Source organism: Chionomys nivalis, chromosome 9 (assembly GCF_950005125.1).
Source record: "Chionomys nivalis chromosome 9, mChiNiv1.1, whole genome shotgun sequence".
In the NCBI taxonomy this organism is placed as follows: Eukaryota; Metazoa; Chordata; class Mammalia; order Rodentia; family Cricetidae; genus Chionomys; species Chionomys nivalis.
Window position 1 is genome coordinate 4,429,951 of NC_080094.1, and position 143,276 is coordinate 4,573,226.

The 143,276-nt window shown below is 47.1% G+C and overlaps 2 protein-coding genes across 9 annotated transcripts; both read right to left on the reverse strand.

Annotated features, from left to right (window-relative positions):
- Positions 1 to 17,981: 17,981 nt before the first annotated feature.
- On the reverse strand, positions 17,982 to 79,366 carry Gnas (GNAS complex locus). Of its 8 annotated transcripts, none has more exons than XM_057781262.1 (12): positions 79,345 to 79,366; positions 30,257 to 30,329; positions 27,649 to 27,693; positions 22,017 to 22,071; positions 21,811 to 21,930; positions 21,298 to 21,395; positions 19,562 to 19,616; positions 19,390 to 19,463; positions 19,130 to 19,309; positions 18,921 to 19,051; positions 18,654 to 18,721; positions 17,982 to 18,486 (listed from the first exon to the last, which is right to left on the reverse strand). In XM_057781262.1, the coding sequence occupies exons 1-12, from the start codon at positions 79,352 to 79,354 to the stop codon at positions 18,340 to 18,342; spliced, it is 1,056 nt and encodes a 351-aa protein (XP_057637245.1). In that variant the 5' UTR covers positions 79,355 to 79,366; the 3' UTR covers positions 17,982 to 18,339. The 8 variants fall into 8 exon arrangements, with proteins under 8 accessions (XP_057637245.1, XP_057637244.1, XP_057637238.1 ...); XM_057781261.1 differs by having other exon boundaries at positions 22,017 to 22,074; positions 79,345 to 79,364; XM_057781255.1 differs by lacking the exons at positions 27,649 to 27,693; positions 79,345 to 79,366 and adding exons at positions 22,330 to 22,332; positions 65,459 to 67,829.
- Positions 79,367 to 79,386: 20 nt separating this feature from the next.
- On the reverse strand, positions 79,387 to 80,558 carry LOC130881613 (neuroendocrine secretory protein 55-like). Its single transcript, XM_057781263.1, has 2 exons — positions 80,388 to 80,558; positions 79,387 to 80,296 (listed from the first exon to the last, which is right to left on the reverse strand). The coding sequence occupies exon 2, from the start codon at positions 80,221 to 80,223 to the stop codon at positions 79,387 to 79,389; it is 837 nt and encodes a 278-aa protein (XP_057637246.1). The 5' UTR covers positions 80,224 to 80,296; positions 80,388 to 80,558.
- Positions 80,559 to 143,276: the final 62,718 nt, after the last annotated feature.

Genomic DNA, 143,276 nt, shown 5'->3' on the forward strand with positions numbered 1-143,276 from the left:
AGGTTTTATGAAGTCACAGTACAAACAGCCATGTTGTATCCACAATGCAAACAGACATATTCTATGAGACCCCCCAATACACACAGACATTTTGTATGTATAATCAAGACTAACAGTGAGTAGGAAACTGCAGTACCAGCAGATATGTGGCATGTGTCTGAAACATAGGAAAATTATACGTGCCCACAATGAAAACTACATACACATCTGGATCTGTACATACACATCTGGAAAGAGACAGTGTGTGAGAGAGCACAGTGATGTTGTATTGCTCCATAATACATAGAGATATGTTTTATAATTCAACAACACAACCAGACCTGTTAGAGGAGTTCATGAAACACACAGAAAAGCTGTATGACTCTGAATTACCAGCAGATACTCAGCATGAGAACGCAATACAAAGAGGTATGTTATATGACTCTATAATACTGATGCATATGTAATATGAGTTCCTAACAATCACAGACATGTAGCACTGTCACACAGAGGTGCATGACCCTGCAATGCAAACAGATATGTTATATGAGTCTATTATACAACAAACCATAACATTACATCAGACCGTAATACAAACACACATCAAGTTAACTAGAACATCTATTATCTCATCTTTCTTCCCCTGTGGTGAGTGTGTGTGCGCATGTATGAATACATGCATGCATGCATACATGTGTCTGTCTGCGTGCCTGCCAACACGTCTGCCTGCGTATTCCAGAAGTCGACATCAGGTGTCTTTCTCAGGCACTCTCCATCTTATTGTTTGGGACAGGGTCTCTCACTGCACCCAGAACTGGCAGATTCACAAGGCAAGCAGGTCAGTGAGCTCCAGGGATCCTCCTGTCTCTGTTTCTTTTGGGCTGGGATTATAGGCACACTGTGTGCAGCTTTTTATGTGAGTGATGGGGAGCTAAATCAAGGTCCTTGGCTAGCTTGCCAAGCCCTCCAAGTAAGCCATCCACCCAGCCTCACCTCACATCTTTTTCAGCCGTGTGCGCTCTCAAGGGTCCTCTTAGCAACACTCAGGTATGCAGGTTATTGTAACTAACCACAGTCCAGCATTGCAAAAGAAGGCTCCAGAACCTGTTCCTCTCGTCAAACTGAAGATTTGTTCCTCTAGCCCCCTACTCTCAATCCCTGGAAACCACCACTCTACCCTCACTTTTTGTGAGCTCAGCTTTAAATTCCACACATGAATGAGGTCATGTGGCTGCTTGCCACCCCCCCACCCCGCACTCCGTGTATTTTGCAAGAGATACTGTTCCTGCATTCACCCAGGTTGTTGTGCGTGACATGAAACCACCCTTCAAGGGTGAATAGTACTCCCTCCTGTCTTTGTAAGTCAGCAGCTGAGGGACACTTAGGTGTGACCCTCGTGCTTGGGTTTTATAAGCATGCTGAAACACAAACGACCGTGTAGACACACCATGTTTTTGTTTCCTTTGGCAGTTGGGTTGTACCCTTGGTCTGTTTTCATTTTTTTTTAATATTTTAAGTGAGATAGATAGATAGATAGATAGATAGATAGATGATAGATAGATAGATAGATAGATAGATAGATAGATAGATAGATAGATAGATGTTTTACCTGCATGTGTGTCTGCACACAACGTGTGTGCCTGGTGCCCATGAAGGCCAGAGAGGGCAACGGTTCCCCTGAGATCAGCTGTGAATTGCAAGGCAGATGCTGGAAACCAAACTCAACTTCCTTGGAGCAGCAGCCATTGCTCCTAACTGCTGAACCATCTCTCCATCCTCCTGTCTCTTGATTTTTTTTTTTTTTAAGACAGAATTTCTCTGTGTAACAGCCCTGGTTTTCCTGGAACTGACTCTATAGACCAGGCTGGCCTCGAACTCACAGAGATCCTCCTGCCTTTGCCTCCTGAGTGCTGGGATTAAAGGCGTGCATGGACACGGCCAGGCCTCTTTTCCTTTTTTGAAAGGAGCTCCATGCTGTTTGGCAGAGTGGCACCAGTGCCAAACGCACAGCAAGGTTTCCCTTCCTTCGCGCGCCCTCCCATCCCTGCCACCCTTCATCTTTCCCGTGACAAACATCCAACAGAAAGTTCGATTCCCTGAGTTTTGATTGATATTTGGTGACTAGTGACACTGAGCATTTTTTGTGTGTCTTCTTACCACTCACTCAGGTCCATCTGGGAGCTGTCTATGGAGAGCTGTTGCCCATTTTTAAACTGGGTTATTTCTGGGTTGGGCTGAGTTATGGGTGTTTCATCAGCTGAGAGCTGGGCATGCTCTCTCACCCCTACGCTATGCAGAGGCTCTAGTTTGATGGACCCCAGGGTCATTTTGTTTGTTTGGCTTGTGGGTTTTAGGTAAACATGCCGAACTTCATTCTTCAGGCTGAGGTCATGGCGTGGCTGCCTTTTCATCTATGGGTTCTGCAGTTTCTGTCCTTTTATCTGCATAGTGCTGATCTTTGGTATGATCTGAAGTGAGGGTTGTTTTTACTTTTCATGGTGGAATCTGTTCTCCATGTCTCACTTATTGAGGATGAAGATCTCACTATATTGTATGTGTAGAAAGCACTATTCAGTGAGCAGACAAGCTATGCTCTCAACACCTTTCCATTCAGGGTCACTTTCTCATCCTCATTCAGAATCTACTAATCGCTGAGAAGGGCTTCCTTTCTGGACTCCGTGTGATTCCACTGGCCCACGCGCCCGCTCTTCCAGTGGTACTCTGCTCTTTCTGTTCCTGGAACTTTATCACGGATTCTTGAGTCAGCTCAGGGTGCCGTTGGCTTTGTTCATTCTGTTCTTTCGCTCTGGAAATGTTCTGTGGTGCTGCATGAATTTTAGCATTGTTTTCTATTTCTCAAGGGTCATGGAATTTGGATAGGCTCACATTGGATCTCTGCATCTGATGTAACTGAAAAATTCTCTTACATTTATTTGTTTATTTGTGCCCTGGGTCAGAGGACATGAGGAAGCTATGGCCCATGTACAGACGTCAGAGGACAACTTGAAGATTCACGCATTCCGGGCCTTTTTCTTTCCTACCAGAGCCATCTACCCCTGCAAGCTCTGTAAGCACAGAGTGGCTGTGCACACCTGTGTAAGCACAGAGTGGCTGTGCACATCTGTGCATCTAGGTGCCACCCGTGCCTCCACTCCTGTCTGTCTCCAGATAGTAATTTATTTCTTGTCTATCGATCGTCCAGGAACAGCTGTCTGAATCCCACATTTGTGATCTTTCTCAAATGCCTTTTTTATTGACTTCGGCTTTCATATCATTACAGTTGGAAAACATCTTTGATATGATTTCCAATCTTCCCAAATTTCAGACTGTTTTGTGGCCTAATGTGATCTATCTGGAGAAGGTTCTGGGTAGTGGAAAGTGAGCTTGCAATGGATCAAGACTAATATTTGTGTGATGCTAAATGGGATAGAACTAACAATGGTAATTAGAATTATAATGGAAACCAATAGTTCACAGTTGAAGGATGAAAGATGATTGATATGTTGTGATTACTCTAATTTTCAAAGTATATTCTCTCTCTCTCTCTCTCTCTCTCTCTCTCTCTCTCTCTCTCTGTGTGTGTGTGTGTGTGTGTGTGTATAAGCACATAAGTCCTGGGGTCTGAACTCAGCTCATCAGACTTGGTGGCAAGCATCTTTGCCATCCAAAACACATTGTTTTGAAAAGGAGCAGATGTGTGAAGGGTCACGTGCAGGGAGAATCCCGCATTACCAGTGCCTCCCCTGCTTCACTTAATAAGAAGAGAGCAGATGCCAGGGGCTTCTTACAGAAGCAGCCAGCAGCTGATATCAAAGGAATGAGACAATGTTCCTCCCCGAGACTCACAAACTTACGAAAACTCCAGCACCCAGCATGAGAAACACCCTTTTGAGTTATTTGTTGTTCAGGGTGGTCTAACAGACTACCAAACAATTCAGGCTACTGTTGTTTGCTGCCTTTGGTTACCTTTCAGAGGCTGAAGGTAAGACTCTATTGCTGAAGACACTATGTACTTCAGACATAGCACTCAGAAGATCCAAGCTAAATCTTGACTTCAGAGACTCCGCCCTGAATTACAGCTCTCATGGTACCAGTAGATGCTATGCAAGCTTCTGGGGGGGGGGGGAGAGGCAGCTAATAACCCTACCCAGTTATCTTGCCTATGAACCAAAGCAATGTACCTAAGACAAGATGTACCTAAGAGCGCAATAGTGGCCCTCATACCACAGCAGTAACCAACAGCTGGCCAAGTGAACTGAAGACCAAGTCCACAAGAAGATGATCATGCCTGGTGCTAGGAATATAGTCAGTTTCCCAGGGCTAGTGAAGTCCTGATCTTTGCGGGGAACCTGCTACCACCACCTTATTAAACCAACATTTTAGCCTTAATACTCACAGGTAATTGAAGCCCTCACCCTCACCCAGGAAACTTCCCTTTGCAACAGATGGAGACCATTACAGAAAACCACAACTGGTAAAAATGCAGAGAACGCCTGACTATCAAGTGCCCAGCTCCTGTTGCTATATTTACAACTCCTTCACTTAAGGTTCAGGGAGTATTCTGAGAGCCAGAGGACCGGGAAACCTACTGTGAAATTGTGTCTCCTAGAATGGTGGGGAAGTTTCACCCATGATACCTCAACAGCATGGCTGCCTATGCAAGACTTAAACACCACCAATAGACACGCTAACGTGGAGGGGGAATCTCAAGGTACCACAACTCCAGACAAAGATCTGTAGGCCAATTAGGAATGGTAAGACAGAGAGAAATAGTCTTCAGCAGGGATGAGGCACCTAAGTTATCCAATACCAAGTAGTAGGCCCTGAAATCATATCCACCCACACAACACTAAATGGACCTAGCAGGCCGTTACTTATATATTTATGCACATATATATGCCACAATAACAAAGAAAAAAAGACTATGAATCCAAGAGGGAGTAAGGAGGGATATAAGAGGGATTAGAGGGAGAAAGAGAAGGGAGGAAATCATGTGATTGTATTTTAATTTTAAAATATTAAAAGTAAACAAAAAGAAAGAGAAAAGTGGATGAGACACTTTCCCACATTTGACGAATCAATGGACGTTTCCCTGACCTTTGACCGTCGCCTTCCAACGTGGACGCAACTGGACTCATCTTTCTGGAGGCCACACACAGTTCCCTGGACACAGTTATCTACTCCTTTTTCATGAAGTCTCTAGGTCCAACTCTGAACTCCCAAGACATATAGAAGATAGAAAAATAAGTTAAAGCTACATGGAAGCAATTGAGTCAGAAAAATTCACACAGATAGCAATGAAGAGGAAGGAAGGAAGGTGTTTGCAGACTCAGAGACTTGGAAGTCATTTTAGAAATGTGACTTTTGAATTTTATTATGAAGGCCCTGAAACCACTGGTTTCACCACTGTTCTATTGCTGTGAAGAGACACCATGCACGGCAACCTTCATGAAGGAAAGTGTAGGATTGGGGCTGGCTTAGAGGTCAGAGTTTTAGTCCTTTGTCATCATGGCGGGGGCATGGCAGAGTGCAGGCAGACATGGTGCTGGAGAAGGAGCTGAGAGTTCTATATCTGGATCCACAAGCAGCAGGAAGAGACGGGAGCCACTGGGCCTGGTGTGGACTTTTAAACCTCAAAGGCTGTCCCAGTGACACACTTCCCCTAAGGCCACACCTCCTAATAGTGTCAGTCCTTATGGACCTGGGGGGAGGGTGGATACACACATTTTCATTCACGCCACCACAATGCTAGTGAAATAATTCAGAGTTGAAGAATTGACCCATGACTGGTCGCTGCCTTGTAAAAGGAATCTGTTTTATAAAACAATCCACATTTTATTTTTTTAACTTTCATTAGGTGGTTTGTCTGCATGTGTGTCTATGAACCATGTGTTTTCAGGACCTGCAGGGGTCCAAAGAGGATGTGAACCCCCTGATAGCAGAGTTCCAAATGGTTGTGAGCCACCATGTGGGTATAGAAAGTGGAACTCAGGTTCTCTGGAAAAGTAGTTCTCTTAAGCGCTGAGCCATTTCTCCAGCACTAATAAAGGATTTTACCCATACCCACAGGTGTGGTCAGGGGACAGTGACAACCAGAAAGGTATATGCTTCTATTATAGAGATAAAACCTCCAGGAGACAGTCTAGTGTCCACTGTCTGGGTCCTCAGCTCCCATTGGGACTGTCACAGGAGGTGAAATTCCTCAGAGGACCAGCGAGTCATTATGTGTGTGTTTGTGTGTGCACACACACATGCTCACCTGATGGGGAACACACCCCTGTATTAATGGGGACATAGAGGCCAGAGGGGGACATCAAGTGTTCTGTTCTATCACTCCACCGTATTCCCTTGAGACAGGGTATCTCACAGAACCTGGAACTCAGCTGACTCCCTACAAGCCCCACGGTCCTCCTGTTTCTGCCTCCCACAGCAGCGAGGTTACAGGCTCATGCAGTCGTGTGCGGCATTTTGCGCAGGTGTGGACATCCGAACCAGGTCTTCACCTGAACTCTTACTCACGCAACCCTCTCCCCTGCCTGTCTAATACGTCTTAAGGTACTACTTATGTGATAAATGAGCAAATTCTCAGAGTACCAATTGTCACACTTTAACATCATCTCTGTGATGCTACCTGGCCACCTCTGCACCATGCCTGGGACCACACCTTATGGGTCTTCTACATCAACATCTTATGGTTGTTTCCAAATTCTTCTTGTTTTTGGTTTGTTTTGTTTTTAGAAACAGGGTTTCTCTGTGTATCCTTGGCTGTCCAGGAACTCGCTCTGTAGACCAGGCTGGCCTTGAACTCAGAGATCCACCTGCCTCTGCCTCCCAAGTGCCCACTTCACCCCACCCCTGCTTTTTTTCCAACTTCTACTGGAGTCAAAAGTTGTCTCAGTTTGGTTCAGCCACTTTAGTGGTAGGTCTCAGGATGGGTGGGTGATGAGCAAAAGAAACTAGTCCTTCACAGTTCCACAGGCTGGAAGACCGTGGCCCAGGTGCTGGCGTCTGGTCAGGACAACATGTCAGTCACATAACCTGTCACAAACAGGGCTTTTCTCGTGTGTCCTCACATGAAGGGATGGGAGGCGGCTCTCTAGGACCACGTCACTAAGGACATGAATGCCCTTGATGAAGACCCTGCCCTCGTGACCATAACCTTGGGGATGAGGGTGCGGAAGGGGTGTAAATGTTAAAACCTTGGCAGGGTTTGCTCTCTTGAAATCTCAGGAACACATTCAAAGTTCATTAGTCACACAGTCACACGTAACCGGGGGTCCAGGAGCCCATTGTATGCATGCCTGGAGCTGGCCGCCAATGTCCTCAAACTTCTACCAAAGCAGCCAGTCTCCCTTGCTCTGGCCTCCCTCCCTCTGAGACCTACCTCATGCCAGAGAAGACGGTGCCAGAACCTCACCGTGTCTGTTTAATCACGCCTGCATCCCAGCACGGAGACCACTAGTGAGTGTTTTGTTATATTAAGAATTATCATACTCTGTTTAACCAACACACTATTAATGAATATTTTTACACATTCAGATATTTGAATACTTTCTGTAATTATATGATGAAAATCCTTCTGAATTCGCCTGACAGCCCGGCTCATTATTACCATTGTTGGTCTTATCCCATTTAGCATCACACGAATATTAGTCTTGATCCATTGCAAGCTCACTTTCCACAATATTGAAAGACTGTAACCTTCCAGACATGCACTGAAGCTTCCTCCCCACAGCATCAGGAAACCTTGGGGTCAAATACACCCAAACCTTTCTCCAGATAGATCACATTAGGCCACAAAACAATCTGAAGTTTGGGAAGATTGGAAATCATATCAAAGATGTTTTCCAACTATAATGATATGAAAGCCGAAGTCAATAAAGAAGGCATTTGAGAAAGATCACAAATGTGGGATTCAGACAGCTGTTCCTGGATGATCAATAGACAAGAAATAAATTACTATCTGGAGACGGACAGGAGTGGAGGTGCAGGTGGCACCTAGATGCACAGGTGTGCACAGCCGCTGTGTGCTTACACAGGTGTGCACAACTGCTGTGTGCTTACACAGGTGTGCACAGCCACTCTGTGCTTACAGAGCTTGCAGGGGTAGATGGCTCTGGTAGGAAAGAAGAGAGGCCTGGGGTCCGTGAGCCACTGCGGCACCTGGAAGGAAACCTAAAGTGAGCAGGAGGAAGAAGAAACGATCAGGGCAGAAAGAAACGAAACAGAGGCTTCAAAATGTTATAAATCTATAACTCCAATGGGTGTGGTGGAACACACCTATAACCAGGGAAGTAGAGACAAGAGTCATGGGTAGTGAGTTCAAGACTAGCCTGAGCTCCGTGAGACCTGTCTTTAAAAGGCAATCAACCAACGGACCAAACAAATGCACTAGAAAAAGTAAGAGTTGGACTTTTGTAAAGACAAGTAATGAAAAGCACAAAACAAAACAACAGAATTGTGGGGCATGAAGATGAAGGCAACACCCTACATATAAAAACACAAGGCATTCTGGTTCCTTGGCACCCTCGAGCATGGCTGCAGGGCTGGCTGTGACTTCCTCTGGGAACAGGCATGAACTTCTCTTCCATTGCCCCAGGTCAAACATGCTGCTGTCCCTGGAACACACTAGATGAAGAATGCAGACCATGCATAGCTTAGTGAGTCACAAGAGGCCAAGCCAACAAGCCCACATCCACACCACCCGATATCCATCAGTTCTGCGTTTCTTCTCACGTCCCAATAGATCTGAAGTCAGTTCTTCAGTCACGTAGGGTCAGGAGTTCAGGCTGCTGCTTCCATTTTTCTTTCTTTTCTTTTAAACTGAAGTTATGTCTTGATTTATTGCGTGGGTTTGTTCATGAAGGAGGGGCCACATGCTATGTGTAGAGGTCCAAGGAGAACTTGGAGAAGTCCACTCTCCTGTTCTGCTGCGTGGGTTCCAGGGATTGAACTCGCATTGTTAGGCTTGGGAACAAGCACCCTTTACCCACTGAGGCGCCGGGCTCTCCCACAGGGCTCACCCACCGGGCTCTTCCTCATCATTGCACACTCCTCAGTGTCACGAGAGTCCCCCCTCTGCTCCCCCAGCCTCCTCCACTCCATCTGGCCCCAGAGCCACTGACGTCATCGTCTAACAGCTCGGTATTTCTTTTATTATATCAATTTTAATTCTAATTAATTATAGTGAAGCATAACATAATACATACTTTTGGTGTCGATGATTATTCCAAACTCGGCTTCCTTCCCTCGGTGTTTAAATTAGGCTATTTGTCTCTGTCCTCAAACATTGATCGTGCCTGCCTGATGAGAACCTTTGAGATCTTCTCTTGAATCGCTCTTGTGACAACGCCCTTCTTGCTGTCAACTGTGAGGAGGCACCAGTGGCCACTCTCTCCCCAGCCCTCCCTCCTTTTTACCTCAGCTCTCAGAAGACTCAGGCCCTGCTTTCTCGTGGCCCAGAGACTGGGGAAGTGAGGTCGTAAAGGACCCTTGGGCCCAAAGGGGCCCAGATATTTGCAGAGTCCGATGGTTGACTTTAGTGGCAAGTACCCAGGCTCTCGAGTGGCCAAGGAGACAAGCCTGCAGGCGCCCCTCCGAGGGACTTCTGGCTAGCCCTTGGTGTGTATGTAGGAAGAATCTGGATTGCTAGGTTAAACAGGGTGAGAAGACCTGCTCTAATGGGGGTTACAGCATCTGGAGCCCAGGCCTCAGACTGCAGAAGAGAAGAAAGCATAGGCTCTCTCGGCTTGACTGGCTGCCATGGGCCAGCGGCCTCAGGCTCTTTCTGCCATGCCCTCCCTGCCACGATGGACTGGACTCTGTGAGCTGAAGTAGAGCCTTCCCCTTGAGTTACTTCTGTCAAACTAATTTTCCCACCACCAGGAAAAGTGACAAGTACATAGAACCAAGTGCCCCTTCAGCATTCTACTGCTTGCGTACATCAGTGTGTGTGTGCGCATGTGTGTGCGCGCGTGTGTGCATGTGTGTACATGTGTGTACATGTGTGTGATATAAGTGTGGGCTGTATGTGGTGTGTGCATGTATGTGCAAGTGTGTGGTCTCTGTGTGTGTGGTATTAGCAGGTATGTGTACATGGTATAAGCATTCTGTGTGTGTGTGTATGTGTGTGTGCATGTAGTGTTAGCGTGCATGTATATGTGGTGTAACTGGGTGTGCATGTAGAGACCAGAGGTTGACTTCAAGTGTCATCTTCTATTACTATCTACTATATTTTTGAGACAGACTCTTTCTGAATTGGGGGCTTGGCCAGATCAGGGGTTCAGAGGGCTCTGGAGATCCTTGTGCTTCCACCCCCTCCCCAATAGTAGGGGTTGCATGTGGCCTGAACCTTTTTTTTTTTTTTTTTACTCTGGGCTTCTGAACTCATGCCCTCGTGCCTAGAGTATCGCCCTTTACCCGTAGAGCCACCATCCTGGCTCCTTATCATGTTCTTCAATCACTGTTTTTGTCTGGTAACCAGTAACTTTGGAACAAAACAGCAGGGCAAACAGTTGCTGGCATTTTTCATCTCTGGCTTGAAGAACAGTGAGAATGTTGGAAAAGGAAGGGTGAAGTGTGTGTTTGTGTGTGGTGTGTGTGTGTGTGTCTGTGGTGTAAATGCTTACATACTACATCATGTATGCGGAGGTCACCTGACAACCTTGGTTGCCTGGCTTTTTCCACATTTTGTGATCTGGGGTCCCCTGTTTTTACCTGTGTACCCAGGCCACTTGGCCCATGACCTTCCAGCGACTCTCCTGCCTCCACCACCTGTCTCACCTTAGACACACTGGAGAGACAGGTGTGAAGCACTGTATATAGAGGATCCCAACCTCTAACCACGCATTTGCCCAAGTGTTTTATTTAGAGTCCTCTCCCCAGTCTCTGACCCAAGATCTTATCAAGCGGCCAACCCCAAATCCATCCTCTCTATCGATTGCTACCCCTGACAGCCATGTTGGCAGGTTTAATTCTCTCCCTGTGAGTCTGCAGTGACCCTTTCTGCAGCAGTCAAGACCAGGTCACCAGCGTTGCATGTCTTCCTCTCTAAAGTGAGGGCACAGTGACAGAATGAAGCCTTCCTTTCCACATACAGAGACATGAGGCTATTAAACCTGAATCCTTTCATATAGACTGTCTCTGTGCAGACTGGTTCTGCTGAGATTTAAATGTTGTCCCAGGCACACCATGGGAGCTTTCTCAGACAGCTTCTCTTCTGTGATACCTATTTAATAAAAACACAAGTCTTCTAGCAACCATTGACTACCATTACAACTTCAATTTACTGCTGAAAGCATTATAAGAATATTTGACCTTCCGTAGGAGGATAATGGCGGTGTTTACGGTCATGGCTGGAAGCGATTACAGACTCCCATATGGGGTAACATCTCAGTGGGTTCTTCAATAAGATACACTTTTATGGATGAAGGCTTTGTGCTTTGTTGTCCCCTTGAATTTAGCCTGCATTGCCCACTGGATTTTAGATTTATGGAGACTGATGGAGGGAGGCCTCTTTGGGGGGGATTCCAGCCATCTCTGCTTTTGTTCTCGTCCTTAGAGACAGGGCCATCCTGACTACGCTCTTGGAGATGACAAAGACCCTGCAGTCTTTTCTTACAGCAGCACACCGCCCCCCAGGTCTGCCCTGCAGACATTTGTCCTTGGAAGTCTCTATTCTTTCCTGAATTTCTGGCTTTGGTATTAGCATGTGAGTGCCTGGAATTCACAATGCTCCTGCCTCAGTTTCCTGAGTGTGTAGTGCCAAGTCCCGCTTGAATAACTAAAAAAAACTTTGAAACATAATACACATAAGTGCATAGCTCGGTAAGTTTTCTCAGTGGAATATCTTTGCTATTAGCATATATAAGAGTAAACCGAGGCTGTGCACCCGGAACACCCTTTGAGTTCCACCCCAGCACTCACCAGGAGCCTGTCTGTCATAGAGCGCTCTAGTCATGACTTTTCCACCACTGAGCAAACTTCCTTGAGTCTGCTTAGAGTTTTATCTCTGTGGAGGTCAGTTTGGGAGACCAAATTGGGTAGTCAATTCCCTTTTTTTTCTTTATAATTATTTCTTCTTAGCTTTTAAGTTATTTGTATTAAATTATGCAAATTAGCCTCTGAGGACAGAAAAGCCTTGGGGCTTCTCTCTCACCTGCAGGCACTAGGCTCCACCAAGGGCCTGCTGCAGGATTGTGGTACCCAGCCAGCCATCTCTGTCCACATGCTCCACGTGGAAGGGGATAACCGGAATCAAAGGAAGACAGAAAGAGCCTTAACTGGCCTGCCGGCTCCTGCTCTCGGCTACGAGATACAAGCACGAGAGAACACCTAGCAGTGCCTCTCCGGCACTGGCCTCAAGAAAAGTATTATTCATGTATATTATTCACAGTAGATACGATTTAGCTCTTGAGTTTTAAGCTCATATTTGTATAATGCAGTGGGGCCTGCCGTCAGTCACAGTTTCACATCTTCCCAGGTATTGGAAAGATAAGATGAGATGCCCTTCCAAGACCACAGGCCATGCCTGGTCCATGGCAAGCACTTGAAGAATATCGGCTGCATTCATTAATAGTTAATTACAGCAATAGTATTAGTGACGACCCAGAACCAGGGCTAGGGTGGCTAGCTCCTTCTTGTCCTTCACACTCCTGCTTTAAAAAAAACCTCCTCTGTGGGGCAGCATGATACTCAGGGGTTTGAGACATTGGCTGCTCTTGCAAAGGACCCAGGTTCAGTTCCCAGCATCCATAAGGTGGTTCTGCAACCATTTCTAGAGGTTGCAGTGTACATACACACATGCAATTGCATACTCTTACATATAAAATAAATAGTAAAAACTAATTGGCCTCATTCAGAGGCCCTCCTCCACCTTTCCTTCTGATGGAGAAGACTTCCAACTTTCTCCCATTGTCCATCATCCCTATTGTCTATCACCTCAGGGGCTTTGTCTCAAACTGTGAACATTTTGATTGTTTATTTGGCAAACAAGAGCCTCTCTCTCTCTCTCCCCTGCCTGAACAGAGACCCCACAAAAGCAAAGCGGCTTGCTTGCACAGATCCTATGCTTTGTGCATAAACTGAATGAAAAATGGCGAAACCATCCCGCTGACCTTCTAAGAGACTGCCTGATGTTGGAACGGCTCTATGAGTGTGGTCCTTTCTTTGTGGGTCATTCTGACCAAATTTAAACAAGAATGGAACAGGAGAACTTTCTGGGTTCTAGGTCCTCCATCAAAGCAAGGGGCCTCTCCATCTGCCTTTACATTTCGGTCTCCACAAGGTCATCGAAAGATCACATGGAATTCATGGCCTAGACACCTGAATAAAGTGTGGCACAGTTTGTCACTTTCAGGAATATGTTGTTTTACAGTCAAATAAAGGCTTAAAATTGAGTCTAAACACTTGAAGAAAATGGAGTCCAAGTTGTATCTAGGTAAAAGACACAAAAATACATGTGTGATGCAGTCACTGTACGTCAGACTATTAACTTCATATTAGACTGCTAAAATACAAATTAGTCAATCTAGAACCAGGGCAAAGGGGGAAATGGAATTTAAAATGTCTTGAGTGGATTCCTGAGGTAGGGGAATGAAGGCTTGAACACAACTGAGTGAGATGAGGGGCCCCTGAGTGCAGGGCCTGCAGAGAGGAAGGAGCTTCCCCAGGCCAGTGAGACTCCAAGGGAAGAGGGTCCACCCCCCCACCAGACCCTGGAATCCATGGCACCTACAGGATTTCCCCTTGGAGTCACATGCTCTGGATGCCTGACAATTGGCACTGTGGAAGAACACTAGGAGACCTTTTCCTGTCTTTCAGAATCTTTTCAGACAGCAGTGTAGGGCACTGGTCAAGCAACAGGGCTTTTCTCCCTCAGTAGAAGCCTATTTTCCCTGGGCCCTCTTTAGGCCTCCATTACTCTCTGATAAAATGGTAGCCATAGCCAAATAATCACTGACTGAACAGTGCCAACACATAGGAGGCGCCATTGGGCTGATGACTTTCTAGAAAATACTATGATATCTCTGCCAGGTTTGGCCAACAAGGTGGGATTCTGGGGAATCATTTGACACAACGGCGCCGTGGCCTGGGAATGTGCCTTTTCATTTTGAAGCTGGTTCATGCTAAGCCGTCTTATGTGTATTATCGGGGGAAGGCTCTAGAATTTCTGTGGAGGAGGGGTCTGTGGGAAGTCACCTTGAGACAAAGTCTGAGTGTTCAGCCTTAACTCTCACAAGAGGTGACTCTATGGTCTCAGATTTTCAAGTGGATACAAGATAATGAATTTTGTTTGTGAACTTGTTTGAGGGCTGGGAGGGATTGTGGGAATTTGTGGACTGCTCTGGCTGTATGCATGGCAAACCTCTGCACTGAAGGTTTATTATGTTAGCTGAGAGTCTTTGGAGAATTATGGGAATTTGGGGGTACTTCTGGCAATTATTTGCACAATAAGCCTCCATCTTAGATTGTATATTTATTGGATAGTTTTGAGGGATTGTGGGAATTTGAGGCCTGTATTCTGTCTATTTGCATGGCAAATCATTGAATTGAATATTTATTATGTTAATAGACCGTGTTAGTAGAGGTTCATGAGAATTTATGGGTATATCCGGCAATCTACATAGCAAGCCATTGGGTTGAATATTATGTTGATTAAGGGGGTCTGTGGAAAGTGTTAGGGATTTGAGAGGTCTTCTGGGTACTTGTATAAGAAACATCCATCTTTGATTATATATTTATTGTCTAGCTTTGTAGGATTATGGAAATCTGTAGACTGATGTGGCTCCATCTTGGAGTGTATGTTTATTGTATAGTTTTGAGGAATTGTGGGACTTAGTGGGTGTGTCTTCAAGCTATTTGCATATGGAGCCTCCATCTCAGCTTGTACATTTATTGGATAATTTTGAGTGATTGTGGTAATTTGAGGAAGTTATCTTTTGGCTATTTGCATATCAAACAGCCATCTTGGGTTATATGTTTATCGGGGAATCTTGAGAAATGTGGGAATTTGTTGGTCTATCATCCAGCTGTTAGCATAGAAAGTCACTGGATTGAATATTATGCTAACAGAAGGTGTCAATGGAAAATCTTGAGAATTTATGGGGCTGTATTCCGGCTATTCGCATAGCAAGCCCCCATTTTGGATTATGCATTTATTGGAGAGGATTATTGGAAGGATTATGGGAAATTATAGGTGTGTGTTCTATTTTTTTTTTTTTTTTTTTTTTTTTTTTTTGGTTTTTCAAGACAGGGTTTCTCTGTAGCTTTGGTGCCTGTCCTGGAACTAGCTCTTGTAGACCAGGCTGGCCTTGAACTCCCAGAGATTGTGTCTTCTATTTTCATTCCAAGACTCATCTTGGAATGTGTGTTTGTTGGAAAGTTTTGAGAGGTTGTGGGATTTTGTGGGTGTGTCTTTAAGCTATTTGCATATTACCTCCATCTTACATTGTACATTAATTGGGTCTGTGGGATTGTGGGTCAGTCTTTTGGTTAATTGCATAGAAAACGCACATCTATATTTCTATTGTATATTTATTTGGGGGATCAATCAAAGATAATGGAAATGTGTGGGAGTGTCTTCTCCCTATTTGCCTAGGAAGCTTCCAAATTGGATTGTACATTTATTGATGAGTTTTGAGGGATTGCGGAGATTGGTGGGTGGGTGTGTCTTCTAGCTATATGCATATTAATTAGCTTAAATTGTGTATTTAATGGGTAGATTTGAGGGACAGTGGGAATTTTTGGGCCTGTCTTTTGGCTATTTGTATAGCAAACCCCATATTTATTTCTATTGTATGTGTATTGGAAGTGGGTTAATGGAAGATTATGGGATTTATAAGAGTATCTTCTGACTGTTTGCTTAATGGGCCTCCAATTGGGACTGTACTTCTGGGTTTATTGGATAATTTTAAAGAACTATACAAAATTATGGGTACATCTTCTGGCTATTTGATATGAGCCACCATCTTGTAATATATAAAAATATTTTGATGGATTGTAGAAATATGTGGACCTGCCTTATTGACTTTTAGATAGCAAGTAATTGAAATTGTGTTTATTTTTGGAAGATTATGGGAATTTGAAGGGGTCTTGTGTTTTCACATGAAGCCTATATGTTAGAACACATATTTATTACCTAGTTGGGAAGGATTGTGGAAAATTGTAACTGTTTTTTGACTCTATTTACACCAAAAGCAAAACCCTAAATATAAGCCAACCCTAAAACTAACCCTAACCTAAACATAATCCTAACCCAAAAATAATTCTAACACAATCAAAATATAACCCTAACCCAAACAAAATTCTAACTATAACCCTAAACATAATCCAACCAGAAACCTAAAGCTAAACCAACCCTAACCATACCCCAACCCTAGCCCTAACACTAACCCTAAAACAAACAACCCTAATTCTAAGCCTAACCCAACCCCTAATTTTAACTCTAACTCAACCCACATCCTAACCTTAACCCAAAACCAACACAAACCCTAACCCTAACTCTAATCCAACCCTAACCCTAACCCTAATCCAACCCTAACCCTAACCCAGCCCTAACCCTAACCCTAGCTCTAATCCAACCCTAACTCTAAATCTAATCCAACCCTAACCCTAGCCCAACCCTAACCCTAACCCTAACCCTAATCCAACCCTAACCCGAATCCTGATGTGTATTGGAAAGCTTTGAGGGATTGTGGCATTTGTAGGTATTTTCTAGCTATTCGCATATTAAGTATCTTAAATTGTACATTTATTGGGTAGCTTTGAGGGATTGTGGGAGTTTGTGGGCCTGTCTTTTGGCTATTTGTATAGCAAACCCCATCTTCATTTCTATTGTACATTTATTGGGATTATGTACATTTTGGGGGATTATATACATTTATTGGGATTATGAGAATCCCAATATGAGAATATGGATTTGCCTGGATATTTGCATAGCAAGCCTCTATCTTTACTTGGGTTAAAGGACTATTTGGACAGTTCTGGGTTTATTTTGTACCCAAATCTGCAAAATCTAATTACCAGGTCACTACAATGCAAACTGGCTATGGGAAGACTACAGAGATAGGAATGGTAAGAGCTGCTTCTGTGGCCCTCCTTAGAACTCTCACACTTGAGGTAAACTAGGCTAAAACTTAATCTGGCTGGCCTTAATTACTTGGGGGTCTTGGTTACAAAATTAACTTGACCCTTGTCTCATATGGTTCATTTTGGAAGTACAATGTGTTAATACTGGGGTCAACACTGGGCTCTTCCCTGTATGGAAAGCACAAACTTGGGGAATGAGCCCGAAAGGCAAAGATGAAGGGGGTACAGTGGATCTCAGTCCTAAATCATAGTCCAATTAAGCTTAATATTGCCCCCCCCCCAAGTCTCCCCATCTCACCCCCAATCATAATGAAAGCTTTTTTGAGTGATGACACTTCATGCTGTATTTGTAATTATATCTTCTTTAGCAATTAATTGTACTTTTCCCATAGTTTTGCTTATTGACTCTTCAGAACTCTTTATTAGTCAATCCAGTTCATTTCACCCAATTCGACATCCAGGATATTTTTATGTGATTTCTCATTTTCTTATAGTCATCCCCTCCAACCTCCTTTATGGCAAGAACTAAATTTTTAATTTAGATGTGTAATTAATCTGCACCCAGTTCATCTTGGTGTGAGATGAATGCTTTCAACTGTTACTCAACTCCCATCTCACCCTGCCCACAGACCCGCCCCTTCCACTCCCCTATTCCCGAGAGTAGGCTGTTAGCCTTAGCGGGGGAAGCAATGGTAGCTAGCAATCTGTTTGGGGGAAAGATGAGGGATGGAAGCATTGGTGCTCCAAAGATTAGGTCCCCCCTGTCCACCCTCCAATATACAGTGGCCACCTGTCACTCCACTTAGAGCCCTGGGAACCATCTCTCACTATGGAGGCCCAGCTGGTGCATAGACCAAGCCCTACCCGTGGACATTGGGACCCACTCGGCGCAAATCAGTCAAATGACATCATGCTTTATTTTATTTTTAATTTTTATTTTGATTTTTTAATGCTGCACAACACAATGTTTCATTTTGTATTTCATTTATTTCTTTATTTCTGTTTGTTGCTGCTTTTATTTTACTTACTGAAAGTGAGAGGGAACTTTTGTGGCCTATTTTTCTTTTTCTTCTGTAGGCCGCCTTAAGCTTACTAAATTTGGAACATCTAAGCAAGCTGAAGGGAAAGAGGGGTTTTCAGAATCACTGGGGAGAAAAAGGAAAGGTTGCATTGTTAATCATGCCCTATGGTGGGTGATCAACTGCTTTTCAATTACGTTTCACTCTTAATTAATTGGTGCTTAAGGCTGAATTAAATTTGGGTGTTCCCTTCTTAGAGCAGCTCGTATTGGCGGAGATGCATGCGCTGGATGATGTCACGGCAGTCGTTGAAGACACGGCGGATGTTCTCAGTGTCCACGGCGCAGGTAAAGTGGGGGTAGCAATAGTGGCGCCCATCTCCACTAGCAGTGCTGATTCTCTGTGGGCGGAAGACAGACTCGGTCAGCCACCCTCTCTAGGAAGCCCTCACACCCCACCACCAAGGATCAGTCACTGCTGCTAAAATACAATGGAAATCTGGGATGGTTCGACCGCCAACCCAGCACTGACTGGAAAAGTGAGGGACTACAGGCAAGCCCTGCTTACCAGAAACTCATCGCGAATGAAGTACTTGGCCCGGGTCACGCGTGGGTCCTCTCCGGGTTCGGGAGTCGCTGCAAACACACAACAAAAGCAAATATTATTAATTATTCTAATCAGTTTAGAAGAATTAGCCTGACACCATTGTAGCCTGTTTCCTACACTCTTGATCTTGGCATAAGAAAATGAAATAAATGTCCTCGTCGCCACCCGCTCCCCAGCTCCCCACCTTCGCCCAAGAACCACCTGACCATACCAGTAGGGAGCACATACCATCCTCAGGAGTGGTGTAGCGAGCAAACTCTGGAAAGTAGTCCTCAATCTTCGATTTTCCAGCGAGGACTTTCTCAGCAAGCAGGTCTTGCTTGTTGAGGAAAAGAATCACAGAGATGGTGCGCAGCCATCTGAGGAGAGAAGGCTGGAGTCAGCGCTGGGGCCTGGGCGCAGGAGCCCTGCAGGGCGGGCTGGGAGACCCCACACACCTGTTGTTCCAGATGCTCTTGAAGAGGTTCAGAGCCTCCTGCAGGCGGTTGGTCTGGTTGTCCTCCCGAATGACCATGTTGTAGCTGCTGCTGGCCACCACGAAGATGATGGCAGTCACGTCATTGAAGCACTGGATCCACTTGCGGCGTTCATCGCGCTGGCCACCCACGTCGAACATGCTGGAAGAGGAAGGACGCTGGGTTATCCTGGGCCCACCACTCTACAGGACAGAGTTAGGACTCAACAACCATCCACTTACTGGAAGTTGACTTTGTCCACCTGGAACTTGGTCTCAAAGATTCCAGAGGTCAGGACGCGGCAGCGAAGCAGGTCCTAAAACAAAGAGCGGGGTCAGTGATCCTCACCCTAATGGCCCAAGATGGGGAATCAGGAACATGGAGCCATAGCCTTGAGGCCAGAGACACACATACCTGGTCGCTTGGCACGTAGTCGGCCTGCTTGATCACATCAATCTTGTCCAGGAAGCTTGGAAGAAAGGGAGGCACCGTGGTCAGCACGCGTGTGCAAATGGCGGGCACAGAAACAACAGACAGGTTTCCAAGGGGGTGGCGGCCTGGCCCTTCGCTTTCAACCTGCCTGACCTCACCTACTGTGGATTAATCTCATCGGTTAAAAGCTGGGCCACGAGGGGTCCATCTTGCCCTCACCAACTCGAAAAGAAAACAAAACTCCTTCCTATCTATTGGGCCTGCGAAATAGAACATTTTAGATGGCAAACTTTTAGTTTAAATAAAACAAATAAAAATCCCAATATTGTGGGGGAAGCTCAACTCTAAACACAATTAGGGAAATTAACTTTTGCCTTGTACAAGACTGGGGTGATGTAGTGTGCAAAAGCAATGTGAATGTTGGCTTGAGGGGTTCTGGGGCGGGCAGGGGGAGTCATCAGAAGAGAGAAATCTCAAAGGAGCAGGTCTACTATTTAAAGAACTCCCCTAAGTTTTTTGTTGTTGTTGTTGTTTTGGGGTGGTTTTTCTTTTTGTTTTTTTCCTCCTTCTTCCCCTTCCTTTTTACCAATTCTGAGTTAGTCTGGCTTAGAGGATACACTAACTGGCCCAATCAATCTTACATTACAGCACAGGCCCAGAAATAGCTCCCCAGCCACCCTGGCCTCCAGCATGTTGCCATGGCAACAGAACCACAATTCTATAAATAGATCCTTAGCACCAAATCTTGTGAGAAGACATCTGGAGTGGGGCCAGCCAAACTGCAGCTCAACAAACACAAACCTGGCAGCTTAAGAAACGGGCCCAGGCCCAGAGCCTGCCCCCTCCAACAGAAAGGTAGTTAAACAAGACATGGGCGGGCCACTGTGTGCTGTGTGCCTGGGAGGCAGCTTACACAACTTTTTCTTGAAGTTTCCTTAAAACTTTTCAGTTGGTGCACGAGGCAGTTTTCAGGAGTGTACTGTAGTGCTTCAACAACAACAACAACAAAGTGGTGTGGCCCCAAAGAAGCTGGCCCCCACAATTCGCCATGGGGTGGCTGAGACTCCTCATCTTGTATCTGTACTTAACTCCTGAATTGGATCCAGAATACAAATCACAAACAATTCCAGGATTTCCATTTGTTTTGTGTTTCTATAATTAGTGCTTCCAGCTTTTAGTACAAACTTTTGAGAAAAATCAGGAACTTTGTTGAAGGAGGGGGGCTGGGGCCCGTGGGGATTGCTTTTCAGTTCCTTGAAAGAACATGTAACTGTGTCTTAAACCATGACTGCCTATATATGTAGCAACACTGAAAGTAACAAAGGAAGTCCCTGTGGAAGAGCTGGCCTAGGAAAGGGTCACTGTATTCCCCCTCACGAGCCCCAAGTAGGGGTGCTTTGTGCCTTATAAGGCATGGGCAAATAAAAATATCTTATGTGTTTTTATGATGGGACCACTATGTGCTTGCTGTATTGTGTATGCCCCTAAATGCTTAGGTCATTTCCATGAGTTCCCACTTTACTACAGTAATTACTGCCTTGCTCTAGCAGGTACTAATGTTTATGTAAAACAATATCAGTGTGCTATAAAGCGCAATTAAGAGCTTTATAAAACAAATGAATCTGACTAGAACTTTCTGAGTGCCTGTGGGTTAGCAGCTTCTACGCGTGTTTCTGTCTGTCCTGTGTGTGCACACGCATGTGCCACTGGCTACTTACTACTGGGCACAGTCAATCAGCTGGTACTCGTTGGAGCGTTCGTAGCAGGCACGCACTCCCTCGTCCTCCCACAGAGCCTTGGCATGCTCATAGAATTCCTGAAAGAGAACCCAGGAAAGAATGTTGGTTAAAAGATGTGCACACACCCTGCCCCTGAGGCCACAGTTCACTACGTGAGTTCAAGTGTGAGCCCCGCATGAAGCAATGTGTGGAAAGGGCCTGCAGTCCTGTTAAACACTAGAAATCAGTGTGATTAGCATGATTTCATCTTTGGGGAGCACCCAGAGTCGTGGGTAGATGCTTCTGTCACTTATGTTGGGGCGGGAACAAACAAACATCTTTATTTTGGTATTAAGCATAGGCTTTGAATGAACGTATGCATTCATGTGGCAAGTATGTGTCTGGTCAGTCTTGCCTACATGCAAGCTTGTCCCTTGTGTTCCCACTGGGCCTTGCTCCTGCTCAGGTGAGCGGGGGAAGGGAAGCCAGGGCCAGGGTTGAGGTGGAGCTTACAGGTGGGAAGTCAAAGTTGGGCACGTTCATCACGCTCAGAATGTAGTCGACGCGGAACTGATTCTCAGGGTTGGCCAGCTCCACAGGGGGTACCAGGTTGCTCATGGCAGCCACAATGGTCTGAAAATGATTCAGCAAAAATGGTCAGGGGCAGCAGTATGGGAAGAGGGGGTGCTAAAAGGTATGAGCAAAGGGGGTGCACATACTTCAATGGCCTCCTTCAGGTTGTTTTTGATGTCCTGCACTTTGGTGGCCTTCTCACTACAGTGGAATTGAAAAGAAAAAAGAAAATCATATTGCATCCTGACCATCAGGATGTCACCTTCATCGAGACATGTCAACTAAAAAGCATAGTATTCTGTTCTCCAAGGAGTTGTGGGTTCAGATCTGTAGAGATTAGAGGCACCCAAATAAAAATAAATTCCCCAAATATGTCCTGAGGACACACTCAATAGGGCCAGATTAGTGATGTGGCATCGAGATCTCGATCAACTGTACCAGAAATTGCACCTGCTCCACCTGCTATTCTAACCACACCTAAAAGCTTCCTGGGCGGCTCCTTCTTGACTTGTACATATTGGGGGTGGTGTGGAGGTAGGGTTAGGGCATGTTGAACTCGGGATTCAGAATGTTGTGAAACCCAGGGGTGACAAGTGTTTATTATAGATGTTAGGGCTGCCCATTCCCATATATTTACTTGTAGATTTATTATTTATCTAAAAGGCTGTGAACTTGTCAGAGGGAGACGGTGTTCTATAGGGAGATGATACTTGGGGCACCGTGCCTCAGGGCATTTTTCTTTAATGGTGTTAATATACACTAGCCCCCAGTTGTGATTAGGAGACTTTTCTGGTTCCCACATTATTGGTAGGTATGGAGTTCATGTATACTGAGGGAGGAGCTGGCCAAATGGTCCGTGGCTTCTTATTTTAACCAGTCCACAGGATAGCCAATGTGGTCTTTCTGGGGTGATCTGTATGCAGTCAGAGTCACTGACTCCACAGGTAAAGGTCACAACCTCTAGCTATGGGGGTGGATGCTGTCCTCCAGATGGAATGTTAATTTCCAGAGGTTACAGAATGCCATGTGTCTCTTAGGAGACAGCCTTTATGCCAGGCACAGACAGAGGGAATCGTGAGCTTGTCTTTAGGGGACCAGCAAAGACCCCCTTGGTTGGAGCAGATCTCATCTTGTCTTCTGCATGTGTAGTGGGGGATTAGAAGATCAGCATGACTTGTAGAGTGTGAGGCCTGATGGCACAGAACAGGACATGGAGAGGAACAAGCTCTATCTTTCTGATGGGGAAACTGAGTCAGGGCTGAGGTTGGTTGTGACAAAGTTAAGACACAGCTGCTTTTGCTGACCTCTGTGATAAAAGGCACAAGATGGATATAGTTAAACCATCTCCCCTTCCCATGAAATAGGGTAGAAGATTAATTCACAGGGATACAAGATGGGGGACCAGCAGCAACTATAGCCGGGGGGGGGGGAGAGGTGGTGGCAGGTGGGCCTCAGGTGGAGATCTGGGGTTCATGTATATGCCTGCCAGGAGGGCAGGGCTATGGGAGTCATGTGCATGCCCACCAATGGGGTGGGGGATCTGGGGGTCTCATATATGCCCACCAACAGGGTGAGGATCTTGGGGTCTCGTATATGCCATGTCCACCAACAGGGCAAGGATATAGGGGTCTTATATATGCCCACCAATGGGGTGGGGATCTGGGGGTTATATGCATGCCTGCCAATGGGGTGGAGTTCTAGGGGTCTCGTATATGTTATGCCCACCAACAGGTGGGGATCTAGGGGTCTTGTATATGCCTACTAATGGGGTGGGGTTCTGGGGGTCTCGTATATATTATGCCCACCAACAGGGCAGGGATCTAGGGGTCTCATATATGTCCACCAACGGGGCGGGGCTATGGGGGTCTCATATATGCCCATCAACAGGGCAAGAGTCTAGGGGTCTTGTGCATGCCTGCCAATGGGCTGGGGATATAGAGGTCTTGTACATGCCCACCAATAGGTGGGAAACCTGGGGGTCTTGTATATGCCTACTAACAGGGCAGGGATCTAAGCGGTCATGTGCCCGCCTGCCATCTAGTTGGGGATCTGGGGGTCTTGTATATGTTATGTCTACTAACAGGGCAGGGATCTAGGGGTCATGTGCACACCCACCAGTGGGGTGGGGAACAGGGGATCTTGTACATGCCTGCCAACAGGTGGGAAATCTGGGGTCATGTGCATCCCCTGCCAATGGGGGGGGGGAACCTAGGGATCTTGTACATGTCTGCCAACAGGTGGGAAATCTGGGGTCATGTGCATCCCTGCCAATGGGGGGAGGGGATCTGGGGGTCTTATACATGCCTGCCAATGGGGCAGCGATCTGGGGGTCTTGCACATGCCTGCCAACGGGGTAGGGATTTGGGGGGTTTTGTACATGTCAACCAACAGGGCGGGGATCTGGGGTCATGTATATATCTACCAACAGGGTGGGGACCTGGGGGTCTTGTACATGCCACTAAAGGGGTGGGGATCTAGGGTTGTGTGCACATCCGCCATCTGGGTGGGAATCTGGGGGTCTTATATATGCCTACCAACAAAGCGGGGATCTAGGGGGTCTTGTACATGCCTGCCAATGGGGTGGGAATCTGGGGGTCTTATGCCTACCAACAAGGCAGGGATCTAGGGGTCTTGTACATGCCTACCAACGGGGTGGGGATTTGGGGGTTTTGTACATACCAGCCAACAGGGCGGGGATCTGGGGTCGTGTGCACACCCGCCATCTGAATGGGAATCTGGGGGTCTTGTGTATGTCTACCAACAGGGCAAGGATCTAGGGGTCTTGGGGTTTTGTACATGCCTGCCAACAGGGTGGGGATTTGGGGGTTTTGTACATGCCAGCCAACAGGGCGGGGATCTGAGGTTGTGTGCACACCCACCATCTGAGTGGTTATCTGGGTCTTGTATATGTCCACCAACAGGGCGAGGATCTAGGGGTCTTGCACATGCCTGCCAACGGGGTGGGGACCTGGGGGTCATGTGCAGACCCACCAATAGGCCCACACCCAAAGAACCCATTCTTTCACGAAGAGTTGTAACAGCTGATATTTAAATAGAGCTCTTCTTCCACCCAGGTTTGTGTATTTGGGGAGTGGGCTCTGTGCTCTGAATGATCTCACCACATACTTTTATTGGGGTCCATCTTTTAGGTGGCTCCTAGACACTAATCTTCCCTGGTAGGTAAGGGTTTGCAAGGTTTAGGGCTTGGGGATACTCATCAGCAGGAGGGAGGGGCTGAGTGCTAAGGTCCCATGTCATGACAGGGGAGAATCAGACCACCCCTCTCCCCCAGGAGGAAGGCAAGATGCCTCTCTCTTTACATCAGTAATAAAGCGAACCCACCACTTGGGGGAACAGGAAAAGGAGGCAAGAGGAAAGGCCCTTTGGCTCCTGCAGACTAGAGGGGCTGTCCTAGGGCTGGGGGGTGGGTGGCATGTAGGCTTGGGGGGAGGGGTCGAGATGCGGGAGTTAGACACACCCTGAAAGCTGCCTGGGGGCCCTCAGACTCTTTAAAGGCATGGGGTCCCCACCCCTCAGAGGGACTGGTTCTCTTAGGGAGGCGACGCAGTTCCCGCCCTAGTGTTAGACTTGGAGACTGGCTATGTGGGCATCTAAAAGCATGTGTCTGATGGCCCCAGTACTCTCCTTTAGAGTTCACAGTGAGCCTCCCCTATCCTGCCTTGGGACAAATCTACTCCAAGATTTTTTTTTTAAAGGGTTCCCAGCCATTGGTACTGAGAGCCCCAATTTTTGGGTTTTAAGGCTCCACAACAGAAAAATGAGGTTATCTGAGTATTAACTACTCCAATCAACCTACAGGTAGAAGGAAGCATTTCCCCAGGGAAGATTCCTCATTCAGTTTGATATTTTGTTCTAAGTAGTAGTATGATAATTGGAAAGCTTCCAGTCTTAAAATACAGATATTCTGAGAACGTGTTCAGTATTCATCTACGTATGTGAATAGGTGTGGGAGTGTACCCAGTATAAAACAGCTAAAATAGAAAATCTACAATCTAATTCGGGCGTGTAGTACTAAAACAAAGCCTCTCCATTGAAGAGATTACTATGTAGATGGAGCCGTCATATCAGGGGCTGGCAGGTTTGCCCTCCTTTGTAAAGCCGCCTAATGAACTTAACGCTGATTGTGAAATTTAGAGAAAACCCCTTAGATGTCTCTAAACTACGTGTGCCAGTTCCAGGGTTCTATCTGAGTAGAAAGTTGGGGCTGGAGGTCTCTATAGGATGCTGCTCCCGCACCCACCCCCTTGTTCCACCCCCTAGGATGCTGTCCCCCTCATCCCACCCCCCAGGAAAGTGTAAGGCAGATTAGTGGGGTTAGCATTTTTAGTAGGTCCTGCCCCCTCTCCCTTCTGTTAAGTGGTAGGGAAAGCTATGTGGAACCCATCCTCCATTTCTCTACCCTATCTTTATGCTTGTGGGGAAAGACAGACAAGAGAGTAGACAGAAGACAGACGCAAGATACAGGGATTGCTGAGACATGCAGAGAATTTTATTTATCAGGATTGTTAATACTGATTTTTACTTGTAGAGTAGAGAGTCATAGGAGGAAAAACGTGCAGGTAAGTATTAGTAAGGTTGAGAGGTTTAGCACAACACGATACGTAGTAGGCTCTCTCAGTAGGGGCTTGCCACATTTCTCAGATGCCAACTTTTGGTACAGCCGATAATCAATCTATCGATGCCTTTTCTGATCGCTCTTCTACTATACTGTAGCCAATCAAGGATGTCATTTCCTCTTTCCTTTGTCACTTATGTCTAAAGGTTAGGAAATAGGTAGGGACCCCTCCCCCTCCCCCAGACAACAGAATAGTATTCTTATTAGTTTCCTAAGACCGGGCAATTGAAGCATGCAAGTTGGGATAGTTGGGAGAGGACATAGCGAAGAAGATGGAGGACTGTAGCCATCATCTAGTAGGGGTAATACATTCTAAAAGAAACAGATGAACAAACATGTGTCAGTCACTTTGTCCCCGACCCCCATATCCTTTGACCCTCCCGTGCCCGGTCTCAGAAGCCATTTCTTTTCGATGTCCTAGACTAGAAGCTTCTCTATGAACTGATATGAGAAACAGCTGCTTCGTCCTGCATGCTGAGTGAGCGAATGGAGCTGGATGGATGCCTGGCATGCGTGTGCGTGTGTCTGCAGGCATGAGATGCTTGTGGGGAGGAGAAAGCAAAATAATAAACAATGGGAATGAGTGGGGTGCCGTCACAAATGCTCTTGTTCACTGATTGATGTAAAGTGCCTTGCGTTAAAATTTAAATTTTTTTTTAAAATAAATTTTGAGGCCAGGTGTCAAGGTCAATGGCCTGCCACAAAGCGCCATGACATTAGGCATATATTTTCCCCAAGATAAAATACTAGGAGGCAACGAATAGTTTTAATTGAGGAAATATTAATTTTTTTCCCCAAAGAGTACTGAAATTTTAAGGTTAGACTGACCACTATGTGGACAGAATTTAATGATTTAAGTGGAGGGGAAATAAAGACCATAAGGAAAATATCTATTCTCAAAATCTTAAATTTTCCTCAGAGGCTGAGATGGCCAACTTTCTCCCAGCTGTATCCTTTGGGCCAAAACATTTTCTGTTGAGCACTTTACTGGATTACACGACATTTGCAAATGCACACCAAAATGGCTGATGGCCCTGAGATGATCTCTATTCTGCTCCCGAGTCTGGTCCTCAGTTTCCCCACTATGATCTTCATGTTTGTTTTGTCTGTTAGAAGAGTTTTCTGTTTTTGAATGTGCCTACCCATCGCTGTTGCTCCTTGCAGCCTGCGGGTCCTCTTCGCCGCCCCTTTCAAAGAGAGATCGAAAGCTCACCTATCTGCAAGGCACTGCAATCGCACACAAACCCCACAAAGCCTCTTGCATCCCTAAATAACCAGGTGAGAGCAACCTGACAGTCCTGGGCACTCCTCCCGGTGAAGCCTTAGGTGGCTTGCCTGACTAACTGGGCATGTCCACTGAGACTGTAGGCCGCAGGGGGAAGTTTTCCACACTTTCCTGGCTGAATTAGTGGGGCCCTCAGGAGACTCAGGCTGGAGACAGGAGGGACAGGTAATTATTTTCTTCTGCTTTCACTAAATGCACAGGCACCAAGGAGCCGTGGCAGTGACTTGGCATAGACCGCTTGAGACTATGGGATTTCAGAAGGCTCCTGGCCCTTACCGTCAGATCTTCTCGTGTCCTGTCCTTCCTGGCCCACCACAGCACAAATGGGACATTCCTCATTTCCTAGTTGAACTGAATCACCTTTCTTTCATGGTGGAGGCTACGTGTGAGGCATAAACACTCAGCTTTGTAATCGATTGGCTCAACCAGGGTTCATCTTTCCTGGCATTAAAACTTCAGGAAGTTAGCTCTGAGTTAGGAAAGTCTATATTCGAGCTCTGTATTTCTGAAGGTCAAATTAATATTATGTTATACTCTTTAAAAACGTAATGGCGGCTAGGCCAAGAACAGGGTATAGAGACTTCTGGTCAATACCATAGTGAGAGAACCTTTGAGGCGTAGCTGGACCAGGTCAAAATAGAGAATCCAGCCCCCCATGGAAGCTCCGAATATCACTTTCATGGGCTAAATTTATCATCTTGGAGATCCACAAAGAAGGCAAACTGGGAATGTCTCTTCCTCTTTTCAGAGAGAAAATAGAAAGGAGAAGTTCTGGTTTAGAACTCTCAGCTGCAGCAATATTTAGGGAGAATTGGCTTTTAAAAAAATAAGACTTTAGGGAAATTTGTAAACTAATAAAACTTTAAGGATGCCATCGTTTCCATCTGTCTCAAGCTAACAGTGGCTGCTGTTTCTTTAAAATGCTAGCCACATCCAGCTTTTACAAGATATTTGTGAATATTTTGAGGTGCATGGCCAGATTATTTTTCCTTAACTAGCCTCATAATAAAGAATCCCTCACATCTGGGGTGGGCTGTTTTCGTATTCTGCTTGTTAACTGACAGGTGCCAATCTCCTTGGTTAGGCTTTGAGAAGGGAGTATTAGGAATTAAGAATCCTAGAATCGATTTCTCGTAGGTGACAATGATTTACTTAATAGGTTAGATTATGGGTGCACAGTAGTAGTAACTGAGTCAATTCTTGGAATTAGTGAGCGAGGCCCCTCCCCTCTGCCTATTAACTAATCTTTGAATTTGGGGTTATAATTTAAAGAGCATCTGAATCCAAACCCTTCACATGGGTGATGTCATCTTTTTCTAACAAATTCTAGAAGCTTCCATAAAGAGCAGCCTGTGGCATCCTGAATCCCCGGCGCTTAAGGCTTGGTAGGGGGCAGAAGTAGGTGCCCCTCCCCAGGTGGTTAAGTTAAAATACAACCAAAGGCCAGATTTTCAACTAAATAAGGGTGAAGAAAGGGGGTGGGAGTGTTAACTAACTAGGTTAACTAACCAGTAATTACAAACTAGTGCTTCTCACCTAGAGATTAACCAGTGAAAACAGCCCAAGGGAGCAAGTTTATCCTGTCTCATCACTGAGAACAATGGGGGCTAAACAGAAAAGGCAAATTCCCTACTACATTGAGTGTTTCCTCAGTTTGCATTCTTCATGGGAGGCAGGACCCCATATTTGCCTCCTCTCTCTCTCTCTCTCTCTAAGAAAAACCTCCATTCTCACGGCAGTACTGTATCGCCATATTGTCTTAAACCAGGAAGGTCATTTCAAAGGCAAAACACCCCCTGGACTAGCCAGAAGTAGCTAGTTTCCTGTCTTTTCATCATTTGTACTCTTTTTTTCCCCCCATGTTTAGGTAAGAGTATTACTTTTGTTAATTAGAGAAACATTAATTCTGCAGGGGCTAAAGATGCACAAGCTTGAAGCTTGCCAGCCTCGTGGCTGTGGATTCTAACTTTTAAGTGAACACGTAGCTGAAACGAGGTTTTCCTGATGGTACAAAAGCCCACACCAGTTTACTCCAGTAAAACCCTCAGGGTGGTGGGTGGGGACCTCCTGTGCTGGCCAGCTCTGGCTGGACAAGGGGTGGCCAAGGCCCCGTCGGCCATGTTGGAGCCGCACTGCAGCAGACCGAGGCTGCAGCAGAGGACCTGGCCTCAGAGACGCTGTCACCCGGCCAAGTGCTGTTCACTGTCCTCTGCAACCAGGCACCATTTTCCAGCGCGAGGGGCCGCTTGGGGTGGACACGGGTGCTTTTACTGTTATTCCTATTGTTGCACCAAAGGTTGAGATGGGAGTGCACCCATCAGCTCTGTCCTGGGCTGTCTACTATGCAAATTAGAAAAAAATAATTAGTGGCAATTAGCAGCTGTGCTTTCTGGACGTGAGTACACACTCTCCTGCAGGCCAGGCACGGGCCACTCCTGCGCACCCTGCTTGGATTTGACACTTACTCTCCATTAAAACCATTGACATGCAGGATTCTCATCTGCTTCACAATCGTGCTCTTGCCAGACTCTCCAGCACCTGAGAAGGAAAGTGAGGGGTTAAGACAGAGGCTTGCCACACTTCGCGTGGATGATGGCCTTGAGAAGCAGCGAAGCGGCACACAACAGACACACAGTGACACAATTGCAAATTTCCTGGACGTGACGACGCCGTGAAAAACAAAGACATGTCCAACTTAGGGTCTACCTGAAGTATCTCACCATAGAGTAACAAGCAAGAATTAAGGGCTCTGCTGTTTTTAAGATAGATTTTTTTTTAATTTTAATTATTTTGTGAATTTTACTGTTGGTTTGTTTTCTCTTTGGGTTTTTAAAAATCATGAAGTTATGAGGGGATGACGTAATTGTTATTGGAGGGGTGAAAAATTTAAGTCAAAAATGTGAACTTAATATTGAAATGTGGTCAAAGGTACACAGAAATGCAGCAGCCACCTAATTTCCTGTTTGTTAGATGTGTTATGGCTAAAATACCCAGGACTGGCAGGCAATGCCTAGACACTGCAGACCCCCAACGTCACATCACGTCCCGCTGCAGCACCTCCTCCCAACACCAAAGCAACTGCTCTCTAGCATGCTTGCAGTCCGCCCTAACACCAATGCTACATTGTATTCACTTATCCACTCCCTTTCCCTGCAAAAGGAATCTTTCTAAAGATACTTTTCTTCTGGATACAACTACCATGTTGCAGAGGGAAATGGAAGGCCATCAATTATCTGTCAGCAGCAGGGGGTAAAAAGCAAAAACAAACAAACAAACAAAAAAGGAGCAAAAAAACAAAGAAAAAACCCAACACAGTTTAATATCAAACATGGTACTTGAGACCTTCTTAGCATCAGGCAACATGCAACATTAACAGTAAAGAATTAAAGAAAAATGACTTTCATTGTATGCACAAATATTCCTGGAAACTCCTAAACTGGAAGATTCTAGGCTTTTCCCAACTAAAGAAGCACAAGTCTCTATTTTAAATCACCTTTCGTTTCTTTCTAAAAAGTAACATTTTATAGACCTCCTGCCACCCTACCCCACCCCACCCCATCAAGTCAGAGAATAACTTAGTGAATGGTTCCCCCTCCTCCCACAAAAAAATCTGAAGGCTTTAAAAAATCTTTCTAAGTATATTGTTTTTGTCTTGGTACCCAGATAGTGAAGTATTCCTCCCCCCTTTACCTTTCAAACCCAAGGCTGTAATCAATATCTGTAAAAGTTAAAATTGGTTTCCACAAAAGCATTGATTTCAAAGCAAACACCATCCTAAATGTGCAAAAGTCTCATAAATTAAATATAAAAGGCACTATTGTGAGGGTCCCATGAAGGGAACACAGAGTACTAATCAGGATCCTCAGATTCTCATTTTAGAAATGTTAAAAATTGTGACACCTGTTTTTTCTTTTGTAATAGAACTAGATCTGTGCCTCAGTTTCCACATGTGTTGAGAATAGAAAACTGGGCTGGAAATAACCGTCAGGGGGTTTTGTAGTTCTGTAATTGACTTAATTTACATCGCAAAAGTTAAAATGGGCTAATGAAAAGGGGGTTGGGAGATTAGGTTTCCTTTGTGGGAAATTATTTCATTTTAAGAAATGCAAAAACATTGCCAATGGCCAGGGCAACCAATTTCTATGGCAAAGGTCATTAATTAATTGTGGTCTAATGCAGCCATGTAGACTAGGAGACCTGAGAAGCAGCAGGGTGGGCTCAGAACAATGGTCTCAAATAAGTGGGGTCACTTGAAATCACTGTGAAGACAGAAAAACAAAGGGGTTAGAAATTTAATGTGTCATTAACATCATCCTGGAGTTAAATCAACATTCACATAAGCAAGAATGCACCATACAGAAGATTCTAGACTTTTTCAGGTGTGTACTTTAAAATCAAAGTGTGGCATATTAATATTTATGGCATAATTATGCCTTTAGAAGTTTTAGATCCCACCTTTACCTCCTCTAATTACTAAAATTGCAAATACATCAACACCAAAGACACTGGTTTTCACTTTACTAATAATTTTCTGCTTTCCTGAATCTGCCCCAGAGAGAACAAAGACGTGACCCCATCCAAAAAGATCAAACCGAACGCCAGCACAAAGAAAAACAGCCTCCTATCATTTTATTTTCGATAATTAAACTACTTTGTTGAAATGTGACCGTGCTCCCAGCAAATTCACAAATTTATTCAGATAGCCAAAATACCAAGAAGTGGAAAGTTTCCATTCTAATCAATGTTGTGTAATGTTTTCGTGGCCGTTTCAACAACTTTGCCTGTGTGCCTTTGTAGCCCCCCAGCACCTTAAAAGGGAGAGACAATCTTCTTAGTTTGGGGACCCCCCCCCCTTTTTCTTTGCCAAGGAGAAAAAGCCGCAGTGAAAAAAAGAGAAGAAAACCAAACAACCAAATGTCACTTGACAAACAACTGATTAATGGCTTTTCATCAGCTTCCACCCAGCAAAGTCTTCCCAGAGCGCTTATTCTGCCCCCCCACCATGAAAAGGACAAAAATTTTAAAAACGCCATTTCGAAACCACGAAGCCATTTACAGACAAATGTCATTTTCTAGTTTTATCTTATTTATGAGTCTTTCAAAAATACGCTTTTATTTTATTTTTCACTTTTGTGTTTTCACTCTCAAGGAGGCCGACTAACAGGAAAACGTGTGTGTTGTTACACGGGTGGGGGCACAGCTGGGGGGGGCAGCTGCTACCATTTAATGCTCTTCTTTGCTTTTCAAAAAGCCTGTAAGTCTAGAAGGGGGGAAAAAGGTCACACTGTAAAATGACGTGTCATTTGGCTTCACTGGGCACTGTGCGTACTATTTTTTTTTTAATTTTTATTTTTTGGTCTTATTTTGTTTGATTCTCCTTCTCTTCCTTCCACGGCCTGGCCTGGCCCAGGACACGTCTGCTCCGCGCACAGTCGGTCCAGCCCGAATCGCCCCGAGTCGCGCCCAGAGTCCGCCACGCTCCCTCCTCCCTCGCCCCCCCCACTTAGGCGCCACGACTCGCCTGCGCCCCCTCCCCCCTCTGCACCACCTTTACCGCCCCGTCCTTTCCGAGGGGCTGATGTCACTCGCCCCACCACCCTGGCGGCCACTTCCCTAGCCAGAGCCTCCCCGGCCAAGGTCCCTGAGTCCCCCCCCTGTTGCCCTTGCCTCTCTTTGGGCCCCTTCCCAACAAATCGTACTCCCCAGTGAGGCGGGTCCCCGTCCCTGGGCCCGCCAGCCCGTTTCCTGTCCCTAGCCCTACTCTGTCGCAGTCAGAGGGGCCCCGTGGGCCTCCCTTCCCCCTCCTGACACGCACCCCGGCCCCTGGCACCGTGTAGGCCTCGCGCAGACACGGAGCCAGGGGTGGGGGTGCGGGCAACTAAGAGATCGAGACTGAGCGAGGGGGACCCACGCCCTGTTTGCAGCCCCCGCCTGGCCGAATTTCGCCCTTGGGTCCCCCTGACGGCCTCGCCCCCCGCACACGCAAGGCCCAACGGGCCAAAGGGCCCGGGACAGCGCCAGAGCGCTCGGGCGGGGGGCGGGCTTGGCGCGCGAGGCCTTGCGGGTGCCCTGCGGGGCTCCCAGGCCGGGCCGGTGCCCCCCGCCCCGCCCTTACCCAGCAGCAGCAGGCGGTGCGTGGCCCGGTAGACCTGCTTGTCCTTCTGCAGCTGCTTCTCGATCTTTTTGTTGGCCTCGCGCTGCGCCTTCTCCTCGTTGCGCTGGTCCTCGGTCTTACTGTTGCCGAGGCAGCCCATGGCGGCGGCGGGGCGCGGCCGGGCTGCGGGGCGGCGGGGACGGGGCGGGCGGCCTCAGGCGGGCCGGGAAAGCGGGGAACAAGGGGAGGGTGGCGGCTCGGACTAAGGCAAGCGCGCGGCTCTCCGCCCCTCGCTCCGGGGCCGAGGCGGAGCAGAGCAGGAGCCGCGGGAGCTGCTGCTGCCGCCGCCGCCGCCGCCGCTCTTATTGCCTCGGCCCGGGCCCGACGCCCCGAACCAAAAGCGCCACGGCGGGCGGGGGGAGCGGGGGGAGGCGGAGGCGACGGCGGCGAGGGGGGTGGAAAGAGGAGGAGGAGGAGGAGGGCCGCGGCTGGGAGGGCGGGCGCGGGCGCAGGGAGGCGGTGCCCGGAGGCCGGGCAGGGGGTCCCTACACCCAAGTCCAGCCCGGGTCGGGATGCACAGAGGGGTCGCCTCCTCGCCCCACCCGCGGCTTGGGGCCGGGGCCTGGCCGCGCGGGGGGAGAGGGGGCGGCCCCGCAGTGGTGACGACCCCTCGCACGATGCCAGCGCTCCACCCCCGGGCCGGGCGGCCCCGGATCCCCCTCCTCCTGCTGCAGGGCGGGCGGGCGCCGCCAAGGGGCCAGGGTGGGCGGAAAGGGAGGGAGCGCGGGCCCGGACTTAGGAAAATTTCGAAAAGGAGAGAGAGACACTGAGAGAGCCAGAGAGCAGGGAGTGTGCACAAAAGCAAGGCAAGCACGAAGCCAAGGACAGAGCAACCAAAAATGAAAATGTGTCCACACACAAGCACTAATAAAGATCCACACTACACGGCAATGGTGGTGAAGGTGGAAGGTGGTGGTGGTGGTCGATGTGGATGATGATGATGGGGGGGTGGGGGGGTCTGACTAGATGAGCCGCTCGTCGCGCCCCCGGCGCCCCGTGCCCCTGGCCCGGGAGCGCCCACGGCCTCTGCCTCTGCGCTTGGTGCGGCCACTCAGGAAGGAGAAGAAGGCGCAGCCCAGGAACACTCGGAAGCAGCAGGTCGCCCCGAACACGAAGCCACAGCCACGGCCCTGCTCCGTGCGCCTCTGCAGCAGGAAGTTGAGCACCCACGAGGGGCTGCGGACTGAGAACACCAGGAACACCACGAGGGGCATGTGCGCGCTGAGTGCGCCAGCCTTGGCAGGGCCGGGGCGCCACACGACGCCTCCAACACGAGGTGGCGCATAGTAGGCATCATCTTCATCGGAGTCAGTGTCCCACTGGGCCCAGGCCCTACTCGTGCCCCCGGCGGCGGCGCCCTCGCCGAGCCCGGCGGCGGCGCCCTGCGCGGCGCCCTCGTCTTCGCCTGCGGCGGTGGCGGCGGTGGCGGCGGCGGCGACCTCGGGACCTCGGGCCTCCGATTGGGATTCTGGCACATTCTTCTTCTTCTTCTTCATCATCTTCTCCAACTTCTTCCTCTCTTTCTCTCTCTTCTTCTCCTCTTTTTTCCTCTGCTCCAGCAACTTCTTCTCTAGCTTCTTGCGCTCTTTGTCGCTCAGCAACTTTTCGGGCGGCACATCGTGCCCGGCGTTCACGGGGATTTTGACGGACTTGGGGGGCTTCTCGGGGTCCCCGTTCTTCTGCTCTGCCAGCGCCGCAGCCGCCACGGCAGCTTCGGCAGCCACTTCGGCGGCAGCCGCGGCTGTCTTCCTCTCGCTCTCCGCCGCTCGGGCTTTGAGCTTCTTGGCCATCTTCAGCATGGTGACCCGGCCACCTCGGGGAGCTTGGCTCGCGCCTGGCCCGGGCGGTCTGCTTGCCCCCGGCCTCGGGCTTTCCGGCTCCTGTGCGCCCCGTGTCGGGGGGCTCTGCCGTGGTCTCCGCTGTACTGTCTTGGGGCCACCGAGTGTGGCTTCCCCGGGGCTTCGTAGGGGGCTGCTGAGCTGGCTGCCTAAGAGTTAGCGTCAAAAAGGATGAGCAAACGAAAAAGGGGGCGAGAACAAACCACAAAGCACCCAACAATAGCGACAAACCAAAAAAGCACCAAGAAATGCCCAACAACTGAAAAGGGAAAAATAAAATAAAGAAAAAACCACACGAGAAAAAGAAAAGTGCAAAGGTGAAAATGACAAGAATTTGCTATTACCCTTAGGCGCTCCTTGGGTTAGCTCTTGGGGACGTCAATGGAGAAGAGAAGAGAGAGAAGAGAGAGAATTGGAGGATGCCCGGGAGGCGCGAGGCAGGGCAGCGGCGCCAGGCACCCCTGCCCTGTCCCGGCTCTTGCCCGGTGGCTCTTGCCCGCACCGGGTACCTCGAACTTGGGTAGAAAGCCCCCGCGCTCCCCGACTTACATGTGAGTGAGGGGCACTCACACGCAAGGCAGTGCCTGCCCGTCTGCCCGCCGCCGCCGCCCCACGCCGGGACAAGGGTTCGCTCCAGCCGGTGCTGCAGCCCCAAGCCCGAGAGCAGGGAGCCAGCGAGCGCCGCTGGTGCCAGCCACCTGACGCAGCCCGCTCCGCGGTGCCGACGCGACTGAGTGTCCGCGCCGTGGAGCGGGTTTTTCTAACCAGCCTGATGACGCCCCAGCCACTTCAGAGGACGGACCCAAAGCAATGGCCCCTATAAAGCGAAGGGGAAGCACAAAAAAATCGGCCCACTGAGGACGCGCCCAAAAGGGCTGCGCCGCAGGCGGGGGTCAAGGGACAATACGGCGGTGCCTTTAGGGTGGGTAGGGGGTACGTGAAGCAATCTAATGGGGAACACGGGTGCGCCCAAGACGGTGGGCACCCGACCCCGCCTCCTAGACCTGCCTCCCAATTTTCAGTATAGTGGTGTAGCCCTGGGCAGCGTGAAAAGTATGCGACGACGACGACAACGCTTACCCATGCTATGCGCCTTCTTACCTCAGCTTCCCAGATAGCGCACGCAGCGACGGAGGCCCACCCCTCCCACCCTGCCGCGCGTGCCCGCTTGGGCAGATGGCGCCGAGCTAATTAGTCGCGATGCCCCACACGGGGTTCGGATCTCCTCACGAACAGTATTATGTCAGTGCACGGCGGATAGTATGGTAGAAGAAGCAGGCGGCAATCCGCAGGCGAGGTGACAGCCGAAGAGAAGAGCCATGGAGATGGATGGCAGTAGGACACGCGGAGTCCTCCTAGGTGGGAGAGGAATGGCCTGGCTCGGGCGCCATGCGGGGCTCTAGAAAAAAGGGAAAAAGTACTTTACTGAACACGAACTTTTTGGAGAATTGTTTCAAAACTCACAAGTGTCCTGCCCCGCTCCCTGGCCCCCCAGCTATGACATGGTAGACAGCACCGGCTAAGTGAAAGGGCAGGGACATTAAGTTTTGAGAAACCTTCCTCGAGTGCTGGGGTCTGCCACCGGGTCTACTTGGATGTAATTAATTCATTCATTCAATAACTGGCACACAACCACTTTGTGCCCAGGTGCCTGGACAGAGCCAATGGTCAGACTAAGACATGGCATCTTCCCGGAATGGGACAAGGGGTCAGTTAATCCCAGAACTGCGGGGTAATCACAAACTCTCTTCCTACGTTGCCTTCCTTTCGCTTTTGAACATAGCTTGCAAAACTTGGGACGCTGGGAAGAAGGAAACAGAAACTCTACTCTGAATGCAACACACCCACCCCAGGTCCTCAAGGGGAGGGGGTGAATGTTTTAAATTATTCTGGACAGTTCTATCTTATAAAGTAGGAAAACACAGTTGACCACTCCGAGTTTTCGGGTTCTCCTGCCCGAAAGTTTGTCCGACTCAAACTCAGAAAGGGCGTGACATAGAAGGCACAACGTGCTGCTTTTCCTTGGTCCCTGCTGGTACACCTCTGCCTCCATGCTACACTCTATTTTCAGTGATTTTTTTTTTCAAACGGATTTGAAAAAAGACCAGAAAGTGATTCTACCCAACCAAAGATCTCTTGGAATTACGAGCAGGAAGCTAAACCTAACAAATAGGCCCTAAGTTGCTGCATGCTGCCCATGCTCCGACTATGTCTCCTCAGAAGTTATTTTTTATCCACGACTGATTAAGGCCTCTGGTCCATATAAACATACGCTTAAAGAAGTATGAAAAACTCAAAGGAACTACTTCCCAGGTTGATGATTTTTTTCTTTTTTCTTTCTTACTTTTTTTTTTTTTTTTTTTTTTTTTAAATCTAACCAGAGTGGATGAAAAAGATTTAACTGCTATCCTGCTGGGCTTCACGGAAACTCTGAGTTCCCAGGTATCGGCCAGCCCTGTAAGTGGTGACATGAAGACAGGGACTACCTTTTACCTCTTCAACAAAAACTTCTTGGTTGAATTTGATTCATCTGTCATTTGTGAAATTAAAGACTTAGAAGACAGAGGACCTGGCCAGAAATTTCTGTTCCGCTCCAGTTGTACAAAGCCTCTTCCTTCCTGCTTCCAGTGTGTAGAAGCACAGACACATTGTATTTAAAAGGTAAGAGGTAAATAGTAGCCAGCACAACCTCCATGCCTATACAATAACTACATCCTACAGCGAGTGTAATGAAGAGTTTCTGGGCCTTCTCCTAGTAGATAAATATCACACCCAATCTTTAAAAAGAGTGACCTGTCTGATGGCACACAGTGACACATGTTGCAGGCAAGGCACAGTTGGGACCATTGTCCTAGAAACACGCAGCACAGGTCAGGGCTTCCTCCATTTAACTCCTAACTTAGCCATTCTTGAAAAAGAAAAAAAATTAACTGTTAAGTTTTGCCTCTATTTTATTAAGACTAACCAGGGATTCATAAATAAAGCATTGGCTTTGTAAATAAACGGCAGCAGGTGAAACCACGGGTTTACAGGTAAGCAGTGGCCCCAAGAGCTCAGAAACACAAGCTGGTCTGTGGTCTGCTCAGTTTTCTGTTTTCACTTGACACGAAGTGAAAGGAGAGATTTTATTTAATTGGTATGTTGAGCTGACACCATCTATGGCTTTGGCCTAGCATCGACCTACCAAACCCTCAGAGTTCTGTATAGGATTTGCTTTTCAAAAGTCTTCCAGAGTTGGATCTTACAATGTAGGACTTATGAGTTAGCAACTGACTTTAATAGATTACCCTGCAGTTTTACACTCTTTTAAAGCCTAAGGTTCAGTCTTTAAAAGTGAAACAATGAATTAACGTAATTCCCTGGACACTTTGCACTAGAAGGTTCTTCAGTGAAGTGTCTTCATCAAATTCAGCAATACATGGACATTATAAAAACCTTAATCCTGAGTGAGACCATAAAATACCCCGGCAGAAAAGATACAGGTGACTCACTCTGTCCTGAAGCATGGGTCCCCTAACACATAGCTTGACCACATACCTCACAGACTGTTTTAGAAACTCTTCTTTGGATGAATTTGGGATTTAGTTTTGTGGCTTTGAAAGCTTTTTATTTATAGATGGGAGTTTGTGTCCCTGAGTCCTGCTGCAGCCTCCTTTCTGAGCGAGAGCGCCACCTCTGCTTTCAGAAGTGACCACATTGCCATAGCTCAGAACCTCCTAAGTATTGTTATTACTTAATAATGTGACTGAGTTTTTGGACAAGACTGTTCTCCCAGGCCTTTCATTAGGTGGGGCCATTGTAAGCTATTTTCCAAGAGTCTAGTGAAAATACAATTATAATATTATTTGAATAGCCCAGGATACAATGAATAGGCTTCCACTGAAACAGAAACTTTGGCTGTAAGGTTTCAATAATAGTACTTAGTGATGCATTCTGTCTTCAAAGCACACTCTGCACTTTATTAGCCAGATGAGTGGAGCCGTTGTTGTAGATAAACATTACTTGAAGTCTTGGCCATATTGGAGGTGAAAGCAGGCATTGTAAGAAGTATTTCCCAGGTATGACTACTCTCCACTGAAGGCTTTGATACTTAGGACCTGAAGGTTCTTAAACATCCAGTGTCATGACCACCTATGGCAATTTTTTTTTCTTGTCATATGCACTGGTTAGTATTTCAATTGCAAAGTAACTCCAAACTTATATTCTGTATTAAACATGATGTGTAATTGTCATCTCAGAAATTCTAAGACATGGATGAACTACATGAGCCTTTGAAACTGCCCTCTTTAATATCTACCAGCTACTCCTCAAATAGCGTATCTTTAACTTAGAGTAGAATTTCACTCCAATTCCAACCAAATGGAGAGGCGCCCTGACCAATGTCCTGGGACCCAATGGTTCTGATGACAGCATGTGTTTAAAACCATAGCTGAGAATAAGAGGGCAACTGGGACCTTCCATAGCCTTCACTGAGCACCAGTGACCCAGATAGGCAAATGCCACCTGCAAGAGGAACTTCATGGTCTCTGCCACAGAAGCCCCATCCTCAAGGCCATCAGAGCCTCCTCACTGCCTCCCCACGGTCTGTAAAAGGGGGCCAGAAGGAGATGTGGGTGTTCTCTTCCCTTCACAACTCAACAGTGCATCGAGTCTCTCTGTAAACAATTTAGACAGCACGAGAGAAGAGGAAAAAGCTTTCTAAGCCCGATCTTAGCAGCATAATTGTGAAGCACAGAATAGTAAAATCCAGAAGGAAGAGAGGGTCAGCCCCATTTCCTTGGTGCACATCAACATCAGCAGGGTAACAATGAGGCAGCCTGGCAGACTGTGACTGCATGAAAGAATACCAAAGAGTTCTCTCTACCAACTGCAGGAAAGCAAATTTTCCTAACATAAAACATCCCTCGCTAGCTTTGTGGAAAGTTGCATGAGGACTAAGGTGATGGGTTAACCTGTAACTTAGAATGTTTAACTGGACCCTTGAAGATGGATACTCGCTGGGGATGGAGAGCCATGCCGGAGACTAGTTACACACAGACTACTCTCCCGCTGACTGTGTACTTGTTGACAAGGTGCTGACATCTGACATCTGAGCACACAGTGAGGTAGCAAAACACCCAGTAGGTGCAACTGGAAATGTGGCTTAGGTGGAGAAGAGGGGTTTTAAACTCTCAGCTAAAATAAAATTTCCTCGACTAAGATAAGTTTATTAAGTTGGATGTAGCAACTCATGACTCTAATCCTACAACTTTGGAAATTGAGGCAAGATGAGTTCTTTGAGTTTGAGGCCAGCCTGGGCTACAGAGTAACACCATGTCAACAAAAAAACACAAAAAATAGCCCCCCAAACTTTTACATTTTAATTATTTTCTGATTCTGTCGAATTTTAACTCCCTTGCATTTAATCCTTTATTAATCCCATCGTAAGAAGTAGGTTAGTTAAAAACCTGCCTGAGTAGGCATATTTATTTATTTATTTATTTATTTATTTATTTATTTTTTGGTAGCAGAATGTTACTATGTGGGTATACATTTACCTCTTTGGTTTTTACTGACCAAAATGTATTTTCAAATAGTACAATGACTGGACTAGCTCTACTTTGGGTGAGCTGAGATCCAGATGGGGATCCAGGGGTCCTTCACTTTCCAGAGCTCTCTCTTTATCTGCTGGTAGGAAGCCCCAAATTAAGTTATCAATGTGACATAACTAATCGCATGTTTAATTCGCCTAGAGGTGTAGGCACCTTTTCATCTTTTGTGTTAGCTCACACATGTTGAAATTGGAAAATGTATAATTATTACTTAGCTCCACCTATTTCCCCCAGGGCGTAGAATACATAGCCTCTCCAGTGAGGAAGGCCACAAGGAAGGGGGCTGTGCAGGAGTCGCTGTCTGCCCCCTACTTGGAATCGCGACTCGGTGTTTGCTTGCCCTCAACATCAGCAGAGCCCAGATGGCACTGTGGTTTTCCGAGGTCTCTGCCCAGCTCTGAAAGTGCCGAACTGGAGAAAAGTCTGTAGCTAGACAATTCCGGGCATTTGTAACTAGCCTGGTGATTGGATGAAAGGCTGTGTTTCATGAGCTAGAGACCTCGGCCACCCCTACAGTCACTCCTATCCAGGGGTCTCTGCATGCCACTCAGTACTGGAGAAGTTCACTGTCTTTAGCACTGCTGCCTGTCCCTTGCTTTAGTCTCTACTACCTTCTCAGATTACGACTCCTTTTATTCTGATTACACCCCCAAATTGAAAGAATGTTGCTGACTTTACAAAGAATACAAAGCAGACTGCTTTTAAAAACTAAATATAGTCCATTTCTTCAGATGATTTCCGGTACTTGTATTAATTATAGACGGCCAATGCATTTACTAAGAGCCAGTTTGAAAGATCCAGGTACTGGGGCTACATCGTTTAAAATGTGTGTTGCTTTTGGAGAATATTTACATAAATGATAAGACACATTAAGAATTTCTGAGGATGCCAGGCTGGTTACTGGAAGCCCCCCAGCTGTTGAAAGAAGCATCTGTGTTCTGTAGGTGAAAGTACAAGAGAAAAGAAAAATCTGAACTTTGCCTCCTGGAAGCCTACCGCTGCAGCTACAAAGGGACTGAGAGAGGGCTATACTGGAGCCCTGTTCTCCACTGTGTAAGAAATGGCCTTTTAAGAGTTTTGGTGGCTCACACCTGAAACCCCAGCACTCTGGAAGCTAGCATAGGAGGCAGGAGGATTGCCATGACTGAAAGGCCAGCTAAGTTACAGAGTGAGACTCTACCTTAAAAACCAAAGAAGCTTATAGAAGATGGAATTAAAAAGGAAATGTTGTCTCTATTAGCCAAACAAATCCCAAAGAATCCCCATAAGGGTTAGTAGGTGAGCAATGCTACCATGGAATGGTTTATTTTCCTAAGGAACAGTAAACTGCTAGCTAATGCTGAAAGAATGCTACATCTCTGACATTTGGGGCTGACGGTGGACACTGGCTTCAGTGACAGGTGTGCCCATCGCATGCCCAGCTTGCGTAGAATCGCAAGTCCTAACTCAGATTTTTCCCCTCAGTTAAGTAATGCCAACATTACAGCCAGCCAAGAAAAAGTCTCTAGCCAAAGGCACAGCAGAGCGTGTTTCCTGGTCTTCAACATTTCAATAACAGTGTCAGCCTTGGGGGAGAATAGAGCAGAGCTTCCCTGACCACAGAACCAGAAAGCAGAGACGCCCCTCCCCTGTAGGAGAAAGCAACTTCCCTGAGGCTCAGCTGAGGGACACTTTCAGTGACTGAAGCAAATGTCTTGCTAGAGGAGGTGGCACAAGCTAGCGTCCAGTGGTGAACTGCAACAGGCTCATTAGACCTGCTTTCCTCACTAGGCTGCAGTGACCTGGCACTAAGAAATAAAGACTGGGAAAGGGTCCCTTTTCCTATAGAGGAGGCCAGTACCTTGGGCTGAGAAATCAGCGGTTGTGATGACCTTAACAATAGAAGGGGTAGTAAGAGGGACAGTAGACCAAACTGCGGGTGAGAGGCCACCTGAGCCAGGCACAAGAAGACGAGGGCACGTTTGATGAGTCAAGAAGACCAAGTAGTACTCCCGCATTGGCCGTTTTCACGTAGAGTGAAGGCCCTGGACCGTCCTTGGTCAAGATGGGTACAACATATAGTGAGTTTGATTGAAAACCCAACTGTAGACTTCTGGCAGTTTAAGGCACACCAAAGTCTGAGAGCTAGCTATTAAATTCAAGCATCTAGAAAGTTCTGAAACATAGTCATTTCAAGTAATTGTCACCTTGAAAAAAAAATGACTTTCATAAATAATCTTTGTAATTAAATTTCTATCATAGAGATAGATTAAAGGTAAAAACAAAAACATAGATGACTAAGATCCCCGTCGGCAAGTTTAATACTATGATTTACAACCATACCTTCATATTTCATCTGCTTTCTCTGTTCTTAAATGTATTAAATATTGCTCCCTCGACTTTGTAAAAATTTCATATCTACTAGAATTGGTTGAGAGGTGCAGATGGCAAAGAGAGATATGGATATACAAGAGACCATGACAAGAAAAACTAGGGACAAGATTCTTCTCAAATGAGGAAACTAAGGGAGTGTGCCTGGGTGGGAGGTAGAGAGGCTAGATGAACAAAAGGAAGGAAGACAAGAAGAGGAGAACAAGCAAGCCAGCTGGAAGCAGCCTGAAAAGCTCAGGGACAAACAAAATCACAGAGATTTCTATCTGTGGAGTCTTGCTTAGCCTTTGCCCAGGTACCTTGCCAGTTCTGTGAAAGCTGCCAGCAACCACTTGCTTGCTTTCAGCAAGGAGGCTTTGATTTGCAAAGACTCCTTATTAGAAGCCTGAGATCTCTGCTTCACGGGGCTACTGAAAAATCTCAGTCATCAGCTGCTGACTCTTTCAGTTTTCCACTCAAAACCTGGTATGTGGAAAACTGCTAAAAGTATATGTTCAAAGGGCTGTGGTTGTTAAATACAAATAAAGGATCAAAGCTGGATTCTAGACATCTGGTTCTACCCGGCCTGTTACCCAAAGGGAACATGAGGAAGATGGACCAGGAGTGGTGTCTGGCAGTGATGTCTGCATCCTCCCTTTGGCTGAGGTGTTTGCAAACAGAACTAGACCAAGCACAAAGGCAACTGCCTGCCACCACCCTTCTCCTCTCCCACCTGCCTCTCTTGTTATTGCACTGATAAAACAGGAGGGGGGACTGCCAGCACAGACCGCCTAAATTGCCCATGTAGATGAGAGGAGGAGAGAATTGATGATCTCATCTTAGTTTTGGTGACTGTGAGATAAAAAATAGGGGAGGGGAGTTATTTGTCCCATACTAAAATTATAGACATTTTTCTTTTGTGATAAAAATCCTTCTCATTGTTATTTTATTTTATTTTAATTTTTTGAACTGGATCAAGCTGGCTATTACCTAAGACAAAGCAAGGGCTAACTGCTTTCTTTTGCCTCCTCTATGTTCTAAGATGGCTGCAGGCACAGACCCTGACTCTCTTATTGCTGTGAGCCTGGCGGATACAGCTCTCCCTGCCCACCTGCCTGCAGGGACCAGCCTGCTTCCTCATCCCCACCTTCTCTCTGCAGCAGTCTTCAAATGGCTACCACAGAGAAGGCAAGCGACCTCCCACATTTTGTTCATGTGTAAGCACCCTTCCTCGGCTCCCTTCATGGTCAGATATGTTTCCTAAAAATTGCTTCCTTTGCAGCACGTGGGCTTTGTGGGGGGCGACATGGGGCGAGTAGTGGCTGATCGGTGCAAATATTCAGGAGAATTGATTGTGCCTGGATAAAACATCCAGACGTTTTTCACAATTGAACTTTCAACCAGATTGGTTGAAGGCAAAAACTCAAGTCAGAAAGGCCACCAGAACAGGACAGGAATGGGCAATAGAAGGCTATAGGGGCAGCAGCAAGTGCTACATATTTCTATCAAGGAAAACCTGGGTTTTTAGGTTCTGCCAAATGACTCAAAATTCACTGCAGCAAAGCTCCAGAGATGAAAGGAAGGGCAGCGTTAAGGCTGTTTTACCCGTGGCGGTTTGGTGAAGCTGCAGCCAGAATAAGGCTAGCAGCTCTCCTTTATTCCAGTGCTCTATTAAATGTAAATGAAGAGCCATCTAATCTCTGCCAAAATTAATTCTGACATGAGGAATGAGACCAGTCCTTCAGGCATCATTAGGATCCCATGACCTCGTGTTTCTAAAAAACCTCCATGTTTTCTTTTTCCAAAGTGCCTGCTTATCGTTGTTACAAGGGGACAAAATTCTCTAATACTTTCCTTATTCTAACACTGAAAATGCCACCATCTGGCAGGCTTTTTCTGCCCCCTAAGTTGGGTACCTTTCTGTATCTGAGGTGTTTGGGATTTTATTTTCTCCTCCAAATTATAAACATTCTCAGATGAAATATCTAAGCAGGCAGAAAGATAAATTGGGATGCTGCCCTTGTCATCTTTCTCCTGGCTCCCCAAATAGGAAAAGGGAGAAACAAGGCAAAACAGGGTCTACCTATTATATTCTCCAGTGTTTTCCCCAGCGTGGACTCACTAAAATCAGAGATTGCCATTCCCGTATCTCTGCTGCAGGTAGAATCGCCCTGCACAGCATCAAGAATAAATCCCTGCCTGGACTTGGCGCAGCTAAGAGGCTGCAGTTGTTCTGGGTAGAGCAGGCTTTGCCTTTTGCCATGCACCTTACCACCCCAAGACCCCCCCTCCTCCCAGAGGAGGCTGCAGATGTGGCAGTCTGCTCCTTAATCCTCTGAGTGTAGAAAACAAAGTGGTTTTCTCTGTGAATGCTGCTAATTCACCTACCACAAAGCCCTAGGTCCGGCTGGTTTGTTGTCAGCTGCGGGCTAATAATCATCAAAATTACCAGCGTCTGTAACAGTGTGTCAACTGGGTGAGGGGAGCAAGGGGCCTGGGAGGGGGATCCTAAACTGCTCGGATAGTGTGTATCCTGGAGTCCGGTGGGGAATGGAGGATAGCTGTCCGTGCTCCATCCAAGGCCGCCGGGGTCCCTCTCAGAAATGACATCACTTCTAGCAGACATTGTGTGTGTGATGACTGCACAATGGCAGAGGAGATGAGAGCTCAGACCCTGTCTTCTGCTCGCTCCCTCTCAAGCAACCTGCATTTATGTTCCATACCACAAGCGAGCCCTAACGCAGTAGAGAGGCAGTGAAAACGGTGGCACCTTGCATGTCTGCTTGTGTGTGCGTGCGTGCGTGCGTGTGTGTGTGTGTGCTTCTGCTTTCATCCCCGGGAAATCTCACAGCTAACCTTGGATGTATGCATTTTACTCCTTTTTCTCTTGCCCATTCCCAGAAGTCAAGCTCTTTCCATCTCTAAGAAAGCATTTGGAATGCTTTCATTTCCCTTCTGGACCATGCCAGAATGCTTTTGGGAGCTTCGAGCAAGCCGAGCAAGTTCCTTTGCTTGAGATCAAGGGAGGATTAGAGATTAAGGCCAGAGGTGGGATGGGAGACTCAGACCTTCCTGATTCTTGCTTGACCTGAACACAGGCTCAACATCTTGGTCCCTGATTGCTTCCCAGCCCTACGACACGGCCTCTGCTGCAGGGATTCCTGTGTTTGGGCCTGCTGGCTCCGTGTCCCTCCAGTTCTAAGGCCTTGCATGTCCCCTGGCATGGCACATCAGACCTAGACACTGACCTTAAAGAAAGCATAATTTTCAACAGAGTGTGTGTGGCAGACCACTTGAAAAGCCTTCTGGCCACCGGAGCTAAGAACCAGCCAGGTGGACCAGTTTGAGGGTTAAATCTCATCTCACCCTACAGAGGGAAAGAGAGAAGCCAGCAACTAGCAGGTGATTGGCTCGGCTTCCCTTTCACAGTCCTCCTGGTAGCAAGAGGAAGACATGGCTGGAGGAACATGGCCTGCAGGGAGGGGCTAAGATTCTCTCATCACTCAGGGGTGACAACTGCCTGCTCCCCAAACCCCAGCAGCCCCTGTCCATTTCAGAGGTCTCTTCCTTTCCCCTACCACATGACTTCTCTACAAAAAAAAACAAAAACCTGAAAACATCTTGTTCTTTCATCATAATTAAAAAGCTGTCAGGGAAATGGCATGGCTGATTTTTTTTTCTGCTGTAGTTAAGACTCCTCAGGATTCTTCCTTTCTGTCATTGCTAAAGTGACCCTTTCTCTGCCTGAAATCAGCCCCTTTAGTGATGGAAATTTTAGCTGGTAGTTGAGAGTTCTAAGTAAAATCCTAGCCTTGCAAGGGTGGGGGAAAAATCCATGTTTTGAAGCAGACTGTGTCTGCTTTGAAGTGGGGAGTGGACCATATCTACAGCCTCCTTTGGCTCTGCATCCCTGTCATCGTCAGGGTCCACAATTTAACAAAACACAGAAGCCATTTTCCCTGTTGACTTAGCTAAGGGGCAAGAGGAAGCTCTTTAAAAGGAAGTGTATAAGTTCGATCAGGGAAGATAAAATCCTAATGCCTTTAATGCTCGAAGGGAAAGCACTGTGTGTGTGTGTGTGTGTGTGTGTGTGTGTGTTGCTGTCGTCGCTAGCCTTCCTGCCGCAGGCTGGCAATAAAGGTGTAACTTATACACATGATTAAAGCCTTGTTTCCAGCTGAGTGCCACCCCGCTGCGGGGAGGGTCATTTCTATGTGTTGTGGACACCGAGAAGGGTCTTTGTGCAGTAACGTCTCATCCTGTGACATTGTTATTCTTGTCCTATTAACCATTACAGAGCTTCAAGCAAGGCACATTGCAGGTAGGTGAATTATAAAAATAATAATAATAAAAAGACCTAAGGGATGCTCAGCTCTCTCAGCTGCTAGAAGTGGACATATATTCAAATGCACACTATGGGTGGAGTTCCTAATGTCCATCCTACCTTCAAATATTTACTCTTTAAAGAGACTTACATGTCAGGAGCTTTCACAATTAGCATAATTTCCTTTTCCTAAATATATATCTCAGAAAGGCCTGTTACACAGGGAGCTTAATTGGCAGGCTTCTGGGTTTCTAGAGGGTATGCTCATATCTGGCAAGTCAGGATGTCTATCCATGACTCCTTCGGTTAAATCATTATTTGTCAATATAGCTCCGAGTTACTCCAGGCTAAGGTGTGCAATCAGCTTGTGCCACTAAGCACAGGGTTGTTCAGACTGTAACCACATAGCCGTTCATGAAGCGTGCCAACAACGAGGTTGTTTGTGGCTTGTTTACTAGCCGGACTTCCTTTCTTGTTCCTGTCTCTATGCCCCACACCTTCCATTCCCTGTCCAAAGGAAGCAAAGTGAGTGCGCTATCAGCGCACCATCCACATTCTGGAATCACAGGAGACAGGGAAAAACTGCTTGCTCTACTGGTGGTTGCAGGGCCAGCACAGTCCTGAGCAGGGAAGAATGGGAGTGAGAAAAATGGGCAATGATGACCCAAATCGCCTTCCCTGTCCTCCGTGTCCCTGCCCTATTGCTAGGGGCTTCATTATTTAAAATGTGACTCTTTCCTCATTTTTGGCCTCACAGAACTCTTTATTAAAATGCAAATGTCCCTAAACAGTAACCTTATAAGCCTTTGGCAGCTAATGGGATTAGCTGAACAGAACACAGCCACCTGCAGGCCTGTAAGGAGGCCTGGGCCAAATCCCCACCTCTCAGACTCACTCTGAGCTCATCCCTGTGTAAGGAAGGAGAAATCCAGGCAACCCCGTTTCAGTCCCCTTTGAAGGGTGGAGATTTAAAAAGAGAAATCAAAGTTCAGAATTCTATAAACCTAAGTTTTGATTATTATAGAAAGCTCATTAAAGAATTCTTTCAGTTCAGTCATCTGAAAGAAATCACGTATTTCCAGAGAAAAGCCTATATGCATGCATGTATGTATGTTTTAACGATGTATATATGTATATATGCATCCCACCCAGACTGAACATCAGAGACTTAGAGATTAAGATATACTATTCCAAGGGAAATATATAGGTAGCCTATAAGTGTTTGTGAATGGAAAGCTTAAAACAAATTCTAGATATTTTTCATTCTACAGAATTAATGATAGTGTTTGAATACAGACTTTCTATAGGATTTAGGGACCAGGTAAAAGAGGCCTTAAGTCCAGACTCTAAGATGGAGGGCTGGCCAGGAGCTAAGATGAAGGACTAGAGCTAAGATGGAGGGCTGGCCAGGAGCTAAGATGGAGGACTAGAGCTAAGATGGAGGGCTGGCCAGGAGCTAAGATGGAGGACTAGAGCTAAGATGGAGGGCTGGCCAGGAGCTAAGATGGAGGACTAGAGCTAAGATGGAGGGCTGGCCAGGAGCTAAGATGGAGGACTAGAGCTAAGATGGAGGGCTGGCCAGGAGCTAAGATGGAGGACTAGAGCTAAGATGGAGGGCTGGCCAGGAGCTAAGATGGAGGACTAGGGCTAAGGTGGAGGGTAGAGGGCTGTGCCCAATATGAAAATACTCTAGAGTATATCAAGATCTCTGGTTACAAATCATAAACTTCTCCCTATCCTACCAGCTAAATAGCTGTCCTTAACATAGACAGAATATTTTAAGGTTGAGTGGAAGAATTCAGAGCCCACTCCTTGAGGGGATTTCGGTCCTGAAGAGTATACTTTGGTCTGCACCAAGCAGGAAAGGAAAGTGAGAACTACCTAAAGGTAGTATTTAGTACCGTGCCTGACCTGGCACCTGCTGGACCCAAGCCTACACCCTCAGCATGACTAGGACTTTCTAGACTTCACCTCCTACTAAAAGACCTCTTCTGGTCCTGTGACAGATGAGTTATCAATGCTAAGGTCTACCCTATGACCACGGGAGCTTCAGTCAGCACTGCTCACACAGAAACCCTCAGTCTCAGGTTGGCATGGAAAGAGGAAGGGTTGGTTGAGCTGTGGATGGCTAGATGCAGATGTTTATTTTGACCCAAGAAGACAGATTCTTCTGGGTGGTCTGCAGCTTAGTTATGGCTCTGCATCTGTGAGCAGTGGTATCTGCTCTCGTGGAATGCCTTCCCAGAAATCTCCTACCATTGTCCGCTTCCTGGGTCTGTTTTTAACCACAGGACCATCAAGGGGAGCAACCATGTCTTAGAATCTGACTTCCCCATGGGGAAGGGCACATATCAAACCTTCAGTGTATGTCTATTGAATGATTGAATGAATGAATGAATGAATGAATAAAAATGCCCAATCAAGGCAGACTCACCGACCCGGGAAGGACTCATCCTCTTGCGAGGCGTGATGGACACGTGGGCACCTACTGCGTGCATAGTGAGGCTGCTAGGGGAGCAGAAAGGAAAGAACATTTGACACACAAGTTGACTGGAAATTTGGGGGCGACTTACCCATGAGGGAAAATGGGCTCGTGTGCATAGCGCATTAGATGGTTTCCCATGTTCTTTGCCAAGGGCAACAGAATCCTCCTATGAGTAAACCTGAGCTCTGCCAATGGTCAAAAATGTGAAAAACTGACTTGTGACAGCTGCTCTCATTTGGAACCATGCTAGAGTGACTCTCTTCCTACGCCAGGCCTGTCAATTTTCTGCTAAATTGCCATTCAACACTTCCCACCAATCTTCCTCCTTTCTTCCTAAAGAACCACTGTGACACTCTCTACCCCCCAGTGATTTCAAAATGTCACAAAAGGCTCATTGTGTGCATGTACTTTTGGTGAGTTCCTTCTCTTGGCTCTTAGAACAGTGACTGCGCGCTCCCCCTACCCCCACCCCAAGCCATCTTCCTAAGTCTCAAAGCAATACAAATTCAGTTCAAATCAATTAGCAACACATTTCTAACTCTTGGCACTTGCTGGGGAGGATGAAGAACTTTTCCAGGTGGGGGAATCTGAACCATGAGAAGGAGCTCAGCGGGGCTAGCCTGGAGTCCCTTTCTCTCTGTGGCTTTGCTTCAGTCTAAAGGCCCAAATGTAGAAGAATAGGGTCCTAGCACAACCAACTGGGGCAGGATTGTGTAGGGTTTTTGTTGTTGTTGTTTGTTTTTAAACTTGACCTAGTGAATAAAGCACAGGGCACAGAAAAGCAGCCTACAGAGTTCTCCTCACTGCAGCCAGGAAGCTGAAGCTGTGCTCTCTTGACTTGTGTCTGGCTATGGTGTCTCCCAGCCTGTGCCCTGACCCCAATGCAGAGCCATCAATCTGTCCTGTCTCCTTTGGCTTAACTCACCCTCCCCACCCCCTTCTCTTCCTTACTGGAGAGAATTATCTTCTCTTTTCAACTGAAGATACCCCAAGAGAATAAAAGTTGTTTTTCAAAGTGGGGTGGTGGGGTGGAAAAAAGGACGGAAGGGAGGAAGGAAGGGGGAAAAGAGATAGATAACAATGCCTATATGGGACCTAACTGGAGCCAAATTCTTGAGGCCATCAACCTGTAAAGGTCTCAGGATTTCCTTGATTTCTGGAATGTATACTTAATGTACAAAATGTTCACGTTTAACCTTAGGTTCGCCCTGGCTTTGTTCTGGGTAATTATTAAATCAAAGGACTCATGAAGATAGGGTGGGTTGTTTTGTTTTGTTTTTCTGCTTTTGACAAAAACGTCTGTGGTGTGCCAGATTGTTTAAAACAAAATAAACCAAAAGCCCTAGTGAGTGAAGAAACATGGAAACACTTGGAAAAGCTGGTTGTGGGGTGGTGGTGGGGGGAGCTGGGGCAGGGTAATCACAACTTAAAAATGCGACAGGATCATTTCGGTTCAGGTAAGAGACTCTGAAGAAAGTAAATAGGGCCTTTTGGGAAACAGAAGCTAGTGGCCAGACCTCAGAGGACCATGGTGGCTCCATCTTGCCTCCACCCACAGCCTCCTGGTCCTCACTTTCCCAAGTGGGTCCTAAAATCGAGCCATGCTCCTGAGCCTCCCTTCCCTCATTCCTCCTCCTTGGTTAAGCTCAGTCAGCCCTCAGCTGTGCAGAACTCCAGGTCACTATCAGCTGTCTACCCTTTCTGGGGCAGCTACTATTATTACTTAAACTCTGATCTCCTCCAAGACTAGAAGTTTCCACAGATCAGGGACTTTATCTGGAGTTTAGTAATAAACTTGGCGAAGGTGTTTCTCCTATTTTCTTTCTTCTATCCCTTGCCTTAACTTTGGTTTTCTTATTTCATTTCTGTGCTTATATTTCTCTCTTCCTTTGTACCTCTCTCCCCTTCCCTCCCACCACAACAATAAACTGTCTGAGGGAGTTGATCTTAACTTACAAATGCTTCTCAAGGACCCTGGAACTTCAAATGCTTGGAAAAGAGAAAGGGAAAGAGAAGTGAGGAGGGGAGAGGAATCCCTGTTTAGCCACACCCTCCCCTACTGGAGTGAAAAGGCTAAATTAAGTCAAGAACCAGTGGAAAGGTGACAGGATGTGGGACCTGGCCTCTGGGTGTGTGCTTAGTTAGGTCGGGGAAGCCAAATAAAAACCCTGCAAACCCTGGCTAATAAACACAGGCTACACATCAGGAGGAGGAGCCAGAGATAAGAAGTAAAATCAAAGGAGAATAAGGGGTGGGGCTGGGTTGGGGGCACTCTTGTAATCTTATAAAGCCATTTTAACAATAAACATAACTCCTAAAAGAAAAGGGGCCAGGCCAAGTGTGTGTGTGTGTGGGGGGGGGGGTTCAGTCCTGTGGGAAGAGAAAGAGGGCATTCTCTCCCCCAAGAGAGCCTAGGGGGCTCTAGGAGATCATGGGCTCTGACAGGGGAAGGATTTGTGTGTTTGGAGGGGGGCATGCAAAAGAAATCCATCAAATTACAACAGATCAAAACCTATGTCTCCTTCCAAAGCACAGAGTGCCTCCACTGGTGTTCAAACTAAGCACCTGGGGACCCCAGATAGGATGGCACTCCTCCCAAGGATACCCTTGAAATGGGGGGCTGTTTTTTGTTTGGGTTTTCTACATTTGATCTAGAGAATTCTACCAGTTCCTACATTTGCAAGCCGACTCAGCTATTCAGAGCTCTTTGCTGACCTCTGGTGGGTAGGAACTCCACTGTCCCAAAGAAGGTGCTAGAAGGGTTGCTCACCTATACTCTAACTCTTGGGGAGGGGTTAATAGCTTGCTGCCCACCTTGAGGGTTATATATCAGAAGCCCTGGGGGAGGGGGTAAAGGGTCAAGAAAAGCCTTTTAAAATCTTTAGGAAAAAAAGACAAAATACTGGGCAAAAGGGAAGAATGTTATAAAAAAAAGTTTTAAAGAAAAATTTGAATGGCAGAGTCGGGGAAATGCTTGCCTTTTTTAATACTTTTGATTTTGTTCCTCTGACTGTTGTGTTTTAGAAGAGCAATAGAGGAGGAGGCATACCAGCATGGAGTGCCGAGGCTGGCCTTAGTGGGGAAGGGGTAAGTTCCTAGCAGAGAAGCCTGTGGCCTCTTCCTGGGAAGTCCACGTGGCCTTCGTCAGTGGCTTGTGGAGCAAACAGGGCAGCGGCATCAGGGTAAGTGCAAAGGTACCATCCTTGGAAACAAGGGACCACAGTGTCTAAAATGTACTCTCCTCCGTGGAGGCTCCTTGGATTTCTCCTACAAGCATATGTCCATCTCTTTCCTAGCCTTCAACTTGGTGGGAAGAGGATGAACTCCTGAACTCTGCTGCCACTCAAAGTGGTTCCCAGGTATGAGGACCCAGAAACGATTAGCCATTTGTTAAAAGACAAAAGATGGCCTAAGGTGTTTTTCCTATATCTTTTGCCATGTTGGTAGGGACACATTCAAAAGTTCCCGTGTGCAATGTCAAGGATGCAGGCAAAGTGGGTGTGTGCGATGCCAAGGGTGCAGGCAAAGTGGGTGTGTGCGATGCCAAGGCTGCAGGCAAAGTGGGTGTGTGCGATGCCAAGGGTACTGGCAAAGTGCGCATGCACGATGCCTAGGGTACTGGCAAACCTCTACTCTAAACTTCTCTTAAGAGAATTTAAAAAAATTCTAAAATCAGAAACAGCCCCCACCCCCTTTTTTTCCCTAGAAGAGGAAAACTGGAATCTAAAGGGACAAAAAGATGTGCGCAGGGTCTCAGAACTGGCTCCCGGCAGAATAAGGGCTCACCATTGTTAATCAAAAGATCAAAGCCCTGAAACTGGAGGTTTCCGGGCTATATCCCATTGTATTTTATCTTTCTGACCTGCCTAGGGCCCACAAAGTTCCCAAAGTGGGGTCATTTGTCCCCAGATGTCAATTACTAAACTAAAAAACCTTAATATATATATATATATATATACTCCTAGGCCTAGAGCAGGGCTACATTCCTGGAAAAAAAGATGAAGGGAGGGGGCCCAGAGTGCTGCCTGAGGCAGGCGCAGGCGTGAGTTTTCTGAAGCCAGGCTCTCAATTGTAAACGCCGAGCGCCATCTGCCAGCCAGTTCCGAACAGCTTTGCTTTGTTAAGTTTTTCCTGCTTCCCAGCCTTAAACGGTGGGTGGGTGTTCTACTTTCTTTCTGTTAAAATGGATGTGTATTTTATAAACTCTGGCTCAGAAGTGCCACCCCCCTACACAAAAAGATCCTACTTTAAAAAAAAAAAAATCTGAAAATAGAAAGAAAAATAAAGTAGGGGGAAAATAAAAGAAAGAATGGGAAGGAGGACAAACAGAAAATTCCTCAGGGCTTTTACTCCTTCCCTGGGTTCTGCACTCTGTGAACTTGGGGTGGAAATGAGATGGACCCCCTTCTCTCCCTAAGGTGGCCCTATGCTGGCCCTTCCTCCTCCCTGGAGGTCTCGCTCTCCCACTGGGACCTTCCTTAACGTGTGACCTCACAGGAGTTCGGGGTGAAGGTCTTTGCTTCCTGTCACCTTGAGTTTCAGGGTGAGCCTTGGTTACAAGAGTTTTAGATTTGTCTGCCCAATAAGTATGAGTTTTCTGCTTGGACCCCACTTTCTGTAATGTTCCTGTCCTAACCCCACCTTGGTAATACTTTATATACATCAAGGCGGGCATAGGATGTCTCCGGCTTCCTCGTAAAATTTGGTTCCTTTTGACCATGGCAGAACCTCAGGTCAACCTGAAGCCTTGTCAATACTTCAAGACTCATCGACAGCTTTTGTACATCACTTGACAAGTACATGGAATCCTAAAATCACCAAGGTTCCAGGAAATCCCACCAGGCCTAAGCCGGTGCTTTCTCCATCATCCTGGGACCCTCTTCGGAAGCTGGGGCTCCTCTGCTCACCCCCACCCCCATTATCAGACAACCTTCTCGGGGAAAGCCACAACGTGGAGTCTCATTGGGAAATTTCCAAATACTCCCACTAGAGAGAGGGGTCCCTCTTAAGTGTCCGTCTTAAGTCCTCACTTGCATGTCTGCTTGGTGAAACAAAATGACCTGCGCTTCCCTTCTAACATCTAAAAGGAAAGAACCCGAAGCCGCGTGACACTAATGGATAAACGGCCCAGAGGGTTTTGGCTGCCCAACTTTAAAAAAACTTCCCCCTAACAGCTGGCATTGGATTTTGGGTTCTGCCCTGAGTCTTCTAAGTATTTCCTTGGAAAGATGTTGTACTTGGTCCCAGGCAAAGTCTCAAAATCAACATTCTGAGGTTTCCCGAGTCACTTCTAGGACCGCTCACTGAGGAGTTTTCCTGTTAGGGGCACTTCAGTAAGCAGAGCCTGGGACACTCAGGTGAGTCTGCAGAAAGTTCCGATTTCAAGCGATACTTTCCTACCTTCCATGGCTAACTTTGAGGTATAAAAATCTTCTGTTCCTTAAGAGGGGAAAAAAGATGGGGAAAGTCTTATTTTTAAAAAGTCAGAAGCTGGGAGTGCAATTCGGGGACAGCATGGCATGAAGCCCTGAATTTAATCCCCAGCAGACAAAGAGAGAGGTAAGGCACAAGCTGGGGAGTGTGTGACAGCTGACCCTCATTCTCATGGGTAGACACTGGTATGGATGCTGATTTTAGATGGAGAAGAGTCAACCATTTTATCGAAGACCAAGTACAACACTTTTGGCCAAGAAAATTCTTTGGTCTGTTGCTTCTATTGGCATCATTGTTTTCTTTCTAGATCTTTCTCTTCCTCAGTGCAGCTACTCTGCTCTTCCTGCCAGCACTCAAAGGTAACAGGTCACCCTCCCACGAATGGACGGCTGTCTTTGGAGTCCACATCCTCATGGTTGGTGTGCATAGGCTAACTCCAGGCTCTTCTAATGTCTGTAAGTACACAGAAGGTGCAAGCACGTCCCTTGTCTGGACATCCCTTCTACAATAACAGGGTTTACTGGCACACTCCAGGCAGAGGTGGACAGGCTAATATGACACCAGTTAATGCAACCTAACAAACACTGTGTTTGGCAGTGAAGGGTTAAAAGTCTACATGCCCCTGATACTGACTGCCCATTGATTAGTTAGATATTGACTTATCAGAGTCCTAGATCAAGTCACTGTTTATTTGCCTGAAATAATTTCCTCTTCTCTACTGCTTAGGGTCATCTAGGGGTCACTCTTGGAGATTTGTGGAAATTGCTCCTATCTAAGAATACAACCCACTAACATTAGTATACACATTGCTGACTGGTCCGTAGAGGGGCAACTTTTCTTCAGAGGACTTGTTGGTGTACAAGTTAGGCCATGTATATGTTTAGCATCCTCAGGGCTAGGATGGATTAAATCTAGGCAGCAGCTCTCAACCATGGGTGACATTTGGTGGTGACCAGAGTTTTGGGTTGTCACACTTATGTGTGGGGAGGTGGTGGTGGTGGGTGGGTGTGTTGATGATAGTGGGATATCTCTGTGTGTGGTGGTGATAATGAAGTATTCTGCTGATAGCAGTGGAGTATGGTGTGTGCAATGTGTGCAGTGGGGGCTGTAGGTGGTGGTGGTGGTAGTATGTGTGCATGTGTGTGTATGTGTTGATAGTCATGGGGCATCTGTGTGTGGTAGTGGTAGTGCATGTGTATATGTGTGTGTGTTAATAGTCGTGGAACATCTCTGTTTCTGGTGTTGGTAGTATGTGTGTGTATGTGTGTGTGTATATGTGTGTTAATAGTCATGGGGCGTCTCTGTGTGTGGTGGTGGTAATGTGTGTGTGTATGTGTGTATGTGTTGATAGTCATGGGGCATCTGTGTGTGTGTGTTGATAGTTGTGGGGCATCTCTGTGTGTGGTGGTGGTAGTGTATGTGTATGTGTGTGTGTGTATGTGTTGATAGTCGTGGGGCATCTCTGTGTGTGGTGGTGGCAGTGTGTGTGTGTATTTGTGTGTTGATAGTTGTGGGACGTCTGTGTGTGTGATGGTAGTGTGTGTTGATAGTCGTGGGGCATCTCTGTGTGTGGTGGTGGTAGTGTATGTGTGTGTGTATATGTTGATAGTCGTGGGGCATCTATGTGTGTGGTGGTGGTAGTGTGTGTTTATGTGTTGATAGTTGTGGGGCATCTGTGTGTGTGATGGTAGTGTGTGTGTGTGTGTGTTGATAGTTGTGGGGCATCTGTGTGTGTTGGTGGTAGTAAGGTGTTCTGGTAGCAGTGGTGTGTGGTGTGTGTAATGTGTGATGGCTGTTAATGATGTTGGTGGTTGTATATGTGTGTGTGTGATGTGTGGGGGTTGTTGGTGATGGTGGTGGTTGTGTGAGTGTGTGTGTGTGTGTGTAATGTGTGGGGGTTGTTGGTGATGGTGGTGGTATTGTGTGTGTCTGATAACCAGATATCAGAGATGCTCGGAATATCTTACAGTGCATAGAAGGTGTCTCCCCTGCCGTGGCAAAATGTTAACAGAGCTGCTTGGAGGACCCCTCAGTTAACAGATCCCTTTAAATGTTCCTGAAATCTCAATGCATAGCTTAAAAGAGTAAGTCACTGCTTAAAATACAAAATAACGTGGGTCTGACTAAACTTTCGGGGCCCCTTTGGGCCTCCTCTTTGGGGTGGAGGCCGTGTGAGAGTGAAGCAGGCCCTCCCCTACCTTGCTGGTTTCCCTGTCCTTTCTCACTTGCAATATAAACCCACCACCTTCTTCTGCTTATACTGCCTCACCATCTAGTGGCCACCTGAAATATCAACCCATATTTACTGTCTCTGGGCTTTCCTATGGGCAGGAGACCCCTGCACAACACGGGTGACTTTACTGAGAAGCTGCCTGAGCATACACTAGGCCCAGAAGAGCCACTCAAAATGCAAATGCCAGGAATTAAGACGTACACTTCCCACACATGTTAAAACAATCACAACAACTTAGGGACTAATCACAAATAAGCTTTGCCTTTCCTAAGAAGCAACCATTTGTGCTTTGGTCCTAGCCCTCTAGACACATAGGGACGACCATAGATAATTATAGAGTGAGTTATAGACAGTGCTGTTTTGAAAGGATGTGTTTGAATGGTCCTCAGCACCTATGTACTACCCCAGGGATGCCAGCTACTCTTTAATAGTTCATCCTTTGGGGGGAAAGAGGAAGCCAGTGAGACCTGTAAGCTACTTATGCTGCCTTAGCAGTCAGGGATCAGACCTCAGAGGTGGGTCTCAGGAGCCTGGGGGACTCGCAGGACATGCAGCTACAGTTAAGTCCCCATTTCTTTTGCAGCTCTGAAAAACCGGGCTCATCTCGGTGTCTAGTTGTGGATTTTGTGTGTCATTGTGACCATGGATGTTGACAGTTGTTTCAAAAAAATCCAGTTTTGGACTTACCTGTGTGCGGGTTACCTGTAAGAATGCCTTCATAGTCAGTTACACATTAGCGACCAGTTTGACGAGAGGCAAACTGCTCACGTAAGGAGGAGGAGAGAGGTAGTCAGATCTTTTGACAGAAGGCACAGGCCAAAGCCAGCAGCTCAGGAGAGAGAATCCAGCTGACTGTTCTGATGGCTTCGTCACCAGTGGCAGTGAGCAAGCTCGACCATGATACTCCTGAGAAGGTAGGTATATAAGCTTCCCCTTCCCATTATCCTCTCATTAGACGGAGTCTCGAGCACTTGCTCCACCCCCCCCCCCCAAAAACATGTGTGACCGTGTCAGAAACACTGACTGACATCAAATTTTAAATCCCGTAACGATTTATATGGTTTTTGTACCTCTCTCCTCACCCCAAATTGAATCATTAAAATTTAGTAAGGTCCAAGGTTTGGGTCTGGTGGGCAGGAACTTTACAAGTCAAGAAAAAAGAAAAAAGAAAAAAAAGTTCCTGACTCCTCCTGAGCTTTAACAAACCAACTCTGTAAGGCAACGTGGGGTTTTACCTCTAAGGATAACAGAAGCACACGTCCTTAGTTTCCGTGGCTCTGTCACAAATCACTTGCCTGATGCTCCTCTTGGGTTATGGCTTCCAGGGTGGCATATGCAAAACACTTCCAATAATTCTAACTCGTCAGAGACAAAGCATTCAAGCCTGTGATAGTTGGCAATAATTGAAAAGTTAACATGGGGTGGGGGGAGTCCTTACCTCTCTCATGGGGTTCTCATCCTCTTCCTGTCCCAACAGCTGCTCTGCTTCATCCGTGATCTGGTTATGGGGAGGGAAACTAAAGACACTTTGTTTTTGCATGTAAAATAAGCACGTTCCAACCCCTGGGCTACGAAACAGTACTGAATTAATTTATGCACAGGCAGCTGATGGCAGCAGAGTGGGGAGGAAGGGTAAGCAAGAATGACAGATGATGGGGGAAGAAAAGGTAACCCTCTCAGGACGTCTTTCTTCCTCTTCTGCCACATTACCACAGAATTCTTAATTTGGCAAGGTGTCGTTTGTTCTATTGCTCGAGTTGACTCGTGTTTACAAACTCTGTCCAAAGAGTGAAGGATGAAATGTAGAGGCTGGAGGCACAGGGTGCCTAGGCATGAGTTAAAAATCCCTCGCTGAGAATATATGAGAAATAAAACCTCACTGGGAATAGAGAAAGGGGGAAAAGAAGTTGTAAACTCAACATTCGGGGGCTCTCACCCATGAAGCGCACTGGACTCCCAGACAATGAACAGCTTCCTCTAGGGTCTGTCCCTTCTCTTAGGGAATTAAGAAGGAAAGTCTTTGGAAACTAAACCCCTCTGGCTAGCTTGTGTTTGAAACTGCTCACTCGTATTCTTAAGCTGCATAAAGACCTCAAAGAGTCTTCATCTGAAATCACAAAAGAAAGGCCAGATCCATTTTCTTCTCATTCCCTCTGAAGAGCTTAATCCTAGGTCAGGGGTCCCTAGGTCAGGGGTCCTTAGGTCAGGGGTCCAAAGGTCAGCCTAGGACAAAGGATGCCTTCCATTCAGTGGATTAAGGAACTTGCCAAGGTGGGTGTCAGAACCAGATCCTGTGTGTTGCTGGGAGACCCACAGATGGTGGAGCCCACTGCCCACTGCTCCTAGTCTCTTCCTTTTGGCCCTGTTTTTCTATTTGAAAAACCTCTATCTTTTCTGTGAAGTTTTATTTTAAAATAAGAAAAACAAAAACATACTAACTTTAATTTCATTAAAACCTTGGGAGGGGAAAGGTGCATTTAACCTGCATCATAGGTTAAGAAAAAAAAAGTTCAAAAACTAATTTTCATTTGCTACTTGTGTGTCTCCTGGAAAGCACAGAGACATTTGAAAAGCCATGGCTTTGCTAGGAAGAGGGTGGGCACATTTTATCTGAAGGGGGAATTGATTTTGAAAACAAGGGGGTGCACCTAGGGTTGAGGGTTTCAGTCTTAATGAGGCTATCCTCTCCTTTCATTTTTTAGCTTACAATAATTTTCCTGCATTAAAATAAAACAAAACAAGTGCTTTTCAAAATCATACACAGATTCTTGATAAAATGGAAAAATGGGACTAGGCTGTGAACTAAAAATCAGGATTTCTTTTTCTAAAACCAGGAAGAGAAACTTATTAGGGGCCCTGTAATCTTTCCTCCAGAATTTGGTATATGATAGCATTTCCCATTCAAGAACATAAACACAAAAGCAAGGGCATCACAGTTATTAATTAATAACAATATTAATATTAATGATATTAAATGATAGTGATTAATAAGCATATCATTATTAATTAATAATAATTGCTGCTGCTATTACTGATATTAATGTTGTTACAAGCTTGAGCCCTGTTAAAGAAAACTATTGCGAGACTCTTCTCTTATTTATTAAAAAAGGGGGGGTGCATTCTAACTTGTGGGGTGGGGCTGGTGAGACGAAGCAAATGTGGTTATTAATCCTCCATAACGATGGCTTTCCCCAAATGGGCCGCATACATTTCGTGTTTACAGTGATCTCCCAGGGCCTGACTAGGATTCAGAAGGCAGCAGCCTGGTAGACACCTGTCGATAAAGGGGGGTTGTAAGACCAGAGGAGCACCCACAACAGTTATGCCCCCAGCTCTGAGGATCTTTCTTATGGGTGTGGTGAGTGGGAGCTTCTCAGAACTAGAGGCCTGAGCCTCCTCATCCTCACCTCACAACCTTTGGGAGAAGAGAAAGGTCCCTAACCTTTAATCCTTGTGACTTGAATGGAAATGCTTACGCAATGGGTGCTTTTATTGCCCACAACTGTTTTGAAGTATGAATGTGACTAGATGGAACACTTTTTTAAATACAAAGTGCAGTTAAACCTGTCACCATCATCACCACTGGCCACTAACAATGTTGAGAGCCTTGAGGTCCCCCACCCTTTTCAAGTCAGGAAGGGACACATGCAGGAGATGGTCCCAGTTCTGTATGTGTCCTCCCATCTTTTCATGGGAAATCATGTCAACGAGCTAAAAATAAAATTACCTATTTAGGATAAAAATGTTTTTGAGAGAAATAGAAATTTCTTAAAGAGCCTCTGCAAAACATAGATGTTAGTAGTAGGCAGGCAAAAGCAAAGGCCAAAAAAAAAAAAAGTAAAATTTGGTGGGAGGGGCAATAAGCTATGACCTTCCCATGGCGAAGAGTTCAGCAGAGGCATTCTGAATTCAGGAAAAAAAAAAATGACTGCATTAGAAAAAAAATCACTTCGCACGTTGAGGTGCAGTACAGTATCGTACCACTTGGCAGCCAAATAAATTATTATACAATTAATTGTGATTTGCTATATAAATAAGGTACCACTACAGTGGTTATATTATGTATAGTATTTACCTAACACAATTGTAATAAAGGCAGGAGATACTAAAAAAAATTCTGATCCAGTAGCCCCCTTAGAACCGAAGGAATAATACCTAAATGAGGTTTTGAAAGGAAAAAGGTTTAACCTTCAAAATTATTTTAAGCTAACAGCAACATGGTAACAGCCTGTGATTAGGTTATATTAAAAAACAAAAACCTCAGCTCTCTAGACATTATAAAATTTTTATTAAATTATCTTTATTTTTTATCTATCATTTATCTTTAAAAAATAATTCCAGCAATATGATATTTGGGCAATAAAAACAGCCTATGCACACAGAAAAACACTATTTTTTTTTTTTAAGCAACAGATGGATGTGCGTGGGGTAGGCGAAGAAGCATGTTATAGGATGGTCATTTGATCTGCATTTTCAGGGGTCTGAAAGCTCGGATACTTTCTTTAACACGGTGGAGCTAGAGAGCTAGTATAAAAGTCCTGTAAATGCGAGAAAATCCTTCCCTTCTGTTTCTCCCCTTCCCCAGTCAGTAGCAGGGATCTGGATACAATCCCTGTCTTGTTACTGTAGCAAAATGAAAGTAGTCTGGTGGGGACTGCAGCCTGCTTTGGCAGACAGCAGTGCTGCAGTCTCACGGAGCAGGGGACGATGGGCATCTTAGCTCAGGCTCAGGCAGGGCCTAGGCTAAGGCTGAGCAGCTTGGCCTGCTCGGGGTGCTGCTGCTTCCAAAAGTCTGTAATGACTGTCATCCACAAAGTATAGGCAGCATGGTACCAAAGTACCTCAACAAATGTGCTTCTGTTTTGGTTTAATTATCCCATCTAGGAAAAAAAAATCTAGGGAAAGCAAGGGAAGCTTTTATTATTCTGAAAGAACCTGGCCCCAAACATGGGGTTTGGTGCAGAGAGCTGCATTAATGGGTACTGTAAGTCTCCGCCCCCACCCCTTTCTAATTGGATTGGAGCTGGGGCTAAGCAGAAGACCCAAACCCTGGTGCAGGAGGACACGCTAAGGAAAATCTCCTAGGAAAACTTTATTTCTCAAATGAGGCGACTGAGGCCCCAGCAAGGAAGGGGCACTGTATTCAGATGTGCATAGTCACTCGGGCCTCTTATCTGCAGACATTGCCCCCCCTCACCTCCCCAAATCACAGGTCAGCTTCCCGGAGTATGGAAATGGGGATTGCAGCAAGATCAGAACCTTGTCATTGCAATGCCCTATACTTTTCACGTAACAGGGACATTTGTAAATTTCAAACTATTTCTTTTTTCGTGTGTTTGATTCAATGATCCCAGCAGTTCCCCAGGTAGGCACGAATAAAATGACCATCCCATCTAAAGTCACAATTTGTGAGAGGAGGCACATCACAAAAGCACAGTCACGTCAGCAATGTTTTTAATAAACATCATCAAAGACTATCAAATATTTAGCAGTCAAACGTAGCACAGCCTCAGACACTATGGTCCTGAGATCCCTTGACAGGTTTTAGAGAATAAAGGAAATTAATCGGAGAGATTCACTCGTGAAGATTTTATTTAAGCCATAGATCCAGACTTTGTTAATTGCTGTTCTGATTAATCTGGCAAGAAGAATGAATGCCTCAGGTTGGAGATGAGAAGGCTGGAGGGGGGGGGCGCTCTGGCTGTGGAATGAGGGGAGAGGTCTTGACGAGGGGAGGGGGCATGGAGAGCTGGGGAACAAGTTGAGCAGATGGGGGGAAGATGAGAGCTTCCAAAGGCACCCATCTGGCTGCCATAATATTTGTTTAATCTTCATCCTAAAGTCTTTATTTTTTTAAACCCCAAACTGATTTAGAAAAGATCTTACCTTTGTCCTCTTTCCCCAGCTACAGCTGCTTGAAAAAGAGTCACATGCAAACATTGACACAGTTCACAAGTCATAGCTCCAGCGCCCCATGCCTGTCCACACATTCATTATGCACTCACAAGTATTTATTTTTTTTTTATTTTTTAATTGCAATTAAAATACAAAGGCAACATTGCCCTCCCAGTAGAAGTCCCAACCTTTTCAACCAGGGCCCTCCTACCATAGGCTGTAAAAATGGTAAGTGATTGGCTTACCTCGGGCTCTTCGCTAAGAAGAAAATTATTTCATATAGTTTTTAAACTCAGCCACACCCACCCCCTTAAAAATCAACCCCGTGTGTTTATAATGTGGCCTTGCCAACAGGGCTAAAATGTCCCCCGTTCCTCCTTCCTCTTCCCTCCCCCCAGGTGGGCCCAGTGTGTGTGTGTGTGTGTGTGTGTGTGTGCACGCGCGCGCGCGCGTGTGTGCACAGAATACAAAATACAGACGTTGTTCACAACCCCAAAGCCCCAGATACCTGAGTGTCTGGTTTTTCAACCGTTAAGGCGGGAGGGTTTGACGTACGAATTGAGAAGTGAGGAAACGCTTAGCGCAAAGGAAAAAAAGAGAGAAAGACATACGGGGGGGAAAGGTTATGGAGGCCCGCGGCTGCGGCCCCGCTCCCCCCGGCCTGCAGCCCGGCATATTACCCAGGATGCCCAGCCACCTTTGCCTGCGTATTTTCTCTCTGCTCGCTGTTGAGAGTCCGCGCTGAGGTTTCAGAGTGTGCCAACACGGAAAGTTTTGCTCGCGCCATGGCGCAAATCACAAGACAGCCCATTTTAGAGTACAAATACACAATCGGCGGGTACATTGAAGGTGCTATGGATGAAAACTGGGACACACTGAGCATGTCATGCACAGGCGAACACAGAAAATGGACACCAACACACACCAACAACAAGCTGTCTGAGTCGAAGCAGCCAGGCGAGGCGGGGGCGCGCACCCGGATGGCCCTAGCCCACCGCGGTCACAAACATCAAACTGGGGGAGCCCCGAAGGGCCCACCCCAGCAATTCCGGGCTCACCTCACGCCCCCGCCTGTCCAGCCTAGGATCGCTGGCGCTGGCACTGGCCTCCGGCCGGTAACGACCCTCAGTGTCGCTCGGCACCACTTTTCTCCCTAAAGGGCATATACTTCTGCCACCCGAACCCTCGCAAAATCCCCTCTCCCACCCCCAGGGCAGAGTTGGGGTCCCTCCCTGGAACTTCTAGCAGGGTTTCCGGACCCCTCCTCCCTTGGTCAAGGACCAAGCCCCACCGGAAGGCCCTGCCACCCCCTCCCAGGGTGCCCGGGGCGGCCCTACAGCCCAGGGGCAGGAGCTGCCGCATTACCTAGAAGCAGCAGGCGGTGCGTACACATGTAGTCCATCTTCTCCTCCTCCAGTTGCTTGTCGATGAGCTTGCTGCGTTTCTTATCTGCGCGCTTCTGCTCTCGCATCTCAATGGCTTCTTTGCGCATCTGTTTGCGCCTCTCCTCGAAAGGATCCTTGGCCTTCCTCGGGCTGAGGGAACGGGATCTCTCGGAGAGACCGAAGCAGCTTCCAAAGGTTCTGGCGAAGAAGTTGCGCACTGGGTTGCATCCGACCGAGTGGCTCCGGGGCTGGCCGGGGCGGCGGTTTCGCCGCAGAAGCCACTGGAAGCAGCCGTTGGCCCCTTCTTCCGACTCATCACTAGAGGAGTCGATCTCGCAGATGACGGACGACGCCTCCTCGTACCTGCAGCAGCTTCGGCCACGCTCGTACTTGTCTGGCCAGGCGGATGGCCTCGGAGCAGGCCTCGGAGTAGGCGGATCAGCCACCTGGATCTCGGGGCTGGGGGGTCTAAGATGGGCCCTGCTTGGGGCGGCAGGGATTGTTCTGCCGATAGCCATTGCCCGGGCGGCAGAGATTGAGTGGCCGGCAGCGACTGCCCGGGCAGCAGAGGCTGCCCGGGCGGCGGCAGCTGCGCGGGCAGGAAGGCATGCCTGGGCGGCGGGAGTAGCAGAGAGTGACCTGGCTCCCCAGACCAGAGGACCTGCATAGGCTGCCCTAGCGGCAGTTGCCCTAGCGGAAGCTGACATTGCTGGGGCTCCGGGGACTGCCCCGGCAGCTGGATGGGCTCTGGCAGTGGGGATTGGCCGGGGAGCGGGCTCCGGAGGGGTGATAGGGGCTGCCCGGGCGGCAGGCTCCGCCAGGGTGGCAGAGACTGCCGCGGCTGCGGGCTCCACCTGGGCAGAAGGGGCTGCCCCGGAGGCAGACTCGACCTTGGTGGCAGGGACTGCCTCGGAGGCTGGCTCGGCTGCTGGAACTCCGGCTGCTGGAACTCCGCTGGCTGCTCCGCCGTCGTCTTCAGGCTCGGCAGGGGTGGCTGGGGCGACCGGGGCTGCCCCTCCGTCAGGCTCAGCTCGGACAGCAGGGGCTGCTCCGACTTCTTGTTCAGAATCGGTCTGGAGATCCGTGGGTGTTGCTGGGGCCGGAGGAGATCCGCTGGCGGCGGCGGCGTCAGGTTCAGGTTCGGTAGCGACGGCTTGGGCAGCAGAGGCTGGCTTGGCATCCATGGCTTCTGGCTCGGCGAAGGATCCGTCTCTTCTCTCCAGAGAAGGGACTTTTCCTTCCTCCGCAGCTGCGGTGGTTGGGCTTCCTTCCATCTCGGCTGCTTCTCGCTCAACTGGGGGTCTCTCTGCGCACTCGCTCTTATCTGGGGCTCCGGAGACTTCGATGGGCGGGCCATCACTTGCGATTGGGGGGCCGTCCATATTGACAGTGGTGTCGTCGTCGACCCTAGTGGAGGCTCTGCCAATCTCAAGCGGGGGTCTGGAGATCTCCATTGGGGGGCTGTCGCATGCGAAGTTAGGAGGAGATCTGATAGCCTCGCTGAATGGTCTGTCAATGGCGCTGTGGACCCAGAGGGGAGGCGCGTTCTCGGCGGGAGCGAGGCTGAGCGCACTCGGGACCGCGGCTGCCGGGAACTCGCCGCCAAGGCCGATTTGTGGGATGACTCGGGGGAGTCCTGGGGGTGGGCTCTCGCCCCCAAATTCTTCTCCCTCAAGCCCAAATGGCACAGATTCTTCCGGTGGAGGACTGTAGTCGTCTCGGAAGCCAGTGTTTGCAGATCTGAGGTTCCCGGGCTCCGCGGGAAGAGCTTTGATGACTCCTGCCTCCGGACCTCCTGGAGCAAGGTCTGGGACTTGCAAGCGCAACTGGCTACGGTCTTCCTGGGCAGGTTCGTTGAACTCAAATGGCATGGTTTCTTCTGGTGGGGGGCTGTAGGTTCCCAGGCCTGGGTTCTCACCACTGGGGGGCCTGGGCTCCAAAAGCGCTGGATTAAAGGCTTTGATGCCTGCTTGGGTCCCAGATGTTCCAAGCTGCTCCAAGGTGGGCCAGAAATCGCCGAGGCTGGACTGTTTGGTCTCAAATGGCATGGCTTCCTCTGGAGGTGGGCTGTAGTCTCCACCCACTCGGACCTCCTCGATGCCCTGGTTGAGGCCCTGGAACTCAGATTTGGAGACTTCAGGGGTTCCAAGGACCTCAGTGCTAGTCTCGTCGGCGATGGGCTCATTGTTAGACGGTTCGGTCTCCATTTCTTCGGCTGGGCCAGGCCCAGCACCGGGGGCAGCTGCCCCTGCGGCCTCCAAAGGTTCTTGCTCGGGCTGCTCGCCGACTTCAGCGGGGATATTGTGTTGTCCTGGCATATTGTTGCCGTGGAGGCAGTTGCGCATGCCCATAACACTTTGGCGGTTTTTCAAAATAAATTTGGGGCCCCGTAAGACGGAGCACCCAGCCAAACTAGGGTGAAAAAAATTTTTTTTTAAAAAAATTCAAGAATTGGCTGGAAAATTCTCCAGCCTCAGTTTCCAACTTTTGTAAAGACAGGTGCTCAGAGTCTAAAACCCAAAACCATGGCTGAAGTCACTTATTTCTTCCTGGGAGAGCCTGGAGACTTCCTAGTCAACTTTCTCAGTTCAGACTGCGGTCCGCCAGCCACGCGGAGGCTTTTTCTCTTCTTTCTTCTTACTTTGTTAACTTTAGCCCCGCCCTCTTGGCATTCCAGAGCGTGCCGATTCGTCTCGAAAATCGTTAGCAAAACTCTTTCTCAGCCGCCAGAGGACGCCGGTCTCAGTGTTGAGCCGGCTCCGGGAGGCTGGCTCCCAGTGCCAGCCGTTCCCGACTTTGGGTAAGGGGGCTGATAAACGCAGGCCTGACAGGGACGTTCGACTCCTTCCTCTTCTCTCCCGGACTGATTCTGAGGCTCTCTTGCTCGCTTTTCCTCTGGCCAGAGAGAGAGCACGCTCTCCTGCGTTGCTGGGACACGTGACGTAAGGCGTGGGCATTGGTCTGTCAGAGCACAGGCGCTGAATCCCTCCCTCCCCATCCGGTTCTTCTCGAGGGGGAGGAGGGACTGCAGGAGGGCGTTATCACCCAAGATTACCCCAGTGTGCGGCAAACCCCTTATCCAGAGACCCCACACTCAGGCAATTACGCATACTCAGCCCCCAGTCGTGAAAATGAGTCTTTAAGATAAATGTAAAGGGATAGAGGCACGCGAATAAAAAATGCGACAGGTGGGCGTGAGCCCACCGGAAGAGCAGAGAAGGGGCAAAGGGTGAGGGGCTGCCAAATGCGAACACGCAATTTGTTTTTTAAAAATGCTTCGGAGTCGTTTTATTTTAATTCATTTTATTTTTTATATTTTTGTTTGCTGTTTGTGAAAGATAGCTCCGGTAAATCCCTTCAATATCCCACCGTTCCCCGTTGTACTTCCGGGGGTCTTAGTGGTGGCCTAGCGTGACGTATGTAATCAGGGCTCGCCTTGTTTATGTGGATGGTGACGCAGTAGAAATAAGGATCTCGGCGGTGCACTGCGGAAAAATCAAGCGAAGACCCCTACGCAGTCCCCGTGGTTGCCGCGGCCGTTACCGTGCAGATAGGGGAGAGGGTACGGGGCTTACCGGAAGACCCCTATATAACGCAGGCCTCCGACTTCTGCTTTCTGGGGGAGGGTTAAAGGCGATTTCGGATGTGGTTGATAGTCGATTTAGAAGGGTCTTAAAGACTAGACAAATCGATACGCATTAATCATCGACCAACCATGCCGCGGCACTAAGAGTGACTGAGACCCACAGCTTCCGGCCTCCAGGGCCTGCCGCCGATTCGGTATTCAGTTCATTTAGCCCCTCTCCATCCCCTTGTCAACCCCCTGCCAGTCCCTCTCTTTCTGGTGTGAGCACCGTGGAAAGATGCTGTTCTTTGAACTGCAACAGTACACACTGCATTAAGCGCGGCCACAAAGTCCACGGCTGCGCGCCCCTTATGGTTCCGCAGTGGGCTCAGAGTCGCGAGAAGTAAACAGCCGCATCACCCTCAGTGAATGAAACACAAAACGCCGTAGGGCTGGGGTCTACAGGGGAATTCAAAGCAGGGGCTGGTTTAAAAAAAAAAATTGCCGCTCTCAGACCAGCGCCTATAACGCGGCACGCGCACCAGTCGGCAATGGCGCGAGTCATTGTCTTTTCTGGCAGTGCAACCAGGCAGTGGGTAGGTGGTTGTCGGACCTGTGGGACTCTAGGGTAAGAGAAAGACTGTGGAGTCATACGCGGGTAGATTGCAGCAATTATGCCCCATGTAGATGGCTGTACTGCAAGACACATGCGGGTGTACCGCGGCAAGCTCTAACTCTCCGAAGTCTAACGTGTCCCCTCTTCTCACTGCAGGCTCAGAACACTACTGTGCCCTACCTACAACATCCACGTGGTCGCCCGAGTAAAGGAAAGCAGACAAAGTGGACCCCTAGTGAATCCCTGGGACCACCCGAAGGCACGTGCCCTCAGCTCTACGGTTCGACACACTCCATGCCGAATACTTTGAACTTTGGTCCAAAGTTTCGGTCAACTACTCCCACGCAAAATGGCGAAACAATTTGAACACACTCTGAATGGTCCAACTGGATCTCAACTACCAACCCACTCCCCTCCGACCCCAGCGTCAGGTCAGCTATTGGGCTGGGGTCACGCCAATCAAGGACGCCTGGCGAATGAGCGGGGGGCTTCAGACCGGAAACCGGATATGGGTGGGAGGTCCAATAGGGGGCGCCGCGTTGGAACGCCCAAAGAGGTTGTGCTTGCTGGGTTGGTTGCAAGCGGTTGGCGGGCGGGCGTATGGCGACCAGGCCTAGAAGGCCATGGGCGCCGTAGGTGCCTTAAGGGTCAATCTTTTTAATGCCCTTAATCGCCAAGGCCAAGTGGGAAGGTCGGGGTCTCCCATGATCCACCCCTTGGGGTCATGATGGCGGTTGGCTAACCCTCTTTACAGAGATGGCTACCGCTGAGGCACCGCGAAGAAGCATTTCCAGGGCCTGGAGATGGTGATCCAGGTCCCTGGAGAGAGAGAGAGACGAGCAGGACAGAATGGACAGAGGTCATTTTCCAGGGATGCTGAACCCTGCACAAGGTGGAAGGTCAGTAGACGCTGAGGTTTGAGACCCAAGGAGACCGCCACGCGGCTTTCTTGGGCTTCCCAGGCCTCTCACACCCGCCCCTAAAACACATTCATCAAAAAAAAAAAAAAAAAAAAAAAGGATTCAGATTCTCTTTGTTCAGACATTCTGATGGTCTGTGGGAATCTTTTGTTCCACGCTTTTTCTCATATCGTGCTTTTCTGACTGGGAAAAAGATACAGATCGTGCCAATCTCCTTGCGAAGGAGCAGGACGGCACGAAAATGAAAAGAGAAGGCCTCCAATCGGAGGGTTTGAAAAGACCGACCGGATGGAGAAAATGGCGCCTCGAATGGTTCTCCATAGAAAGATATCTTGACTGTGAATAGAAGGGGCGGGGCAGGGTGGGCACACCTTCACCTATCTGGAACAAAGAATCCTACACAACGAAGTATGGGTCCCTGTCGCGTAAACGATCGAACCCCTTTGCTCCTATAAAAGCGGTGGGAAAGACGGGGTGGTTTAAAAAAAAAAAAAAAAAAAGCAACTGGATGGGCATTCTGAGGCATCCATGGAGCATCCGGGCTATTTTGGCAGGAAGTGAAAAGGAGGAAATGGATTAGATGGTAAAAGGTGTGTTTTCTCCCCCTTTGTGGATGAGGATTTGAGTCAAATTTTAGAAAAGGCAGAACCAACATGGAGGTTGGTTCGGATGAAGGGAACAAAGGAAAGGGGGTGTGTACCAAGAAGGCTGCAGCTGCGGAAGTCCTTTAAGGGGGGACCCAGCCACAGTGACAAAAAGGGAATCAAGAGGGTTTCCTGATGCCCCCTGAAAACCCCTATGTTAGATGGGTCACAAAGGGCCGAAGAATCCAAGACTGGGAACTGCAGAGGGAATCCAGGGAGGGGCTGTTAGAGGCAGGAAGGAGTCTTGTTTGAAAGAAAGATGGACGCCTTGGGGCGGGTCTTTACAACCTGTTTCTGGGAAGGAAAGGTCTGACTTTTAGGAAAAGGGTAGAAAGCATACATTCAAATTGGCAATCAACCTTACTAGGATTTGAGATCACGAATCAGATAAAAATTCTGATAGTCAGAATAAAAGGAATATATTTGATTTGAGAGCAGGGATGGCTCCAAAGGACAAAGTGAGGGCAGCTTCCTCTGCACCCTGGCTTCTCAGCCTCTGCACTAGTGACTTAGGTTGGGGTAATTCTTTGCTGTGGTGACTGTCTTATGTGTGGCAGGATATTATATTGCTTCCTTAGTCTATACCTCCTAGATGCCATTAGCATCTCCTCAGTAGCCATAGTAAAAATGTCCTCATATTTTGTCCAAATAGCTTCTGGAGTGCAAAATCACTCCTGGCTGAAAAGAACTGAGAAAGAATATTTTCACTTGACTAGAAACCATTTTAATTTAAAGGTAAATTCATACTGGGAAAAATAGAGCTCAGCACTTAATCCTGATCCCCCTCTCATTTTCCTCTAGTTACTGAGCAAGTGAGTTGGATGAGTGGGGCTAAGTGCTGAGGCTGTTGTACGCCAGCAGCATGGCTCAAGAGGGCCCTGCAGATGAGCAAGGTGTTGGAGAAGCTGAGCAGCACAAAAGATAACTGGATGGCCTGGCCCAAGGACTTGGAAAACCCAGAATGGTAAGAGCTGGAGATAATTAGCGTGCAGGTCACTGGGGGTCACCTTGTTGGGTTGTGAGCCTGTGGAGGCTGGTGATTTTGCTGAACTGATAGAGAAGTGTATGTCTGACGTGTTGAGAAGAATTGACGTTGTGTGTTGGGGTGAGGGGAGCACCTGAGCTGGGGCCTTACCTGACTAGGAATGAGGTTTTTAATGGTCTCCCCCATTATAACTAGACACTAACAAAGGATCTTTTTTTTTTCTCCCCATTTATTTGTGTGTTACACACTTGTGTGTGTGTGCATGTGCTTGGCATGCATGTGCCCATGTGGGGGTTAGAAGATAACTTGCAGGGGCTGGTTTCCTCCACACTGTGGGTGCCATGAATCAAGCACCTTTGCTTACCCATCTCACCAGCTCCCTGACAAAGGATGTTAAATGTCTTCCCTATTGCAGTTGACTTTGTTATAGACAAGGGAGGAGGGGACTATTCAGAGGTGCTAGTGAGAACAAGGGAAGAGGAAGTCAAGACAGGCAAGTGCCCGAATAGGGCTGAAAAGGTGTGAGGATGCAGAGCTAAGCTGCCTCTTGACCTCATGCACATGTGGAATGTGCTAGAGTGGAAGGCTATGGGGAGATGACGGTTTGTCGTCTGGGGCACAGGATTTTCTGTATTAGAAAAGCATGGACGCATTACTCATGCTTCCATTAGATTCTGCTTTTCTGAGGAAAGGCAACTTGCTCAGTGCAGCCGACCCACATGCCCAAGTGAGAAATCAGATGTCCTTTTGAAAGTAAGGGCAACTGAAACTCTTCCTCAGCCTCGTTAACCTGAAACCATGTGGTCTCCCTTTCCTGTGATACCCCAGGCTTTCAAAACTTAGACTTCTGTTTGTTTATGATCAGCAATTGTGTTTCTATTTACATTTTAGGTTTTTTTTTTTTTTTTTTTTTTATTTTCCTGACTAAAGCCCAAGGCCCCTCCAGATATCCTCTCTGGATTCTTCCCTGTAGCCAAGTAGAGAAGGCCCTTGGGAGGCAGAGAGGTAGAGTGAGCAAGAGGAAAAGCAAGCCCATTGGCACTGAGGTTTCTTTGGTTTGTGGCTTTGGGGAAGGGGCAGCCTTCTCTGCACAATAGCTCTTGTTTGTACCATTGGTTTTCAGGAAACTGACACAGGAAAAAGAGAAAATAAAAAAAGAATTCGGGCAACCACTAAGTTTCTAATCTTCCCAGTGACAAAGGTTTTCTGCGTGCTTCCCTTAGTAGCAATAAAACTTTGAAACTGTTCAATTAATTACTGCTCAATTAAGACTGCTGCAGCCCCCCTTTCCCTGCCAGAATCTCTGCCAGTGTTGGCCGGTGGAGGCAGCAGCAGCTTACTGCTCTCTGCGGAAGGGGCTGCAGAAGGGGCTGCAGCAGGGGCTGTGTGGCGAGCATTTGAGGCACATGCTGATTAAAGGGAAGAAGCCTCTATCAGAGAGGGCAAGACGCTGGACACGGGGCTGATGTGGGGCGGGTATTAGGGAGATGAGATAATGTTTATGAATCCACCCCATCAGCTCTGGATGAAATAAAGCTCAGGCTCAGGCTTGTGAGAAGGGGTTCTTTGTAGCAGGGCCACCAAATTGTGCCTCAGCCTGTCATGCTCCTGCCACTTGCAGCCACACAAGGTGTCCATGTGGTGCTATGGTTTCTTTGTGCACAGCAGCTAAGGATGCTGCTGAGGCTATTGAGGGAGAGGCAGCCCCAGGGAAGGCTGCTAGCGGGGTGGGGGGGTGGGGGAGTGGGATGGGAGGTGGGCTTAGTGGAAAGGCTATTGAAGATTTCTGTAACTCCTGGTGGAAATTCCAGGCACCCCGAGGTGAATTGAAGGGGATGGTGTATCTCACCCTCTCACACAACCCCAGTTACCCAAAGCAAATCTTCCTGATGAAGTCTAATTGGAGCAGCAACGGAAGCCAGGACACCCAGACAGCTCTTGCCTTGGGGGAAGGGGAAATCTGCCAGCTTCTGCTGCCCAGCAGTCTTTGGGTCTCACTCACAAGCCTGAAAGTGGAAGCCTCAGAGGCTGTCCTTCCTAGAGTCAAAACCCAATGCTCAGGTTTTAAATTGTTAAATAAGATTACTGACTTTTAAGTCTTTTTGGTTGATGAATTTGAGATATTTGTTTGAAAACTCCGTTCTGAAGATAAATTAAGTTGAAATTCCTGTGCTAGTTGAAATTCTGTGGGACTATGAGGGGACAGTGATTTCAGGGTGACTCTGAAACCCTCATTAGTGGCCATCTTTGGCTCTTAGAGGTGACACCTGCTCCTTGTTGCACCTGGTTTTAACTCCTTCAGTTGCCAGAGACTTGCAGCCAGCCATTATCTGATTGTATCTTCAGCCCTTTTCTTCCTAAACCCTTCAAAATACTTTTGCATAGCTATAAATTTGCTGTTTTGTCACCTCCTTCCTGGTCTGGAGCTCCTTCCTGCATGGGTGCTTCTTTACTCCCTGTAATCTCACCATCCTTTTTTTTTGTCTTTCTCAAATTTGCCCCAAATTACTGCCTCCAGCCATCCCTTGTTCTTACAGCTTGAGTTAGCCCTGGAGCAGCCACATCCCCTTGCCAATGTTTAATGTTCTTGCCCTAAAATAGGCCAATAGTAAAAAAAACAGGTTCTCCCTACAATTGAAGCAGTATAGGCGGCTTCCCTGCTCCACAGTAGAGGTGTCAAGTCGCCACCCCCCCCCCAGGGTGTCCTGCCTCTGCTGGCTGAGTACCACGTGGCTCTCTCTGCAAGCCAGCCTCTTGGACTTAGAAATCTAAGGCTCTAGGTTGTCTGTCTACTCAGGCTCGCCGGCTATGTGAACTATCCTGCCTCCTGGTTGTGGTGGGGCCCCCCTACCAAAGAGATTGAGAAAAATACTAGTAGAATTCGACACTTGTGTGTGTGTGTGTGTGTGTGGCTGAAAAGGAACTAAAACATAAAATAAATTGTAACAGTAAGCCAGTCACTTAATTTGTAGAAGCCATTTTGGGGAGAAGTGTTTGCTTTGTTTGCCCCAGGCCATAGAGCCAAATTTGGCATGTGTATGTGCATGCATGTTTGTTTATGTGCCTATTATTTTTCTGCATATTTTGTGTGTGTGTGTGTATGTGTGTGTGTGTGTGTGTGTGAACTTGGCTATTACCAGACTTTGCAATACATAAAAGATGGCATAGTACTAAAATTTTATGGAGAGAGGGACCACTAAAAAAAAAAAGCCTGGGGGGGGGTGTGAGTGAAAGGCATGCTCGCCCACCCACCTTGGGGGGGGGTGAGTGAAAGGCATGCTCCCCCACCCCAGCTAGGCAGAGCCTCTAAACTGTCTAAACTAATCTAAAGTGCAGTTGTCAATCAGCTGCGCCTCAAGCTTTACAGCTAGCCTTCGCCTGTGTGGAATGCACTGTGCTGGGCTTTGAAAGGTTCGTTTTAGACACTAATCTCCAGGGGAGAATGCAGGGCGTGGGCTCTCAAGAAAGCCTCCACCCACACAGGACATAGTGAATCCTGCATTCTCTCCCTGCCCTCTAATTCATTTTTGCCACGAGCTGAGAAGCATGTTTGATAAAACTAATATTAGACCCACACAAGACAGACTTCTTCACAGCTGGTACTTTTTAGTTAACTAAATTTGGAAGGGGGCGGTAGGGAGGACTAAAGCCAGCAAATAGGGTGGGATAGAGGCAGCCTGGGCTATCCCAGTATCTTTTGCCTTTTGTCTGTGATTCTGCTGCCCCTCGCTGTGGGTGGGATTAGAAGTGTAACTTGAGTACCCCCTATTGTTTCTGGGCATTATTTTAGAGGGGAACAATATTTGAGTTGATATATTTGAGCTGACATCACTGGACTCTGGCTCTGCTGGATTAGATTTTCATGATTTGTGTTTGTGATAGGTTGCCACCCTGTATGCCCTGTATATCGTGGTCACTGATCAGTGACAACAGGGAGAAATTAAATAAAATCCATACATTTTTTTAAAAGAAAAAAAAACTTTATTCTTACCAGTACTGCTGTTTCGAATTTCTTGTTAACCCAACACGACTGCTACAATGAAGGCTAAAGGATCAAAGGTGGCAAACAATTCCAGAATAGAAGAAGCTTTAGCTTCAGGTGCATGAAAGCAACGCCAAACAAAAAAACCTTCGCGCCTGTTCCAAGAGTTCACATCCCCATCTCAGTTCAATGCTCATAAATACAACTATAAGTCTTATTGTTAAACTAAAAAAAATACTTAATCTAGGTTTTGTCGTCACATGGTATTTGAACGCTGCCACATAAAAGAAAGGCACTTAAATTCAATGATTAGAGCATTCTTCCTCTATAGAAGCAAAGTTTTTCCATTAAGCAAACGATTAATGCAGTGAAGAACCCTAAATATTAAGGCACAGAATTTTAACTAGCTTTGCTGCCGTCCCCACCCCCCATGGCTGGGGTCTACAGGGTCCGCGGTCGGGTTTTCCCAGGGTGAGTCTCCCTCAGCTACTCTACCTCTGTTAAAGAAAAAGCCAGCCCATTCAAATGCTAACCCCGGCTTAACCGCGTAAGACAAAGGGCCAGTTAGGAAGCTAGGAAGCTGGAAATGTTTGAGAACCTGTTAGAAAAGCCCCTGGAAAAGGAAAGAAAGTAGCTGAACCCCACTGACTGGAATCTCTATTTTACAGAAAGTAGACTTGAAATGTGTGTTTAGCAAAACCTTTCCTTGTGTGGGTGGGTGCTTTCCCAAGTGTGCTATACTCCTATATGCCCCCTGGGCTTTTTCTCATGAAGTCAGAGTAGCCCTAGGAAGGGGGAAGGGCTCTGCTGCTGGGTAGCAGACTGGGGTGCAAATGCATCTGCTGTGACAGGTAGAGCTTGAAGATTACTGAGAGACAGCAAAATGCGCCTTCCTGTTTGGGTGCCCCGTGTGTGAAGTGAGCCTGGCATACTGCTCAGCTAGGCTTCTTTGTTGCTGTTTTTTTCTTTCTTTCTTTTTTTTTTTTTCTTATTTTGTTTTGTTTTTGAGACAGGGTTTCTCTGTTTAACAGCCCTGGCTGTCCTGGAACTGGAGACCAGGCTGGTCTTGAAGGCAGAGTTCCACTCGCCTCACACACCCCTCCCCCTCCTAGTGCTGGGATTAAAGGCATGCGCCACCAAGCCTGACTGGGCTTCTTTTTAAAGGAGCAACGTAGGTGAGGTGGGGGCTATAGGGACTGAAGACGCTTTTAAAATTTTATTCATCCAGCAACAAGGCAGCATTCTAATTTAGCTAATAAAGAGCCAACTCTGACGGAAACACTTCTCCCCGTTGGAGAAGACACGCTGAAAAGCGTGGCATCTCCACCTGTTAACTAGAAACCTGTTGCTTGATAAACTCGCACTACCAATACATCCCCAGATAAAATGGCACCTAACGTCAAGAAAACGTCACGATCATCGTATTATCCTGCCGAGAATTTTAATTTCAGAAAGATGAATTTCACGCATTCAATCCAAAAGCCCCCACTTCCTTTTCGCGGGCTACCCGCACGTCCTTTACCCACCGCTAACAAACCGATTCCCTACGTAGATCAAAGACGCAATTAGCCGCAGTGCGCATAGCCCACCCTCACTTAAGTTCTGGGGACGGCGACGCCATCCCAAGGAAAGAGGTTAGGACCTGGAAGGAGACTACGTAATGCATTCTCGCATTGCTCTCTAAGGAGCGCAGGAGCCCAGCCGCTTTTGATTTCAAGCCTTAAAAAGCATTCCCTAACCAGATTTTCCAAATCATCCCATCAAAGTAACTCAGGCTGCCGCATGACCAGACGCTCGCACTTTGGGGGAAAAAATGTTTCCAAATGGGTGAAATTTAGTAGGTGCCTTTTACTTTTTATCAGCCTTTCCCGCGAAGGCTGGCGAGGAAAACATTCCTATGTGTGTTACGTGCTCACGGCAGTTTGGGGACTATCGCTGACTATCACTGGCCATCTCCCCTCGGGTTACAGATTCCAAATACAGCTCCACCCGAGCTTAAGATGGACAGTATTGCTGTAGCGCATCATCCCTGTCCCCCCTTGGTTCTAAGCGCAGGATCCGACATCTTGGGAAGTGGCACGATCTTTGGGGACGCCTTGGAAGTTGTCCAAGTGCAATCCACGACCCCCTTACTCAGCCTATGCCTTGATCCACTTTATCTTTCTGCCCAAGACCAGTTGATACCACTCTCATTCCTTCTTCCCTGCCTCTAGGACCTAGGCGCACAGTGTCGGACCTCTCCAGACAAATCTGATCCGCCCAACCGGCTGCGCCAAAAGGTTAGCTATAACCCGATGTGATCCTGTCCGTGCTGCCAACGCAGCTTGCCCAAAAGGGCACCCCTAAAGGCCCCTGTACCTACACTGTGCCCTCCAAGCACCGTTCACTAGTGAAAGACGCCTATCTGTGCCGGAAGGTTGGCTCTGGGGCGCACAGAAGAGGTGCGCGCGCTCCTTTTCACGATCTCTGAGTCTCCGCAAACCTCGAGAAGTGAGCGGTGCTGGCCAAGACTGCTTGCACGGCGTGAGAGGCACTGGCTCCAGGGTCCCGCAGCCACGAAATTGGCCATTCCGGGACCCGATTTCCAGGCCCCGCGCCGGCTGAGCGCACGTGCGACTTTGCTCTGGAGCCTACAGGCTCCAGAGTTCTAATCCAATTCCTGCGCAGTTAGTTAGTTTCTGCGCATTGCAACAGTGTAGCTACGGCGCAGCAGCTCTCAGATCGCCCAAGTTGGCGCGCGCACCTCTGTAGATCCCAGTGGGCTCTAGCCCAAGCCAACTCCAGTGCTGCAAGCTAACCTTTCTAGGAGGGAGGAAAAAAAAATTGTAGAAAACAAGTAACTTACCTTTGCCGTTTAAGTATGCGTTTCCAAACTTGGGGCGCTCTCAGAATTCAGTGTCGCACACTGGGTGCCAGCTCGGGGACCTCAGGTTGTCTCCAGCGAGGCATCAGGAAAGCCTCGCCGTCCAACAAACCTTTGGCCTCCCAAGCGCCCCTGGGTGCCCTGGAAAAAATTGAGGAGCCCTCTCTCCTTTCCCAGGGTGCGGTTTAGGCTGATTAGTGGACACCGCTCCCTTCCCACCTTGCTCCCCACCTGTCCCCTTCCTCTCCACCGCACTGTCTCGGGATCCCCAGGTTGGTCAGGTCAACTAACCTTTATCCATGAAAACAAGGAGAATCTGGACGGAGTCACCCATTAGTGACGCCGGATGGGGATGGGCCCCTTTCTGGGAGGGGACTCCGGGGACTGGTCGCGGCGGCGGCGGGCGGGCTTCCTGGTCTTGCAGCGGCGGGGCTGCCTGGCCTCCTCCTCCTTGCGTTCCTCTGACTCCTCGGGGTCCCGAGGATCCTCGTCTAAGGGCTCGCGCTGGGGCTCCTCCCCCTCGCTTGCGCTCTCGGGCTCCTGAGTGGTGGGCTGCGAATGACTCTGGGAGGCGTCGGCGCTCTGCAACTTCAGAGCGTGCAGGCGCTGGGTGAGAGACTGGTTGAAGGTGGCACCCCGGGGGCCGCGTTCGTCCTCGGGCTCGGTCTCAGGCTCAGTTGCGGGGGCGGTATCAGATTCGCTCTCTAATTCGGACTCGGACTCGATATCAGATTCGGACTCGGTCTCCGACTCGGTCTCCGACTCGGTCTCGGTCTCAGTCTCCGTCTCAGTCTCGGTCTCGGACTCGGTCTCGGACTCGGTCTCCGAATCTGTCTCGTAGTCGGTGTCAGGGTACTCCAGGCACTCAGGGCGGGCTAGCTCAGGCGCTGGCTCCTCGTGCTCGTGGTCAGACTCGGATTCAGGGGACTCGGGGAGTACCTGCGCAGCAGCGGCGGCAGCGGCGGAGCGGTGGTGGGCGTTAAGGAAGCTCCGACGCTGGGCAGCACGCTGCTGGGCACGGGCGTTGGAAGTGGCTAGGGCGCGGAGGAGAGCGATGGAGCAGGAGAGCCAGAGGAGCGCGGTGGCGGCCCGGCGGCCGATGGGCGGGCACAGGTCGTTGTAATTATGGCGAGCTCGGCGCCACTGCTGAGCCCGGGACCTGCGATCCATTCTCCTAGGTGCTCAATGGGAAGCCGACTCACCCTCTGGCTCTGCAGAGAGTGGCCCCACTGCGCAAGAACAGCTGGAGCCGAAAAGGATGAACCTTATGAGGTGAGAAGCTGGGTCCGGAGACCCCAGTTTCACCTCGGGGAGAAAAGAAAAGATGTACCTACCTTCCCGACCACTACGAACTTTCTACAGCTCCACGCCTCAGCTTGCGTCTGTAAGTAAAAGAAAGGGATAGGTAAAGGACAGAGAAGGGTTGTCTCCTCCGGGCTCCTCTCGCTAAGTCTCAGACTCTTAAGTCTAAGACTCCGAGAGGTGCCTCCACTGGTCCTCTCATCAGGGAGAGGATAGAGGAGACTGAGGCGAGATGGGGCAGTGTGGCCCTATAAAGTTGCGCGGACTTCTGCCGGGCATGTGCAGTAGGAAGGTGGGGGTGCCTCCCCGCTAGATGCGTGGTGGCGCATAGCCTGTGGCGCAGACCCTAGTGGGCCGGCAGGTGGCAGGCGGGAACCTTGTTTGAGAGGATTTGGCCAAAGCATCGGCGTTTGGGTGGGGGGGGCGGATGGTAGTCAGTTCTAATGAGCGAAGCAAGCAAGATAGCTACAGGTTAGCAGTCTCGAAGCTGATTGTGGATTTCTTGCGGGATTTATCCCACTCCCCAACTTCTCCTTGGACAACTGAAAACCAGGACGCAAAATTGCGAACATTCTCTAGAATGAGGGTTCGTACATGAGTTTTAATGACCCAATACCAGGTATTCTCCAAGGGCTTGATGGTTTGAGGGATCGGAACCTCAAGTAGTCATTAATCACGACATTTTGTCGGGGCTGTTACAGTAACTGTAATTAGAACAGCTTCCAAAAAGTAGTCACCCCGTCGACAAACAAGCCGTAGCTCAAGAAAGTCCCCTGCAGCTGTAGAGGTGGGAGTTTGCGGGGCGACGTCTAGCTGATGGTGAACTCTGCTTCACTGGGGTGTGCTGGAAGACCGTAGGAAGCCCACAGCGACCAGGAGAAGGCCCTACAGCCATTACTCTTGGGCGGGTTTTTTAGGGTAGTTACTGAGCGCAAACTGATAGATTTCAGCTGAGAGGGTTCAACCACCACCGAACTTGAGTTCCAGCACAGGCGGGGCTCTGTTCTAGGTGCTGAATACAGCGGCGAACCCCAGCGGGTCTTGGATTAGAGGAAGGTTGTTGAGGGGGTTAATGTACCTTAACCAGAGCTTCAACTCATTCTTTCAGCATCGTGACTTCATCCAGCTGAGATCTTACATGGGAAAAGCAGGTGCATCAGCCAGAACATCATGGCTAGGGGGCGGCCAGAGACCACTAGATCGTGGTATTGGTCTCCGCAGCCCGGGAAAACCTGATGAATTAGGTAAGTCCGGGAGGGACGGATCACAGATCCCTGTGGTGGGAAGTGGGAAGTTTTCAGGTTCCACCTGTGTATGACCGCTGCTGGGGTGGGGTGGGGGGGGTTCGTTTATCTTGCCTTGCTGTTAGTTAAATGTGAAGGGTTTTTTTTTGTTTTGTTTTGTTTTGGCCACAGAGACAAACAGAGCTGTGTTTAAGGAATGCATAAAGTCCCGGGAGGGTTATTTTACATGGGACACATGTCACAGGTTGGGCTGTTTTTGTTTTTTTTTTTTTGTTTTGTTTTGTTTTGTTTGTTTTCTTTTCTTGAGTCCTTGTGAAGAAATTCAAAGAAGAGGTTCTGCTGCCTCTCTAGACTCTGCTCCCCCAGGATTCCTTCCTGGAGGTGGAATTCTCAGTCATGTCCTAAGCTAGTGCTGTCCATGGGTCACTTACCCTCACACCCTCAGCACCAGACTGCATTAAAGCATCCAGATGCTCTAATGAAGGGCTTAGGAAGAGCCCAGCCACTGCTGGATGGGTTGCGGATTTTGTTTCTGTCCTTTGGTTGTGTCTGTACTGCATCTTGTGGTCCAGGAGTTGGTATGTTGTTAGCCCTGAAGTGCTAACTGCTCTGGTAGAGAGGGTTGGTTTAGCAAAGCTTGGAAACAGCGTGTGGCTGTGTTCCAGCTGTGCCCTGCTGACTCTAGGGTACTGCCTGGGAGACCCTGCTCTGGGTTGCTGAATTTTGAGACCTAAGATCCCCTTTCCTGCCTGGTGGGGGATGTCTGAGGGATCTGACCACTTCCACATGCCTATCCCAGGTTTTCAGTTAGCACAGCTATGCCAGCGAGCGTTTGGTGCACAGAGACATTGGTCAAGCTGATTTTAAGGCACATTGAGGGAGCGCTGCAGGCTGTGTGGGTGCTGGTAAATGCCCTTTTGATGGAAACTGATGGCAGCTTTCAGCAGTGAGGGGGGTTATATGGGTTATGGTTCTTTAACGTATGGAGGAAAGTGCCTCATTTTTCAGATGGAGTGCTTTATGCCTGTAACAGAGATGGCAGCCCAAAGCCAATTCACTAATACCAATACACTGAGATTGCCTGCATTATTAAAAAATATGCATTACATAATACATATTTTTGGACTAGGATTCTGCATTAGCAATGCTCTTTCTTTGCAAGATGCATTTTAATCAGTCAATGGGCATTTAACAAAACATTACATTTTCAAGCCCTGGTTTTAGGTATGTATAGTTACAAATTCATTTCAGCATGTGTTCAGCACCGATTCCAGGAGGAACAGGGGCTGCGCTGAAGACAGTTCCATCTTGCACTTAGTGCTGAGGTCGAGCAAATGGATCTGCACAGAAAATGCTCTTTAAAATGTATTATGTGCATGACTTTAAAAAGTGTTTGCTGCAGAGTGAATTTCAAAAGGGACCAAGTGGGTGATGAACGACCTCGGTTGTTATCAGACTAAGAGCAAGGGCTCTCTCTGTGTCTGCTGATAAATAAAGTGTGTTCATATATTACCTGCATGCTCTGCCAGAAGCAGGCTCCTAAACCAGCTGTACAAGAAAACAGATTCCAGCTCATTAGAGTATCATACAGTGGGGTTTTATTTAGATGTGTTGTGAAGAGGATTGTCCTGTGGAAGAGGCTTCAGAGTCCCTTTCCATAGCTCCAGAGGGTGGCGTTTATAGAAGGCTGCAGCCCAAGAAGGAATATTCTAGCAGTCAGGGCTCTGAAGTGGAATGCCCTCCACAAAGGACAGATGACCATGTTCTGGAGATGTTTCCATGGTGCTCGACAGCAACCTTCTTTAGATGTTGTTCCCTCCCGGGAGTGGGGTGGGGAAGGCTATAAGAGAAGGGTTGGGGTCTCAAACCTTCCATTTTGCTTCTGTTTCAGAAGACTTTGAAGATGCCTGCTGCTTGGTGACAGAATGGAGTGTTTGGCAGCCGTGAGACAATCCAGGTAAGCACCAATGGCCCCAGTGGCCTGTCTTGGCTCCTCTACGCCGGCAGGCCTCTGAGGCTCTTTGCTCTACAACACTCCCTTTCTGGAGCAAAGACATTAGTCAGGTCCATCTATTAATTACATTGGCCTTCTTTGCCTCCCCTCCTGGAGCTGTCTCGGAAATTACAAATGAAATTGGCTATTTAGCAATCACAAATTGAGTCACTTCTATGACCAAGACACTATTCCTGGCATTGTGCGGAGATCGAAGTAAATGAGGATGAACAATTCCTGCCATCCAGCAAAATGCAGATCAATATGAGATGCCCCCCGATATTAACAGACTACCAGTGGGCTCAGAGTAACAAATTCTACCCTCGTGAATGAGAAGGGCAGGGAGGCTGAGAGCCAGACTTGGAGTCACAGGTAGAGTTCTTCCAGTTTCTGGGGCCAGGGCTGACTGTTAGTCTCCATTTGTCTTTTAAGACCTAGTCCAACCAAGATTTTTTTTTTCCCTCAAACTCATAAAAAGATTGATTCCATTCTACCTGTTCCCATGTGCAAGGCAAATGTGCTTGTTGCTCTGGGCAACAGGTGAGTCATGTGAATCTGTAAAGGCTTGCAGGCTGTTGTCAGAGGTCCTACAGGCACCAGCACATTCTCCAAGATGAGCCTGGGTTCTGCTCTGCCTGGCAAGTGGTCCGGTCTCTCTTGAGCATGTTTTGGACAGTCGCTGGAAAGGACTATTTTTGGAGATGGAGGGCTTTTCAGACTCTCCTTTGGAGAGAGATGAATTGAGGGACTTTGAAGTGCGCCCCACCCCTCACTGTGGCAGTCAGTCAGGAAGGCTCAACCCCACTGGGAATTTGGCACAGGGCCCCTCCCTCCTGTCCTCCAAGGGGACTAGACACAATGGGGGAACATTGGGTTCCTCTCTCTGGGGTGCTATTTTGCTGTTACTCAAGCTCTCTGATCTCCACTGGCTCTCACCAGGAGAAATCATGAAAGCTCCAAACTCCTGATCTTGTGATTTAGGGGGAAAGGCCAGCTGGAGCCAAAAGGAAACAACAAGGAGAAATAGCAAACTTTAGGGTTCTGTCCTGACCACTATAGAGTTCATCTGGACTGCTCTGTTGGGAAGAGGATGGGGTCAGAGCTGGACACAGCAACCCTGAGGAGACTTAAAGTTGCCCCTTCTTACCTTCTGCTTTATGCAGATCAACACACACAGTTCCTTATGTCTTTCTCTCTTCCATGAAATCAGTGATTTGGGTCTTGTCCCTGGAGCTTATGAGCCTTGCTTTCCGCTGCAGATGTCAGGAGTGGGCTTTACCCACATCCCAGCGTAGAGTTAGAGTTAGCTTGCCTACGCTTCTAGCTGAAACATCAGTGTAAGAAATCACTAGCTCAGAGGCCTCTGGTTTTGAATGTCTTCTGCCCCAACTTCTGCCTGGAACTGGTGTCTTGGGGTGGAAATATTGCTGGTTGCTAGGGATCTGGTTGTCCAGAAGGCCCTTGTCTCCCAGCCATGCCTTTGTTCAACTTTCCTGAGTATCTCAGTGCCCTACCCCCACCCCAACATCAACCACCAGCACAGACAGAGAGCCTGAGAGTGGTTTTTCATCTTGCATGGGGTTCTGACTCAGTTTTCAGACGTGGGGGTGGGGAGGGGAAGCTAGGGAGCAAGGGGGAAGCCTCCAGTCCAGAGAAAACCATGTGGTATCATGGTTCAGGCTCATGCTCCTTCAGCTTGAGCTCTTCCATCTATGATTAGACCAGTCTCACGTGTCTAGTTCTGAGGCTGTGGCAGGTGGGGACTTTTCCTATATGTACAGAGTGAAGTGGAGAAGTGAGGCAATTTTCTTCAGGCAAATAAGTCTGCGCTCTGTAACCAGCCGGTCCTGATAACTGGACAAGATGGGCCTCATGCACAGGGCTTACTCTGAGTTAAAGAGGATTCTGAGGTATTTGTTTATTATTTTTCACTTGGTTTTGTTTTTCAAAAGCAGTAGACATCCTATCCTGCCTTGTGCCCCCAAGGGTTCTGCACAGGCATGCTTGTAGGTGTGCGATCTATGCCAGGCTCCCTTTAACCTGCCTTTGTCCTTCCAATGGCCACCTTTCTCTGTGCAACACACTGAGTTGTTGAACTGGGTCACTAATGTACAATGTTAAGGTGACGTGATTCCTAGTGGGACCCATGAGGACTTGGCATGGCATACAATGAAGCCTTCCTTAGAAGACTAAAATGTAGGTCTTTGGACCAGAAATGAAGTGATCCCAGCCCTCTCTGCTATTACCTTATAACTTAATTAATAAAAACCTCCATTAATTATAGGCCTCTCGTGTTGGCCATGGCTTCCCTCCTGGCCCATCTATTGTCTGTGATGAAAGGAGGAAAAGACAGAAACCCTGGGTGGGTGCTAGCCACTGTCCCATAGGAAGGCTCCATGGTGCCTACTGGGTGTCCACCTGACAGGGGTGACAGTGCAGGCAGGAGACCAGCCTGCGCAGCCTCCCTCCTGCACACTGGATGCATAATTAGAGAACAATGTGGGTTTAACTAGCTGCCTTGGCCTGCTTTTGATTGTCAGTGCTCCAGGAACGAAGAGCTTGAGATGGACCTTGGGAGATTGGAAATTAAGAAAGACTGCTTTTCCCCAGGGTCAGGAAGTCTCCATCTTGTCCGTTTGAAATGTTCTGATCTCTGTTATGAAAAAGAGAAAGACAGCCTTGCTGTCTGCCGGGGCTAAGAGGCTTTGAAGGACATTTCAGCCCTCTGAGTGTTGATGCATCGTGTGGTCTGCACTTTTTTATTGTGATCTGTTTTATTCCTATTGAGTTTGTTAAATTGTACGTCTTCCTGATGCTTCCCTCAGTTGGTTTATAGCCAGGTAATCGTTGTTTTAAGACCTGCCAGGGCCTGTGCCTTCCTCCCAGATACTGATTCCTAGCTCTCTGATAGTTTTGCCCATTTATTTTCCTATACAAATTTAAAAACCATTTTTATCAAGTTCTGTAATAACCTTGTGATGTTTTGCCTGGAACTGCATAAAGTCGTAAATTAAATGAGGAGCGCTGTGGTCTTCAGCCTGGAGTCTCTTCACTTATTCAGATCTTTCCCGCATTAAGGGCTTTTATTTTCTTTGTACAATTTGAATGTAAAATGTGGTATCTGATCCTTGAAGAGGTGGCATAGGTAGGTTTCTCAGGCGTTTGATGCGTTGTGTTCTGTGAACGGGCTGGCTGTTTTCATTAGGGTTGTTCTGTGAACGGACTGGCTGTTTTCATAGGGTTGTTCTGTGAACAGGCTGGCTGTTTTCATAGGGTTGTTCTGTGAACAGGCTGGCTGTTTTCATTAGGGTTGTTCTGTGAACGGGCTGGCTGTTTTCATTAGGGTTGTTCTGTGAACGGGCTGGCTGTTTTTCATTAGGTTTCCAGGCTGTTGATAACATGTTCATGGGATGATGTTGATTTCTGTATAGTTTCCTTAGATTCTGCTATTTCCAGAATGGGCTGATTGATGAGGCCCCCAGTGGCTCCCCGGTGCATGCTCAGCTGACTTCTGGAGGGGAGGGTGGAGGGCTCAGCTCCTGCACAGCTTGCCCAGCGCTGGTCTGAGGGGTGAGGACTCTCCCTTGAGCTCTCACCACTCCAACTGAGTTGGGGAAGGTGCTCACCTGACTGGGGCCACACAAACCTCCCACCTTTTGGGATTTTGTTTTTGTTTTTTTTGTTTTTCCTTTTTAGAAGGACAGGAAATGATAATTAGAAGTTTGTATGGGAGTATTAGTTTTGCTTTAAGTTTTTAGATATTTTAAAAATAAGCAGGAAATGTTTTAAAAATCAAACTGAATTTTACCACTCCCCCAATAATTTAAAATCAAGCTGATGTTAGGGCACAAAAAGAACCTTACCGAATGTAGGAACTAATGGAATTCCTGTGTTGCGTCTGCTGATGGTGTCAAACTGCTAATTAGCAGGTGAAACTATAGACATTCACAGTCTCCGGAGACCAGACAGCGCACTTCTGGGTGATAGACAAGTGGGAGAGGACTAAAGAAGAAATTAAGAAACTCCTAGAAGCAAGTGGATAAAAACACAACAAACCCAATCACTGGCACCAATGATGCAGTTTTAAGAAAGAGTTTACAGTTCAGCACCTCCTTAAGGAACAGCAAGGTGGCTCAGTCTGACTTCAGTTCCAGAACCCATGTGGCCAAGTTGTCCTCTGACCTCTGCACATATGTGTGTGTGTGTGTGTACACACGATAGATTAGATAGGTAGGTAGGTAGGTAGGTAGGTAGGTAGGTAGATAGATAGATAGATAGATAGATAGATAGATAGATAGATAGATAGATGTTTAAAAAGGATCCTGGAAATTCTGAATGAATAGCTCTGTGATGCATGTCAGGGCCTTAGGCAAAGATGAACAGTTAATAACCAGAATGAGTAGCCCAGAAACAGTTACATTGGGGCAGAAAAACAAAGGGCTAGTTTTTGAGTAAGATTGGCAAGCCTTTAACCAAACTGACCAAAAGAAAGGGATAGACGATCCAATTAATAAATTTAGATATGACGGTGTAGACAGCAGAGCAGAAGTGAGGAATCCGCAAACCACGTGTGCATGGCTTAAATACATATATTCCACCCATCTGGAAAATCTAAAGTAATTGATTTTGAATTTCCTTTTTGAGTTCAAAAAGAAATCTTGATTTCTAGTGCATGTGACTGACCACTATTAAACTCAAATGAGATAAATAATTTAAGCAAATCTATAGTGAGTAGTGATGCTGGTGTGTAATAAAAACAGTCACATGACTAAAATAGTCTAGGCTCAGATGAGTTCACTGGGGAATTTTACCAGGCCTTCTCAGAGGACCCAAGACCAGCACGTCTCAAATTCCTCCATACAACAGGAAGGGAGGAACATTTCCAAACTCTTTAAGAAACCAGTATTATTGAGATGCCAAAGCTGAAAACACACATGCAGATTATACACCCATTTTACATGGTTGTAAAAATGTCCAAAAAGATATTTGCAAGGACTCATGGGATGGCTCAATGGATATAAGCTTGTTGCCCAGCCTGGGGACATACCCATCCACCCACCTACATATTGAAAGGAAAGAGCTGAATTCATCCTTGTGTGATCCTTCCTCCATTAGTCATGGCACAGGCACACCCCATACACATAACGCATAAATAAATTTTTTAAAATTTCCAACCAGATTCAAGAAAAGATCAAAAGGATACCTCATCACAATGACAATAGGTTTCATTCCAGGGAAGCAGGGATAACTCAACACACAGAGATCTATAAATGTGACATGTCATGTAAACGAACTCATGAGGTCATTTGAAACAATGCAGAAAAGATTTGTGTAAGCTCCAACATCCCTTTAGAATAAAAGTCCTGAAGAAACTTGGAGTAGGAGGAACGTTGCTTGACATAATAAAGGCCATATATGGCAGACCTGTAGCCAACATTATAAGTGGGGAAAATTCCTATTATTTCCATTAAAATCTAACACAACATAGGGGTGCCCCCTGCTTCTGCCTTTATTTGGTATGGTATGTAAAATCTTAGTTAGAACACTGAGACCAGAGAACAAACAGGTGCATCACTCATAGGAAGAAGTCAAAGTTTTGTTTGTAGATGCTATGACTCTACACAGAGGGCCTTAAAAGCCCACCAGACAACTCTGAGAACTACCAACACTATAAAACACAGCAGCACACACAAACTCATACAAACCATGGCAGCTGTGCTGCAGTGACAAATACCAAGGATGAAACCGGAGACAAACATCTCCAAATTGCCCTACAACTCTTGCAAGAGTCTTTTTTTTTTTAAGATAATTTTTTGTTTTTCAGGGAATCTTATTTTCCCTAGCACCACACATTTCATTTGAAATTTTAATCTGAAGTCTACAAATCCAGAACTTGCTGAGTGCCATCTTGGACTTTGGAATTCAAATCTTTGGTAAATCTGGGCTGCTTTTACTCGAGAATTATTTTGCTTTTATTTTTCTAGATTGTTCTATCAGTTCCCAACCTATGGATTATGACCACTTTGGGAGTTAACAACCCTTTCCCAGGGATCACTTAAGAACATTAGAAAACAGAAATTTGCATTATAATTTATAATATAAGGTAACAGCAAAAATATTTTATTTATTTATTTTTTTGTTTTGTTTTCGAGACAGGGTCTCTCTGTAGCTTTGGTGCCTGTCCCGGAACTAGCTCTTGTAGACCAGGCCTTGAACTCCCAGAGATCCGCCTGCCTCTGCCTCCCGAGTGCTGGGATTAAAGGTGTGCACCACCACCGTCCGACTCAGCAGAAATAATTTTATGGTGGGGGGGTCACCACAACATGAAGGACTATTAAAGAGTCACAGAGTTAGGAATATTGGGAACCACTGCCCTAGTTAGTAGTTTAATTAGGCTCCTGTTTTTGTCCCTCCCCCCAATTTCTTCACCCTTCATTTATGGCTCACTATGTTATATGAAAGAAAGAGGGGATGTCGCCAATGAGAAGGCAAGGGCACAGCTCCTTCTGCTTATTTTAAAGAGCTTTTTCTCCACAGCTGTATTGTGTTTTGTTTTCTCAGTGTTAGGTAGTTGGTGTTAATGGTGATGGCACCAATAAAGGTGGTGGTATTGATGGTGGCAATGGTGGGAAAGGTCAAGAGTAGAGGAAGGAATTCAGTGACTTCAGGCAGGAAGTCAGATGCTGACACATTGGGTTGTCTATATGAAATACACCCATTATTTTCTTTGAGTGAGGTTTTGGTTTTGTTTTGTTTTGTTTTAGACAGGACTGAGGCAATAGAGTACAGAAGAGCCAGTTTGAGGTTGGATGCCTGTGAGCTAAAGCAGACACTGCCTCTCCTCTCCATGCAGTGGGCATCACACTGCAGAGGGGCTCCTTTGCAAGGAGCCAGAGAGCCCTGGAAAGGAACTCTTCTGTATTCAGAGCACACAGTGTTGAAAACTATCCTGTACTTGGATGTGTCAGGGGATGCTTTCCTGGGAAGGTGTCCTTGAACACTTAGCTGAGACTGATGCAACAGTCAGTCCCAGCAGAAGGGATAGGGCAGTCAGCAGAGCTGTAGAACATAGGGTTGAGTCGGGGGTGGAGGCCATGTTGAATGGTCTTCATTGGTTGACGCCCTTACTTACCCTGGTGACCAGGAGGTGCCTAATCAAGTTTGTTAGAAAGCTCTGGTATCAGGATTGGGAAGTAAAATGGAAAACCAGAGTAGGTGTAGCCAAGAGAGTTAACTATAGAAATATATAAAATGGGTGGTGGTAACAATCACAAGACTTGGGGACAACATGGATGTGCCAAGGGGGATGTGTGACCCTTTCATTGAGCAAAAGAAATGGGGAGCACAGCTATGTGTGTGATAACATTGCGTCTCATGCTCCCACATGCTGAGTATCCTCCTGTCTTAGCCTGGGGGTCTAGAAGTAGTACTCTTTGGCCCCATAGGAAAAGGCATCAGATGATGCAGAGATGTCTGAATCTGGCCCTCAATGGAGATGCTGTGATGGACGTAGAGGAAACCTAGTGCCAAGGAGCCACCCCAAGGGGCGCTCCACATTGGATCTAGCTTCTTGGACTTTCACAGAAGTTCTAGAAATGGAAGGGACCAGAAAGATCAAGTCTTAGCTGCCCTTAGTTTACCCATAAGAACACAAGCAGGGAGAACCAGCTTGTAGGCTGTCTTCCTAGTCTGAGCTCTGTCTCAAGCTTGCATGCACCAGGTGAAGAGCCTTCGAGTGGAGACGGAAAGTAAGCCCAGGCTCACATGCCAACCCTCTTGATATCAGATCTATTTTTTCTCCACAACCAAATGGATAGTTCATAGTTCCACATTCCTTTCTTGATCACTTTAGAACTGGCATCCCACTGACTCCTTATTGAAGGAAGCAGGAGCTAGAAGTGCCTTGGAGGCTAGAAATAGAACCATACCATGCCCTGGGTAGTCAGGCCTAGCCAAGTCCACACGACAGCCTGAAGGACATGGCCAAAGTGAAAACTAATGTAGTTTAGTGACATTCTTTTTCTGCTGGCAATTCAAAATCTATGTCCAGCTCTAAAAGCACCAGTTATTACTTAAACTGCGCCGCAAACTGTGGAATTGAGGTGCAAGAAAGACGAGCGCCTGCATTCTCTCAAGATGTCTGCCCCATGAACCCATGGCAGACCAGAAGCTCTCCCAGGGACATACAGTTGTCTAAATGATATGTACCATCTAATAACCCCACAGTGCCATGCAGAGCTAATGCTCACCTCTGTGCCCAGTCTGCGTGGGAGAGGGCTGGGGTTGTTTGCTTTGCCTGTGGGGCCGGTGTGACCTGGGTTTAATCACTCTTTAGCCACAGAGAAGTGTTAAAAGTGTGCAGCTTGGATTTCAGAGCTTTGCTGTGAAGAAAAAGGGAGGGGAAGACATGGGCAGGGTGGTGGAGGGTGTTCCTTCTGGGGAAGGGGGTGACAGTGGCAGCTACACTCCAGCTTGTGGGTTCATTTCCTTTCCTCTAGTCTTGGTGGTGACCCCTGCAGCACCCTTAACAGTGCTCTGCATAGGCTTGTATCACACCTTCCTCCTGTGATAGCACTGGAGCCCAGAGGAGACTTCCCCTGCTAATCCTGGATCTAGACATTGGAAGCTAGGAACGGCCATAATTAAAAGAATGCTCCTCACTTTAGGCATCAAGGTTCCTGTCTCCAGCCCCACCCCGCTGCCTCTCCCCAGACACTTCTGAGTTAGTCACAGTGTAAGTGGGGCTACTTTATAAATGCCATGTGACGGTGTAGAGAAAATAGAGAATATAATGTTATCTTATTACTCTTAATGCATTTACCAGAGAGTGACTTTGCTCGCCCATGGCTCCTTTACTCTTTCTTTCATCATTTATTTGTGTATGTGGGTGTGCACATGTACAGAGGTCAAAGGGCAGACAGTTTGTGGGTTCTAGGAATGGAGCTCAGGTTGTGAAGCTTAACAGTAAGCCCCGATGCTGGCAGAACTGTCTCACCAGCCTTCCTCCAACTTTCGGCCAGTTGTGAGTGTGTGATCAGGTAGTTTGCACTGGGGAGGAGGAAGGGCTCCCTTTCCAATAAGTGTAATTGCAACCAGGAGAAATGACTTGGGCCTATTTTCCTTCCTTGACATTTGCCTCCTAATAATACACGGACAGAAGTCATTGTCTTGAGGGACTTGGATGTGACATTTGCTGTCACTGTGCATGTTTGCATTGCAGACAAAGCAGCCTCATCATAAGAGCTTTCCCTTGCTCTCAGGCTCCAGTGAGCTGCTTCCCAGAGTACCGTGTGCCAGGGCCAGCTCTGCTTCTGGCCAGGGTCTCACCAGTCTCGTAGGATGGCATCTGTCCTCAAGGCCCTTTGGGTTTTCAGGATTCAGGTGGAAGGAGGCAGACTTCTTTCACTCTATGTTGTTTGTCTGTGATGCCAAGAAGATTTGCCTAAAGATACTGATTTGTCTTATGGCCCAGGACTCCTTGCACAGAGAGCCAGTCATGCCTGCATGAGGGACTAGAACTATTCACAGCGAGCAGGACATACACCTGACTAGACCTAGTCCCCAAGTCACAGGGACTCATGATAGTATTTTTAAATGCTAGGCTCGCTCTCTCTCTCTCTCTCTCTCTCTCTCTCTCTCTCTCTCTCTCTCTCTCTTCTTGCTCCCAGTGCCAGAGATAGAATCAAGGGTCTCAGGCATATGAGGCAAATGCTGTACTATTGAGCCACCATCACTCTGCCCCCAATGCTAAAATTTTAAAGTGTATATTCAGCCTGTGCCTTCAGGTCTGGGTTAGTTGGAGCCATCTTGGGTTATCTGGGGAGTAGGTAGGGTGGGGACTTGATTCTTCTCTTCTCTCCATAAATCAAGAGGTTGCCCAGGAAAGGCCTCTGTGCACGGGTCTCTCTTAGGGTTTCTAGAATCCTGTTACCATGTGCAACGTTTAAGCTTGTTAAGGAAGTTTTTAAATTCACCCAAGTGGAGGTGAGATCAACAGCCTGAGTGTGGCTATGGTAGCCATCTGCATGTCCACCTTTCTGCCTCTGCTGACCGGCACCCCTTCCTCTCCTGGAGCCCTGCAGGTGGGCCCAGAATGCACAAAGCTTGCCTGGCAGTGTTGGACAGCAGTGACTTTCCTGTTCTCAGTTTATGGTTGTTGCTCCTTCCTGGTTCTTTGGGTGAGAGGAAGAAGCCGTCTTCTTTTCCTTGCAGAGAGCCAATAGGGAACTTTCAAACAGCTTTCTCCTGTGCTTGGTGACACGTGCCACTCAACTGGGTTGGGCACTACCTTGGGCCCTTAGGCCGTTGTCAGCCCCAGGACTTCCTTACAACTACTTCTTGCATTGGGAACCCCTTGAAAGAATTTGGAGAAATTAGTCTGTTTTTGTCAGGGCCAGTCAGCACATCTTCAGGAGCAGGCATCCAGACAGATTCAGCTGTGCTCTTTTTGGAAGAATGTATGGTGGGGACATTTGGAGTCTACATGATGACAGTTGTCACTGCCTGTGGAAAGAGTTCGGCTGAGCCAGCTGCTAGGCCTCTTTGTATTATATTAATAGCAGGGCCATGGGGCCCACTGGGGTTGGAAGCCAAGGAGAAGGGGACAGCTGTGGCGGACATCACACCATGCTCTAGGCATGTGCTCCCATGTCACAGGCATACAGATGGCCCGCACCTTGTCCTGCCGCTCAAAACGCCCCTAGTCCCCTGCTTGACTTTTCCTTATAGGGGCAGGAATGTGGGGCCATCCATGGGGTGAAGGAGCCAAATTAAGATAGGCTGACTGAAAAAGGGTTGAATGGCCTGAGCTGTAGGTCAGCAAGCAAGTGTGCTGGGAGCCAGGCATGTGGAGCCAAGCAATCCAGCAGTGTCCAAGCAACTGGGAGTATTGGGTCCTATGTGGCAAGGGGAGGCAGGTGGTTTTAAATGTCATAGGCCAAATGGCAGCTCGGTTGGCAGCAGGCTGGAGCGATGGGATTTGGAGGACACTTTTGCTATGCCTAGATATGGTCAGGAGAATGGGGCAGGATTAGGGCCTGGGCACTGCCTAACCTGTGAATAACGAATAAGCCGGAGGTACCAGGGACAGGTGAGGAACACTGAAGCAAGTGTGGGGTCTGAGGGCAGACAGAACAGGATGGAGTGGAGAGGGTAGAGCTCTCAGGGATGGATGGGGTCAGGGAGAAAGCCTATGGATCGGACCCTGTTCTGGTGTTAAGGAGAAATGAATGCTAAACTCAGTACCCTGTTTTCTTCTCTAGAACTCCAGGCAAGAATCTGAGTGGGTTCAAAGTGAGACCAACCAAGCTCTGGGCCTCAGAAAGAACTACCAGCAATAGCCCTGGTGATAAATAGTATATTTGAACACCCACCATTGTAAGGCAGAGTTAGAGACCACCCCTCCCTCGCCCTAGTCACCTAAATACGCGGTTACAGCCACACAGTTTTCTTCTTCCTTCCTTCCTTAGTCTGGATAATAATAGCTCATTGACTAGTGTTTAAATGCTAGGTTTTTACCAAAATCCTCAGATATGTAACTTAAGACATAGAGGAACCTCTGGTCTTCTGGACCCGCCATCCGCCTGACCACAGATGGCCATGGGCAAGGGGTGACTGCCCCCTGTTGGTCCACTGAGATGCCTGCTGTCACCCAAACCTGTCACTCATCTTGAAGAGGGAGCCTTTGCCTTTTCTGAAGTACAGCGCAGCTGTTCTTATCCTAGGAATACTGGGCCCTTGGAGCTAGGCAGATACCCTGCAGCTGACTTGTTGGCTGGGCCCTCTTAACTTTGCTGTGTCATTGGTCTAGGAGACCTGGGGCTTGGTCATTGACACAGACTGTGTCTGCAGAAGAGAAGGCCAGGGGACTAGAGAATGAATTTCCATGGGGGCCTTGGATAGGCTTAATAAGCCAGCATGGCTGCCCACTTCCTTCTTTGTGACTCCTTAGTAACCTGGCCTGTACCAGAGTTAGGTAGTTACCATGGCAACATAACATCTGTGCTGTCTGCCCCTGGGCCTCCCTCCACCCCAACTGGGTAGGGCCTGGCCTGGCATAGAAAAGCAGAGACATCATCAAGAAGGTCCTGGAATCTGGAGCTTGCAAATGAGAAGAAGGGGTTGAGGCTGGGGAAAGGGACCCTTGGGTGGGTATCAGGTGGCCCCAGGTTCAGCTCTGTTCTTTCCCTCCTGAGTTTCTTCCATTTCCTTGGCTGTACAAACTTCTCCCCAGCTCACTCTTGCTTCTTGGAAGGACTGATAGTGTGAAAACAAGGCCGTTTGCATGCTCTCATCTCCGGAAGCCTATGGTGCATCCTGTGGTACCATGTCACTTGCTTACTGCTCTGCCCTCAGTCTTGGGGATTCAGAGGCCCTCATTCTTATTGACCTGTTTATAGTGTCTGCGGTTTGGAGTCCCAGGCCTCAGGGGGACTCTATGTTCATTTAATTACTGAATCTTCATGGCAACTTAAAGAGGAAGCTTAACTACAGGAGAGGTCCTGACTTGCCCAGGGCCACACAGGTAGGAAAGGGCACAGCCTAGCTTCTAACTTAGGAAGTCAGTTGACTTCCAGAGCCAGTTTCTCAAACACTGCCCTCTGCTGCTTTTTGGAAATGGAGGGGCCTTTGAGGAGGGTCCAAGAGGAGCCTGGAGCTGAGGTGATGTCAGGCCCTCGGGATCCTGCCCACAGCAGGCCTGAGAGGGAGCTGGTTGGGACTGAGCTGGCTGGAGCTGTACAGAGGCAGGTAACTTTCCACTCACTCGGGTTGGAGTCTACACTTAGAAGCACTGAGGGCTACGGGAAAGAGTGGCAAGGAGATAATTTACCTCAGGTGAGGCCTCATTGGCCCTCATGGTGGTCATACTACATGCAGGAGGCAAGTGAGCAGAAGCTTAAGGTTGACTTGGAGCTGATGACTGTCTGGGCTACCCTAGACCAAGGATTTGGGGGATGTTCACTGAAACGGTAACGCCTGGGAGAGGCTTCTCTGGGGCCTCACGGGCAGTGTAAAGAGGGACCCTCATTAAGCCTAAGCCAGAGCTAAGGCTGTAGGCTGAAACAGTTTTGAACAACCACCCCAAGTGGTAGGGAGATCCCAAGGTGTCCTTGAGGATGGTGGGGTGCACTTCTAGTAGCATTGGCTCAGCACCTTTGAGATCACAGCTTACCTTCTTGGCAGCCTGGAGAGCTGAGAGCTTATAGGTGGGAAAGCATTTGTGTGTTTGTATGGCCAGCGTCTGACCGCATCTCCAGTGCTTGAGGAAGATGGCAGGCTGCTGAACATCTCCAAGTCAGACACATCGGGAAGCTGATAACCACAGAGGGGACTCTATGAATGGATCACCTTGATACTCCCGGGACCCCAGTAAAGCTGTGGTCTTCCTCTGGGGAATACAAAGTACCCCAGCCCTCACCAGTAGGATGTGCACTAAAACACCTTCTCTGAGAGCCTCAGCATAGGACTCCTGGGACCCTTCTGTCCTGAGCTCCTCTTAGGCATGGTACCATCCTCAGCCATGTCACCTGTGAGTGCCTGTGTTTGTTGTCCGTAATGGTGGTTGAGTGAAGGATGGACCTCATTGATTCATTTGTTTCTGCCCCTTGTCCTTGCTTTGCTGGATCAGCTGGAGGACCATGGCTCTGTCCGCTTCTGCTTGATCTTTTCTAAACTGAGAAATCACGTCTTCAGACTCGAGTTCCTGTGCTTGCCTGGGAGAGGGCCCTGAAGAAAAGGGTTCTGGGAAGATGATTTGTCTAGGATCATGGACAAAGACCTTGGAAAAAGACTTCCAAGCCTATTTGTTAATGACCTGTATTCCCTCATTAGAAAAGGACCCGTATTTCCAAAATCATGACTCCTATGTCTCACATGGTCAAACAGTAGCCCAAAGATTACCCATAAATATGTCTTTTAATGGCTGTTTGGCCTCTAGGTCAGACACTAAGTCGAAGAACTTTATATGGCCGTATCTGTTTTGTTTATGCTGTTAATACTCCCCACCCCTTTTTTCTCTTGTAAGCATCTTTGGAGCCTTCAGCCCTGTGCTCCCTTTGGATCCTTGCCACTGCGGTGTGTGATGTGGAGCCTCACAAAGGCCCCTTTGAGATTGAAAACCTGCTCCGCTTCAGTCTCTTGTATGTGGAGCACAACCTTCAATCCTGAAGGGAAGGTTTGCTAAGCAGGAGAGCTCCGGGGAGCTCTGTCTCCTGAGGTAAGAATTGACTATCACCTTACCCAGACCCAGTACTTATGGGGCCTTCTGAGTAGAAAGGTGGGTCTTGCTGGAACATAGACCCAGCATGGTGGCTCCTCAGAGCTGTGGAATCTACAGGGCTTCAAGAGACATCGACAGCATTGGGGCCCAGCAGAAGAGGCCCAGGCCTTTGGCAGAGGAGGGCTGTTCTTCCCTTGAATTTTATGACTGGGAGGAACTAGCCTTCTCTCTGCTTAGGAGTGAGCCAACAGCTTCCAGAATGTTCCTGGTTATACACAGAACTTGTCCTTGGAGGTCCCCTTCCCTGTCAAGGTAGCTGATTGAGGTAGAAAGTGCCAGAGAGGCCGGGCGGTGGTGGCGCACGCCTTTAATCCCAGCACTCGGGAGGCAGAGGCAGGCGGATCTCTGTGAGTTCGAGACCAGCCTGGTCTACAAGAGCTAGTTCCAGGACAGGCTCCAAAACCACAGAGAAACCCTGTCTCAAAAAAAAAAAAAAAAAAAAAAAAAAAAAGAAAGTGCCAGAGACAGTTGTATCTGGAGGCCACTGAGAAGTGGGAGGGTCTTGTCACAGTACCTGGAGCTTCTCAGGCCTCCATACTCGCATTTCAAAGCCATGACCTGAGTCCAGGCACCTGGGAGGGGGCTTGGCTAGTTGAGCAGGCTGTCCAAGGTTAGTGATCATTTTGGAACCTTGTCCAGAAAGAGACTCTCTGGGGTCTTGGGTTTGGAGAGACAGAGGGAGAACTGGGAGGGCCCAAGAGGGGATCTCCATCCCTATGCAAACAGAACAGCCTCGTGGAAGATAACTGGAAAGGACCTTTCTGGAGGGCCCCCCCTCAATCCTGTTGTGCTCGCTTCAGAGGGTTGGGTGGAGGCTCTCCTGAAGGTGTCTGCAGAGCATCATACTGTAAGTAGACCCTTGTTGTTCTGGGGATTGGCTGCTGCCCTTGACCTGGTCCCCATGGCAACCTCTGCCAGGCTATTCCAGCCCCGGTCGGTATCCATGCTATGGCTGGGCCAAGGCACCAGAGACTTTGGCTCCACCCTGTCTGCTATAGGCTGGCAGTGTCTTGCTGCCCTGAGCTCGCACCACCTTGTGCAGGGTCTGGCTACCTCCTGCATCCTTTTCAGGGAGACGTCCCACCACTCCTCTGCTTCCTAGCACTAGGCCTTCCGTGATATGGTCGGTTTATTTTTCATTGATGTCCTTTTCTTTCTTTTCCACAGGACTAGGATTGAAGCCAGGTCCCCATGTGAGTGCTCTACCACTGATCTACACTGGCAGCACCCCCCCCCCCTTTATTTATTTTGAGACAAGATCTCACTGAGTTGCCCGTATTGGCTTCAAACTTGAAACCCTCATGCCTGAGACTCTTGAGTAATGGGTATTATAGGCATGAACCACTGTGCCCAGTCTGGAGGATGTCTTGGTTGTTAACCACCTCTGTAAGAATGAATTCTGGGGCCCAAACACCCAGCTTTATGAGTTGTTAACACCATGCCTCTCTAGTATACGGCACAATATCTGCCTAATAAACTTGTGAAGAAAGATTGATGGACGTCACATTCTCTTCTGTTCTCTGCGCGCTGCTCAGCTCTGCTTCCTGGGCTTTAAAGAGCACAAGTGTGGTCCTTTTTACTCATTTCGGTTCCTCTGCTTCTAGCACAGACTTTGCTTGATTTTATTTCTTAATATCTGTTCCCGTCTATTAGATTAGGCTCGAATGCAACAGGATGGGAGCATCTTTCACTGAGGATACAATAGACCCTGATGGATGGGTGGGTACCTGACAGAATGAATGGGTGTGCATGGATGAATAGATTGAGTACCTAACTGAATGGATGGATGGATGGATGGATGGGTGGGTGGGTGGGTGGGTGGATGGATGGATGGATGGATGGATGGATGGATGGATGGCGAGAAATTGAAGATTCTGACACAAATAGGAAAGGTTAAGTTTTAAAGAGCAGATTGGCTTTGAAGCTCAGCTGGGGGATTATTTATCAGCTGTCTTGTGAGCAGAAGCTAGAGTAAGGCCCTCAGCTCTTAGAGTACATGAATTCTGTAAAATGTGGTTTCCTTTGGGAAGCCAGCCTCCAGAAGGAGGGCCCTGTTGTCCTCAGGCATGCTGGTACTGCTCGCCAGCGTTTCTGCACAATTAGCTTCCTTCCTTTCTGTTGTTGCCTGTCCCTCATCTCCCCACCCTCATCCTCGTCTGTAGCCATTGTCCTCACAGAGGCAAGGCTCTCTCTCTCCTGCGTGTTTCTAGTGGGGAGAGGACCTTTCAGGAGCTGTGAATCACCATGTGTATCAGGAAGGATGCTCTGGGAGAGAGAGGAATGGCTCCTGGCAGCTGCCCTCTTCCCAAGGATCCCTGGGGTCCTCATTCATGTGTATTCTTTGTTTCCCTGGCCACTACTGACATGAGGCTGGGCTGGGGTGCTGGGGACCCTCTTGGGCACCATGGGAACTGAAGCTACCTTCTTGGCTTCTGTTCACTAGATATCAGTAGCCATTGCCACTACCCAGTCATGGCAACCAGAAACTAGATCTTATCCCAGAGCTTACTGGGGACAAGTAACTCCAGAGGAAGAACATGGGCTTTATTAGCTGCACAGATTTTTACCTTAACTTATTTACAAATTAATTCAAAGTAAACAAGTTGAAATACACCAAACATCTGGGTTGTCTCCACTCCAACTGCATCAAACTGTCCTGCAGCCTGGGACAGTTAGTGCTCTGGGACCTAGCCAGGGTCCCTGAGGTGTGAGGGTGTTCACCTTCTTTCAGAGACAGAGGAATAGAGAATAACTTACTGGGTGTGCATTTGCTCCTGGAACCAACCTCCCACTGGCGGAAATGGGTGATTCTTACTAAGACTAGATGAACCTTGAGTCTGTGTATGTAGTACTCAACAGTGCTACGTGAACTCACCTCATTGTGGACCTTCAGAGCAGTCTAATATGATAACTGTCCTAGGGTTTCTGTTGCTGTGAAGAGACACCATGACCACGGCTGCTCTTGTGAGGGAAAACATTTAATTGGGGTGGCTTAACAGTTTGGACGTTTAGTCCACTATCAGCATGGTGGTGTGCAGATGTGCTGGAGAAGGAGCTGTGTCTTGATCCTGCAGGCAGCAGGAAGTGAACTGACACTGGGTGTGACTGGAGCACATATGAGACCTCAAAGCCTGCCCCTGTGACGCACTTCCTCCAAACAAGGCCACACCTACTAAATAGCACCACTCCCTGTAATCTTATGGGGACCAATTACATTCAGACTACCACATAACTCAACATTCAAATGTCTGAAAGCTGCTGAGATACCCCCAATGGTAGACATGACTTTGGTGCAAGCCTGGCTCCGCGGGTTCCACCCTAGGACCTGTAGAAGGAACCAATTTCATAAACTTGTACTTCGACGTCCACAGACACAACAATAACTTTAAAAATTCTGTTAAACTGTCCATGAGTCATTAAGGGACACAGATCATTGAATAGGTAACTCAGAGTAATTTATGTTGGTGCCATCCACTCCAGACAGTAGCTAAATGCGGGTGATGACCCTTGATGACTAATGAAAGACTAAGGGTCAATGAGCCTTGAGCCAGCGAGGATACACCTCTGTGAGACAGTACAGACTGGCATTTCTGGGGATCCCTTGTGTACCGCATGTACCTTGGGTCAATTCAGCATCACCCCCAAAATGACCAAAAAACAAACGTCAGACAACCAAAATTGAAGAGCATCCTACAAAAGACTCAAAGCAGTTAACCCAAATTGAGAGACATCCTACAAAGAACTCAAACAGCCAAGCCACAGAAAGCAAGGAATCTGGACAGAACCAAGTGTCTCTGGGTTCTGGATGGGACATGGAGGGGTGTCAGGTGAAGTGAGCCAATGGGGGGCACTGAGCTGCCATCCTCCAGCTGTGTACCTAGCAGAAAGAAGGATGGAACCAGAAGGCCATGGGAGCTCTGGGCCTTCCTTCCAGTGTGTCTGTAAATCTAGAAGTTTTAAATCAGAATCATTTACAACCTATGTCTCCACAAATGCAAAATGACAACCCAGCCGTCCAGAGCAGAGTTAGACAGGCCAGCCGAATGGGTGTCACTCCCTCCAAATGAGATGGGCACCATAGAGAATAATAAATTGGCCCCATGTTGGTTGTCTGTAAACCCAGAAGCTTCCTGATCATCTAGGCCCACCCAGCAGAGCCCATCCCATCCGAGGGCTACGGCCTGAGCCTCACCATTGGCAGCATTGAGGAAAACCTAGAGCGCTTGGCAGAAGGAACTCAGAGGAGTCCCTGTTTGCCCAAAACACCGCCCTACACTCCCCCGAAATTCTTCACTTTCTTAAAAGGCAGGATGTTCTTGTAATTTGAGGTGATTCTGGGCTGATGCCACCCTCTGAGAAAGCAAATGCACCCGAGTACCAGGCATTGGCACCGTCCTGCAAATGAAGCCATCTGTGCCCTGTGCCTTCACACCTAGAGTACGTCTGTGCCACAGGTCAGTCAAAGGGGAGGAGGCCCTCAGCCTGTCACCAAGGCCCAGAGGGTTCAAAGAGGGGAGAGGACTGGAGGGAGGTAGTAACTACCTCAGCTTTGCTAGAGCAAGCTCCTTTAGGACAGGGTCCTAGGAAGACTGGAGGAGGCAGAGAGAAGCCAGGGTCACAGTGGCATCCCTATTCCCATGTGATGAGTCACTCTACTCTCTACACCTCTGGGGGCAAACAGCCCCCAGGACTATGTCAGCCATTGCTGGTTCTGTTCTGGGCCCCCAAAAGTACAGCAAAGAAGGTAGATATGTCCTGTTGTGGAGTTTAAACCCTGAGAGTCCCGGCAGAGTGAGTAGGAGCATCTTACAGGAAATGCCTTAAGGGCAGGAAGTGGACCTTGAAAGACAGTCTTGACCGCCCTACAGAGCTATCTGCCCCAGCTTGGATTTTTACCAGGGATGAAGGTGAGACCATGGCACGCTTCTCGAGTGTCAAGGGACACGACTCAGTCTGCAATCTGGAAGATTCTTTGTAGGCTGCTTATTGAAGCCAAAGTCAAAGTCAGGAGACGCAGCAGGGGCTGGTGCAATTGTCCTGAGGAGGTGGCAATACAGCCATGGAGGAGGGGACAGGGAGCGAGTAGAGTGAGGCCCACAGCTTTGGTGGCTGAGCCCTGTGGCTGAAGGCTCTGGGAGGCACGAGGAAGAACATGCCATCTTCTAGTTGTGATGTGCCGTCCACTTGCTAAGTAGTCTCCAAGATGGAGACCCTTCCAAGGAATGTAACATGGACGAATGATGTCCTAGGGCCACCGAGAAGGGGTCAGGTGATCTCCATCCTGTGTCAACTCCCAACCTGGATTCTGCCATCCTCAGCTGTGGCTCCCACCATAGCAGCCTGATGCCCTTTCTGCATGGGTGGCTCACTAAAGCGAATGCTCTTTTGATTTTTACTATAAATTACATCTCACATAATTTCTCCATTATGGCTCAGGATGTTCCCTGGAAAGGGATGGAGTGGGTGCCATGCTCACTGGAGCAGGGTACTGATTCGTTGCTTCTTTCCTATACTGGCTGGCTGGCAGCAAAGTAGCTGCTGGGCCATCAGGCAGGTGGTTGAATGGGTGAATCTCCCAAATCCACTAATAGAAGATGTTCCTCTCAGTCCCTAAGGGAGGAAGGAGTTGAGTGGGCTCCAGGTGAGTGTGGAGTTGAGTGTGAAAGACAGTGATGCTTAAAGTTTAGAAAAGAAGTCACATTTTAGGATTGAAAACATGCCCTCTTCCTCCAAAATCTACTGATGATTCTGGGCAGTCATGTGAGACGGTCTCAGTACAACTGTGAGCAAATCTAGGGACCCAATCCTCCAGGGGCTCCCAGTCTGATGGAGAGATGAAGGTTGGTCAGAATCAGAGAAGTATAGAGTCAACAAAGGAGACCTGGCCCCGGTGAAGACCCTGAAGAGCCCCAGGCAGCTAGGATAGAAGGAAAGTGAGGAGCAAGGGTAGGAGACAGGCCTTTCAGGCTTGCTGACCCCTGGGGAGTGTGGTACCAGGGGGATGCTGACGTCACTAGGGCGTCATTATGCTATGGACAAGGAAACAGGGGTCAGGGAGAGCAATGGCCTGCTGAGGTCATTCTCCAGGTTCGCCCTCAGGGACCAGGGAAGGAATGGTTTCTTTCCATGGGAACCTGACACACACACACAGAAAAAACTGGTGTTAGGTCAGGAGGCCTCGGGGAGCCACCCAAGGGTGCAGTGGAGTATGTGTGGAAATAGAGGCAGACTGGGAAGGGGGCCAGAAAGACAGGCTTCCAGGGCCCCCTCTCTTTCCTCAGCAGCAGCTGAAATCTCTGGTTACTTTGTGAAAATCCAACAGAATCAGGCTATGACTCACTCACCTCCCCACCCCCAGCTCTCTGCTTCTCTGCTCAGATCTCCAACAGGTCCTGAAAATCTCTCTCTCTTTCTCTCTTTTATTTTTTTCTTCTTCCTGTTTTAAAAGACCTAAAGCTCAAAAGACAACAAATTTTACATGGGGGAAGAAGAAAGAAAGAAAGAAAGAAAAAAAGAAGAAGAAAGAAAGAAAGAAAGAAAGAAAGAAAGAAAGAAAGAAAGAAAAGAAGACTCACCCCCACCCCCTCTACTCCTACCCCCACCCTGAATCTTAGCCTAATGGACTGAGGCAGGCTTTGTTCTGTTTTCTAAAAGAATTCAATTAAAAACCAAGCCTCAAATAACCTCAAGATTCTCACTCATCTATCTGGGATGAGGGGATGCAACAGATCCCCTGAGGTGTCTGTTCCCTCCCCAGCCCAGCTGTTGCTTCCCTCTCCCAGCCCTCATGAACACAGGTACCCAAGGGATCTACCAGTGCAAACTTTTCTTAGGCCCAAAGGACCCCACCCCCTACCCAACCCCCAGCATCCTAGGACGCACTACTCAGCCATCCACTGGACAGGAAAGGTCTATCACCTTTCCATGTTGTGGGCCTGGAAACTGGGGCTCAGGGAAGACCATTGACACAAAGCTCTTGGCCTCCTGATCTCCCATACTGAAACCCAAAGGGTAGCTGGGCATGATGGCACCCACACATCCTTAAACTCAGCACTTGGGAGAAAGAGCCAGGCAGCATTCTATGAGTCCAGGCCAGCCTGGTCTACGTAGAGTTTCAAAGGAAAAAAAACAAAAACAAAAACAAAAACAAAAACAAAACCCTAAGCTTGGAATTTAGACCCTTCTGGCTCTAGGGTAATTTTGTTCTTCTCCCCAGACAACGTGCGGCATTATCTAGAGACAGTTTGCAGTTGTCACAGTAGGGGTTGGGATATTTCTGGTTCCTTAGGGCAGAGGTCCAATATTTTACAATGGACAGGGCAGACACCCCAAAGAACCAACCAGCCTGGAACGTCAATGCTGCTGAATGAACCCCCACCCCAACCCCTGATTTCAGAAGAATATACAGGCCTATGCCCCCACAGAAAGTTCTAGAGAGATGAGCACCAGGATGGCTACATTTGTTTATCTCTTGCTCTGAGGACTGGGGTGGTTTTTTATGCCTCTTTCTCATGTTTTCCTGTAGAGCTTGAATTTTCTAAGAGAGAATGTGCATGTTATCATTTTCATAATCAGAAAAAAAAACTGTTTTCACTTTGTAAAAATGGTAAAACGGGGGGCTTCAGGGCTTATGGATTCTGACCCAGCCCCCCTCGCTAACTAGCTGTACAGAACAGCTGCTGGAAAATACGCACATCTGGAAGGCAAGCAGAGCAGGTCCCTCTCAGGTTATACTATAGGAATATAAAGTAACATTGTCCTGGGGAAGCTCTCTGAGCTCAGAGAGGAAAAATGGTTAAGAATCCTGAGATATTGCTCCCTCGCTCGCTCGTTCTCTGATGTACTTCCCCTCTGAGGCTGTGTGTATGTTTTTGTAACACGGAAATCAAGGAGACTCAGGAAGGGCCTGTCTAAGCCAGCTACCTGGAGCTGCAGACCCAGGACCTGACCAACACCCTCCTGCCCTCGGGATGCATGGAACAGATACTCCCATTCCGCCTAGGCAGCTAGCAGTTCCTGCATAATTTTGATTTTTATCTCAAAGCTGGGCTGGGGCTAGATGTCAGAGGGCCTTTGACCATTTGGGTGAGATCATTCTTAATTGTAGAGACCATTCCCGGGCCTTGTAATATGCTCTGCGGTGTCCGTGGCCTCTTCCCATTAGATGCTAATAGCACTTCCCAGCCCCCGGCCCAGCGAGTCCTGACAAACCTAAAATGTCTCTAGATAAGGGCAAATGTCCTGTGGGGGCGCCCAAGGTCAGAACTGGTACAGACCCCTCGGCTCCAGCCTGCCTGGTATTTTAGAAAAAAAAAAAAAAAAAAAAGACTTCATAACGATGACAGTCCCCCACCTCTGGATCCTGCTTGCTGCATTTCTGAGTCACTGCCTCTGTTTTTCTGTCTTTAAAAATCTCCCATTGATGTCTGTTCCCTATGAGACGGGAGCCCCTTGGTGGTCCTGGAGTTTCCCTGTTAAAAGCCCCTCCACAGCAAGGGTCTGGGACTCTGGTTTTTTCTACAAAAAAACGCCAAGGGCCAACAGGAAGTACAGAAAGGAGTCCCCGAACATGGAAAAATAAATACCTTGTTTCTTGGGATTGCATGCATCCCCTGACTAATTGAGAGAAGACCAGGGGGATGCTGTTGGACCACTTTTCACGCCAGAGCCTAAATCAGAACAAGAAGATGAACTTTAAATTGAGTAAGATAAAACCAGTTTGGGAAATTCAATATCTCACCTCCCTGTCTTTTTAAAAATCCATAATTCATACAGAACCCAGTCGGGGGGTATGCAGCTCAAATTGAATTAGCTCCCCCCACCACCACAGATTGAGAGTAGGAGAAGCATTTTCTTGACATGGAGAAAATAAAAAGCAAATTTTCTGAGCCTATATTTCCCTGTCTGAACTTCCTTGCCACAGCCTCTCCAGCCCATAGGGTCGGAGCATTATAAACAGGCACTAAAGGACCTTCTAAAGCACACACTAATTACAGTGTTAGCCATTTCCCTGCTGTAGAAGCTCAGGTGATGAATACCCAGGTTTATACATCACAGAGCTGCTGGTTAGAGCACCAGCCTTGAAACAAGGAGGGTGCCCATCACCACAGCTCGTTCAATAAGCCTATTCCCCCTCCCCCATGCAATGGAGTCACGATGCAGGCCTGGAAAAAAAAAAACAAATAGAGCCTTGAAACGCATTCCATAATGACAGCAGTCCTGCTCCTGCTTTGTCGAAGCAAGGAACAGAACAATGTTCATAGTTCCTGACATGCGACAAGAAAGGAGGAAATCAAACGTAGGCCGTGGCTGTTTATGCTTTGTGTGTGTTCAAGCAGAGGGGAGTGAAACAGGCTCCAAGGGCACCTCAATGGCGGCCCTCTGCATATGTTGATGTATGTGTACACGTGCGTAGGGCTGTGGTGTATGTGTGCATGCAGATCCGTGTACACGTGTGTATGCATGCATGCAGAGGCTCGTCATCAATGTCTGTGCCTTTTGCAACTGTCTTCCTCAATTTTGAGAAAGAGTGTTTCATTTGATCTCAAGCTCATTGATTTGCATAGACTGGCCAGCAGCTTCAAGGCATCCACCTGTTTCCCCTTCAGGGTGCAGGGATTACAGAGCCCATTCCTGCACCTAGATTTTCTTTTTCCTAACGTAGGTGCTGGGTGGGGGTAGTCCTGAAGCCAGGCCCTCAGGCTTACATAGTAAGGGCTGAACTGACTAACCCTTCTCCCCCAGCATCCCATCATGTGTTGATCTGGGAACCAGAAATAAAACCCTCAAAAAAAAAAAAATTAAAGTATAAAATTTAATTTCTTAAGAAAACAAAATAAGATAGCTGAAACCAGCCGGTGCTAATTTGTTATGAAAACTACGTCACAGCAGAGGCGTGATGGATTCCGGAGACACAAACACTAGTGTCCTTGTCTCCTGGGAAACCTGGGCCTGGCGTCAGCTTTCATGCTTGCAGTTGCTTTGCCTTGCTAATGTTTCGTGATGCCTTGGGGGTCTTCCAAAGACTGAGGTGTCAATACCCTCCAGTTATGGACCAAAACATATTCCAAAGCTCCTGTTCCCTCAACCCCCTGCTTCCTAATGAGAAACAGAGGAGGTTTGGGTGACTGGAGGGTTATTATGCTAATAAGCACATTATGGACTATTACTATGGAGAGTTCTCTATTTGTGGCAAGTGACTCAGATTTTTCCATGCACAATGGTAGTGTCAAATTCCCTTTTCAAATCATGTGTTTAAATAGAGGGGGAACAAAAGAAGATGAAGGAACTATTAGCTAGGTCTGCAGTGGCTGAGATTCAGGCTGGACGGTTCTGTACCCATCACCCCATTTTTCCCAGTAAGTGTACATTGCTTTCAACGTCCCCATCCTTGTGGACTCCCTGAGTCAACTGATCAACGGAAGAGAGAGCTAATGTGCATTTTCCGTAAGCTTTCAGTGACTCGCAAGCAACAAATCAGATGTGGGGAAACAGCCTCCCCAAAGTACGAGACGTCCACCTCTGAACAGCGGGGACGACCTTCACGAGCTATTCCACTTTAAAGTGTATTTTGTGTTCCGTTCTAGAATGTACTGTCCATTACTGTCCATTCTGTCAGGTCAATTACGCCTTAAGTGCTGTTCATCAAAAACTGAGAGGGGAGGTCTTTCTTGATGAACTCTGGGGCCTGAAGTCCTTTCTCGGGGATGTCAGAGAGACCATCAGAGATGGGGTCCCAAAGAGCTGTGCTCCAAGAACCAGGTAACACAGGAGGGCATGACTTTACAGGTACCTTTCTGGGTACCTCGATGCAAATGGACTCCAAAACCTCCCGCACAGCTGCACATGAGGCTTCCCACAGAGCAGGCACGATGGCTTCTCCTAACTGGAGCAGAGAAAGCTTCAACCAAGTGTTTGCAGAGTCACTGTCATCCAGAAAAGCATCTTCCAGTCACACCTTTTACCTAGCACATCCCCTTAAGTGGCTATGGTATGGTCCCCTTGGGGAACCTTTTTGGTTGGCATCTGTCTGTCTGTTCATTTTCCTCTGCTGATCTTTCTCTTTAACTAGTATCTTAGCTGTGGATCATAAACTGGGAAAGCCAGCTCTGCAGAGCCACCATTGTTGGCTGGTCCACGATCCTCCTAGGACAGAAATGGAATACCCTTTTGAGATCTAAAGATAATCTAGACAATTGTGTTGATAGATCCAAGTAGGCTTGGGTCCAGGGAGCCTCCTACACCTGTCTGTTGGGTAACCAAACCATTTGATGTAGTTTAGGATGTAGGTTAGGATGTAGCTACCTTACTGGGATATAGAAGGGGGTTGGTGTTGTCCCTATCATTTTTAGAAGGCTCTCCTTCTTACAGCCAAGGTCACAAAGATAGAGACCACTGGGGATAGGTCTCCAATCCGGATCTGATTCTAGAAGTAAAATCACCTTCAAGGCATGATGGAAAAATAAAAACAACTCCAGTTGCCTATGGCTACAGATGTAGCAAGCTGGGAGCCACAGAGAGTTCAAAACACATTGTACAAATGCCAGTTCTGAATACGTGTTCCTTAGAGAAAGGTCAGGGCATATCCAAACTGTAGCACATTTTAGCACTTCAGCTCCCAGGGGAGAGGGCAGACTATAAAAAGAAACTGGGAAGAGGTCCGTGGTGATGAATCTCTGCCTTTGTCTTCCAGGCATTTACCTTTGACCCAAGCTTGCATGTCATGAGTGGTTTTGTCTCTACTTTAGAGACATCATAGAACTTGCCTACTGGGTATAGATGGGTAACCTCCCCCACTCCCAAGAAGGTGCTGGCAAATTCCATTTTTCCACCTCTATGAGTAGGGGCCGTTTATTGTTTGTCATTGCCTGCAATGCACTGAGTTGAACCAAGAGCAATTGCAGCTCCGGTTGTTTAAAGACAGCTCCATCTTACCCTTGTCCTGTTTCCTAACACGATGGCCTCTACCAGGACACAGGCTTTCTCTGAGTCCCTGCTGAGCTTCTCCTAACAATACCAGTGCCTGCCACCAAGTAGGCATTCAATACAGGGTATACTGAGCGAGTAAACACAAGCAGCTTTGCAGGAGGGCTTGCTGACTGCCTGGGTCAACAGTGCCAGAGACAGGACCAGCTCCGGGTGATTGAGGGAAGATACAGAGCCTGAAGATGCTGTTTAAATGGCTACCCTCCCCACACCTGTTCCAGGCACAAAAAAAGAACCATTGTCAATTCAGATCCCTGGCCTGCTGGTGGGAATCACTGATGGGGAGAGGTCTGCAGAGGGCACAAAGCCGTTCCCCCACTCCAAATCACTTCTTTTGGCACTCAGTGGGGACAGGGAAGTGTTGCCAGCCGCTCTGTGGAGGAAGCAGGAGAGCAGGCGTGGGTGGAGGGCTGGGAGGCAGATTCAGCCCGGTTGGCTGTGAGCGCAGAGAGATGACCATTTTCTACACCAGTATCTAATGAAGGTTGCAGGTGAATGTGAATGGAAGCGATGAGAACATAATCACCCAGGTCCGGGCCTTGGGAGCTGCGCGGCTTGTGCTAATGGAAACGAGGCCGGCCGAGGGAGGGTGGCCAGAAGGAGGGCTGCTTCTATTTGCTTGAATTTAAAGTTTCTGGGCTCAGAAAGAGTGGGGGTGAGGCAGAGATCAGCCAAGGAGCCGTCTCAGCTCTTTTCTTCGTTAATCTTGAGTGAAAGATGCAATCACAAATGCTGGGGCTCCGGACATAGGGGCCCAGGGGATATGGATTAAACCAAGGCAGGTCCACAGAGCCTCTTTTCTCAGCTCAAGGACTACTTCTTTGGCTTAAAAGGGGCCAGGAGGGGACAGGCAGAAGATGGCTGAAGCCATTGCTGTGGAGGACATGTCCAAGCTGTTCTTCCAAAGCCTGCTTCTGGGCACAGGAACATTCCACCAATTAGACATCCATGTCCAGAGCTTTCAATGGCTCCAACCTTCTTGGGTGTGTTCACCTTCTGTTTTTGGCCTTCTGGCTTTCCAGTGTGGTACAGCTGCAGAGGGGAATAAAGTCATGAGCCTGAAGTTCTGGGAAATCCCATCGGTCTAGTCCCTGGCTTACCCCCCATCTTCTGGAAGCTGGAACCATTGTGGAAAATGAGGACTCTACCCAGGAGACACAGGAGCTCTCCTGGAGCAAGACCGATGGTGATAAACCCAGGTCCCTTCTGCAGAGCCCCACACATGCTGAGGTCTACATTGCAACGGAGCCCGAGATATGGGTGAGAAAGTTCCCCAGTCAGTGTCTCTCTTCCTTCCAGAGGGCAGGTTCAGCCCTGAATCTACAGACCACCTCGGGAGCACGGTTCATGTATTCACTGTGGTGGTTTAGCATATCCACCAGATGGGTTTAAAAAAAATACAGGTTTCCAGGCCTTGCCCCAGACCTGTTAGTGTTAAGTCTCCTAGAGGTGGGGGTGGGAATGGGGTAGGGGGTGGGGGCTGGGCATCTGTGTTCTTATTAAAAGCACCCCTTCCCCAAACCAGCCCTAGAGAGACTGGCCTGAGGATGATTCCAAAGTGGAATCTTCACTCGGAAGGAGCCAGATGAGAATTGTAGATGTGAGGACCGGGCTTGATTTGCATGAGGGTGGGGTCTGAAGATTTCCTCCACCCTGAGACTTGCTCTCCAAACAACTGGAGGCTGAAATTATACATGCAAAGTGAAAGAGGAGTACCTGGAGACTTCAAGTCCGAAGCAGCACATTCCTCCGGAATACCTAGATAATGAAAGAAAAAAATATATTCATTGCATAAAGTGCTCATTAAATCTCTCCTCTGTGTGGGCATGCAGTTTAAAAGCAGGCGCTTTGATTAATTCAAGCTATATTAATTCCACAGCGCCTTTCCCCCTCCCGCTGCATAGATCTTCATATTTCTTTCCTTTAAAAAAAAAAAGTCATAAATAAACTTGTCCTTTTGCACAAACGCATTTCCACTCTGGCTGGGCAGACTGGCCCTGGAGTTGGTAGACTCTATCTGGGCATCTTTTCTTTTTTAAGTACGCATTTTGAAATCAGATGCATTCTTTCCAGTTCACTGGAAGTGCTAATTTCCCCCCATCACTTTTCAAAGTCACATTCTATGTGGCTAAGGGGTCATACCCCACACAATAGTGCTTCCGAGAGGTGGGGCCTGATCATAACTGGAAGCTGAGCTGGAGAAATAGTGAATTCCAAAGGTGGACATCTGAGTGGGGGACAAGAATCTATAGAATTATTTATGTTCCCCCCCAAAGACCCCACTTAATTCTAAGAACTCAAAACCCACTTGAAAAGAACAAGAGTCTCATTTTGGTGGCTTGATTTTCCTGGTCCCTCTAATGAAGTTTCAGCCTGTCCCTCACTCATCCCCAGCAGGGACTACGGAGTGTGTCCTAGGCCTGTCTCCCTTCTTTTTTCCCTCTGAAAGTTCTGTGTTGGCGTCATGAATTGTCTGTTGACCATAGCTTTTTAACCTTGGTTTCTCTGTTCTCCAAACCCTGGGCTAACTTCTTGAGAGGCAGCCATCCTCAAACCTTTAGTGCGCTCTCCCAGAGGCACTGGCACCCCATGGAAGACTCCTAGAAGTTTTAGCAAAGCCTTTCCGCCAGCTTTCAGATAGAGCCTTATCAGAAAGCATGTTTTTTGTGGCCCTACGAGCATTGTGGGATCAGATCAGCATCACTGTCTTACCTTGTTTTGTAAATCTCATGGAGAAGCTAGCAGTTAAAGGGGGCGAGGGGTCACCATGAACGATTTGGGAGTGTTGCCGGCGCATTCTTCTCCATTCAAATCACACACTGTGAGATTATTCTGATGACGTTAGAGGGACAACTTGCTAGGTTTGGGGTGCTAGAGACCGACACACAAAGTAAGAATAAGGAATAGGAAAGAGTGGTACCGTTTAATTTGAAAACACCAAAAGAAGCTACCCTCTCAAATCAGATCGCATGAAAGACGATCCTTGGGAATTCCCAAGAGCAATGTGGATAACAGTGACCAAATTACAGAACTATTGGGGGGACGGCATTTTAAGACTCTGGGTAGCACAATGGCTAATCTTGGTTGTCCATTTGACACACCTAGGAAGAGGTAACTTCATCAGAGTGTCCTGTGGACCTCCTTGTGGGAGCATTTTCCTGATTACTCATTGCTATAGGAGGCCCAGCCCACTGTGGGTAGTACCATCCCCAGGCAGGTCGAGTCTGTGTTATATAAGAAAGGTAGCTGAACATGAGCCTGGGGCAAACCAGTAAACATTGTTTCTCTGGCCTTTGCTTCAGTTCCTGCCTCCAGGTTCCTTCCTTGGCTTCCTTTGATGATGGACTGTGACCTGCAAACCAAACTAACCCTTTCCCCTCCCAAGTTGTTTTTGGTCCATTTTTTGTCACAGTAACAGAAAGCAAATTAGGACATATGGTTAGGAGCACGTTCCTACTCCAGTCATAGCCTTGACTCTGGGTCTGTTGGCCCTGAGACAGGCTGGCTCTTTCTCTCTCCGTGACTCCTTTGCATGGGTATCTAGAACCAGGACTATCAGGGCCAGTGGGTACCCAAACTGGAGTGAGGAGGCGTCTTATGATGCTACCAGTGCTCTGTCAACAAAGGGGAAGTCACCAAACATTGTTTAGACTTGCTGGAACCACACAGCACAGCCAATGTGGCTTCCACTCCGACTTGCTCCTGGTTTCCTGCTTCAGTGGGTTAAGTCAGTCTTCACAGTGGAAGCCCACAAAAATATGCCCTCTGCTTTTGGGTTTTAGTTCCAGATGTAGTCAAGCTGACAACTAAGCATAGTCATCCCAGGCTCATTTCTATTTCCTGATGAGCTTCCCCACGAATGTGTCTTATACCAGTGATACCTGAGCAAGGAATATGAAGATATACTGTAGGGGCATCTCATTTGTATTTTAATAAATAAAGCTTGCCTGAAGATCAGAGAGTAAAATAGCTTTACAGACCAGCCAGCAATGACAAAAACCTTTAATCCCAATAGCCACACTAGTTGACATAGAAACTGGCCGGAGCATGCCTTTAATCCCAGTGGTTCATGCCTTTAATCCCAGTGGTGCATGACTTTAATCCCAGTCCTAGAGAGGATTATAAAACTGAAGGAGACAGCTCTCAGGGTCAGGCTCATTTTGAGATTCTTGGAGGAAGGATCGCCATTTTGGTCTGAGGTAGAGGTAAGAGCCAGTGACTGGCTGTTTTGCTTTTTGGATCTTCAGGTTGAACCCCAATTTCTCTCTCTGAGTTTGTATTAACCATGCTTCATTTGGCGCCCAATTTTTGGGGCATGAATTTATGAAAAAGCTGTTTCCCTGAGGCTTTTAGTCACCAGCACAGGCCAGAGCACGGAGAAGAATTAGCACTCTCAGCTCCCATCTACCCAGGTTTAGCTTTCTCTACTGTCCTGGCCTCTTCGTGGTGGCATGGACCTAGAAACTCCACAGAGTTGTGACAAAAAAATGTGACTCCTGCCAGTACCTCCACCATGAAGCTAGACTCTCAGAAAGCTGAAGAATGGGGTGGAGTCAGTCACCAAAGCAGTAGTTTTAATCCCAACAATGACGTTTAGTAGATTAAAGACTTGTGTTCTCAGAGAAGGTTAAAAAAAAAATACAGTGATGACAGATTTAGATGAAAGTGAACTTTAAATGGTTCGTAGTGTGCTTAAAAATATACATAGGCTTGGAAGAGAAAAGAAAAGGGATAGAGAAAGTCCTTAACAAGAGAGAGAGAGAGAGAGAGAGAGAGAGATTAGTCAGACGTGGTGGTACACACCTTTAATCCCAGCACTTGGGAGGCAGAGGCAGGTGGATCTCTGTGAGTTAATGGGCAGCCTGGTCTACAGAACGAGTTCCAGGACAGAAACCCTGTCTCAAAAAAAATAAAAATAAATAAAAAAAATAAAAGAAACAGAGTTTTAAAAAAATGTAGAGATGGAAAGTACATAGAGAATCAGGATACTGTATGTTATTGTGTTGACTTTAAATTGTTTGACAGCTGAGGAAAGAGCAACAGCTGCTAAAAGACATTTGATTATAAATGTTGCTGCCTATTATTTGTAATAGCCAGAACCTGGAAACAACCCAGATGCCCCTCATCTAAAGAATGGATAAAGAAAATGTGGTACATTTACACAATGGAGTATTACTCAGCAGTAAAAATAATGACATCTTGAAATTTGCAGGCAAATGGATGGATCTAGAAAAAACCATATTGAGTGAGGTAACCCAGACCCAGAAAGACAAATATCATATGTACTCACTCATAAGTGGCTTTTAGATATAAAGCAAAGAAAACCAGCCTACAATTCACAACCCCAGAGAACCTAGACAACAAAGAGGACACAAAAAGATACATACATTGATCTAAATAGGAAGGAAAGACCAGCTCTCCTGAGTAATAGGGAGCGTGGAAGTCCCAGGAGAGGGGAGGAAGGGAGGAGAGTGGAGAAAAATGTATAGCACAATAAAAACAATAAAAAGTGAAAAATAAATAAATGCTGCTGGATTAATCCAACCTATATATTTTGAAAATACATTGACTTCAAAATTTAAGTCAAAAGATACATTACTTTGGAGAGAAGTTTTGCTTTTGTTTCCATAGAAAATGATAATCTGTGGAAAATTAAGGTTTGATCAAAAAAGACCCCCTAAAATTATCTGCACTGGGAACAGATGGCCCAGATGATCCAATGTTTCAGAGCACTTCTGCTGCAGTTTCCTCTGAATTCTACATCCAGAACAGCATCAAGACTGCTGGCTGAGATGATCCAGTCTCACTGAATACTCCAGTCAGGATTTGACCATAATCCTAAATTTTTTTGGGGTCCCCATAAGATTATCAGTGCCCCCAATAAGCAGGAAGTAGCCTAGAAAACTATGTCCACATTCCCCAAAAATGGATTATGGATGTTTTTCTTTGTTTAGTGTGTTGGTTACAAGTTGTTATGGATAATGGTCAGAAAAAAAAAAGCTAAACAAAGGAAATTAGATTCAAGGTTTTTGTTTTGAAAAGAAAAAAAAGGGGATATAGATAATGATAAGATAACAAGATAGATTTTTGAATTTACTTTTATTTTTTTTATTGTTTTTATTGAGCTATATATTTTCTCCACTCCTCTCTCTTCCTCTCCCCTCCCCTTCTATCCTCTCCCATGGGCCCCATGCTCCTGATTTACTCAGGAGATCTTGTCTTTTTCTACTTCCCATGTAGATTAGATCCATGTATGTGTCTCTTAGGGTCTCCTTTGTTGTCTAGGTTCTCTGGGGTTGTGAATTGTAGGCTGGTTTTCTTTGCTTTATATCTAAAAGCCACTTATGAGTGAGTACATATGATATTTGTCTTTCTGGGTATGGGTTACCTCACTCAATATGGTTTTTCCTAGATCCATCCATTTGCCTACAAATTTCAAGATGTCATTAATTTTTACCTCTGAGTAAGTACTCCATTATGTAAATGTAACACATTTTCCTTATCTATTCTTCAGTTAAGCGGCATCTAGGTTGTTTCCAGGTTCTGGCTATGACAAACAATGTTGCTATGAACATAGTTGAGCACATGTCCTTGGGGTATGATTGAGCATCCTTTGGGTATATATCCAAAAGTGGTATTGCTGGGTCTTGAGGAAGGTTGTTTCCTAATTTTCTGAGAAATCACAATACTGATATCCAAAGTGGCTGTACCAGTTTGCACTCCCACCAGCAATGCAGAAGTGTTCCCTTTATCCCACAACCTCTCCAGCATAAGTTGTCATCAGTGTTTTTGATCTTGGGCATTCTCACAGGTGTAAGATGGAATCTCAGAGTTGTTTTGATTTGCATTTCTCTGATGGCTAAGGATGTTGAGAATTTCCTTAACTGTTTTTCAGCCAATTTAGATTCCTCTGTTGATAGTTCTTTGTTTAGATATTTACCCCATTTTTAAAATTGGATTATTTGTTTTTTTGATGACCAATTTCTTGAGTTCTTTGTATATTTTGGAGATCAGACCTCTGTTTGATGTGCAGTTGGTAAAGATCTTTCCCCATTCTGTAAGCTGCTGTTTTGTTTTGTTGACTGTGTCCTTTGCTTTACAGAAGCTTTTCAGTTTTAAGAGGTCCCATTTATTAATTGTTGCTCTCAGTGTCAGTGCTACTGGGGTTATATTTAGGAAGTGGTCTCCTGTGCCAATGTGTTCAAGTGTACTTCTCACTTTCTCTTTTATGCCAGCACCATTTGTTGAATACGCTTTCTTTTTTTCTTTTTATATTTTTTGCTTCTTTGTCAAAAAATCAGGTGTTTGTAGCTGTGTGGATTGATATCTGGGTCTTTGATTAAGTTCCATTGGTCCACCTGTCTGTTTTTATGCCGGTACTAGGCTGTTTTCATTTCTGTAGCTCTGTAGTTGAGTTTGAAGTCAGGATATTTTGCTATCCTGAGTTTTTGGCTTTTCCATATGAAGTTTAGTATAGTTCTTTTGAGGTCTGTGAAGAATTTTGATGGGATTTTGATGGGCATTGCATCGAATCTCTAGATTGCTTTTGGTAAGATTGCCATTTTTCCTACCCAAGAGCATGGGAGATCTTTCTATTTTCTGGTGTCATCTTAAATTTCTTTCTTCAAAGATTTAAAGTTCTACTAATACAGGTCTTCCACTTGTTTGGTTAGAGTTACTCTGAGGTATTCTATACTATTTGTGGCTATTGTGAAGGGTGATGCTTCTCTGGTTTCTTTCTCAGCCCATTTATCATCTGTGTAAAGGAGGGCCACTGATTTTTTTTTTGAGTTAATCTTGTATCCTGCTACATTACTGAAAGTGTTTATGAGCTGTAGAAGTTCCTTGGTAGAATTTTTGGGGTCACTTATGTAAACTATCATATCATCCGCAAATAGTGAGAGTTTGACTTCTTCTTTTCTGACTTGTATTCTTTTGATCTCCTTTTGTTGTCTTATTGCTCTAGTTAGGACCTCAAGAAGTATATTGAATAGATATGGAGAAAGTGGACAACCTTGTCTTGTTCCTAATTTCAGTGGGATCAGCTGTGAGTTTCTTTGCATTTAGTTTTATGTTGGCTGCTGGCTTGTTGTATATTGCCTTTATAATGTTTAGGTATGTTCTTTGTATCCCTGCTCTCTCCAAGACCTTTATCATGAAAGGATGTTGTATTTTGTCAAAGGCTTTTTCAGCATCTAATGAGACAATCATGTGCTTTTTCCCCCAGTTTGTTTATATTTTGTGAATTGCATTGACAGATTTTCATATGTTGAACCATCCCTGCATCTCTGGGATAAAGCTGACTTGATCATGGTTGATGATTTTTCTGATGTGTTCTTGGATTCAATTTGCCAGTATTTTCTTGAGTACTTTTGCATCAATGTTCATGAGTGAGTTTGGTCTGTTATTCTCTTTCTTAGTAATGACTTTGTGTGGCTTGGGTATCAGGGTAATTGTAGCCTCATAAAAAGAGTTTGGCCATGTTCCTTCTGTTTCTAGTGTGTGAAACAATTTGAGTAGTATTGGTATTAGTTCTTTGAAAATCTTGTAAAATTCTGTGCTGAAACCATCTGGTCTTGGGCTTTTTTTTTGTTGGGAGACTTTTGATGACCATTTCTATTTCTTTAGTAGTTATAGGCCTATTTAATTTGCTTATTTGATCTTGATTTAATTTTGGTAAGTGATATTTATTCAGAAATATCCATTTCTGGATAATTTCCTTTAAGTTGTCCATTTCTTTTAAGTTTCCCAATTTTGTGGAGTACAGGTTTTTGAAATATGACCTAATGATTTTCTGTATTTCCTCCATGTCTGTTGTTATGTCCCCCTTTCATTTCTGGTTTTGTTGATTTTGATATTCTCTTTCTCTGTCTTTTGGTTAGTTTGGATAAAGATTTGTCTATTTTGTTGATTTTTCTCAAAAAACCATTTGTCTCATTGATTCTTCGTATTGTTTTCTTTGGTTCTATTTTGTTGATATCCATTCCCAATTTGCTTATTTCCTGCCATCTAGCCCTCCTTGGTGAGTTTGCTTCCTTTTGTTCTAGAGTTTTCAAATGTTCTGTTAGTTTACTAGTGTGGGATTTTTCTAGCTTCTTTATGTAAGCATTTAGTGCTATGAACTTTCCTCTTCACACTGCTTTCATTGTGTCTCATAAATTTGGGTATGCTGTGTGGTCATTTTTATTCAATTTTAGGAAGTCTTTTATTTCTTCCTTTATTTCTTCCTTGATCCATTGATGATTCAGGTGAGCATTGTTTAATTGCCATGTGTTTGTGGGCTTTCTGGAATTAGTGTTGCTGTTGAATTCTAATTTTAAGCCATGGTGATTTGATAAGATACATGGGGTTATTTAAAAATTTTTTGTATTTGTAAGCGTCTTGTATCTTCATATGCATATCTTTCTTTAGGTTGGGAACGTTCTATGATTTTGTTGAATATATTTTCTGTGCTTTTGAGTTGGACTTTTTCTTCCATCCCTATTATTCTTAGGTTTGGTCTTTTAATGATGTCCCATATTTCCTGGATATTTTGTGTTAAGCTTTTGTTAGATTTAATGTTTTCTTTGACCAATGAGTCTCTTTCCTCTATTGTAATCTTCAGCACTTGAGATTCTGTTCCATATCTTATATTCTGCTGTTTGTGCTTGTATTTGTGGTCCCTGATCATTTTCTCATAACTTCTCTTTCTGTAATTCCTTCGATTTGTGTTTTCCTTATTGTCTCTTTTTTGGTCTTCAAGTCTTGAATAGTTTCTTTCATCTGTTTGATTGCTTTTTCTTTGTTTTCTTTAAGGGATTTGTTGATTTCTACCATTTTTTGTTTGTCTTTTCCTCCATTTCTTTGAGGGAACTTTCCATTTCCTCTTAAAGGGCCTCAAACATTCTCCTAAAGTTATTTTTAGGTAAGTTTCTTCTGCTTCATCTACATTTCGGTGACTGTCCAGGCATCCAGCTGTTTCTGTCATTACTCACATTTTTTGGAAGTCACGTGCTTACTCTTCCTGCTTATTCAATTAATATTATTTCCTTCTTGTGTCTCTCAGGTAGTTGAATAGATAAGTTATAGCTTTCCCTATTTACCTGACACAGAAAGCATGTTGTGATAGAAAGTAAATTAGGTAAAAGACCGGATTCACCAAGATAGGATAGATATGGAGTATTTTCTCTGAATTTATCAAATGCAAAAGATCTAAACATTGTTGATGTATCTATTGCCTGTATATATTATATACAGTTATTGTACTTATTGCATACAGTTTTTCTTAGTTATAGTATTCTTTTTTATTTTAGACAAAAAGGGAAAATGTAGTGGTATTTCATTAGTGTTTTAATAAACAAGGCTTGCCTGAAGATCAGAGAGTAAAACAGCCACACAGGTCAGCCTTACAGACCAGGCAGTGGTGACACACACCTTTAATCCCAATAGTCACACTAGTTGCCATAGAAACCAGGTGGTGCACACCTTTAATCCCAGTCCTAGGAAGGATTATAAAAAGAAAGAAACAGCTCATGCCAGGCCGTGGTGGTGCATTCCTTTAATCCCAGCATTCAGGAGGCAGAAGCAGGCAGATCTCCATGAGTTCAAGGCCAGCCTGGACTACAAGAGCCAGTTCCTTTCTTGAAAAAAAAAATCAAAAGAGAGAGAGAGAGAGAGAGAGAGAGCTCACAGACACAGTCTCATTCCGAATTCTTGGAGGCAGGATTGCCATTTCAGACTGAGGTAGAGGTAAGTAAGAGCCAGTGGTTGCTGTTTTGCTTTTTGGACCTTCAGGTTGAACCCCAATTTCTCTCTCTGGGTTTTTATTAATCGTGATTCAATATACATATTTCTTCTAAGTTTCTTTTTATGTATTTTAAGGCAGGATATATCCTCCGATTGCCACAGAAGTCATGGTAAAGGGAGATGGAATGAAGAGGGTGTGGGTCATTGATGGGCAATTAGCCACTCTTGACTCCCAGGAGGCTCGGACAATCCAAGACTCCCCTGGCCTGTTTGTCCATGTTTTGCCATGTCAGTACAGAAGAAATACCTCTTTTCTACTGCCAGACAAAATCAATTTAGGAGGAAGGGTTTGTGGTGGCTCTTGTCTGAGCACGCAGTGCGCAGCAGTGGAAAGGCGTGGCGGAAGAGCTTGAGGCTGCTGGAAGCACTGTGTCCACAGCAAGGAAACAGAGAGATGGATGCTGGCGCTCAGATCTTTTCTCCTCCCCATTTTGATCCAGTTTCTGACTCCAGCTTGTGGGAGAGTTCTGTCCACATTCAGGGTAGTCTGGAAATTCTTTTATAGAAACAGCCAGGCATCTTGTCTCCTGGGTCTTCTGAGTCATTTCAAAGTCACAATCAATATTTACCTGCACTAATCTATCCCTTGTCAACTTGACACACAAACATGTCACCTTTAAATCAGAACATTTGTTCCTGGTCCCTGAAGTCTCAAATACATCCCATAATGCAAAAAAAAAAAATGCTTTTAGTCTAACTCCAAAAGTCCCCAAATCTTAGCAATTTTGATGGTTAAAAATGACGTGTAGTCTTTCCTGTGAGCCAGGAAATCTCTTACATTGTGAGCCCCTGAAAGTCAAAGACACAAAAGGAAGGATACATTTGTTTCCTCTAAGCTTGGTTTTATGTATTTTTATGGCACAGACTCTTCCTTGGCTACAATAGAAGCCATGGGGAAATGGATGCTACCTAAGGCAGTGTGGGCTGTTAACGGGCAGTCAGTCATCCCTGGTTCCCATCTTATATGCTCTTAAATACATGACACAGAGTAAACACCACCATTCTGCAAGGCATGAGAGGGGACACAGCAAGAAAGGATTGGGTTAAATCGAAGCTGGGGCCCAGCTAGGTGAACAACAAACCCTGCCCCTAGGCGAACTTCAAATCCTGCCCTGCATTAGGATTCTTAGTGGTATCAGTTGGGCCCCAACAGCTTCTGTACCCCCTCTCCCTCTAGTTATGATGCCGCTGCACTTACAGTCTCTCTTGGGCCAGTTCCACTCCATGCTTGAAGGTTTCCTTGTCTCATCGTCCTCGCATCTCTACCATTCTGGGTTCCCCTGCAGCTTACCTTCCCTGTCAGAGCTCAAGCAATGTCTTTTCAGGGTCTAAGCAGTTTGGAACCCTGACGCAAGCCTGCGCAACCCCGTCGCTCTTGCATTTCGGCATGCTTCTGACACCAGCAGCAGGTGGGGGTCCCAGTTGAGTCCTTGTTCCTCTGCGAAACCTCATGAGCTGGGCACCTACTGTTAGGTTCTGTTGCCAGTTCAGATGTGGTCTGGCCTCTTCTACTGCAGCCTTGGTAGCTGAACCTGAGCAAACATTTCCCAGCCAGCTGTCTGCCATCAGGGAACTTCACCAGAGCATTTCCTGCTCAGGGTCTCCTCTTTCAGATGAATCTGAGTTTTTATAAGTTGGGATGTTAGATGAGAAGTCCTGCTCTCAGGTTACCGCCTACGTTTCTCAGTGCTGAGCCCTGGTTTCTCTTGACAGCTGCTAACCTCCGTGGCTCTACCTTCTCCACCCCACCTGGCATGCGGCTTGCTTTAAACCCCACTCCTGCTTGTCAACCTTTCTGATCCACTTGCTTTCTCCACTGTAAACTTGGAGAAGGGCTGTGAGTAGCGACCGTGCCACAGCCTAAATGCTGTCCTGTCTTGCATTTTTCTTCATCAAACAACTTCATCTATCACTTTTGAGTTCAGCCTTGACAGACTTGAGCACAGATGGCCTCTAGAACCGGTCCCAGTGGAATCATCATTCTACTCTGAAACTGCCTGTGCTGGTCCTTTATCATCTGTGCACATCTCCATATGCTAGTCACCTAGATTGTCACAAGAAAGTCCCAGCAGGCTCTGTCCACAGCATGTACAGCATGTTAGGATGTCTCCAGCTGCAGCTCTAAGTTCTTTCACGGACCAGTCCTAAAGGCTGATGACACAGGCTTATCAGCAACAGGATCCACTCCTCAGGACCAGTTTCCTGTACGAGTTGTTGAACTGGTCAGGATCTTCTAGAGGAATAGAAACAAGAGGATGAGTGTACAAGTGCATGTGCATGTCTGTGTGTGCACATGCATGTGTGAGTGCATGCATGCATGTGTGTGTATGCACACATACATGTGGAGAGAGAGAGGCTAATTTATGAAGCCAGCTTTGGCTGAAATAGCAACAACAGCTGTCTCATCCCTGAGGCTGACAGGGTAAGACCCTGGAGGTTATTTGGTCCATGGTTGGGTGCTCCAGCAGTCCCGATCTAGCACCAGAACCCTGAAGATACCCTGGAGAACTGCTGGTCTTTTCTCAAGAATGAAAACTGAGAAAGGCTGTTTCTGCGGATAGCGGGATCAGCAGGAGCAGCAAGAGGGTGAAAAACCTCAGTGTCATGAAGGAAGTCCAAGGGAGTAAAGGACACATTCTCTTCATTCTGCCATGCTGTTTTCAGTCTTGGCTGCTACCCAAAGGTGCTGGCCACATTCAGGTAGCTCTTCCCACGTCAATCAAGCCAGTCAAGATAATTCTTCCTTGGAGGTTCCTACTCAGGTGGTTCTAATTTCTGGCAAGTTGATATTGAAACCAATCCTCACAGTTGCTTTTCTTATTGCCGTGACAGAGTTCCCAACCAAAGCCACCAAGGGAAGGCTCATGGTTCGAAAGGCTACAGTCCATCGTGGAAGGGAGGAATGGAGCAGGAGGTGGAGATGGCTGTTTACAGTGTGCTCAGGGAATCCAAGAGATGGCCTTTATTCATTTTCTCCTCCTTCCTCAATTTGGGACCCTGTACAATGGAATGATGTCACCCACATCCAGAGTGGGTCTTCCCTTAGTTAAGCATCTCTGGAAGACACACCCAAGGGTTTCTCTCTCCTGGGTAATCCTAAATCCTGTCAAGATGGTAATCAAGATTAGTTACTGTCTACAGTATAGATCCTCATAGCACTCAGTTCAGAGGTGGTACCCAAGCATCTTCACAGGTCTCTGGTCCCACTGTGGCCCACAGGGAGAGTGCTGCAGTGAGAAAGTGTGGAGACAGGGCACCAACAAGAGACGGAGGCTGTCCTGGGCTACAGGAATAGCAGTTAGATGAGTTGAATGCAGAGATTCAACCCTAAGTGTTAGCTGTCATCTACCATGGGCTTCATGGGGACCAGGGAACCCGAGAACTGTCAAGTGACTTCATTTAGCCATGCTTTCTGTCTGGGCTGCCTGACTGGCACCTCCCAGAGGCCTCGTGTTTGCAGACACAGGAAGTGTTGATTCTGTGAGCCTGTTGGGAGTCATCTCCAGACTCTAAAGCATACCCTTTTATCAGACCGGGGGAAGGCTGTTCGGATTCCATTGGTTGGTCTTCTCTCACACCTGCTTTTCCCAGGGTCACGTGAGCCACTCTGAGGCTGTAGCTACTTCGTCTTGGGGCCCATGCCTCCTGACAATAGGTTCTCTGAGCCCCTACCACTGTGTAGCCCCTACCCCTGGGACACCTGGAGAACTAGATCTCTGCTACCCCTCCAAGAGTCATGAAATCTGAGTACAACTTGGCTATATGTCTATCAAAATCTAGCATCTGAGACTGGACATGGTGGCACATGCCTGTAACCTCAGTACTGGGAGCAGAAGCGGTAGCAGGAAGAAGTCCAGCATCATCCTATGCCAGAGGGTGAGTGAGTCCAAGTCAGCCTGAGCTAAGGGAGACAAAACAAAACAGCAGGAACAACAAAATTATCTGATATTAAGAGATATTAATGACCAGTGATTGTTAATTTCTGTTGTTTTTCAGTGTTAGCGTTTGTGCGTTTCCCTTCTTTGGGGTTTGCTGGTGTGAGGTTATCTGTTGCCTGTGTTTTTGTGGGTGTCACTAGCTTCCTCGGGTTGGAGTTTTCCTTATAGTACTTTCTGCAGGGCTGAATTTGTAGATAGGTATTGTTTAAATCTGGTTTTGTCATGGAATGTCTTGTTTTCTCCATCGATGGTGAATGAAAGCTTTGCTGGGTATAGTAGTGTGGGCTTGCATCCATGGTCTCTTAGGTTCTGAAGCATATCTGTCCAGGACCTTCTGGCTTTCATTGTCTCCATTGAATGTCAGGTGTAATTCGATAGGTCTACCTTTATATGTTACTTGTCCTTTTTCCTTTTCAGCTCTTAATAGTCTTTCTTTATTCAGTATGCTTTGCATTTTGATTATTATATGGCAAGGGGATTTTTTTGGGGTCCAGTCTATTTGGTGTTATGTAAGCTTCTTGTACCTTCATAGGGATATCCTTTTTCAAGATGGGAAAGTTTTCTTCTATAATTTTGCTGAATATATTTTCTGTGCCTTTGAGCTGGAGTTCTTCTTTTTCTATCCCTATTATTTTTAGGTTTGGTCTTTCATGGTGTCTCAGATTTCATGGATGGTTTGTATTAAGAATTTGTTGGGTTTAACCAAAGAATCATTAGGTCATATTTTGAAAATCTGTACTCCACAAAATTGGAAAACTTAAAGGAAATGGACAACTTTCTGGATAAATATCACTTACCAAAGTTAAATCAAGACAAGATAAGCAAATTAAATAGGCCTATAACTGCTAAAGATCTCCTGAGTAAATTGGAAGCATAGGGACCATGGGGGAGGGTTGAAAGGGAGGGGGAAGGAAGGGAGGGGAGCAGAGAAAAATGTATAGCTCAGTAAAATCAATATAAAAAAGAAATAAAAGTGAACAATAAAAAAGAAATAGAAACAGTCATCAAAAGTCTCCCAACCAAAAAAAGCCCAGGACTAGATGGTTTTAGCACAGAATTCTACAAGATTTTCAAAGAAAAATTAATACCAATACTCCTCAAATTGCTCCACACAATAGAAGCAGAAGGAACATGGCCAAACTCTTTTTATGAGGCTACAATTACCCTGATACACAAACCACACAAAGATATTACTAAGAAAGAGAATAACAGACCAGTTTCATTCATGAACATTGATGCAAGAAATACTCAACAAAATACTGGCAAAACGAATCCAAGAACACATCAGAAAAATCATCCACCATGATCAAGTTTGCTTCATCTCAGAGATGCAGGGATGGCTCAACATACAAAAATCTGTCAATGTAATCCACCATATAAACAAACTGAAAAATAAAAACCATATGGTAATCTTACTAGATACTGAAAAAGCCTTTGACAAGATATAACATCCCTTCATAATAAAGGTCTTGGAGAGAACAGGGATACAAAGAACATACCTAAACATAATAAAAACACTATACAATAACTAATATCAAGCTAAATGGAGAGAAACTCCCAGTGATCCCTCTGAAATCAGGAACAAGACAAGGTTGTCTACTCTCTCCATATCTCTTCAATATGGTTCTTGAGGTTCTAGCTAGAGCAATAAGACAACAAAAGGGGATCAAGGGAATAGAAACGAAGAAGTCAAACTCTAACTATTTGCGGATGATATGATAGTTTACATAAGTGACCTCAAAAATTCTACCTAGGAACTTCTACAACTCATAAACACTTTCAGTAATGTAGCAAGATACAAGATTAATTAAAAAAATCAGTAGCCCTTCTTTACACAGATGATAAATGGGCTGAGAAAGAAATTAGAGAAACATCACCCTTCACAATAGCCACAATTAGCATAAAATATCTCAGAGTAACTCTAACCAAACAAGTGGAAGGCCTGTATGAAAAGAACTTTAAATCTTTGAAGAAAGAAATTAAAGAAGACACCAGAAAATGGAAAGATCTCCCATGCTGTTGGGTATGTAGAATTAACATAGAAAAAAATGGCAATCTTAACAAAAGCAATCTAGAGATTCAATGCAATGCCCATCAAAATCCAAGCAAAATTCTTCACAGACCTCAAAAAGAACAATAATCAACTTCATATGGAAAAGGAAAAAACTCAGGATAGCCAAAAAGAAAGAAAGGAAGAAGGGAATAAGAAAGAAAGAAAGAAAGAAAGAAAGAAGAAAGAAAGAAAGAAAGAAAGAAAGAAAGAAAGAAAGAAAGGAAAATCTGTACAATAAAGAAACTTCTGTAGGCATCACAATCCCTGACTTCAAACTCTACTACAGAGCTACAGGAGCAAAACCAGCCTGGCATTGGCATAGAAACAGACAGGAGGAACAATGGAACCGAATTGAAGACCCGGATATTAACACACATACCTATGAGCACCCGATTTTTGACAAAGAAGTTAAAAATATAAAATGGAAGAAAGAAAGCATAATTAACAAATGGTGCTGGTATAACTGGATATCAACATGTAGAAGAATGAAAATAGATCCATATCTATCACCATGCACAAAACTCAAGTCCAAATGGATCAAAGACCTCAACATAAAGCTAAAAACACTGAACCTCATAAAAGAGAAAGTACATTTGAATGCATTGGCATAGGGAATCATTTTCTAAATATAACCCCAGTAGCACAGACACTGAGAGCAACAACTAATAAATGGGACCTCCTGAAACTGAAAAGCTTCTGTAAAGCAAAGGACACAGTCAACAAAAGAAAACAGTAGCTTACAGAATGGGGAAAGATCTTCACTAACCCCACATCAGACAGAGACCTGATCTCTAAAATATACAATGAACTCAAGAAATTGGTCATCAAAAGAACAAATAATCCAATAAAAATGGGTACACACCTAAACAGAGAACTCTCAACAGAGGAATCTAAAATGACTGAAAAACACTTAAAGAAATGCTCAACATCCTTAGCTATCAGAGCAATGCAAATAAAAACAACTCTGAGAGTCCGTCTTACACCTGTAAGAATGGCCAAGATCAAAAACACTGATGATAACTTATGCTGGAGAAGATGTGGGGTAAAGGGAACACCCCTCCATTTCTGGTGGGAGTGCAAACTGGTACATCCCCTTTGGAATCAGTATGGTGATTTCTCAAAAAATTAGGAAACAACCTTCCTCAAGACTCAACAATTCCACTTTTGAGTATATACCCAAAGGATGCTCAGTCATACCACAAGGACATGTGTTCATCTATGTTCATAGCAACATTGTTTGTCACAGCCAAAATCTAGAAACAACCTAAATGCCCGTTGACCGAAGAATGGATAAGGAAAATGTGGTATATTTACACAATGGAGTACTACAAAGAAGAAAAAAATAATGACAACTTGAAATCTGCAGGCAAATGAATGGATCTAGAAAACATCATATTGAGTGAGGTAACCCAGATCCGGAAAGACAAATATCATATGTACTCACTCATAAGTGGCTTTTAGATATAAAGCAAAGAAAACCAGCCTACAATTCACAATTCCAGAGAACCTAGACAACAATGAGGACCCTAAGAGACACATACATGGATCTAATCTACATAGAAAGTAGAAACAAGAAAAGATATCCTGAGTAAATTTGTAACAGGGGGATTGTGGGAGAAGGTTGTGTGGGAGGGGAAATGTAGGGAGGGGAACAGAAAAAAATATATATAACTCAATAAAATCAAGAAAAAAAAAGAATTTGTTGGATTTAATGTTTTCTTTGACTGATGAATCCGGTAGTCATACCACAGGAAGACTTGATCATACTAACCCAGAAGCAGAAGAATATGGTTTTTAACATAACTTATGAGAATGATGGAGACCTTTAAAAAGGAAATGAAAAATTCCCTTAAGGAAATGGAGGAAAAAATGAACCAGAAATTGGAAGAAATCAATAAATCTCTCAAAGAAACCCAAGAAAACCAGAAAAAACAATCCAACAGGTGAAGAAAATAGCACAAAGAGTTCAAGACTTGAAGACTGAAACAGAGGCAATGAAGAAAACACAACCCGAGGGAATTCTGGAAATGGAAAAATCTGGGTAAATGAACAGAAACACAGAGGCAAGGATAAGCAACAGACTACAAGAGACAGAAGGAAGAATCGCAGGTGTTGGTGATACAGCAAAAGTAACTGAAAACTCATAAATAAAAACACGTGGGTTTTATTGTTGCTGTTGATTGTTTAATGTGCTATTGGGAAGAAACATATGCAGTGTTACTCTGATGCTTACTCTGTCCCCATACTGACTGATTTTTAGAGCCATTAGTAGTTTTTGGTTCTGCCCACACAAGCGAGCTGGGATTTGGGGCCAGAGATTCCTGCTCCAAGGCCTGGAGACCTGGAGGTGGGGTTTGCTGAGACCAGTACCTTCAATTTGCAATGTTACCCTTTCAGTCTCTTCTTCCATGGAGGGTCTCTTGGCCCCAGAGGCTGCTCAGTGGAACTCTGCTGAGTCAGGACTGTATTCTATGTTTTACCACCAGAAACAGCCAGCGAGGAGTGCTGTCCAGAACCGCCAGGCAGGAGAGAAGGCATCAAACTGGGGTTTGTGCCATAGGTGCCCAGGGAGAAAGCCCAAGGAAGAAGTGCTCCCCAGGGCACACTTGGCCTCAAAGATGATCTTTTCAAGAGACTCTAGTAAGGAGTAGAGAGGTAGCTCAGTGTGTGACATGCTCACTGCGGGTCTTAGTCTCCTTTTCTGTGCCTGGGATAAAATCCTGTGGCAGATACAACTTAAGGGAGAATGGTTTTATTCAGGAGTCCTCATGCTGGGGAGGATGAGACCGGAGTGTGTGGAGTCTTCATTAGCCTGGCTGAGACTAATCAGTGAGCCCAGATGCCACTGAGAAACCTTTTCTCAAAAAAAAAAAAAAAAAAAAAAAGCACGTTTAGTTGCTCTCTGAACTCAACATGATGTACACATACCTGGATACCCACACTCCCCTCACCCCCAAAGAGCTTAATAGTCCTAGCAAAGGCAGTGAGAAGTCCATTTCCTCGGCGGTGTGGGGGGAGTCCCTCCACATCAGTATGGTTTCAGTGACTTGCTTCTCCCTCGGGCAGGAATGTCCCTGCTTTGAATCATGGCACTATGAGTGCCAACAACTGGGATTGGAGCCCAAGCATCAGAACACCAAAGCTCCTCCTGCAGTAGCTTGCACTGCTGTCTCTTTAGCAAAGTGTGGGTATGACCCTTGCCACAAAAGTGTTTCCAGAGTTGAGTTCAAATTAACCACCCCAGAAATCCCAAACCACCAAACCGAGAAGACTCCCGGAGACAGCCTCCCCCTGGAGCAGCACTGTGTGCTAGTATTCCTGACACCTTAGAAGCACTCAATAAGAGCTTGCTTAATGAATAAGGCTGGCCCTGGGGAGCTGAGCAAGGAGCTTGCCTTCCATCTCAGGGCCAAGTCTGGCGCCCACGCATCATTCATCACTTCTCTTCCCCTGGCGTGCGCTGGAATAAAGAAGCGGTTGGGGTGGGGAGGGCTCGCAGATGCGCCCTGGGGACTAGTTGGCAAGGACTGCTCATTCACAGATTGGGGGGAGGTGAGGAGGTAGAGTTCCCCAAAGCAAATAACTTGTCCAAGGTCACAAACCCAGCTCCCCCGAGTCCTGATGAGAAGCTGTCCATCTTGGAAAAAAATAGTCTGTATGAATAATTCCCCAAACCCCTGACTCCAGGGTGATTATACACCTGATCACCTTGTCGAGATGGAGCCCATCCTTTATCCTGCATCTGCCTCCGTACATCTCCCTGTGACAGCAGTGGCACCCAGTCCAGGGAGACCTGCGACAATTTGCAATACATGGAAAGGAAGTCTTCAGACAGACAGCTCTGCTCCTCCAAGTGTGAGCAGGCTGTGGATGTGGTTCACTGGGGACACAGCTCCCCTTTATTCCCAAACTCCAGGGCACACGTGCCTACTCCTGTTCATATTCTCAGCATGGCGGGTGTGTGGCACCTCCATGACTTTCGAGCTGTCCACATATAAATGACGAGGCTGGGAACACCGGAAGCATTGCTGCTGCCAAATGCTTACCCCACGGCACCTATCATGTTGCTCTGGATGTGGGAAATGTTATGAATGGTTGGTTAATAGCTCACTCAGTTCTGAGTTTCACAGCTAGCTGCAGGAGAATAGGAGATGGAGGTGTGTCATTAATAGACCACCAATGACCTCAACTCATTCATCATTTACTCATTGAGCCAGGCTGACCTGAAATAGCGTACACCCACCTCATCATGGCATGCCCAGGATGGAAACTTCAAAGGTAGAATTCTCTAGGTTAGTTAAACAAATAACAAACAAACCCCAACTCTTGGCTGGAAGGATGGCTCACAGTTATGGTGTTAAACATGCGATCACGAGGACCCTCAGAACGCTGGTAGAAAACTGGGCATGGTAGTGTGTATCTGCGATTCCCGTTGTGGAGGGTGAAGACAGGAGGCCTTGTAGGGCTTGCTGAGTAGCCAGCCTAGGAAAACAGGTGAGCCTGGGCTCAGTAAGAGACCCTGTCTCAAAGAATGAGTTGGACAGCAGCAGAGGAGGACACCTGGCTTCAACCTTTGGTCTCCACACACACCGTGTTCATACATATACACCCCTACCCATGTACACTGACCCTCAAACAATTGCACCTATTTACCTATGTCTTGAGGCAGTCTTCCACATGGTTTCTGTCTACAGAGGCTGTCTTCTTGTTCAGATGTGTCCAAGTAGGACCAAGAACCCTACGTACCTTTCCTGTTGGATGTGGGGTGGTTTCATCATTTACCCAAATAGGAGCCTTATTGCATGCTATTGCCCTAAGCCGGGACCTGTGCTTTCCTGTCCTGCTGGTCTTGGAGCCTCCCCTCGCAGGGGCCCCGTAGGTGATATATGACCACACTTTATTTACTGGCAGACAGACAGAGCCCCTTGTTCCTGAGCCTGGTAACAACCTGAGGTCATTCATCACAGGCTTGCTCCTGTTTGAAATTCACCGAGCAGCAGGCCACCCTTTAAACTCGTGCCCCTAATGCATTTTAAAGAGCGTTTTCTGCACAGATCCATTTGCGCGACCTCGGCTCGGAGCACAAGATGGAATGGTGTTTTAGCAAGCGCTTCCCTCGGCCCATTTGGAATGCATACCCTGACATGTAAATGTGGCTGTGACCCATCACTTGGGAAGGGGGCTGTCATTCAGCAAGGGCACCGGGTGACAACACTGAGCAAGACCTCAGGTGTGGGTCTGGGGTGAGCCGGACACTACAGGGCAGGGTTTCTGTCCTCCAGGCAGGGTGCTTAGAAGCCCAGGTGAATAACCAGAGAATAAGTTGAGGAGAGGCCCAAGTGGAGTCTGGTTGTATGGAGAGCAGTTGGTGGCCAGGTCTTGTGTGGATGCTTCAGTCTGGGGTGCTGGATAAAACACCTACAGGATGCCTTGGAGGGAAGGCTAGGCTGGAAGGATAGCTTGGGTCCCTAAAGAGTTCCCTTAGGCAAACCTACTCCTGACTGGGTAAAGACATGGTGACAAGTGTGTTTAGGTGTGGAGGAAGTAGCTGCCAGGTGGACACAGGCGATGATTGGACAGGGAAATGGTCTTGGATGTTCTAAAGGCCTCTAGGTCTCGACTCCCCCAATCTGTCAGGATTTCCCACTATCCTTGTTTTTTCTGCTCTACTTCTTCCACAGACGATGGGGTATCCATCAAGCAGAGCTTTGTAAGCAGCCTCTCTCCCTCATCTTCAGCGTGTACCAACCCCCTCTCGGCATGCAAGTCTCTGGAATCATGTTTCCCCGCTTGTCCTCACCTTCCTGCCCAAGGAGAGGCCATGCCCGCCCAGATCTTGTACCTCTGCAATATCCCACCAGTCTGTCCCCTTACTCTTGTCCTCTCTAGCCTCCTCTTTGTATAGCAGTTAGAGACGCTTTTTTGTGTGTCTATGCATGTCGTGCATGCCTGCTTGTGTTGGTGTGTGTTGAAGTGCACATTTGCATATGTGTGTTCATGTGCACTCAGAGACCAGGGGATAGCCTAAGAAGTTGGTTTTTAGAGAGTGTCCATTTTTTATTAGCGATAGGATCTTTTGCGGACCTGAAGCGTCATCAGATTGGCCGGGGTGGTTGACTACTGAGCTCCAGGCTTCACCTGTCTTCGCCTCCAATCTCTTCATTGACAACATGACAGGTGAATACCACCACACCTGGATTTTCTGTTTTGCATGTATGAGCATATATGTGTGGGTACATGTGTGTACATGCATGTGGGGGTCAGAGGTTGAAGTCAAGGGGCTTCCTAGATTGCTCTCTACTCTATTTAAGACTGAGTCTCTTAACTGGACTGCCACCTCACTATTCTGGCCAGCCTAGCTCGCCATCACTCTCCAGCATCTTCCTAGGTGCTGGAGTTAGGGGCGGCCACCACGCCCGCCCGGCATTTATGTGTGTTCTGAAGATCTAGACTCTTGTCATCACGCTGAGACAAGCACTTGACCCACTGAACAACTCTCCAGTTGGGCCTGGGCTATTGAAACTGTGGGACCCGAGGAACCAAGCTAGGCTCTCATGCTTGTTGAGACAAGCCCATTACCGGCTGAGCAGTCTCTCTAGGCTGAGACAGTCTGAGTTACTCTACGTTCCCTCTCTAGCTAAACCTTGCTCTTGGGATGACGACCAATATGCTCATGATGGCCTTCAGCGCACGATGTGACCTTCCTTCTCCATCAGCTTGCTTCTTGCTATCAGGGCTCCCGTCCTCCTCCTGCCTGCCTTGAATCCTCAATGCCTCCTTGTTCCTCCTCTCGCTCGGTTCTTCCTACCATGCCCTCTCTGACTGCTCTCTCCAGTTCTGCCTTCAGTGGGTGTCTGTGGGCACAGCTATAATTTTATACTTGTGTGAGAGCAGTTTTCATTTGTCCATCTGCTACCAGGCCATGTGAAGTGAGGATGCTCTCATGTGGGCCACTTTGCCTCATGGTTGCACGTATGATACATCATGGGCTCTTGAGAAGATGCTTCCATGGGTTCTGGAAGTAGCCTGGGAGGCTTATTGATTTATTTAGTGTATGTTGGGCAGATAGTATGCGCTATAGTGCACATGCAGAAGCCAGAGGATAATGGTAGGCGTTAGTTCTCTCCTCTCACCTTGTAATTTTGGGGACCGAACTCAGGTAATCAGACTCGGTGGCAGACTCCTTCACCCACTGAACCCTCTCAGTGGCCCAGCCTGGGAGTTTAAATACTGTGGTTAGACCACGGTACTACTCAACGCTGTTGCTGCGTTAGAGAGGATTGTCACTGGGGAAGGACACAGCGTATGTGGTGAAAGGCTCTTCAGGAAAGACAGGAGATTAGGTGAGATAAAAACCAGGGAGTGGGAGGCAAGGGTAGCAGGGACCATGGTAGTCCTGCTGGCAAGATCAAGTCTGGGAGAAGGGACGAAAGAAGAGAGAATGGGAGCGAGGGAGGGAACACAAGAGAGAGACTGGATGGAAGGCGGGTCCCTTGAATACCACAGCGCAGATACCGCCAGGCCCCCGAGTGCTGCCGCCTTCTGTCTTCAGGGGCTGGGGGTCCCACAGTTCCCCCTAGGGGTCCAAGGAGTGCCTCCTATCACCTCTTCTCCTTTGTTCTTTCTGTCATGCCCTGGGACTCGTGAGACAAGAGCCCCAGAGACACCACACCGGCCAAAGGGAGATCTCTGAAGGGAGCAACAGGATGAAGGCCCCAAACTGTCTCAGTCACTCAGTGATTGAGACCCTTCCTCTGGGAAGCAATATCCAGCGTAGGAGTCATGATCACGGCCTCTGGAGTGCGGGGTCAGCTGGGAGCTCTCGCATCTCCCCTTTGGATGGTGAAACCCCGTGTGACTGAACCCACTTGAGAACACTAAGATGAATTCCAAGATAGGCCACGTTACTTTACACCCTGCTGTGGAGCTTTCCTGGGCTAGGAAAACTCCGAGGGGTGGGGTGAAGTTCGAGTTTCTGTTCCAGTTTGACAGTTTTTAGGTTCAGAGTCGCTGAGAGAACAAAACCGTTTAAATGCATGAGCTAGGAGCTGCCCTCCAGCCTTCAACGTGTGCCATCTCATTCCGTTCTCACAGGATGAAATGGGCCTGCCTCGGAGATGCTTCTATTGCTTTCATTTTGCTGATGAGGGAGTGGGGGACTGCAGCGGTTAAGTATCTAACCCCATGGCGGGCTGGCTTGAAACCTGAGCTATTTATTAGCTGCTAAGCTGGAGCAGAACTTCATCCCCCCAGTCTTGCCAGTGTGTGGGGTTGTGTGGTGGGGGTATCCCTTGCTTCTACACATGAGGCATCAGTAGGACCAGGTGTTGGCAGATGTCACGAGTGAAGGGGGGGGGATCACCTGTGGTTGAGACTCACTATACTAGATGTCTCTTTGCAAGAACTGTGATGACCCAAGCAAGGGAGACTGGTTCATGTTCCTCTCATCTCTACTCTGATTCTGAACAGCCCACGTGACCCGATCCCATGCTGTTTTAATGGGTTTTCTTTGGATTATCTCCACTGACCTGTTGATTCCCCGGATGGCGGAGCTGGTGTTGCTACCTCTATGACGGTCTCTCCCATCCTCAGTGCAGCCAGGGCACACAGGAAGAACCTCATAACGGCTTCCTGAATAACTGAGAGCCATGAAAATATCCATGGGCGCCTGCTGTGGGGTGTCTGCTTTGTTTGTTCTGGAAATATCTACTAAGAAGTTGTCAATGGCCAGGCCCTGTACAAGGAAGGGACAGCCCTTGGGGTCACAACATTGACTCCTGAACATTGCAAGAGACCATTGTCCCTAAAGGCAACCTCAGGCAAAACCCAGAGGGTGCAGTTCATTTAACTGGGTTGTGGTGGGAGCCTCCTTGGCTGGAGATGCATGTGTAGTTTCATGCAGAAGAACTTGGGACCAGACAGAAGGCGAGCCCTCGGTGCAGTGAGGACTCTGGTCCTTCCCCACTGACATTCTAGCTTCTTCAACACCCCTGGTATTGGCATTGTCCAGATTCCCTGAAGACCAAGCTTGGAGAACCCAGTCTGGTGCCCTGGGCCTGTATATTGGTCCTTCTCCGTGCCCTCTGCTTCTGCTTCGTAGGCTTCCATAGTGGTGGACGGGGTTAGAGAGACACAGAAGAAACCACCAGGAACACATTTGCATTTGTCAATAAGGTCACATGACCGGATCCACAACACACTTCTCTAGACAACCCTAAAGTTCCCCAACACAGGTAGAGGGAAGGATTGATTTCCAATACCACCCAAATCACTGCTCAATAAACAGATAGAGCTTCCAGCCACAGGCGGCCGGCCTCCTTGGTGGTAGGCTTCGCCTTCTCAGCTTGCCTTTTCCTGCAGGCTGCTTAGCTGAAGCTACAACCCTTGGATTTATTTCGGTGGCTCATAAAAACCGGTGCAGATCTTGTTTGAGAACGAGCTTCATCTCTCTCCAGCAGAGGTTTCCTATAGAACAGGGTTTTGAATTGGAGTTGTTCTCATTGCAAACTTTTGTTGGGTTTTTGCAAGCTATAGCTGGCTCAAGGCCTAGGCCATTTCACAAGGACCTACAGTGTACTTCATCAAGACACCTATTCCAACTGCCGATAAATACTGCACAGTTCGTGGAGAAGGTTCTGGAAGGAATTTGGGATGTTCAGGACCACTTTCTTATCATGATCTTTCCAGCTGTCTGTACTGGTCAGTCTCAAAGCATCGCTGACTGGGTTTTCATGCAAATCTAGGCTGTTAGAGAAGGTCGAGAATCTTGTTCTTAAAGTTCATAGTTCCTGCCTTCACTTTAGTCAATGCTCGTGTGCTTCTAGCATCAAGGAAGTTACAGCAGGGGTGAAAACAGCCCCACAGTTTCCTGGGTGGAAAGTTCCAGAGGCAATGGAGCAGTCACTCCCTGGGTCCTGTGTCTACAGCACGGTTGCTCTGACAATCCTATGGGGAACCCAAGAAGTTGTATGGTTATTTTAGGTCCCCCATGGAGCCATGAGCAGCAGTGAGAGAGCCCAGGAAGGTGCTACTTCCTGTTGGTTCTGCCCCTACTCAAAGGTACTTCTGTCACATTCTCAGCATCTTGAGGCTCTGAGAATCTCCAGTGTTCTGAGGTTGGAGCTCTACTGTGCAGGACAGGGTAGACATATCCCTGAGCCTAGCAGGATCTTCTGCTTAGCTGGTCCTATGACCACGATCAAACCCACAGTGTTCTTACTCCCACATCTGATCTCTAGCTCTCTTTCCTGGATTAGTTTGGTCAGAGAAAGTTCCCAGCAGAAATACATATATATTCCTGCTTGTTCTGAGAATGTTGGACATTCTCAGGTCAAGATTCAACTTGCCAAAGAGTCCCATGCTGGTCCACAAAATCACTGTCAATTGGTTATAAGAGGTCGGGCTACCTTGGTCTGCAGGGCCCAGCTAAAGGCCTGTCTTGGCCTTCAGGTCTCCCTTGCACCATTTCAGGCGATGTGGTGTTTCTTGGAGTGGCTCGGCACAGTTGAGCTGTTTGCTGGGAGCCCACAGCCTGCTGTTTCGCTCTTAGCGTGCATCCTTCAACTTCATTATTTTAATGATCAGTCTCCGAAGACCACCAGCTTGCATAATCTTCCCATTTAACAGGAAGGCACACCTGACAAGCCCTGCTGTCCCCAGGGTGGCAATTGGAGCTTCTGCTAATAGACTCGGCGAATGGGCTCTGCTCTGCAGAAGGGAATTCGATTCTCTTCCCATTTGCCCAGTCATCCATTGTAGGCGTCCTTTTGGAGCTGCTGGGGAAGTCAGAACCTTGAGGCTCCTTGCAGGGTGCCTTTGGCAGATGTTGTGGCATCTGCCCTCTGTGAAGGTGGCCCCTTGTTTTTTGAGGTGCAGGGCACTGTTCACGGATGGTCTTTATGCTTAAAGATCTATTTTGTTTTTACTGTTCTGAATTTTAAATTAAGAAGCAGGTTGGGAAACTTGGTAGTTTTTAAACCCAGTCTCTAATATGGTGGAGTATTTTGCAGGATTCTTATTTTAAAAGGTGGTGTGTGCCAAAGCAATTCAGTCTCTCACTATGAAATATTAAGCAGGAGTCTGTAGCCTTCTTGATGCCCAAAGTCTGTCTTTCCAATCAAACTGTGCAGTATCCTGTAACCTTACCCAAAACAGGCTCTCTCTCTCTCTCTCTCTCTCTCTCTCTCTCTCTCTCTCTCTCTCTCACACACACACACACACACACACACACACCACTCATCATCATCATCATCATCATCCTGAGGGTTTTTGTTTGTTTGTTTGTTTGTTTGTTTGTTTTTCTATGTTTCATGGATTCTGAGCTGGGATCTTTATGAACCCCAAGAAAGCAAGAGGGGGATATTGTGAGATTAAGGTTTCCTCGGGAATGAGAAGTCACACCTAGATACAGTGTTCTTTCTTCCACTCCCTGGCCCCCTAAAAGATGGGCTGGGGAGCCCATGGCACTGAGTGGATCCTGCAGTGGATTTAGAGGGAACAGGGTGGGGTGGACCTGTCTTTTGAAGCCACTCCTCAGACATTTTTTGGGGAGACAAACATATTTCTCTTATTTCCTGGAGGAGAAGGTTGACAGATTTTGGGGAGCAGGTTGCCTTCCTATCATAACGAGGATACCAGCGCCAACTGTCTGAGCGACTCACATTCCCCCAGCACAGCCAAGGGGTGTGCATTTGGGTGAGATGCACAAGGGTCTTTCTTGAGACTCTCCGGCTACTGCACCTCCCGCACCAGCCTGTGCTCAGCTACACGACTCACCTTGCTTAGCTACTATGGCTCAGCTAACCAAGCGTTAATCTCATTTTTTGAAAAACTTCAGCAGAGAATGAGTGTCCCTCGCTAGGGGGCCTGATAAAGAAATTATGGCGTGTGTCAGCAGTATAATGCTATGGAGCTGTTAGAAAAACGAGGCAGCTTTATATATATTGATATGGAGTAAGCTTCAAGATATGTTGCTGAGGGAAGGGAGCAAGGAATAGAACACCGTACATAGGACGTGCTGCTATTTGTTAGAAAATGAGATATGTGTATGTATGCACGCTTTTACAAACAAAGTGCTGTCTGTGGAGGTTCACAGAAAAAGCCAGCCATAGCACTGGCTCCGAGGGAGAGCGAGAGCAGCTTCTCACCACTATCCCTTTCAGACCATTTGAATTATTTTTTAACTACGCGCGTGCATTATCTACTTAATATAATAAATGAGTCAAATATTAGAAATCTATTAGGGAGATTGCGGTTCAAATAAATGCAATGAAAAATTAATACTCTTCTGAACACGGCGCCTTCTCTCTGCCCCCCCGCAACCCTCTCCCCTCTCAGCTTTCAATGAGGTAAATTGTGGAGGAAAGTCTTTTTTAGTTTGAGTTCTAGAACCAACTGTGATTCAACAGTAAGAGAAAAAATCCTATACTTCCTAACAATCTAGAGTGAACCAAGTCAAACTGAGTTTCTTTTTCTTAGCAGACCAAGCCAATTACGATGTCTCCCGTCCGTGTCTCCCAGTGGCTTGAACTCATTTTCCTCACAGGTTTTGGGAGGACAGACTTATAAATCCAATCTAGAATCTTTCATTTTAACATCTACAAGTGTTTACCCAGCCTTGGATTCTTAGCCCAGGGCCCCACCATGACAAAGGGAGGTGAGTCATACCTTTGCATTCACAGCAAGTGGCAATGCTTGGTGAGTCATGGGGGCAGAAGGAGTCGGTGAGCTGGGTGGAAGCCAGAGCTGGCAACTTTTCTTTCTCCTGAAGCCCACACAAAGCTACTGAACATCACCAAGAATCCTGAAGGTTCAGGCAAACAGTTGATCCATTTTGACCAATGGATCAGGATGGTTGATCTCCTCAGCTCGGGCTCTCTTTCTGGGTTAGGTCAAGGGTAGCAAAGAAAAGAGAGCTGACAGTCCCCAGTACAGGAGAGCAGCTCGCTCATTGGCCAAGCTAGTCATGCTTCAGTCTTCAGACTGGATGGGGGACCCGAGCACATGAAGAGGACCTAATAGCCCTGGGATGATGGCTGCCGATGCGCCTTCCATGACAACATGGTTTGCAAATGAACAGTCATGGAGGCTTCTTAAGGTGTGTTTGCTCCCTTAGGGGACCAACTCCAAATGGCTGAAAGGCTCATGGGTGACAATCTAGCTTGTCATTCAACGGAGATGAGACGGTCGTGACGGAGTCCATGGCCATGGTGGTTTCTTCATTAAAAGGACAACAACTGTAGACATGCTTCTCTTGGGCTACGGATTGGTTTTTGTCCATTTGTGCACTCTGGGTGCTAGCAAACTGGCCGTTGAGCCGTAGCCAAGCCTCCAGCTTTTGTAGCTAAAGCTGTCTGTGTGATGTCTACAGATGCTGCCATGCCACATAGCAAAATGGGACTGGGGAGACCAGCACACAGGTTCTAAAACTGTGCCTCTCTGGGAACAGCTCTCCAGCCCCTGGTCTCCAGAGGGGGCAGGCATATGATACTCAGATCATCAGCAAACCTTTTTATGTTAGTGGGAACGCACACATCTCTGAGAGCAGATGGGAGGGAAGCCCAGCCTAGGTTCAGGGGCCCTGCCATGGGTACTAAGTGGCACTGGAAAACAGCATTTAAAAAATACTGCCCCCCCATCTCATTTTCTCTGCCTTTCTCCAGTTTCCCTTCAAATGCAGGAGTCTTCATGCTGTTTTACACAGGGAAGCAAACCCTGTGCGGTCGCGAGGGTGACTAGCGGCTTTTTGCTCCCCTCAGAGTAGGAAATGCATGCTTAGCACTCTGGCAGTTGAGAATCTGACTGTTGGTCTTCTGAAGCTTCTAGAGTAGCTAACTGAGCTCAGGTGCATCTGGAACAGTCTGTCCATGGTGGTCACTGAGCGCATGCTCTAAGGTACCAGCGGTTCATTAGAAGGGGGTGTCCCAATGGAGCTTGGAAACCACAGGGCAGCTTGTGAGACCTTTCTTCTTGCCTTTGTGTTGGGAGAAGGTGGGCAGCTACAAACACGTTTCTGTGAATTTGTGTGTGTGCACACAGGTGTGTGTGTGCACTCAGGTGTATGTGTGCACATGTACAGGCATGTGTTGCAGGTATGTGTGTACATACAGGGGTGCATGTCTACAGGTAGGTGTGTGTGTGTGTATGTACATGGGGTGCGTGCATATAAGTAGGTATGTGCTCGCATGTGTGTATGTATGGGCATGGAGGTTAGAAATCAACCTCAGGTGTCATTCCTCAGATCTCTTTACCTTGTGTTTTTTGAGGTAAGGTCCCTCCCTGGCCTGGTGCTTGCAAACCAGGGATCCACCTGTCTCCATCACCATTGCAAGTGTGCACCACCATGCCTGGATTTTTACCTTCCCATCTTTGGAGCAGTGCTGACTTGGAGTGCATTTTTATCTTCTGTGTTCATTCTACTCTGAGATGCTCTGATCAGAGTCAGGGAGTGAACACCAAGCCCAGGGAGTTCCCGGACTTTATCACATTCTTGCAGGCTTCTCTGGTGACCCGTTGCTCCATTCCTTCTTTATACTATAGCCCTCCCCACGCCTGATGCCTTCCTGAAGCTGGGTGTGTGTGATGGTTGAAATGCTCTGTCTGCTGTTCCCACTGTGATCATGTGGGCTCTGTTCCAGATGGGAGCTTTTCTCTACCCCAGTAGGAGTGTCTTGGTGGGGAGGCAGGACCAAGTCTGACCTCCCCAGTGCTTCCTTTAATAGGGCCTCCATAAAAGGAGCTGTGGAGTGGACCATTAAACCACAAACGACCTGGAAAAATCCATTGAGTGCAAACTCTGCTATTTTAAAGACAAAAAAATTTGAGACCCTGAGTGGGAGGAACATGAAGGGCTCATCTAACAGTCTACTTTTCATCTATCCATCTGTCTGTCCATCCACACATCCATCCATCCATCCATCCTTCCATCAACCCATCCATCTATCCATCAATCCATCATCCATCCATCCCTCTATCCTTCCATCCACCTAACCTTCCATCTACCCATCTATCCATTCTTCCATTCATTCTTCCTTCCATCTAATCACTCACATACCCACATACCCATCCATCCATCCATCCATCCATCCATCCATCCATCCATCCATCAACCCATCCAGCCAGCCATCATCCACCCATCCATCTATCCGTCATCCATCCATCATGCATCCTTCCATTCATCCACCCACACATCTATCCACCCAACTACCCATTTATCCACCCATCCATCCTTCCATCCATCCTTCCATCCACCCATCCATCCGTCATCCACCCATCTATCCATCCATCCACTCATCCACCCAACCATCATCCACCCATCCATCCATCATCCATTCACCCACCCACCCATCCACCCAACCACCCAATTATCTGTCATCCATCCATCCATCCATCCATCCATCCATCCATCCATCCATCCATCATTCATCTATTTATCCATCCACCATCTATCCTTCCATTCATCCACCCACCCATCTATCCACCCAACTACCCATTTATCCATCCATCCATCCATCCATCCATCCATCCATCCATCCATCTGTCCATCCTGTCAAATACTGTGCTTTAGGGTGGATCTTCCAACAGACCCCTCAGAGAGTACTCCACAGTGATAAACAGTGCAAGTAAAGAGACAACTAATGCTAGTTGGTAAGAGAATGGTAAAGGAATTTAGAGTTTAGGAACAAGGTGGCAGAGCAGGGAGGTCAGTGAAACAGTATGAAGTGGGGCAGAGTCATGAGGAAATTGAGGGTGGAGGCTCTGGGAAGAGGGGTGGAGGGAGCCAAATGACAGAGCAAGCCTGAGTATCTGGGTCTTGTGGCTCCCAGGCCGCCTTCCCTCTGTGTGATGATTTTGATGGTGCTTTCAAGGTAGCAGGAGGACAACAGAGCATAGGTCTGGGTGGAGAGCTGGGATGGAATGGGGAGGCAGGAGACTGTCTGGTGGGCCACTCTGTACGAGCTTGGAGAAGACTGAGTCACAGCCAGGTCATGAGAAGCAGAGCTTTCTAGGCGTTGGGACTACTCAGAGGCTAGTCTCAGAGAGTTCAACAGTTCTTTATTCCTCTGCTGCTCAGTCACCGAGGATGCTTTGAAGACTGGAGGTAACAGAATTTCAAATGATTGGAAAAAGATGGTTATGCTGTTAGGGAATTCTGCACAGGACTCAACCAGGGGAGGGAGGTGTCGCAGTCTGAGGACTGTAAAGAAGGCAGGGGGCTAAGGACTTTTGGGTCCATCTTGGTCTTTTACAGATGGAAAAATGGGCTGCGTGTGTCACAGCAATCTGAGACAAGAGTCTGAGGTCCTTGTTTTCAACTTTAGTCTATGCTGTGATTAGCAGAAGGGACCAACTCATTACGAGGTGCACTGGTTGTCTCTCCTGTCTCCCCCAAGGTGTGGTAAGGAAACAGAACTGCCCATTGGCAAGTTTCCTTGAAGCCCGTGGCCTTGACACAGAGGGCTTGGGGAAGGGACAAAGAGAATGGCTGAATGTGGCCTTGTCTGCAAGTAGAAATGGCACAATGTCTCATAATTAGTGGGTACAAATATATGGGGGTGTCAGAGGAGTGTGAGCCTCCAGGATCTGCACATCAGGGAGGATTAAAGGAGATGAAGTGCCCAGTTTGGGCCTGGCACACAGTTGGCAC

Coding starts and splice junctions, on each gene's coding strand:
- Gnas (XM_057781254.1), bottom strand. CDS start 67,829: ATGGGCATGCGCAACTGCCTCCACGGCAACAATATGCCAGGACAACAC. Junction 19,464..19,561: donor ACTACGTGCCAAGCGACCAG/GTATGTGTGTCT, acceptor TCTTTGTTTTAG/GACCTGCTTCGCTGCCGCGT. Junction 18,722..18,920: donor CTACACCACTCCTGAGGATG/GTATGTGCTCCC, acceptor GTGTGTTTGCAG/CGACTCCCGAACCCGGAGAG.
- LOC130881613 (XM_057781263.1), bottom strand. CDS start 80,223: ATGGATCGCAGGTCCCGGGCTCAGCAGTGGCGCCGAGCTCGCCATAAT.